Genomic DNA, 130,723 nt, shown 5'->3' with positions numbered 1-130,723 from the left:
TAATCTAACTGCCTCTGGAAAGAGAGCTATGCATAGTAATACCTAACACTTTAATCTCCTAGGGTTCAATCTTTCTGACCTGAAAAATTGCCTGTGCCAAGCCAACTACAAATACATAAGTACGTACTGTAATATCGTGTGTACTTTGATTCTGTTCCCCTCCACCACCCTTTTCGTCTCACGTTTGAGGGTAAACTTCAGGAGTCAGAGATCCTGTCTTTAGATGGGTGTTCACAGCCCCTGGCACAATGGGGCACTGTAGTAAAAGCAGCCATTTCCTTTCAATGCATGTAAATGAGATAAATAGTGATACGCTGTAATTAATGCACACTACTGAAAATGTCTCCAGCTGCACATTCCCCAGGGCTGGCTGGTATAGACGGTGAACTACTAAACCCCTATGAAGAAAAGGTTACAGTCACACCAAATATGTTGCAAACATGATATTATTTTTAAAGGTGTGGTGAAATTATGCAACTCTACTTTTACCCCTCTCCTTTCAAACCTCTGCAGGAAAACACCCTTCTGTTTCTATGTGTTTCTACCCTAGAAGGGCACCTGCATTAGTAAGAATCCATATGATGATGAGGATTTAAGCCCCAGTTCTCCTCTACGTATCAGAGGATGCTGGCCTCCTCTCCTGCCCTGAGAGCTATGGTAGGTATGATACAGAAATGGTCAGTGGTAGCATTAATCTTTGCTATCTGCTCTATCATGTGCTGCCCAAAATATTTATCCAATCAGGGCAATAGATCTTGGCCACCACCCAGCCCACACAAAGTTTACTTTTCCAGAATCAGGAAAAATACCCCTTGGAATAAAACCCCTTTCCAGATCTCTCGATACTGAGCTCCAGACCTTCCTACCTGCAGTCACAGACAAATTGGACTCCTGCATTGGTTGCACATCTGACAAAGCTCACTAGAGCCTGTCAGCAGTGCAAATCATCTGTTAGATGTACCTAAAGATATCTCTACTTCCCCCGTCAAGTACATCCTGCAGGCACAACAGCTAGCAGGATGGAATGAAATTCATTCCTGGCATAACCTTGCGGGAATCTGCAACTAACATCAGAGTTGAATTTGAATCTATATTCATAGATCTAACTTTACCACCTTTCCTCACGTCGAGCTGTTCTAATGAGCTGGATCTAAGGTAGTTCATCACCACAGAAACTGCTGTCAAGGTGAACTATCTAATTCTACATTTGCAAATGCCATAGTATGGTGAACTTGTCACTGGAGACTATAGGGACCATCTCTTCAACAGCATTCTAGAATAGTCTGTCAAGCAAGTTTGTTAAGACTAAAGGAAAGCTTGGCAATGACAAGCATACTTTAAGATGTTTTATCTCCAGATAGTTTAGCCAATAACTGGGGATTCCAGTTTATGATTTGGTGCGCAGTTACGTATTTCTATGCATACTGCACCATTCACACTGCATTGCACTCTGTCTGCTTGTTTGCTCTGGAGTCTGTCCCTAAAAGATATAAAGCACTCAAACTGGTTGATGTTGTAGGGCAAATCCAATGCTACAGGTTCTCTCAAAGGGATTAGTGCGCGGTGGCAACTCATCATTGCCTCCATTCTAAACAAAGTCAGACCAAACCATTTTGGTTGCATTTGGCATATTCACCTTCAACCATAGTTTTAAGATGTCTCTCACTCGATGGACAATTTTTATTACCAGCACTGACATCTGAGCTTTTTGCCTATGCTTAAGTAGTACAAATAGAAGCAATCAGGGGTGAGTTTCTTAATTAGCTGTTTGCAGTGGTTTATCCAGTGGGAGTGAAAATTGAACACAAGTCCTAAGAAAACCTCTTCTTGAAGTGGTGATGAGAAACTGTTTTCTTTTGTCTGGGATTACGTAATGTCCTCAGTGCAAGTACAGTGATTTCTCATATGTAAGCTGACACAAGGAAAATATTTATATTTTGTGACTCTTCAGCTGTCTCCATGGTGAGGAGTATTCTCCATTTTATTGAAGGAGTCAGCTTCACCATCCCTTTTTGCTCCTCACTCCATCTGCTCTGCTACTTTCCTCTATGCACTTCTCTTCCCACCTTCCTCCCTTACAGGTGCTTTTCCCTGCAACAGGTTCTGTTTTCCACACTCAGAACAACCTGCCTCTCTCATCCTGGTTCCTGCACCAGCTCCTCTCCTGCTTCAGCCAGCAGCTCTCACTGCTGCTTTCTGTCTGCAATTCCTCTTTGCCTCTTGAAGGCACACCACCCATCCAGTCCCAAACCACCAGCCCGCCTTTCTCCTCCCTGTCTTCCAGTTCTTTGAGTAATTTCTGGCCTTGCTGGAAGTAAGAACAGAAATTAGGCAGCTTTCCAGGGACAACCAGAAAGTCCCTCCTCAGCTTCAGCTCAAGAAACTTTGGATTATAGGAGCCAAAACTAGTGAGGAAAAAGCAAATAACATGATTACCCTGTCAGGTGTTGCTGTTCTCCTTTTCTTACACCATGGTTCAGAAGAGAAGATGATTCTCCAAAAACCTTCTGCAAAGGTGCTTAGTGCTAACAGAACAGGTTATAGATGTGCTCCTGGAGACTTTTATACATTTCAGCTCTGAGTTTCACAATGCCTCATTACATCATTTTGGTATGAGATGAAGGGAAACTGAATTACAAGTGACCTATGTGATTTGCTTAAGCCTAAGAGGAAGTTAGCAGCAATGTCAGCACTGAACTCCCAGCCACTTGCTCCCTGCTGTGCTTTACCCGCATAACCATCCCAAGGTTCAGATTTGCTAAATGCAGCCAGTATCTGACTCTGCAATCTGTCTTGCTAAAAAAAGAACAAACAAACAAACAAAACCCAAACCTGTGACTAATGTCAAAATAAGCTTCTCCTTGATGCAAAAATGTGTTGAAGTACCATGCACTACAGGAATGTTTTCTGTTAAAACCAGGAGCATTGTCCATCTGGGAAGCTATTTTTCCCTTTGACATTGCTTCAGCTGCTGTTTATTAGCACTGAACTGATCTATCTGCCTGGGATCTTGTGTAGTTATTTACTTCAGTGTAAAGGGAATATAAAATACACTACCTTTTGTTTTGCACTGTTGTAAGAACTTGTCTCAAGTGCATTACTTGCTGCTGCGGTCATGCAGCAATTCTGCTTTCTGCATGTACAAGATTTTTTAAATGGATAAAATAAGAGCGGTGTGCCAAGAGCATCTGAGATCTCACAGGAATGCTGAAGAAGTCCAAATTCCTTTTCTGCTTCCTTGTTTTGAACAAGGAGTCAAGTGCCTTTTTTGAGGTGAGGTATGAACTCCGTTCTGGTTTCACTGGAGGCAGATGAGCTTGAGAAGCCTGCAAGACATCACCTGGGTACAAACCAGTCCTTCCCATCTCTGCCTGCAACTGCAAGACAATTTGAGGAGCAAGGGCCACAATTTTTTTATTAATACAGATTAGCACATTTCAGGAACTGCATAGGAAACAGTTGAGCTAATCCACTTAAATCAATCCACAGTGGCCTGAGTTTAACTGATTCCTAGGAGGTTTCTCACATTTTTTTGAAAGAATGAAGCAACTACTGTGATGAAATTCCTCCGGCACATCGAGTCATTATCTCACTCCCTGTCAGACACACATGGTGTCAAGGGAATGGACACTGACATTTTCTTCAGGAACAATTACGGTTTCGTTAGTTATGCATTTGTAACCTTTTGTCTGCAGAAATTTCCTTCATGCAAACTCCCAGACTCCATCCATCCCCAGTGGCGACTGTCAGGAGGCCTGAGCTGTAGCTTGCTCTCCAGAAACCAAAGTGCAAAACCAGATATGAGACTACCACTTAGGAGACCTCAAATGTTCTGTGTGTCATAAAGATAAAGACTTTCCACCTTTTTCACCACTGTAAGGCAGTCACATCCAGAATGTATGGAATGCAGCAGTTGCATGTTTATGTGTCTATGCTTCTTAATTGATTTTATGCTAAACTATGCTAGCATAAAGTAATTATTAAAACAAAAATTTAATCAAACTATCTAATGAGCCAATGAATATAGACCCTTTTTTTAAGAACCAAGGGGACAATTAAAATGGGGTGAAGGAGGATATAGTCTACTAATATGTTGAATGATTAATGATTGAGTAATGACTTTTTATCAAAAAGATATCTATTTAAAACTGAATTTCTGCTTAATATGTATAGAAAATGCATTGCAAGGCCTTCAAAATGCTACATAAGGCTTCTATCAACTGGAAACACATAGTAATATAAAAAAATAGAAACATGGTCCCTACACAAAATATTGAGCTGCAAGTTAATTTATCTTGTTGATCTTGGGTTAGCTTTACATCTTAAGTAATGTTATTTCTTTAAATAGAATTGCACATTTTAGTTATTTCTTTCAAAATATAAATGCCACATTGTTACCTAGAGTGATGATTTGATTCCTTAAATTGGATTTTCACATATGCTAAGTAATCCATAGCAAGTTACTCTTTGTCTCCCTTATAATGGCCTGGTTTTCATATCATGATTTGTTATATGATATGTAATAAACCACACATAACTGTACCTAGTTTGGGAATGGGATAGTCCCTGAGAAAAATAAGCATGCTGCTGCATTTGAAAACCAAGAATGTTGAATTAGGATAATACCAAGTCTTATTTGGGAGAGAACTTACAGGTCTGTAAGTGTTTTTGCAGTCTCAGTCCAGGCCCACCTTGGCCTCTCATCTGCCTCCCTCAGGCGTCTGTTGCTCAAGCTCTGCCTATTAAATCTCATACTGCACTTGTGTACATCACAGTAGGTCTTTTACTTCTCTTGCACTGGTTATGCATGTTAAATCAAATTAGACTGCAAAAAGCTAGACTGCAGATTTCAATGTAAAATATTGCTTGAAGACCACGGCATTCAGGAGCTGAAGAACCTTGTTTCTCAAAGACCAGCTCCAAGCCCACTGAAGACCATGGGAGCTCTCCGCTAAATTAGTAGTCTTTGAGTTGCCTCCTATAATTTACATAGCTTTGTGCCGAAATGACCACAAGCACACCACTGCATAGTAAACTTGTAGTCTGCCTATTGCTTTGATTTAAATATAAAAATATTTACACTGAAACATAATGTTAGATTATTAATTATAATTAACAAGAATAAAGTGTTAAGGGTTAAAAAATCCCAGTGTGTTACAAGTCTCTAGTTTTAGTCCCTGAAATGTAAAATGAAATCATTAGAAATATATGTCACTACTACAATTACGAAAATATTGAATTTAGCGGTATTTTCTCTGGGAGAGTGAGAGGCATCTGCTAATATGAAGTATTACTTTGCATTGGTAGCCAGGCAGTGCCAGTGCCATAAAAACATAGGCATCAGAGAAGATAAGATGGCCCTTAATCATTCCTGGACAGTAGGATGTTTTATATCCCACAGCTGCATCACTGGAAAATATACTTGTCTAAAATCATTTTACTGTGGTGCAAATAGTCCCTGGACTTTGCACAGCAGTCTAATCCTCATCACTACTCTATGTGCTACAACAAATTTACTATAGATGCTTTGGATCCACAGAATTCAAAGACCTGCTAAAATCAGGGATTTTTTTTTTCATCCATTTAAAAAAGAAAAAAAAAAGAAAAAAATTCCCATTGTTTCAAACTGCAAGCATAAGCTGCATGAAAACTTATCAATATTTGCTGATTTGATCCCCTGCTTACATGCCCACACACTCCCCTCCCTTTTCAGTGTTTCCTCTTGCACACTCACAGGAAAGGCTGGTCTCCTCCAAGTCCAACTGTCCCATTGAAAGATTCCAAGTGAGACAGAAGAGTATTCTCAGCACAGCCCCAGCCTCCCACTCACTAATTGGAGGCCATTCCCCATTTTGTGGAGCCTTGATGCTCCCCCATGGAGAACTCGGGACTGTGGGTTCCAGTCTTGGACTGTGGTGACAGCAGGAGAGTAAACAGAGCTGATAGAATTTGACAGGTCTATTCTTTTCTTAAAATCATTCAGTCTAAAAGATTTTCTTTTACATAATCCAAAGTGTTTTCTCATGAAGTAGGACAAATACTGCTCTGCATTTATGGTGCAGTTCAGATTTTATGCATTTTTATCAGAATTTGCCACTATTAAATGAGGTCAAATAATTCATTTTAAAGCTGCATTAAAGAAATCACAAGTCGGTTAAAAACTTTAGAGAACTGGGATCTTTGAGTTCAAAATGTTTAACAGACAATTTAAAGTAGTTTTTAAAAGCAGATGACTTCTGAATAAAAGAAGAAACTCTTACAATTCCTTTACTGGCAGTAAGATAAATCCTATCTTTCTCCCCCCAAAACAGTGCTTTTTCTGTAGCTATGAGTTAAAAAATAGTTCTCTCCATAAAGAGGGTCTTTGTTAAGGTGGTATGTTCTTCAGGGCACTGAAGATACAGACTTAAATATAAGTACCCAGAAGTCTCTCTCATACATACCCTTCATTAAATACTGAATAATTTCTTTACAAATATTTACATAGCCAACAAAAATGCCTAGAGCAAATAGTGCTTTAATAAACAGCAAAACAGAGTTCCACAAACCTTTTTCCACAGTGGCTTCAGAGAGTATAACAAATCACTTGTTGAGCTGCAAGAGGCTGCAGTGCAGTGTTTGCATTTTGAATAGAGAGAGGCTGATAGAAGAATACCTGCGGCAGACCACTTTTACCCATAGAAATGGGTGAAAACACCCTCAGGCTGGGAGGAAGGAGATAGTCTCTCACTCCTCATTTTAAAACAAGAATTTTTAATTTTTTTTTTACTGTGAGAACTGGATCGTGTTCTGCTATTCTGTATTTCTTGGAACTTTGCATCATGTGACAAGATGTAACCTAACTTAACCCAGTGCACTGTAATTCATGCAGAACTATCCCATGACTTCTAACAATACTTTTGAACAATAAATGGGTGCCTAGAGGTATAGGTAAATTATCAAAGGCTGTTGACAAATCCAGGTTTGTTCCCATCGATATTAGAAGACCTTTGACATGTCAGTGCTTTGGACTTCTACATAAGTACTTGTTTTAATGAAAAGCTCTTCTAGTGTCTATTGCACTTAATTTAGTCTCTCCATGACTGCTTCATAACAATGCAAAATGTGATCTGAAAGGGAACTTTTAGGTAATTATTATTTAACAAGAATATCCTTCTCTGGCAACACTCATACAGTAGGGAGAGTATACTGGAAGGTCAACCCAAGGTTTTGAAGGTGTATTTATCAAACATAGTTTAGTATCAAAATACTTTAAACAGGAACGCTTCTAAATGTAATGCATTGTAACCCCTCACCACCTTAGAAATCTACTTTACAGTGGAGAAAAAATGCAGTTAACTCTTTTAAAAAAAAAAAAGTTCTATATGCTAAGGCTTTTTTTTAGGAAATAATGGGAAAACAACATCCGTTAGCAGGCTGTGACAGTGCAGTGCGTATTTTTGAAATCAGTAAACGCCTCACCTGTATTCCTGTGAAGGGTGGTGATTTTGCCCTGAATTCCTAATGATTCCTGACATTATGGACGGGATATCACTTTCTATCATCTCCTTGGCAAAAGACAAGAAAACAGAAAGAAGCCGTTCAGGCAGCAGTAGCTATCCAGCACTTCAGCAGCGGGCAGAAGACAACAAAACCCCAGCCGAAACCCAGGACTATAGGAAAGTAAAGCCCAACTTATATTACCTTTACCTCCGGGTGCACTGGTTTTATTTGGGCCAGGCAATGGAGTAAAAGGTTTTACGGGGGGGGGGGGGGGGGACGGACGACGGGACGGACGGACGACGGGGGGACACGACACCAAACAACCACCCCCAAAAAGCAGCTCAGAATGGGAACCTTGCCCCTGATGGAGGGAGCATCAATGGACCGCGGGCACGGCAAGGCAGTTCGGATGTCAGAGGGCTGTCGGTACCGGGAGCACCAGAGTCAGCCGGGGGAACACTCCCGCCTCTGGGCTGCTCTTAAACTCCCATAAAAGCATCCGCGTAGCATTTATGAAAAGCAAGCTGCGGTAACGTGCAATGGTCTAAGTACGTCCAGGCTGCCCCCCAAGGAAGAGAGGAGGGAGTCCGGCGGGAACCGAGCCCCGGTGCCCGCGAAGCTGCCCCGAGGGCTCTCCCGAGCCCTTGGCGGCGGCAGCCAAGGAGGATCCCCGCGTCCCGCCGCCCCGACACCCCGCACCCCGGCCTGCCCGCACCTCCCGGCCGAGCGCTGCTTGCTCCTTCCACAAACCTGGCGGGCCGGGGCCCGGGGGCCCGGCCGGAGCTCCGCGGCTGCGGCCCGGCGCGGCGGGGTCTCCCTCTGAGGAGGGGGGGCGGGGGGGGTTGCGGGGAAAGGGCGGGGGGGACGGGGGCGGGCTGGAGCTGGCCCTGAAGGGGATGGAGCCGGCGGTGGCGGCTCGGAGCCGCGGCGAGTCGGCGGCGGGGCCGGGCTCCAGCCAGTTTTTAAATTTCCCTCTCAGGAGCTGTCCAGCCTGGAGCATGCGCGGCCGGGGGCCGCCCGCAGGGTCAGGGCCGGGGCAGGGCCGGGGGAACGCGGCGTTTTCCCGGCAGCCGCCGCAGCGCTGCGCCCCCCCCCCCCCAGGCCCGCCCTGCTAGCGCCCGGGGGACCTGGCCATGGGGAGGGCGAAGGGGTTGGGCAGGGGAATTTGAAAGAAAAAGAACCAAAAAAAAAAAAAAAAAAAAAAAATCCCACCCCCAAAACCCAAACAGCCCAACTTCTTGCAACTTTCCAGAGAGAGGAAGGGGGAGGGGGACCCACCCAGCGCGTTCAAACGGGCACCGGCCGTTTGAGCGGGGCGGCGGGAATAAATGTGTGAGGGGGAGCGGGGCGGGGGCCGCTCTGGGGACCGCCGTGGCCCCGGCGGAGAGCCGCCCGCCCGCCCGCCGGAGCTGGGGCGACACCTCGGAGGGAGCTTGCGCCGGTGTCCGCAGACCCCGCTGCCCCGCTCGGTTCGCGGCGGGAAAGCGTGGGCAGGCAGCGCCTGGGTCCGCCTCTCCCCGCCCGCCGCCGGCGCTCGCCTTCCCCGCCGCTGATCCCGCCGTGCCTGGGTCCGGCCTCCACTCCCTGCCCCTCCGCGGGAAGATGCCCGGGAGCGGCCGGTAGACTTTCTCTCAGGCGGGCCCGGCGGCGGGCAGCGCCCGGCGGGAGGGAGCCGGGGCAGCCGCCGGTGGAGGCGGGGAGGCTCCGTGCCGCCCGTCCCGCCGCCTCTTCAGCGGCGAGGGGCTGCGACGCTGGGGTGTGAGGAAACCGGCCCAGCGCTGGCTGCCGCGACGGGTGTGGGGGGGAGAAGATGGCTTCCCGCGCGGGGAGCGGGGAGCAGGGACCTGGACCTGCCGGGGGGTGAGGAGGAAGCGTGTCCCTGCCCCAGTGGAGAGGGGACGGCTCTCCCCGTGGGCCTGCGGCCGGGGAGGCGAGAGGGCTTTCCCCGTTGTGGGGTGGGCAGAGGCCAAGGGGAAGCGTTCCTCTCCCTGGCAGGGCGAGAGGGCACCCGTGGGGACGGAGGGTGGTGGGGCTGGGAGTGCCAGGCGGCCAGGAGGGCCCTCCGTGGTCTGGAGACTGGGCCACAGGGTGCCTTGTAGGTGTGGGCACCTTTCTTTAGCTAATTTAATACATAAATAGGAAATAGAAGAATTCATTCTGACAGCTGTACTTTTACATCCTCTTTCACCAGAGGCTTTTTAAGTGCAGTGCACCCCTCAGATAGTGAAGTCTGTCCTGACCTCAGGCCTTTACTGTCAGTGTTACCTCCCCGTACTGGATAGATGGGTGTGAAACAGCCGAACCAAGGTCCAGCCCCATGCCGGTGGAGGGTCAGCCCCAGAAACTATTGGCCTGGACTTGCGGGGTCTTTTCTGGAGACCAGACTTTTCTTCCCATAAGCCCGTCATCAAAACAGGTGCCAGCTTTACTTGTCATGAAAGGTGGCGTTTATGTAGAAGCAGTCCAAAATCAGTGATGAAACCAGGTCATGTGGACTCTGCATAGCAAAGCATAAACGTGGAAATACTTTAAATATACTTGCAGCATGAAAACCCAGAAGACTCATTAGAAATTTATTTCCTTGTGCTTGACAGTTTACCACACAGTATAGAGGGAGTGAAATGTGAAGACAGGGGAGATCTTTTCTTCTGCTCTTAATGAGAATCTGTTCACTTCGATGAGCATCAAATCTCTCTCTGTTAATTACTGTCAATAGAAATGGAGAGTAATCAATACTTCTCAGCATCAAGGCCTATACCAGGCACATATGGAGAACCAAAAAGCAGAATAAAAGAAAAAGTCATAGTACTGCTAGAGCCTAAGGCATAGAGTTTGCACAGTTGCAAGTGTTCCCTTAATTAGAGTGGTATGTCGTGCCGCTTTTATAACTTATTACAAGGTCATCTTATAGTTGTTATATACTTACCTCGTAACTTAAAAAAATGCTTTTTTAAAAAAATGCATTCCTGTAGCTTAATATTTGCAGGAGGGGTAAAGATAGAACATGCCATTTCTTTTATTAGACTTTCTTGGAATCTGCTCAAGCCATTGTGTTGAACTTTTCGCTTGACTGGTTTCCTTGTAGCAATACATTCAGTGCACAAATTCGCTTCTGTTATTCAGGTGATTTGCATACCTCCTGCTTGGAACGGCCAGATTATAACAGGTAAGGAGTAGAAGGGTGACTTATACCCATCTTGCTCACTAGGGGAGCTTAAACTGAAATGTGAAGGGATAAAGAGCTTAGTTCTCCAAACACTTAGAAGAGTACATAGCATGTTGCAACAAGGAAAGTTCTGGTTAAATATTACGAAGCAAGTTTTCACAATGAGGGGAGCCCAACATTGCAACGGGACCCAGAGGGGTGGTGAGTCCCTGCCCTTGGAGATACTCAGAATTTGACTGGACAGAGCTCTGAGCAAATCAATCTGCTTTGGCCCTGCTTTGAGCATAGGTTTAGAGCACAGACCTCCAGAGGTCCCTTCCAACCTAAATTACCCTGTGATTCCATAATGGTGGCATATACTACTCCTTGGGAAACATGCACATGAATATTTGCAGGCTGGGATTTTTGTGACTGTTAAGCAGAGCAGGTGGTGGAGTCTGCCAGTTACCAGGTGAAACACTTAAAATTATCAAACAGTTTTAAAAGCAGGGTTTCCTTAATAAGCAGCTGGCCTTAGAAGTTATCATGAATGTTTTTGCTGTTACTTACGTATATTTTTCAGAAATTCTTTGACTGTTTTGTGTTATGTCAGCTCGAAGTTTGAATGCAGGTAAACCGCAAATTGATGATTGGATTTAGAGAGGTTGCCTGTAGCCAGTTTTTCCCTGTTTTAGGTGTTTTCTCAGCAGTTAATGTTACATGGGAGACATTATGCTGCCTAAGAGAATAGCATGAAAAGGGATATCAGTGAGTATTATTTTCTTATATACATTAGCTAGGTTCCTTTTCGTTATTTAAAATGAGAGAATACAAGATATGGACAATTGCTGTTTTCATTTACAGTCTTGTCTAAGTTAAAGAATAGGGCAAGTTCGCCTGATGCAACTGAAATTATTTTTACAGTGAATATTGGCAGAGAAATGTGTATTAGAAATTGGATGAATAGAAATACCTATCACCTCATTTACTTTGGCAGCATATAAAATCACATGTAGCCTTTAAAATAATGTAATGTTCAGCAAATAAATTATTCCTTTCTTTGGAGTAAATAGTTTGTAGCAAATAATGCAGTAAAACAACAGAGACGAAAGAGGGATTTGCTTTGTAAAGGCACTGACTTTCTTCTGTGTGAATTTCTCCTAAAATTATCTTGCATTTCTAGACTATCGTTTAAAATGTAGTAGTTTCCTTTGAACGGTGAACTGAATTCAATTTGCTACCAGCTGAGGTCATCATAAAACAAGTTTGTTTTATTTTCCATGCTCTCAAGTGTGCTTTAGGAGACAAGTCAAAAAAAAAGGCAAGGGAGAGTTGAGGAACCCTCAAAAGCAGAGACCTATGAGAACTCTGTGAAGACTTTGATGACCTCTGTGTTACCATCTAGTCGGGCTGTAAAATCAAAATATTTCCCCCACCTCAGTCCTGTTTGGCCTGGGACTCATGGTTTCTCTGTTGAACCCAGCATGGCTGAAAAGCAGCTTCATGTTAACTCATCATCTTTTTTGTAAAAGGACATTAGCGTATCCTGACCCTCGATCTTCTTATTCCTTGCTTGCCATGTGTTCTGATGATGGTTTTCATCTTTCTTTGGCTGAGTATCTAAAATGTGTGGGGAAAATAATGATGTGAATTAAGATCAGTGTCCTCTATTTAGTGAAATGGGGTACTTCTAAAAGCGGTTAATGCTTCTTAAAAAGGAATAATTTCCTTGCACACTTCAAGCCAGCTTTGTTTTATGTGAAAGAGTGGATTCTTTAGCTCCTCCTTTATTTACCCTGTGTCTTTACAATTCATCCCTCCATTCCCCTCAGTACAGCAGTGAAATATTCTGTTTACATTTTAAACTGCAACTTCATCATGCAAATTCTCAGTCCCTGAACAAGATGGGAAGTACGTTATAGTTCATCCCCCTACCAGTGCACAGATTCTAAGTTTGTGTTTGTGTTCTTTCCCTCAGAAATAAAAAGCAGCTATTTCAATTACCCAAAGGTTCTTTTCCTGAGACATGTGCATTCATATCTGAATGAAACTAATGTGCAAGTGGATTCTGTACAACACATTTTAAATACAGGAAACTTTACAAGCTTCCTCCTTTTATTACAATGCAAAAGCACTGACCGTTTTTTTATTTTAGAATACTGTATCGTAACAAATTATACTTAAAAATCATTTAGTGTGAAATTGCAGATTAATCCCATAGGGATGGGGTTTTAGCACTCGTCTAGCCACTTGGGAGCATACAGATGGTGAATCTGAGTTTTACAAAAGGCACAATCGCTGATTACATGCATGGATGTAACGGACAAAAAGGCCTTCCTCATGGCTAAGGTAAGGAAAATACACTGGAGGTCCTAGTGCCTGGCTTGTTCAGAATTTTTACATTTTAAAAATGCCTTTACTGTTGAAAAGTTTCATAATATGTATCACAAAGAAAGGGAAGCCTGCTTTTTACTCCCTTTAGGGTCCCATTTTTACTTTCTAAGGCAATTGCTACTTTTCTTGATGTTGTTTTGTTTTACTGCAACTTTAGGCAACAAACAAATGGTGATTCCTTTAGAAGGAGTTTGGCAGCTTCTAACTATCACTGTCCTTGTTACTAAAACTAATGCCTGCTGTTCTCTATTCAGCAGGGAGAAAGTTGTCTTGCTCTGCCTGAAGTGCTGGTAGTCTGGCCTGTAAGAAATGAATCTTCATTGAATCCTCATGAAGATGATATTGCTGCCCTGTATAGCCATGAAGTTACAACCGCCATTGGACCTACTCACTAATTTTAATGTAAAATTATTAATACTTGGGAACAAAATCCATCATACTGTGTAATCCATCATAGTGTGTCCAGATTCATTAGGGTAAGGTGTGTCATCAGAAGGAGAAGCTTCTTTGCTGGTATCCCAGCTTAATTTTTCTATGGGTTAAGATGCAGTTTTTAGAATGCAGTGTTACTGAATAATTCTGAAGTTTAGAAAAAAAAAAATTAGTTGGGGGTAGCTGCTCTGTCTACCTCAACTGTCTCATTATACTCACATGTATCTTAGAATTTCTCTAAAATACTAAACAAAACTATGTATTTGATATATAATTTCTTTTGAGGCTGAAACCATCTCACTACTGTACCTTTGCAGAGTGCCTGGAAAAATGGGCCTGGGGCTTCTAAATGCCCCTGTAACACAAATAATACAGAGCCGTTACAATATGCGCTTTAAGAGCTGGCAGAACCACAAAAACAGACCCACTAGGTCACACAAAGCCTGACAATCTGTTTATAATTTAGCCACTTAAACCTAAGCATAGCACAATTTTATCTTTGTGAGTGGTCTACAAGAATATTTTGCCTTGATACATGTCTATTTTGGGGCAAAACATAGTTTATAGATAGTGTAATTGTGCAGTGCAATGGTTATTATATACAATATTATGAAGCAAGTGTTGTGACAAGAGGATTCTGGTTGGCTGGCATGTTTTCCACCACTTCAAATGTCCAACATAATTGCCCTTATCACAGGCTGTTAGCAGATTTTAACCCTCAAAATTTCATTAACGAGAAAGAGATCTCTGAGAAATGTACTTTTAGTGTATTTTTACTTAGCCTCCAGCAAAATAGTTACTTTCAGAAGTACAGTGCCTAATACAAGATTGTAGAGAAGAGAAAAATTGGGACTGAAGCTAAAATTGCTTCCTTGAACCATTCTGTTGTCTATAGATATTGTGCCATGTAGGAAAATTAGTATCAGCATGTGTAGAAGGTAATATCCCCTTCTTAAAACATGTAGGTGTAAAAGGTTGGAATAAAAACTTATTGTCACCCTGAATTTTTAATGTCCTAAATTTAGACAGTCAAGTTAGAACAAATCCTTGTACTATGTCAGCATAGTATTAATGCTTTTATTTTGCATTTTGGGGTTAAAATGTATACTTTTAAAATTATCTTTTTTTTTCCAAACACAGAAGAAAATCAATATGCTGCTGGCTGCTGGATATAATTTACAGTGTACTTTGTCATTGAAAGAGACTATTTCAGCAACAGACCATGCTGCTGACAAAATCATCAGTTTTGATCTCTTTATTGCTCTTTTGTAGACTGTGGTTTATTTAGAGCTGAAGAAGAATACTGCAGAGAATCATGTGTAGGTCTCACCTATTTCTTCACCGTAGTAATGAGCTTTTCCTAAAATAGTCCTGATTGTTTTCAGCAAATCTCCATGGGTTGTATTGTGCAGATAATGACCATGAATGCTTTTATCTATACCTATGCTCACATAAAGTTTTTCCTTTTTGGAGATGAAAAGTCAGGAAAGAAGAAAAAAGGAAAACTTTGCAGCTACCTGCTTTCAGCTTTGGCTAAATATACAACTTTTTGTCACAGAAGCAATGAATGTTGTCTACGTAAGTACTTTGGGAATTTTGGCTCTGAGAGGCTATTCATTACCTCAGTTGGAGGCACAGCTGAATCTTCAGGCCTTGAAAAACTAAATCAGTTGCTTCACACAGTGATGGACACCTGGAGCATAACTGATAGCATCAGAAAGAGCCCAGTCTGATCCACCTTGCTTCCCAGCAAGGCTGCTGTAATGTCTAACCTTGACAGAGTGGAATTAAGTTTGCCTGGTATGCTATATGCTGAGCCGCACAGAGAGACAGGCATCATCTGAAGACCCCAATGTGGCGACATACAAACTGATACTTCTTACATAGAAATGTAGTGACAAGACAACAGCTAGAAAAAGGCCAAAGTCTAGTTTGGGATTTAAAATTTTGCAGAACTCATATTTTCTTGATCGCATTAAGTTTATTAACCATGAGTAGTAATACTCAAGTAGAGTACTCTTTAAGGTTTCTGGAGAAAAATGTTAATAACAAATACATAATTTTTTCTTGGTTTCTATTTCTGCAATATTTTCAGTATATACACTGACACATTTTATCTCAAGTAAAAAGTAACACCCGTAGGATGTTGGGGTAATAGTCTAAATGTGGAAAGCCAAATACAGTATGATAAAGGGCTTTCATAATTTGTGACATAACGATTGATTTCCATTTTCTTCCTAGCTTCTGTAAATCTTAGGTGAACGTGTAACTAGTTTTATGCGTGTATCATAGCTCATAAAAGCAAATCGACTTCCCTGCCAGTTGTTCAAGGACGTTGGGTGTTTTGTGGGATTCCTGGTTCTGTGTATGTGAGTATTTGCATAACTATAACTTTACAGGTGGAAGTATCCTGCAGAAACCAATGCTGTGATAATTCCTTTGAAGTCAGTGAGACTATCCACATGAGCGAAGATAAGCATGGACATATTTTTCTAAGGATCTAAGACTGAAAATTTAGGACCCCTTCTCTTAATAAGGCTATCATCAAATTAACATAATCAAGAAGTAGTCAGTTCTATTATGAACAGCTTCTCTAGCAGGTATCCTGCTACCTCAGCATTTCTTTTCTAAACAATGTCACAATTTAGATGAGTGTTGTTTCATGTTTTCATGACACAGAAATCTAATTAAACCATTTCTGCACCTTCCCTGACCAAAATTCTTAATTTCAGTAATTAGAAGACACCACAGTACAGACATGCTGTTTCATCAGACTTTAGGCTACGAGACTTAAAACTAACATTTTCAAAAGCATTTCATGGTTTGAAAGAATGGTCAATTAACCTTCAGTTTCCTGAGGGGAACCCTGCAAAGAACTGTCAACAGTTCAGTTTAGAGAGATTTGTCCAGTGACCTACAAGGCCACTAAGTTCACGAATGCATGTAACAGTGTCATCATAGATTTGTTTCCTGGGTTACTATCACAAGAGAATAAACCAATTGTTTGGCAGTTTCTGCTACAGTACATAGGTGACCAACTGAATGGTGGGAAGTGCCCCAGTGCTGCGATGCCCTGCAGTATAGCCTGTTCAAAACTAGAACCGCTCGACAGGAAAAAAAAATCTTCAGTATCTTCAAGATGAATTATGTGTCTCTCTCTTCCTTCCCTAAGGTTCTTTTTTTTTAAGTTGGGGCCGGGGGGAATTCGTCGACTGCCTGCTGAGTTTCTTTGTATTTCAAATTGTCTTCAAATGGCAGTGTAAGATAAATGTCTGATTATTCTAGTGGTGACAGTCTTCAGATTTAAGTGAGAACAACATCTCACTTTTTATTCCAAACTAAGGGCATTGTGTGGAGCAATAGAAATTGATTCAGGAGATGCACCTGCTGAAGAAAGGCATACCCATTCTGAGCCCTTTAAGAAAGATTACACCGTCAAGCTACAGTGAGCTGATTTTATTGTGAAATTGAAAAGAAACCAAGGGTCTAGTCCTGGCCGTTGAAGTAAAAAGAATCTCTAGTTTCATGAGGGAGGCGGAACTAGCCATAAATAAAATTATCTTCTATGTAGGATTTGATACATGGAAACTGAAATCTAGCAGTTGGCATTTGGCTTTGCTTTTACTTCAGTGCTATATAAACACAGGATTGTAGCACGATCTTGCAAGCTGCATGGAGAAGTGATTTTTTTTTTTTTCTTTTACTCAGCATCAGAATGTTATCCCTGGCTGACTTGGCAAATGGAAGTTTGATGTATTCATTCTTGTCTTTACTGGTTGCCTGTTGTGTGGATTATTTCAGTGCTTTGCTACGCATGACTTTTAACACCATATATCCTTCTGTGAAGCTAAGTATCTAATTTAAAATACCAGGCAATTCTAAATTATGACACTGTGCCATTGGGTGGAATGAAAATAGTTCAGTGTCATGTGAACATGGAATTCCTACATTAAATCTGATTTTCCCAGCTTTTGTCATTTTGTCATACCCTTAGCGCTTTCACAAGTATTGTCAGGGTTGTTGCTTCATGATTGTAACTGTGTATAGCACAGTTTAAAACACTTCAGTTGATCCTCTGTGATGCTCCAAACTTAAAATTTTAATATATGAAGTAATCAGGAGGGTTTGCTTAAGCATTGTTTTGAATGCACATCTGTATCTTTGGTTAAGATTTCATTCATCATAGTGTGCACTGTTGTCCAAAGTAGTTCAGTTTATTACAGGGGGCTCTGATTAGAATATATATAGTCATAGTTTACCCAATAACATAGGAATGTAGCAAAAAAAATTACTTCTTTAAACTGAAAAATATTTACATTTTAGTGTTCCCTAAAACCTAAGAAATGTCACAATGTTTACAGAATGTCTTCTAGTGTGTAATATTAGGGTTTCATTACCTTCCTTTTAAGTTATGATTTAAAAGAAAGAAATCTAGTCCAAATGCCTTTTCTCATCATCTTTTTCATTTTTTCATTGTCTCCCTTGAATATTGAGAACTGATACCAAAGGTGGTTCTTATTCCCTCCAAATACGTATAGCAGAGGGTCATTTTTGAGCAGCTGAGGGAATCGGATAATTTGTGCAACAATTAATATATTCAATAATGCTTTTGGGGGGCTAAAATACACATATATGTGTATACACACAGTGTGTGTGTATATATATATACACACACACATGCAGGTGCATGAGTACAAGGCCACAGAGATCCCTCTACGTTGTTATCTTCCACAGTCAACACTTCATGTAAATATGGATACGTACACGTATCCACTCATACACCTGAATTCCCACCAGAGACACACAGCTGTGCATCCTAAGAGCAGGTTTTGTACTGAGTGCAGGTGACACCTGCTACAAATAACAGAATTCTCCAAAACCTCAGTGCTTCTGTTTTCCCAAGTGCTGCGTGACATGAGCTGGGTATACTTCAGACTAGAGGAAATACGTACAATGTAACATTAGTTTTTTAAAACTATCATTTCTAAGGATTGTAATTGAAATCTATGCCCTGTTCTTCTGAGTGTTACACAGATGTAGAGATAGTCATGGCTCATGCTCCAAAGACCCTCTTGCCTATGTTGATTCCCATGTGAGTATAGCCATTGAGTAGCAAACAGATGTATGGGTCAAGTCAAGTAGGTTGTCACCCAGAGCCTGGGGTGACTGCCTCTCAGTGCTTTCAACCAAGGGAAGACACTGGAGGAAGGGAATAACATTGGTTCTTTGTATTGCCTATGCTGTATTTTAGCAATGACGTGTTTGTGTTGTTCTAATGTGGCCATAGAGAGTCCCCTTGTGAGGTTCTTCGCTTACGAGAAGGGAAGTATGAAGAAAAACAATGGGTCAAATTATAAATTTGCACATTCCTTCAGAATAAGTCACACTGGAGAGAAGCTCAAATGCTCAGCTGTTCTTTCTTTCCTCAGAAATCACAGAGAACAGATTTAAAATGCAAAGCATGACTTTGCAGGCCTGTACGTGTAAGGGGGGAGGGGAGCAGAGGATAAAATGCCATCGGCGGCACGTTGCACGAGCATCGTTAGACATTGAGAAAGATATCATTAGATTAAAAAAGTGTCTTCACAGAGAAACAAAAGGCGAGCCAAGGCACGGCGTGTCAGGATTGCCCAATGCGAACTTCAGAGTCATTGCTGTTGACAATAGATGCGCAGGGAAGCTTTGCCTGGGAGAGGTTACCAATTCCAGGCAGGGTCCAAGTGGTGCTAACAGACACTGACTGTCATTCTAGCCGAATAAACAGTCAACAGGGCTCCACATCTCCCTCTCAGTTCAAGATTAATTACTCATCTAAAATGACAGCTACTGTCTAGTGCCTAAAAGTTGTCAGGCGCCGTATCGCCCATTCATGTTTCTTCAAGGACAAATTGTTTCCTTTCTCTCTGGTGCATTTCTGAATCTGTCTGACTGTTCGATTACATCTTTGAAAGTGCTTAGCAAAAGCTGACAAATTTTTCCTATTTTTGTTGCTGAGGCTGAATAGGAGGTAATCTGTTCATCGTATGTAATGTCTATCAAGACAGCTAGATTTCTTAATACATTCAAATTATCTTTCCTGGATTTATTTTTTATAACACTTATGTAAAATAAAAGCTCAGTGATTTTGCTACAGTCTTTGGAGCATTACCTAAGAAAAATATCGATCCTGCTAAACTCCTGAAAACTGGCACTGGAATGTGAAGTTGGGCACTTACTTTTCTAGTTTTTCTTTTGTCTTGTCAAGTAGGTTTAACCTTTATGCATTATATATTTTGTTGGTTTAGAATGGGAAGTTTAATGGTTAGATGAATTGCAGTATATGTGCATGTAACAGAAAAAAGAATCTGTTGGGGTTATTCATGTGCTTTTGGATTTGATTTACTTCCTACTTCCTTATTTAATAACTAGGTTCCTTAAGACTCCTTAAGCTTGAATGACCCATGTTTTGTTGCCGGGTCTATTCCAATGACCCCTGCCAAGACCCCTGCCCCAGTTCGTCTATCAGACAAAAATGAATCTATTCCAGGAGCTATCAGTTCCCATTATCTCTAATTGAGCCTGACAGTTGGAGACAGGCCTCATTATTTTTAATTGGGCCCTATAGTTCTAGAGTTAAATTAAACACAATTTAATGCAGATAGCTCATATACATTGGTATGACAGAGTCAAATTGTATTTTAAGTTTAATGAAACAACAGTTTTTGGTTCCAGGCTTTGCTTTTACATAGTTTTACTGCTTTGAGCTCTGCGTTATTTAAAACTTGCCTGTTGCGTGATGACACATACATTGATTAGAATCTGACCTGATCATGCACCTGTTGAACCATTTCACTATATAGACTTTTATACTGAAAATCATAATGTAGGCATAACGTGGTGATGAACATCTCTTTATTCTCTAATAACCTCAGGCTGTCTGTGATAGATTCATACGCAATGGTTAAGATAGTTTTAAACAGATTTGCAGTCACTATATAGTCATGCAAATATAAGAAACGCCTGAAAGTTTTCCCAAAACTCCTGCGTGGAAGTTTTACTGAGAATTTAAAAATGAAGATACCTCTGTATACCTCAACAAGAGCATTTTTACTGCTTCGTAACAGAGCATTTGGCCTTTTTCTGTCATGAAGTGAACATTTTTGTCCCTATCAGGTGGTGCTTTTCTGTAAAGACACCCCTGAATAAAGAAGGAATTGAACCATGCTGTTACACAGGTGCACGTTGCTTTAAATATTATGAATGATCATGTACTGAATTTTCATTGGGAAGGAACACACCAAGCCATGCTGATGGAGGAGTCAGTCTCACCATCCTTATTCTAGTAGTCTTCAGTCATACAAGAGTTTGTAAAATCATGCTCTGTGCTCTTTCTTTGCAGCATGTAGTGAGTCAGCAGTGGGCTGCAAGACAAAGTCAATTTTTATTGAATCTTCAGCTTTGCCAGAGTTATTGAAGCAGGCAATCCATCAACGATACTCCTCTTTGGATTAAAGATCATGGAACCAAGTTTCCTAATTACAGACAGCTTTGATTAAATATTAGATTTTTCAGATGCAAGATTCCCTTTACACAGGTAAGGTTAACAGATAGTTCTTTCAAAGGACACTTCCTTTAATATATTTGCATTTGCTGTAGCTCCCTCTTCAGCTTTGCTTGAAGGTCAAATAAATAAACTACACCACTTCTCTAATGAGATGTGACACACATAATCAAACTGGACGTTTTTTCACAAAATGTGTGTTTAGCAATCCAAGACAAGTATCCTTCTGTTTGGAACGGCAGGAACTCTAGCCTTCTTAAGAGCTCAAACAGCTTGTATTTAGTAACTATACATTGTGTGTTTAATTAACAGGTGCTTAATCATGGAAATTGTATGTCATCAAGCCTATAGGCTAGGATTGTCCTGGAGAAAAAGAACAAGGACTACCCAATGTTTATATAGTCACCATACCTTTCTAACTGCTTTCGTTGGCCTGTGTGTAGGCATCCTTTCCAGACCAAAAGTCAGTTATGCCTTACTTCTCCTAGCTGCCTCCAAAGTTTCTTCTGAACGATGTTACACCTGCAGCATAGAGTAACATCTGGATGAATACTTTGTTGTCTCTTATACTGGACTGAATCTCTAGCTTTTTCTCCCTGCATTGATTTTTTTTGAGCAACGGTGCCATCACAGATGAAAGGTCTGCTCTACCTTCGTTCTTCCTATGGGGAGTCTCACTTGCAGCTGGTAGATACCGTTTGACTCCCAATTGCAAACCAATGTATTAGTTTGCAAGGATGCACTTTATATTTTAGAGCAACAGTAGGGAATATTGTCCATGATGAAAGACTAATAGGAATCTCATGTACTATTGGTGTGACACACTTCTATCTGTAGCTCTCCAGGGAATCCTCCTCCACTCCAGTGCCACACACTGCGTTCCCAAACCCCAGCATGCGCTGCGTTCTAATGTCCATCACCCTCATACGCATTTCCAGCATGTTCTGTTCCTCATCTCCCAGGACAGGGCAGGGCTTCTCTAACTCACTGCGTGGGTAGGGTAGCCACATGGCACAGAGCTCCTCAAACCATGCCGTCTTCCTCCCCACGGAATTCAGTGAGGTCAGTGATGGGAAGGTGGAGGAGGAGTAGCTCAGGCGGGTGGGAGACTGTGCTATGGGTGAGAGGAATGGAGGTTAGCAAGGAGAGAAACCAGTCCTAGAAAGAGGAAGGGAAGAGTCAGACCAGAAGCTTGCAGGACACAAGTCAGTGACAGTGTTCAGGCTGTAGGACAGGATTTCCTTTCCCCTGTTGTACAGAGAAAATGAGGAGGGCGGGGATGGTATAATTTCTTCCCCAAATATTTTTAATTGAAGTAAAAATAATTACCAAAAATAGTATTTTTTTTTTTACTCCAACTTGAAGGTATGTCTGATAGCATCTCTGGAATTAACTTTTCATGCCCACATTCAGTATGCACATGCTACTTTAGACATAGCTAAATGCATGAGCTTCTCAGCTCTTCTACTCATTAGGTATTTTTGTTAGCTTTAGCTTGGCCAGCAGAAAAACCCTCTTTTCCTAGCACTGCAGGAGGTCCCTGCTGTGACAGGCTAAAATACCAAAAGATACAAGGGGTCTGTCATATGCTGTTGTCCTTTTGATTGAACTTGGAGAGAAAAGGCTTTTGTATAGCTTGTGGCCAGTTAGCCAGCACACTCCTAATATTATAGGCACAGATTTAGTGACCTGCATGAGAAGTGAGATTGAAATAGATTTATTACAGCTTTACAAGCCCCTAGAAAAACCTTGTATCTGTGTTTGGGATTTTTGATGGCTTCCTCGTACATTAGCATTTGGGCACTGCACAACAATTTATGTCTGAATATTCACAGCAACTGTGCAAGGCAGAGGAAGTATTGTTAGTCATATTTTACAGATGGGGAAGTGAAGCTTTGAGGGTGTATTTATGTGATGATAGAGTACACTGCTATGGAAAGATTGAGATAAGGTGGACCTAAGTGGTTTGGATCCTGGAAAGCAGGCTAGTTTCTAGTTTTTTTATACACATGCTTGATTTGTACAGCATTATCATGTGTGCAGTAAGCATTTTCTGGGTAAATTCACACTAGAGGCTTGCGGCCAAGCAGAGCTGCATCCAGGTGTCACAAATCCTGACCCACCCTATCAGTCCTCTTTCTGAACAGACGTAAGCTCCCTAGATCATTTATTAAATCATTATAAATGTATTTATCATTCCCAGTTATTATCGGAACATATTTGAAAATCAAAACTTGCCAGTCTGTTTAAGCCACCTGGTTTTGTTTCTGTCATCACGAAACTGTCTTGCATGTTGAGCCCTTCTGCAGATGCCAGGCGGGAGAGCTTGTGCACAGCAGTTCACACCAGAGCCACTGGCTCCTGAGCTGACATGTGTAGAGCCAGCAGAGAGCTTCCAAGGATGAAAGACACCTTCTCCGGGAGCATAATGACCCCTTTCAGCTACAGAGCTAAAATGCTTCATGTGTCACCCTCTCCGTTGTTAGCAGAACAAAGTTAACAAAAATATTACTTCCATATTTGTTGTACTAATTAACTTCTGTGTGTTCCAGTATTCCCGTCAGGTCACACCATTGCTTGCTCAGTAAATTTCTGTCTGAATGTTTTCCAGTTTAGGGTGAAACTTGAAATCCTTATTCTAAGAAATTCCTCCCTATTTCAAGAGCAAGCAGAAGGATATGCTCATTTTAAAAGAAGTGAGAAGAACAAAGGTTTATTGGATTGCATGGCCCAATGAAAAAAGTGGAGACAACATTTTTTCAGACATTGTTTTTTCTGTTTTTTTTCCAGAATGCCAAATCCACAAGAAGACCCATGAGACCCAGGCCATGGGAAGGTGGATTTTCCTCTTCCAAATACCATTCTGACTGATGCCACTAAAAATTCAAATGTAAAACAAGTCCCATTTTACAGGTAGGAAAACCAAGGCATTCAGTGAATGTTCATTAGTATGTATCACATTTGCATGATTTCTCATTTGCCTTGTGAAGATGAACTTCTTAATGGGATACATTCATGATTCCATGGCTTGCGCAACACCACCTTGTTACTACGTAAGGTTCATGGATTGTCATGGCCATGGTGGATTGATATTAAAGAACTGTAAGAAAAAAAGGCTTCTGTTTGTAACAGTCTCTTTTCAGCAGGGTTTTAAAGCTTAAGGCGTGCTGACTATCAGAGGGACTGCCCTGGCTCTGTCAAGTAGTCATGTGTACAGATGGCACATCTCCTGCTCAGCAGTGCCGAAATTGCTGTCTGGGCCCTAGATGCAACACGAAAATAATGTATTCTGATCTTAAAGTGACAGAAGAAGAGTCTTTGCATCTTGAAATGTTTGGTCTTGTGTAGCTGTACTATTACTGAAGTGCAGTGTGGTTTGGAGAGCCTCACAGAGAGCAGGTTGCGGTTTTGCTGTATTTTACCAGGATCAAATTATCTCCTGTTCCCTCTGGGGTTTTTTTGTCTGCTTTGTTTGTTTCCTCTCAACTGCTTGAGAAAGAATGTGGGTTATAAACAAAAGATGTCGAGGATTTAATTTAGCTCGTCAAAAAATACTCTTTTCAAATGGTAAAACTGAGGCTGAAAGAGAGGTCTGAGCTGCTGGTTTGAAAGGAGAGGACTTTTTCTCAGTGCTGTTTAGCCATCACCGGCCCCAGCAGTGACGGGAGAGACTCAGGTCTAAGCTGATGACTCTGTCCCATGCTACCTGCTGACACAGCACCAGTATTGTACCTTGTCTGCTAGCCTGCTTTCTTCTTTAAATAATATATACAGGAAAGGCCCATATAATTCACTGGTTAGCTTGCAGTTACATGGAGAACAGATTAAAAAGGAAAATGAAAGTATTCTGGAATTTTTAACAGAGCAGTAGAGCAGTCCTGTTTATTACTTGGGATGTTTGGAATTAATGAGTTCAGGGATGAATAATTGATAAGCATTTTAACACAAGCAAGAATTCAATTAAATATGAACAAGAGGAGGCTGGGCACGCAGTAAAGAATTTCTCTTTCCCTTTTGACTGCAAACAATCCTTTCGGATCTGGTCACTGAAGACAACTGGCAATGAAATGGGTGTGTGAAAGAGGAGGAAACCAGATATTATGTTACTTAAAAGTCATTCATCATGTCACAGGAAGGCAGGAATCTGAACTCCTGAAATAAACAACTGCTAAAGGTGATCTCTCTACACAAAGGTACTGCGGCATGAAGCCACTTCCAACCACTAAAATATTCCTTCTGTAATTAGGCCAGGTACCCAAGTGCTGTGCTTGCAGTGTGTCTGGGGAAGAACAGGACACATTAAAATGATTTCCTGGGTGAGACATCTCTGTGAACTATCTGTAGAAATGAACTTACTGCTCTGTTGTGCAGATGGGAATGCAATGCAGTAGTTTCATCTCTATTTTTACCAACATGGGTGCTGGAATAAAGCAGGATTCTGGGTTAAATTCTCACGCCTGAGTTGCAAAGAGTGTTTGAAGAGCCTCATTCATATCTGCCCATCATAGCACTTTGACTCCAAATACAATTGTCATTTTGCATTTGTCAGCAAAGAATATTATTTCCTTCTATCTTTTAATTCCATGCTTTTTTTTTCCTACTCTGTGTGAAACAATTCCTCAGCATTCCCTGCTGAGAATGGACGGCATGAAAAGATCTGCTCGGTATTTTATCTGGTGGCAACTTGAAAGTTGTAACTGTCTGAGAGAGTAGCAGTGCTTTTGTTGGTGGGCAAGGTAACAGCACCATATTGCATCAAACAGTCCAGGCCAGTTTACTGAAAATATACTGCCTTGTCTGTGTAAAAAGACAGTGACTTTGGTATAAGGATGGGCACAAAAGCGTCTGTCAGCAAAATAAGTGATTGCGAGGGATCAATATAGCGCTCACTTCTGAGAGTTTGACGGGGCATGAGCATGCTTTGGTTTTCCATCTCTTATGGCATTCGGTGATACACTCAACTCCACTCTGATGGCTAGCCCTACATAAACTACTGAATCTTCCTCAGTGTGTCTGCCCTGAGGTCAGTAATACACGTTCATATGGTTCTCATCTATGTATTATACTGTCATATTAATTTTTTCATTTTCTTCTCCCTTTCCTAGAAGGTGCCTAAGATCTAAACTGCGTGGCTTTGCAGTGTTTATCAGCATTTCCTATGACACAAGTGTACACAGAAGCTACACAAGTTAGTCTATGGGACTGTTAGCCTGAACCTTTGCTGCTGCTCAGTTTTCTGATGAAAGTTCATTCTGCATGGCTATGCACTCTGCTGCTTTGTTGTGGTTCACAGACACCTACATGAATATGCACATGCACTTTAGATGCACCACACGATATGTAATGGGGAATGAATTGCTAGATAAATCTTGAAAGAATTTAATAAATGTTTTCCCTGTCTTTCTTTTTATTTAAGCAGCTGTAAAAATCGCTTGAAGCTCGAGGTCTAATTTTTCATCAGCTAATGTGCATGGGACTGAGTGTGAGGACGGTGCAGCGAGGATGCCAGCAGAGGTAGGACTGCCTCTCCTCAGATCTGGTTACAACACGTCAGGACCCTGTAGAAGAAAAAGGGAGAACACAATATGCGAGTGTGAGAGTTGAGTACTCATTCATTATAACACTGTTTGGATTTTGTTTTCTTTAGGGTAAGTCTGCACCCACACCTGTGCCCTATCACAGTGCACAGTCAGGTAGAGAGATCGCGGAGGTTGCGGCAATGCAGGGAAGCTGGTAAAATTTAGTATGTGAGTTGGAATCACATTAAAGATTAATGTGTAGTCTTAGCATCTGTTCCTCCTTTGTAGGATATCTGCACTTTTAATTTTTAAGCATGTCTTAGCCTCAGCTTGGGAAGAGAGATACTATAACCAAGAGAATATGCATTATTAACCTTAACGCTTCCAGCTCGAATCAGCTCGTACAGCCTCTAACATTCCAGTTTCTGAACAAGCAGATGAGCACCCACCATCCAGTCTGCAGCACTGGCATGGTCCTGGGTTGGGCTGACTCCAGGGGCAGTTTTAAAACAGCAGATGGATGCACTCACTTATTTTGGTAGTTCGTAATTAACATATAATGCTTATACCGACTCATCAAAGATCACTGGTGCCTGCAATGTAATCTCAAGGAAGATACAGTTTCTAGTTCTTATCTTGGAAAAGCAGCCACTAAGTGTATGCAAGCACCATAGGACAAAGTCCCTGAACTCACACAGTAAATTATTAATGGTACTGTATTCGGGTGAGAACGTAGTCTCCTAGCTAGGTGCACAGTGTTACGAAGAACCTTAAACAAGTTCAAAGCACCTTTTGAATGGTTTAGCTGGAATAATTGTTAACAGCTGATTTTAACAGCATTCAAGATGGATACCCAGGTAACTTTAATTCTTAGTGGCTATAGTGATAGATGTATTAGCAACTAGCTAGAGATGTAGTTCTGTATGACATTTCTATTAACCGCATTAGTAAATATTGAGTAGTGCATTTCCATAGGCTAGATGATGGTATAATGATTTTGAAATAATATTTTTATAAAGCACACAACTGATATAATTCAGTCACAAATATCTAGACCCATTTCAAAAACTTCATGGTGCAAAAGTGTGTGTTGCATTTAGCCTGGACAATACGCCTTCAGCAGTAAGAACGACTTTTATCCTCGATATCTGTGTATTTGTAAATGTTCACTTTCCATCTCTGCTGGCTAATTTAATTTAGTGGACTTTGACAAAGAAATTTCTTGGAAGCTGTGACTGGGGTGACATCTCACTTGCATGATAATGAAGTCTTGACAGAGAAGATGACAGATGGAACTCCAGGATCAAACCAGCTACTTTTTTCCAAGAAGATATTAAAATTCAATTGTTTATAACACCTCTTGCAATTAAGGTGCAGGTTTCTCCATGTCTGCTGATGACTTTCTCTTGCCATAGACTGTAGCAAAACTTCCAGGGGAAATTCTGTAAGACCTTCATAGCAGTACTGCGTGACTAACACAGACTGTTTTCTTACATAGTCCTGTTTAGTCTTTCTAAATGCTTAGGAAGCTCTGAAGCTGGCCTGTTTGGACAGTGGTCAGTCTTGGTGTGGCACTCTGCCTCTGGCAATCTCCATCAAGTCTCATCACAAAACCTGGTGGCTGTTTTTGTGGGACAGACATCCAGCTAACCTTGACATTCTTGGTCCAGAGCTGACTCATAGGCGAATGAATGACATGGTGAAATTCTGTGATCTACTTGGCAAACATTCCACTTGCTGCACAGTAACTTGGTTAATCCTCCATTTATTTATTGAGCATCAGTGTGCTGACACCTGCTCAAAGGAAAAGTGATTCCTTTGCACCTCCTTTTCTCCTCTTCCCCACAGAAAATTGTTGTCTCTGTTTGGGAGGGACAACAGAGTTCACTCTCACGATGCATTTCACGAAGGTCAGTTGTGTGCAGCAGAGCTGGTATCCTCAGAGCAACCGCAGTTGAAAAGCTTCGCAGAGAGCTGCTCCATCAAGTGATTAGGCTGGAGAGAGCCAGCTCGGCACATAAGGAGAGGGAGGCCCTTGCAGAAAGGGGGGGGATTGAAGTAAGGAGTGACACTGAGTCACTGGGGAGAGGTGCTGAAGCAAAGGTGGTCAGCTGTGAGCAGCAGCGGTGGAACAGAGCAGAGGGAGCAGAGGTGGGAGCCAGACTGGAGCTCTGCAGCTGGCACCGCGACGACCAAATGACAGAGCTTGATGCCGAAGCCAAAGAGAAGTAAGCAAATTATTCGAAAATAGAAGGTGACAGAGGCAGAATGTAGTAGAGCATGAGCTGCATATACTGAGTCAGAGAGAGAAATACAGTGACCAAAGGCAAAAGAGGATTTAATTTTTAGTTAGCCATAATTAATTCCTTCCACATCTTATGTCTGGTGATAACACAGAGTGAAAGGAAGTAATAGTGGTTTTGCTTCGATGTGTCATAGTACCAGAGAGAGAGATAAAGGGATCTATTTCAGCAAGTTGAGGTACTGACGGCTGAACTTGGAGGTGATGTGGGTGTCTGGCTGCACAATGATCCTATTAAATCTATTGGAGTTTTGCTTATTGCAACACCAAAGGATTTTCTACTTTGCATGCAATTTTCAGTGTTGCTACTCGATAGTGCATGGTCTAGCTGAATCAGAGACAGCGGACAACCTCATTCAGTGATCCAAACTCAAGCATAAAGATAACGATAGTCCATGGGATGTGATAGGTACCTTGCCGTTGAGGCTTTAAACTGATATAGGAATGAGAGAATTTCTTTTTAATAACAGTTGTAGAAGGCTTAAAAATAATTCCTCCTGAGGAAAAAAAAGTATTTTATTTTATCCAATTTAAAAAAAAATCATTCTTCTCTTTCCCTTTTAATGTATATTTGTTTGACAGATCCAGACTTATTGACAGTTTTTAGTAGCTGGGGGCTTTTGCAACTTTGCTGTGAAAGTTTTCTTTCCTGCTGTTATAGTACATGACAGATGTTTGACATAAGTTACAGTTATCAGACAAAAAAACCCCAAATGCGCAAAGGAAAACTCATTTACCCTTGTCAGATAACCCCATGCAGCTTCTTTGGCCCTACTGATGTTAAACCTGCTCCTTCTTCATTCATCCTCCCAGGAAAAACGAGCCAGGACCTGCGTTTCTCATTTCAAAAAACCCAAAGCAGCATTACCCTGCTACTTCTCAATTTGTCCTTTTGAAGGTCAGCTTTAAAGACCATAAAATCAGCACAGTAATCCTAATAGGATCCATAAGTAATTCGTCAGGCAATAGCCTTTGTGTATCCTCACCCCGTGTTTCACCAACTCTCGTGTTGTGACAGTGCTCGGGTGTCCCCAGGACCTCTTGGCACGCCACCGGCTCCTCGTTCCCGGAACAGTTTATTAACTGGCCGTAATCCACCGGGCACAGGAGCAACGTCCTGCTTGCTAAGCATTGAACACTGGATTTGCAAAAATGCTGCAAAGCATAGAGGAATTTCTCCTAGTTAAAATCAAGCTTGCTTTCCTCTCTGTCTGGTAGCAATGGGCACTGGGCTCGCTGCTCCGGCTGGGCTCGGGCAATGCAGGGCTCTTGGGGAGCAAGGGGGACATGGCCACCTGCCATGGAAATGGAGATTTTACAAACATAATGAAAGGCAAAACAAAGAAAACATTACCTGCAACGTGAGCTGCTGAGAAGCAAACAGCAACTCACATATGGTTTGAGTTTGGCACGGCCTTTATTTTTACCCTTAGACAGGACTCCTTATCTAGTTATTTAGTGTATTAATGACATGAGACAGATTTACAGCAAATGGCCCCAGCACATTCATTACTGCGATAATTGTTGTCGTCTCCTCCGAGGCTGGAGAGCCGAGCGCTGCACAGAGCCCTGAACGTGAGCAGACCAACGGCTGCAGGTGGAATGCAAGAGCAGTTCCTGGCTTTTCCTTTCTCCCCACTTACGCTGCTTTTCTTCCATGTCCTCTCTTTGCTCACCTCCTAGCAGAAAGGAGATACTGAGTTTGATTGCTGGGATAATTTTCATTCACTGTAAATAGTCCTCTGTGAGAAGAGGAATTCTTACAGGAAAGACTTACGGGTTCATAAAGGCGACACATCCTTTTCCTCCAAACCCCCCCTCTGTTTTATTTTATATGTAAAACATTTACTTCTAAATCACTGTAGTTATTTCTACTTCCTCAAATAATATTCAGCTTGAAGTATAAAAACCAACATAAATAATGTATAAAGCTACTTATGTCCTTGTATGAAACTCTTTAAAAGAAAGTTGTTCATTTTAGATAGATTTAATTTTCAAGGTGAGGAATATATACTTTAATAGTAACACTTCCGGATTCAGATGTGCACCTAAATCCAAGAATTTCATATCATCTCCTGATATGCACTATAGTAAAATACAGAAGTATCTGCTGATATATTGGTCTTACATTTGTTAGCCTGCAATTATGTTACCATCTAAGTTCTGACAGCAATTACCTATACTATTTGGTGAGGGTTTATTTTTAAATAATTCAAGCATTATATACAAAAATTTGCTTGTAGCAGAATATACATTTCTATGTATTCTTTCTTCTTTTATCCTTGTTAAGCACAAATAAAATAATTTCATATAGAAAACATCATGTTTAATTCGTCAATACTCTAGTATATTAAACCAAAACTTCCTTTCTTCTTTCCTGTGAGAGGAAAAATAAAGAGGTTTTACAGCAATTGCACCACAGTGGTTATTTTGTTAAGGATTAAGTCTAAGAAGTGATTAACATTTTACTGCTCCTTCAAAACATGTCTCTTCACTTACCTGTTTTACCTATTTTAACAGGTTTTCCCTGTTTCAGATGATTAATTTTCCCTGTGTCAGCCATTCAGTAGCCTTTTAACCATAAGAGCAAACAGCTGAGTCACCCCTGCTTCCAGCCCGCTCTGCTGTGGCAATATCATATAGAGAATGGGTAGTTTTGTGTTTCAGAAGGTGGGGGGAATTTATTTTTTCTCTTTCCTGCTTGACTTGCTGTAGGCTACCTTTTTGTAGCAATATGGAAGAAGTGGGGGTAAGTTTAGAGCTCTTTGTAAGGTTTTGTGCTAATATGTGCTTTAAAATGAGAATTTCTGGTTTAATGAGGAGGGATAACTGTCTTGGTAAACTGGTACCTGACTTGCACGGTGTGGGTGGCAATGATTTTCTTTCTCCTTGAAGGAAGAGAGGTAGAACTGTTTCTGGGGTGGTTTGGAGAGAATGGTGTGACCAGAGAAGGAGGGAAGGAGCTGACTTTCAGCTGCTTGGAGAAGAGACCACCACCTTTTGTACTTGCTGTGGAGTAAAAATAACTTGGATGCCCTAAGAGGGATCACTGTGCTTCTTCCTTTTCCTTCTTCTCTGTTACTGTAACAAGTCAACAACAGAGTAGCTTGCCTTTTCTCTCACTTGGTTTTAGAGCTGCAGGTAGTGATCGAAGTTCCTCACAGGTACCATGACCAGACCCTTCCTACCCTCAAAAATAGCTTTTGTGTGCTGTAAAGTATCATGAGGAGTAGTAAAGGGATGTCTTCTGAAGTTAAGACCCGATCTTTCCTTTATGTATACTTCCTCTGCATTAAGTCTCACGGGACTGTTTGCTGCTTAATGCTGCAGGTGGCTGCAAAGCAAATCCGGTCTGTTAACCCCTCTGTCAGACTGGTTGGCTGGTGGGGTGCAGGAGGCTCTCTTGGGACTTCAGGTGGTAGTTTCCGGAATGAAGCAATTATGTGGCCTATTGATAATGTCTTTGTGCTTGACTTCTGAACGTTAATGCCTGTTAGTGAAGTGCTTTGTGTGCAAGGGAATCCAGGAAAACTAAAACAACAAGGAAGGTCTGATAAAGATGTTTTCTGGATCAATTTAAAGGAGGTTTGCTATTTACTCCCAAGAATGTTCCCCGCTCCATTGTGGCTGCATCTCCAGGCTCTGTTGAAGTATTACACTTCCCAGTAAATTTGCAACCAGGTAATGAGTCTGTGCTTGCAGCCTCTTCAGATGCACCCTCTGAGTTCCTCCTACGTGTGTGCAAAACTGCAGTCTTGGCATCTGATGCTACTTCAAGCCTGACAAACCAGGCACAGAGCAAGTGCATGTTCTAAATTAATGTGAATGTTTGGGTGACCTTTGCTATAATTCGTGTGAATTAGACCTTGTGTTGCAGCCTCTGCAAGTCACTGTTTTGTAGTCGTTATCAAAGCAGTCCGTGATTTTTTGGAGGGGGCTCTTGTGCAGAAATAAAGACTGGCTTTTGCTATGGTAACTTGAGTTGCAGTCTTGTTTTGGACAGCAATTTGTTGTCCCAGATGTCATTCATCTTGTCTGCTTTCAGTTTTGACACTGACTTGTCACCTCCCTCGAGAGGAGTGATTTCACAGGCCAGCTTCTCTTTACTTTCAGATGTCCAAAGGATTTTATCATCGGGGTTTGTGTTGGAACACTTCTATGGGAAATGTGATACCAATACTTACTTTATCTGTGGCCTTCTTGCTGTGTCCAGAACCGTGCATTCTCTCTTCAGACTGTCCTGAAGACTTGTAAATACCATGATAGTGTGTTCACTTGTGTTTCAGTAAAACTTAGCACTGCACTGAGGGGTCATGAGTTTTTGCCCTTTTTTTTTTTTTCTATCTGGAATTCTAGTGTAAGATTGAAGATTTGTGATTGTGAAAACCAGAGTGTTCAAACTGTGAAAAGTTGGTTTTCTGGATTTCTGTGCAGCTGGTGCAGATCTGCAACCTGGCTGGAGAGCTGGACCTCCTGCCTGCAATGCCCCGTGGCTAGGAGAGGTTTCTCTATCTCCCTTTCTTCTGCCAAGCAAGAGTAATGGTGTGCTTGCTCTGAGCAGCCCAAGTCCTGGTTGAGACCAAACAAGCAATAATTGTAAATACAGAGGGACTGCAACCTAATCCAGGCAGAAGAATACCTGTTGCATCTTCCCTGTAGCTTGGTTGGGTTTTTGTTGTTGTTTTTTTTTTTTTTTTAAATTTTCCAAAGGTGGCCCTGTCCTGCTGTGTGTTTTCTGCAGTTACCAGGGCAAAATCAAGGTCTGAGCGGTGCTCTGGTCAACACAGAAGGCACCTTAGCAAGGTGTCTCTTGTTGTTCATCTGCAAGCCTTTTGATTACATGAACTTATTGCTGTTTAATGCTACTCTCCCGGTAACATGTGGACCGTCAGATGCTCAAGGACTGTCCTTCTCTTTCCTAGAAATTGAATAAATCTGCTCTCCCTTATTTCCAGAAGCTTTAACTCTGAATGTTGGCTTTCCAGCTAGAAATTCTGAGCTCTGTTAGCTAGGGAATACATTTTATGGAGCTTATCAGCAATTTGTGCTTTCTAATAAGATGTCCTGTTCTGCAATTAATAAAGATTCAGGATTCATTAAGGAGCTGCCTCTGGTCCAGCAGCAGCAGTAAATCTAAGCATGTCAGTGCTGAAGAAAACTCTGGTATTTGTATCTAAAAAGCAATGACTGAGAGAGTATTTAAATATCTGTGTACTGGCCTGACGGGATTTGTAGCTGGATTTTATATGGTCTTAAATTTCCCAAGTGAGGTGTGATTGCTGTTGCTTTCCTCACTCATAAAGCTAGCATGTCTGGGGTGCAGGGGCAAAAGCAGAGTTTCAGGCAGCATCTCTGCTGCATGCAAAACAAGCTGATAAAGCAAGAGGATCTTTCCTAGCAGTTGTTATGGCTTTGTCAATTAAAAGGTTATAAAGAAATGTTTTACGCTTTAGGTCAGGTGCCTGAATGCATTGGTGCCTACTGACAGCGCTGTAACCTGGGAGCAGTGGTGCGAACTGAAATCCCAGAGGTGAACAGGGAATTTTGGGGCGAGGAGGGCTTTTTTTACTAACCTGGTCCAGAAAAGCAGGCTCAGTGGCACCAATCCAAAATCTGAGCTGCTCATATTAACCTGACAGGCAATTGTTTTATTAAAGCTGACGTGCTGAATGGGACTCTTTTTAATGATATTCTTTACCTGTCTCATTGTGTTAAAGTGGGGAATGGGGGTGGGGGGGGAGAGGAGCGAGCAGGGTGAGCAATGGCAGGTGGAACCGAACATCAGCACCGGTTTCATGCCTTGAACTGCCCGGCACAGCCAATGTAGACCCCGCGTAACAAGAAAGAGTTGCTAAGAACAAATCTCTATTGTTCCTCGTCATCTTTAAATGAGTGTCAAAGTAGGCAGGGGGGCTTTGACCGTTAACCGCACAATTTAGCCTGCCCGTTGTGTCCGGCAGCCCCCACCGCCTTGGAGTTTCTCGGATGAGAAAAGGCGGCCTCAACCCCTTATAAATGGGCCAACTCTTCTCCTTTGTGTGCAGACTGCCCAGTGTGAAATCTGCAGTGACGTTAAATGTTTTCTAATGAATAATTACTGAAAGGAAATGTAGGAATATATGTGTAATGGATTGTAGCGCATTAAAATGTTTTATTTTGAGCACAAAAATGTTGTCCTTCACCAGCGCTGCGATTGTTTCAGGAAGCCTTTTGTGGGGGTTTGATTCTCAATGGATTATCTGTGAGCGCTCGCATTTCAAATAGAAATCAAAAGGGTCCTTTGGCAAACTAATGTTTTTCAAAATGGCAGCCATGAAGCCCATTTAGTATTTAAAGTTTGGGTTTTAAAGAAATGTTTGAACTCTGGAGATTTTCTCACTTTTTTTTCTTTCTTTTGATTTATGAAAGTGAAGTGGTTCACCTCGACCTCTCCTCTATTGAGAAAGACAGACAGTCACCCTTTAACAAGTCTATAGCAGACTATGCCCTGGAGACAGACAAGAGGCCTTAAGAACTGTTGGCGTTTCCCTAGGCTGTTGATTAACCTTAAACCCCTCTTACTCTGTATTCTTTTGAAAAGAAATTAGGTTACAATGTGTAAATTTTTCCGCAGTATAATTGTATTTATGAATTCTCTTGCCTTGAAAAATGTGTACGGTAGTGCAAGATGGCCCAAGTTTCTTGTTACAAACCCAAGATGTCCCTTTTCCATGGTGCTGCTGCTGCATTTCCAAGCACAGTCAATATATAGCATTTCTGTTTCATTATAAATGTGGAAGAGATTTCCAGAGATATAGGGGCCGGTCTCACGGAAATGTCTAAAAATCATCTCATCTTTTTGTTGGCTTTGCTACAATTGGACAACCGTAACTTGGTCACTTGATGGAGATCTGGTCTGCTTTAATCTGTTTTGTGTGTGGCTCTGGTTTATCTGCAAATTACTCTGAATAGATTAATTCTTACAAGCCACGCCGAAGTTTCCACAGTAGGAGGAAAGTGTTTCCCCATCACCCTGGGCTCACTGTTGTTCTTGGGAGGTGACGTATTGCTCCAAGTCCTGTTGCCAAGCATATAGCTCTTTGATGGTCTGAATTCTCTTTGGGGATGAAGGGACAGGGTCCTGGTTCCTCCTGGAGCAGACACTGTGCAGGCAGCTGCCTGTAGCCCTGTTCCAGCAGCCCTACAGCATGCTGTAATCTTGACCTTGAGGTCACTGCCAGAGTTGAAGGAAGAGACGTGATTGCTGGGACCTGTCCGTGCTGTCCCGCTGACCTTGCCAAGCAGGCTCTTGCAGAACATCTTTCTTTACCACTTTTTACGGTCAAGCACTGTCACTGCCCTTTTGGCCAACTTCTCTTGAGAGCCTTAGGTGGAGGAAGGTGGAGTAGAGCCCAAGGGGTTTCCTTGTTGTAATCCTTGCAGTGCCACCATCCAGTTTTCAGGACTCTTAATGAGCAAATTCCTGTTGCACATAAGGGGTGCAGGGACTGGGTCAAGGAGCGCTGCCTCTTGCAGTAAATGAGTATTTCCAAAACAGAGCTCTGATGGTTCTAAAGGAATCTGTATTAGCAGTGTTGCTCCAAGCTCATCTGTCCTGAGCAAGTCTGAGGCTCTCATGTCTATTTTAAATCCTGTGCCTACTTTAAATCAGATGGCTCCAGAGATGTCTGCTTAGTGCACTATGTTTCTGTGGCACAAGTTTTATTTGCTAATATCTCAGGGGTGTAACAATAGAAAAACAGGCAAAAAGGTCATAAATGTTTGGTATCATAGCAGATTTCCTAGGATGCCAGCTGGAAACAGAGCTGAACAAATAGACTGAACTGTGCTTTAAGATCGCTATGTCCAGCGTTAGATAAAGCTCTAGGTTTTGGAGGGGGTGGGAATGGGAAGCTTTTTTGCAGAGATCTTAACACGAGCATGCTCTTGTTGGTAAGAATTATCTTTCTATTACCAAAAACTGATTCTGTTGGGAAACAGATGGTTCTGTTAAACAGGTGTTTCTTTCCAGTTCTCTATGGAAATATAAATTGAGGGGGGTTGATTTTTTAATATTCTTGTTCATTATCAGTATTTATTAGCTGAGGATAAGTCAGAAATGCCTTTGCCCGAATCAGCTTCCTGGATTGTACTGTTTGCCTGTTTTCCTCAATGACTCTGAGCTACGAGGTAAGCTACCTTAACTTCTTCATGTTGTTGTAAGACCAGGTAAAGGTATTTTGTGGTGCAGGAAGGGTTCTTCCTCTTCTGTAGACCATGACCTTGCTATGAGTCTCTTTAGGAGGACACCTTTGTTAGTGAGGTTGGACTTGAGTGTGAAGCTTCTTAAATACGGAGCTTTTTACAGGATTGAAAGCATCGTCTGGAGGGTGGTCGAACAGAACTGAGAGGTCACTTGCTGCTGCTCCTGGATCACTGGCTACCCAAATGGAGGGGTTTTATTCTGTTGACAGTTGTTTATGCGGAGAAGCAATCACGGGAAATATTTGTTGTTGTTGTCTTTGACAGCTGGGCAGAGGGGGAGAAAGAGCTGGCACCGTGTGGGAGTCGGTGGCAACTGGAGTCCAACCCGAGAAAGTCATTTCTGGAGGGGAGAAACTGTCTGTTGGATAATCCGTGGAAACTTCAAACTGGAAATTAAAATGGGTTTTGCAGTGACCTCTAGTGGGAAGCCAGGCTGGGAGCTGCAGGAAGGGGCTGAGGAGCCTGTTCAGGGGTGATGTATTTTGTGCCGGGATTTGCTCAAATTACCCATCAGAAAGGTTAGAGTCCATTGCTTCATCTTCAGACTCGGACTTCAGTCTTTTGGCGCTATCTTAAAAATCTCATCAAGTGGTGCTGTCGGCATAAACCTCATCACAGTTTGAGTGCTGACAGCGTGTTAGATAATTCATTAAATGAGGAGGAAGTTAGCATCCCTGCCCAAGGAAGGACACATGATACTTGGTGTCAGTGGGCCCTCACTCACTTCAGCCCTGTTAACTCTTTATGGAAGAAGCGTGGGTTGGAGAAGGAGTTGACGGGAGATGCCACAGCCAGGGGGGTGCAGGTAAAGCAGGAGGCATGCGTGAGATAAAACCACTTCTGAATGGGTAGGGTGGTGGTAAGGAAATCCAGCATCTCTGGTGGGTTGGGATGGTTTGGGGGGGTGTGGAGGACCCCTGAGAAGATTTTTCTGCTGTTCTCATGGGAATTGGTGGCCTTATGGGTGGCCCAGGTACATCTGGAGTCTGGTGGCTTGCGTGGCATTTTGCTATAGATAAGGGTGCTTGCCTGACCAGGTGGGTAAGAGGCTACTTGAAAGACAGGCTGGGTGAGATGGTGCCCGCCTGAGGCTCTCACCTCATATTTGTATTTGCATGGGTAGCATGTAGCATGGTTTGTTTGGGTTTTTCTAGTGTTTCCAAAATAGCAGTGGCATCATAACCGATCCTCCTCTTCCCCTGTACATTAATCTCTTCTATGGTATTAAACCAAAGAAACAGCAACAATTAACTTTGGAGCCTGTTGAAAAAAAAAAAAAAAAGTTGTTTTTCTAACTGTTCCTTGCCAAGTCTTGTTTGTTTGTTTGTTACAAACTGGTACAAACTTTGTCAAAGAAACTAGTCTGTTGCTTATGACCTTAATTTAGGCCTTTCTTAAGAGCCGCACATCTCATGAATTTGTGTTGTGATCCATTACAGCTCCTTGTAGTTTCAGTGTTGATAGACAAATCCCTGTGGGAAAAGAAAAAGCCCTCATTGTAGCGAGGGAGAGATTTTCTGATAGGAGCTTGTGTCTCAGTAGGCAAGAAGGAAATCTCCTGACTCTTAAGTGATGAGGAAAGGAAAATAATCCTTTAAAAAGAGCACTCTCTTGCTGGGGTAATGCGCACTGACGAGTCGGGGCAGGGGGGTATATCTCTTACTGATGATGATTCCAGGTAAGCACAAAACTTTTAGTAAACTTCCAGAAATGGGGTGGGGGACAGGGTGGCAAATGGTACTGTGATAATAAAATTGCCTGACCGCAGCAACAGCAAAATACTGAGAAAATCTGAGCACAAAGTAGCCCAGAAAAGAGTTCAGGAATTTTGTCTAACAGGGAACAGTGTCACTTACCAATTAACATACGAGTGAGAGAATTAGGTTAAGGAAACTTGATCAGGTAGATGGCCACAGTGGTTTCAGGCTTATTCTTTCATGCTTCCCAGCTTGGAGAGAAGGTAAAAGTCTCTTGTCCAGCTTGTCCCAAGTGCTTTCTCAGAAGGACAAATCCACCTTAAGTTGTTTATAGTCCATCTTTCTAGTGAAATGACAAACTCTAACCTTGTCAGGCAGCTGCTGTGCTATGACCAAACCAGAGTGGAAAAAATGAGTATCAACTGTTTGGGGGGGGACAAATGAAGAGAAAGAGTTCAGACTGTGATGCGGTTTGAGATCTATATGCCTTAGGGCAATCTTGATTTAAAATTTTCAGTTTAAATTTTTTGGCCTGGGCCAGGGTATCTGTAGAGCAAGGTGGGTTTCAGGGCATTATTAACTTGATTAATACTGTGTGTATATTTTGAGAGTGAAGCTGTTCACATATTCTTTTTGCTTGTAGCAATTCTGCCAAAAAACCAGCTTTACCCTGGGAGAAAAATCAGGTTATTTCTTACTCAGACTGTCAAAAATAACTTGAAATAACTGAGAGCTGAAAGAAAACAGTCAAGAAAGACAGGAGGCTTCATATGCCATAAGCCCTGAAAGAGGTGGTATGGGATAGTCCAGATGAGACTGCTCCTCCCGTATAGCACAGTGATGTGTGGCAGTTAGACACCACGGGCATGTGCATGTATCTAGAAATGTCTAGACAGGGCTAATTCAGGATGTAATAGCTCTGGTGTGTTGATGCTGGTCTGGTACTAGAGGCTGCTGACTCAGCAGTTGCTGCGTGTGCCAGGGGTAGGTATCTCGATGGCTTGCTAGAGAGAAGCACTGACTGTGCATGGAGCAGAGGGTGTATCGGGGAGGTATTGTTCCTGTAGCCAGGCCAAAGCCTCTGCTTTAAAAATGGATTTGCAATTAAATTCAAAGACATCTCTTACCTGGTAAGATGTGCTTGAGTTTGAGAACTCATTCAACAGCCTTGGCTTCATAGGTTTGATTGCTTTTAATTCTCTGTCACTGGATCCTGATTTATTACAGCCTGAACATGCTTGATTTGAGAGATGCACATCTTCACTGGTCTGGGGGGATGGTAGATTCCTTCTGTTCTTGACCTGGAGCTAACAAACAGCTGCTCTGTTAAGCCTGGTAAGACCTGACCAAGCTGTGTGAGTGTTGAAGAAGGTTGCGTGCCCTCCCAGCCTGGGCAGGAGCTGGGCTCCAAGCTCAGCTGCCCTTATAGCAAAGATTAAGATAGTCAAGATGACTAAGACAAAAGTTTCCCTGCTAAATGGTGAAGAAGGTATTAGGGCAAAAGAAATAATAAATATCTGTTTCTGAACTCTGGCACTTTGTTTATGAAATGTATACTTGTGTATGTTAGATAAAAATAGTAACCTCGCAGCAACTTCTGTGGAGCAGATGAAGTGGTTTTAGAGGGAAAAAACCCACCTATCTTTTGGTAACAAAAAAAATCTGTAGATTGCACTGCCAAATAATACTGAATACTACTCGGATGGGATAGACACTTAACAAAAATGATTACTCTTGGTAATTTGCACTACAGCTGCCCATTTGTCTCATTTGCAATACAGTGAAGTTACAAGATTGCTAAAAATGTTTGCAGAATAGATTTTTCATTTGGATGTTACCATGGTAACTATGCTCAATACAAAACCAGGTATGACTGAATGTTTTGTCATCTGTAATAGTCCAGAACAGAGAGACTGAAATGATTACTACTGTCCCACTTAATACTGCACTCTGAAAAGCCGTTCTGTCAAGTCTTCCAATGATTTTGCAAAGCTATAATAATCTTTTTGGGAGATGTCACGACTACCGGGGTGATTCGTGATGGGGGAACATCAGCAGTAGCAAGTATTGAACAGGCTACTTGGTTTAGAGGCAAGTAGTCAGCATGAAAGTAGTAGTGACTGTGACTAGTGGTTTGAGTATCTCTTAGGTTCTTGAAGTTTGTAGAATCAAATTAAATGTTTAATAGGACAATGAATAAGAGAGGTTTTTTGTTTTTTTTTTTCTAACTCATTCCTCCCTACATAAGTAGTGGGGTCTGTACAGGTATCGATTTGAGAAGCTAAGTCATCCTTTATGTTGTCTTCCAAACTGATGGAACCTGAGCTAAGGACAAGTACAACAAACAGATAAGATACATCATGTGCAGAGGAGGAAAAATAAAAGGTTATTAATATTAGAAGGAAAAAATGTAGGTATCTTTCTGGCAGAAGAAAGAAGTAGTCACAGTCACATTATGCCATGGCTCAGGAGAAATGAGGAATACTATTTTCTGCCAACCTAGAGCTGGTAACACAGTCATCTGGAGGCAGTGGATGTAAAAGGCAAAAAAGTAATTACTCATGTGTAAAGTTAGTGCAGGTGTGATTTATTTATTTTTAAACTATGATAGGATTTAAATTGTATGCTTTCAGAATATCTTTCTCTCTGGACTATTGTGGTAATGTTACTGCTGAATGTAAATCTCAAAGCTCAGATCACTCTTTCAACGTGAAAAGCAGATGAATGTAAAGAATAGGCTGTACTAAAAATGAGACTAACATTAAAATTCCTGTTTAAGAGCTGACTCTTCTGAGCCTCCCTCAGTCATAAAGAATATTGTGCAGTTGGGTCCTTTGCTCTTCATTTTAGTGAAACCCCGCTTCTAAATCCACCAAGCCTTGGTGTCCAAAGTGCTGTTGTCTTCCACCAGTGCTATGCAGGCTCATCCCAAAAGCCTACTGCCAGAGTCAGGGTTTGCCAAAGCTTAGCAGAAACATTTTATATTGTGCCTATTTACAATTTGTAAAGCTTCTGCTTAAAAAAGAAAAAAGAAGGGGGGGGGGGAGGAGGAAGTGATGTGGCACTGCGTAAACAGGCCATCACTGTCCTTTTAGTGCTTGTTCAAAATCTTACACACAATCGCACAATCTTCTTGAGCAGTGGAGCAGCAAAATGTAAAAAACCCCAATGTCATGAAGGGCAATATGAGAATAGTGAAGGTGCTGGGCTTATGTGTATGTCCCTGAGTCTGAGGAGCTGCTGTGTGCATTCAGCTGATGACTGCTCAGCCAGCTTCTCTCCCCTAATTTGCAAAACCCAGGAACCCAAAAAGGTAAGCTGCTCAAAATGTATTAACTTAATTTCTGTCATAAGGGAAATATTTTATGCATATGGGTAGGAATTCTTCTCTAAACTGTCATCCTGGTGTCTTTAAAAAAAACTAAAAAAACCAAACCCCCCAAAAACCTACCAACCTACTAAATGGCACACTTATTATTGTAGAATAAAGAATATCCTGTTTGCCTATTTGCTAGCATGAAATTAGCAGCTTGATTTTAATTAAATAAACATGCAATTTATTCTTTTCTGGGAAACAAGAGCTTGATCCTCAGCAGTGAGTATTTTCAGTATAAAGTCAACTTCCACGATAAAGAATGGGAAGTGGAGCACACAAAAGAATTCTGTTTTGTCAGTGACATCCTTTTTGCCTCCTTCAGCCTTTTGAGGAAGAGGTAGTGTATGTGCTAGTAAAGGTTTAACTGTTTCTCCAAATTGCTGTTTGATTAGTTTTATCAGCTTGGTGGCCTCGCCACTGCCTGCCCAGGTCTCTTGCTGGTGTGTAGGGACATCTGCTGCCCAACTTGGAAAGTTGACTTCCATCTGCTCACAGAGGGCACAACAAATAATGAAGCAGTCTTGTGCAGAGTAGTATTGTAGGATTAATCTTTTTTCCCTAAAGGTCAAGTTCAATGCAGCCTTTTCCAGAGATTCTCCATTTTCGTAGTTATATCTGTATAAAGTAGTTGAAGGTGGTGTAGAAACTAACAGTTTGTCTGGTATCTTCAACCATTAACTTCCAACTTTGTGCTTGCAACTGCTTGGTCTAGACTGATTTAATGAAGTGTCCCAGATCATAACTGCATCTTTGGAGTTAGGTTTGTCTCAAACAACTGTTATGTTAGTGAGGGCTGCCTAGAAACTTTGGTCTTCCTCTCAGATCACAGTAGTGAGTCTCAGACATCTTGACTGTAAAGCAGTTGGACTGCAAACTCGCCTGGTATGAAATTGCCATCTTTGGGGAAGGTGTCAGTAACAGCTTGGATAATAATCTCCTGGCATTACCCACGCAAGGTTGATTTGGCCCTGGGGTATGGGGAAGGACTTAGCTGACCCTTAGGGTCCCTGATTGGTGTCTCCTAATTCTGTTTCATACAACCTTTGTGTTGTAGAAAGAAGAAGTGGAAGATAACACTGATGCAAACATGGAAGGGGCTCTGATAGCCCGGGACAGAGTTGGAGTGCAGGACTTTGTTCTCCTGGACTCCCATACCAGTGAGACTGCTTTCCTGAACAATCTTCGCAAGAGATACCAAGAGAACCTCATCTATGTAAGTGCTGGTCACATGGATTCATGCAGCCTATGGCAGATGAAATGTCTTTAAGTGTGGCATGTATATGTATATATAAAAATAAAAAATTGTTGCCCATCTAGATGGGATACAAGCTAAAACTGCAGGGCAGGAGGCACTATCAATACAGAGAATACTCTCCCAGTTTTGGTTTCACTGTGCTCTGAGACAAACCTAATTAGATGTTAGTAGTACCCAGCAGAGTGATCACCCAGTAGTAGCCTGTCTGCTTTAGCTAATGAAAATAATAGTCTCAGCTTACTCAGAGTTGCCTTACAAAGATCCAAACAATATGCAGTAGTGTTTCACTTTCCTATTCCCTTGCTATCTTTGAAGGCCAGGCAGTGCTGAACATGGTATCTCACTTGTCTGAGAAGTGCTGAGTACTTCGTGGTGCAAGCTAAGATGACTTCACAGCCATGTCCATTTTCTCAGCTGCCTTGAGGTTATACATTGGCTTACAGCAGTGGCAAGTAGTATCTAAACATGTCCTTTGTCAAATGAGGACTGATATTTGTGTAACACTAATGGAAAGAATTGAAAAGAAGGTAGAACAAGGCATTCTGATGTTCTGAAAATGTATACAAATAAGGGAGAATGTAATGTGTCCTGAAATGTGTTATTTGATCACCTTTCACAGTCAAGAAGGAATTTTTTGTATTGATCAGCTATCTGTGGAATAGACACCATACGTGGCTTTCCTTCACAGCATTAGTTATTGGTCATTTCCAGAGATTTTTGTGAAACAGAGCTGGGATAGTAAATGCATTATTATGTTAACTTGAAGTAGGAAAAAAAAACCCCACACCTATAAGCGTCTTGAGATATTAAGACTTTGTACATGAAATGTAAGGTTTTAAGCTTGCTGTCTTTGTTCAACTCTTAACTGGGTAGTTTTGGAAGAAGTTGGTATTGACTTTGAAATAGCGATGCCTGTGGAGGGTTTTTTTGTGGGTTGTTTTTTTTTTTTCCCTTCTCTCATAACAATTTCTGTACCATCTTTTCCAGTTGTTCTTGCATAATGTCCTGATGTACTTGACTCCTCTTTTGGGAGCTGTCACTGTAGTGATGGAACAGGTCTCCTACCTGTTTGCATTCTTTTCTCACTGCAGACGTATATTGGTACTCTTCTTGTATCTGTCAACCCTTACAAAGAGCTGGATATCTACACAGTGACACAGATGCAGCTTTATCGAGGGGTAAACTTTTTTGAACTGCCACCACATCTGTAAGTAGAACTCTTAGGACTTCAGTTTATATCAATAAACTGGGTTTTCTCTGTAATGCTCTGTAGTAGCAACAAGGATGTGTATCCGCAGTCACTAGGTCCAGTGAATGCTGATATTCTTATCTTCCTGTAGGTAAGGATGTCTTCTAGCTGACTGTGAGAATAAAAGGGGAACAAAAGGATTGCAGAAGTGATGGTGGAGAAACTGCAGGAGAAGGGTTATCTTGAAGATAACTGTCCAGACTAGTGCTCAGTGTGTCTTCCTCATTACACATGGTCTAGCCACTGCCTGACTGTGTCCATGTGCAAGTCAACATCTTTTCCTTCTGTTGCCCAAAACACTCTGGCCATCTTGCCTTGTCCTCTGAGGCCCTGTGTCAGTGCAGGCAACCACAGGACTAGCACAGTGCTCATGCACAGCCTCCACTTGGACTTCCCAGGAGGGGAAGAAACCTGAACTTCTGAACTCTGAGCTGAAATTGTTTTAATGGTTGGAAGTTGTTGGGTGGTTTGCTGAGTAGGTTTTTCTTTTTTCTTTTCCTTCCTGAAGTGGCAAATTGGTGAAAACTCCAGTATTGGTTATCTTTGTCTCTATCAGCACAAGTTAAGATCTTCCCTTTACTGGAATCAAAACTGGCTCCTCTGCTTTGGAAGAGGGAGTCCCTGCTGCGTATAAACTGTATTCACAAGGAATACATGCAGCTTATATAAATCCTACAGCAACAGTGGGGAAAAAGAACAAGCCCTGTCTGTCCTTCAAATACAGACCGGGTTTTTACTATGAGACCTCAACTCAGTCTCATGTTTTGAGCTGTGCTTTCCCATCATGTCTAATACTTGTAATGTTAGATGAGGAGAAAGTACTTCTGAAAAACCTCTGATACTCTGCCTCCCGTTGCCATTTCTAATGGATGCTTCTCCTTGGAATACTTCTTGTGATCCTTGTTCAGATATGCCATAGCTGACAATGCCTACCGGGTGATGTGCAGTGAGTACAACAACCATTTCATCCTCATCTCTGGGGAGAGCGGAGCTGGGAAGACAGAAGCATCCAAGAAGATCTTGCAGTATTATGCAGTAACCTGTCCAACTACAGAGCAGCTGCAGATTGTCCGTGATCGTCTGCTACTTTCCAATCCTGTTCTGGAGGTAAAAACTAAATAAAGGTGCAAAATGCAAAAGAGTTGGCATAGATGGCCTCACTCCACAAGACCTTCATGCAAGTCTACACATCTGCATCCAGGAATGGCCTCCTGTTTTACATGACTTTGCGCCTGCATACATAACATAAATAATAACACACATTCAACTTCTTGGCAGCACAAGCACTGACAGAATGCTCAGGATTTAATATCACTCAATGTTTAGAAATTTAAACTTGGGTTTTATAGTGGAGGATAGCTGAAATCTGGGAGGACAAGGAAACTGTACACCGTACAACGGTTCCTTGTGGCTTCAGTTACAGGTCATACAGGAAAGAGTGATAATTTGTTCAGCTGAATTCTACATTACAGCTAGGAAAATACATTAGTTTGTATTTCTTTAATCCCACTAAATTCAGTAGTAGGACTCAGCTGATGTTGCAAATCTTTGTTACTGGAACTTTATCCTAGCTGGTGGTCACGTTCTCAGTAAGATGAAAAGTGACTTAATTTATCTGTTTACTCATAGGCTTTTGGAAATGCAAAAACTCTTCGTAATGACAACTCTAGTAGATTTGGGAAATACATGGATATCCAATTTGATTTTAAGGTGAGAACAAACTTAATGGACCGCTATTAAAACAAGCTGTATCAGTGAACCTCTTGGACCCTGACCAGGCAGCATAAGATTTATTAAGACTTACACTGCAAATTTCTGACCCTGTTTTTACAGGCGTTGCATTTTGTGAGTAAAGTGACTAGTTATACATCCTGAAAGCTTATATAGGATATTACTGGCAATGCTGCCAGTGCTCAGCAGAAAGCTAATAAAGATTGTTGTAAAGCACACGTTACGCTAGAAGGACAGCAAACTCTTTAGATATGGCTTGTACTGTAGTTGGATACTAACTCTTAAACACAAGATGGCAGATAAGTAACAGCAGTAACATGCTTCTCCTGACACTGCTCCTTGTTCCTAGGTGTGGAGGAATAGCCGTCGCAATGATGTTATTTATAACTGTTGGTGTTGATCTGACTGCTTTGTTCTGCCAGGGAGAGCCAGTGGGAGGGCACATCCTCAGTTACCTCATTGAGAAATCCAGAGTTGTCCACCAAAACCATGGAGAAAGGAATTTCCATATTTTCTACCAGTTACTAGAGGGTGGAGACAAGGATCTTCTTTGCTGGCTTGGGCTGGAGCGCAACCCCCAAAAATATGCATATCTCATCCAGGTCGGTGAGAGCTTGTCCCTCTCTCTGTGTCTTACATCTCAAACTGTAGGGATTACAAATGCAGCTTTCCTCACTTACAAGTGTGCTGCTGAGCTGCTAAGAGAACCTGCTGTGAATCACGTTATAGCAAAACTCGCAGGCAGGGTGGCTGCAAATGTATTTGCCCTGAGGCTGTCGTATACTGTTCTACCCTGGGTGCTTTTGTAGCAGGAACTGTTCTAGCTGTGCTGGACTAAAGATGCATGTGACAAGTGGCTTATAAGGGATAATATCTCTTATTGAATCAGCTGATAATAGTTGTGGGGGCAGAAACAAGTTTTTGGGCAATGTGACCCAGTGACAGCAAAGCCATCAGAGTTTTAAAGTCACTTACACAATTAGTAAGAATCCTGGTGAATTCCCCATGCTCTGTATTCTGCAGAGTACTATCTGTCTGCAAGTTACACTTTGTATGAAGGCATTTCTTCTGAGGCTCCTGTGTCAGAACCTGGTATAAAATGAGTTTCTTGGGATTTATGGACCTCATATTATAGAGGTCCATAGGTATGGTTATGCAGGATACAGCTCACTTGGTGTTAGTGCTCTGTTTCCTTTCTTCCTTGGTAGTGAAGAGTACTTGGGCAGAAGATATTATTAGCATAAAAATGGAAAGATGGCTGTAAGCTCAAGCTCTTCACAAGACTTAGCCATTTTATGGTTATCACTATCCAAGCTCAATGCTTTAAGTTATCTGAAGCTTTAAGTATAATCTGAAAGATCTGATCAAATGAGCCACTTCCAGGATTAGCAGGAGTGAAATAAACTTGCTAGATAGTTGCAGGCTGCATCTATACAGGCTGAAGGAACTGGAAATGAAAGCAGTATGCCCAGTAGTATGCTGTGTTTGTTGCTGATAATAAAATTGCTTTGCCAATTAATTGTACTAATTCATCTTTCTTTTACTGTATAGGGTCGATGTGCCAAAGTGTTTTCTATTAATGACAAGAATGACTGGAAAATAGTCCGCAAAGCTTTTTCTATCATTGACTTTACTGAAAAAGATATAGAGGTATGCATGTTAAAAGGGACTGAGCCTACCAAAGGGAGTTTAAGGAAAGACAGCAGCACACTCCTTACTTAAAAGTGATGGAAGAAGTCTTGCTTGGGAGAGGTGTCAAGGATGGAATAGGACATCATTTTGGGGGGTTTGAGGGAGTGGGTGGGTGAAAAGCTCTATACCTTGGTATAGCATGATGGTGACTGGTGGTAGCATATCTCTGAAACAGGTTGTCTGACTCTCCTCCTTCAGCCTAGCTAATATTCTGTTTATTAGCATGTGTAGGAAAGATTAGTACTATCCCATGGAGCTGTGGGAACCTTTTTTCTAATGCTATATCTCTTGTTATTAGCATCTCTTTGGAATTGTCGCTAGTGTCCTGCACCTTGGGAATATTCAGTTTGAAGAAGATAGCAATGGACATGCCATCATTCGTGATGGCACACAGATCAAATGGATTTCGAAGGTATCTCGGTCTTCCCAGATGGTGTCAGTATTGCAAGTGCTGTGAAGAAAGCCTTAACCTTGCTGTGTTTTCCTCTTAAATACAAAAAAAATCTCTTCCCAAAAGCAGGAGGACTGCTATATAAATACCTAGCTCTTGCTATAAATTATCGTGAATTGTAGGGCCCCTTTTTTCTACAGCAGAGTAACAGCATGCTTGGATGAGTGTTAGCATCTCTCTGAAACTTCCTTGCTTATTGTTGCCCAAAGATGAGTATACCTGAGATCTACCAAGGCTGACATCCCCCTGAAATGAATGGGAACGGACTGGGGGTTATGCCCTACTGATCACACGATACTGCTTATTTAAGCAGTCTCCTCCTGGCCATACTCTGAGTGCAAGTATTTCTTTCTCTGCAGCTACTGGGTGTGCACTTGTCCATTCTGCAGGAAGCTCTCACCCATCGGAAGATCGAAGCCAGATCTGAAGAGGTATCAACTAGTCCTGTGTTACCCCAGGGCAGCTGGGAGCCACCCCAGCTGTGGTCGTAATGGATGAGGAGCTCTGTTCTTAGCAGTGTTACAGTAAAAACAGATCACTCCAGCTGTCCCTCTCCTGCTTTGTATCACCTTCCTCTTCTAGTCCGAGATGTTAAATAAAAACATATTCCCAGTATTAGAGTTTTACTGCTGAACAAGGTAGTAAGTATGAAAAAGCTAGGAACAGGGACTTGCAGGCAGCCCTGTGTTTGGCTCAAACAATTTCCTTTTGTTTAGTCCCTGGAGTGCTGCCTGGGAAACTGGGCTGCATAAACAGAGAAAAGCACTGGGAAAAACTGTTCTTTGAGCATTTTGTACCAAGTTTAATAAAATAAAACTAAAAGGAAGTCGGAATACTCCTCCACTTGTCTAAATTAGTACTCTCCAAAACAAGGTATCACAGTCCTGCTGGCTTGTGGCCATGCACCAGACTGAAGTAACACTGATGGTAAATAGAGCTGTAGGCAGCTACAGTTCAGATAGGCTGAGCACTGTGCTGTGGTATACAACATGGCTGGTTCTCCAAGCCACAAGTGTGAACTGGCTTTGTAGAACTTTGCTCTGATCATCTGTGGTATTTATCATCCCTGGCATATCTTTATTTTTAGGTCCTAAGCCCATTGAATGTGGATCTGGCATTCTACGCTCGAGATGCAGTAGCAAAGGCGATTTATGGACGAACTTTCACTTGGCTAGTCAACAAAATTAATGGCTCTCTAGCCAACAAGGTTGGTTTCTTTTCTAGTGTCCTCCTAGACACTGAGTGCTCCTAATACGCTGAGCGGAGTTTCTCCAGTAAGGCCCTACAGCACTCATCACCAAATATCTTGGATGCTTGATAATTGATGTAGAGGCATCCCATGGCACTGACCTGGAAAACTGTTGAGTTAGGTGTAGAAGGTGGTGTGTTAAATAGTTTTAGCAGTTCATTACCTGCTTTAAAGTGCCTAGTCCCTTAGCATGCAACACAAAGCTCTCAAAGAGAAAGTTTAAAATTTAGTGAAAGAAACAACATGAAACATGCAGGGAAGAAGTGTCAGCTGAAGCAACAATTAAGAGAGCAATGGTGTCTTTAACAGGATTCAACTCGGAAAACAGTTATCGGCCTGCTGGATATCTATGGCTTTGAAGTGCTGGACACAAACAGGTAAAAGCAGTTCCTGAGGCTTGGGGTAATCTGTCCTCATGCTGGTGGGGACACGTGCTGAAGTCCTACATGGCTTCTTGAGTATAGTCTTATGCCAGCAAGGCAAGCTACAGGTGACTGCAAAATCTGAGTGCAGTAGGTTAGCTGAACACCCTGGTGAAAGCTTTAGCTTGGACTGCCTGCCTGGGTTTGAGCCATTGGTGCAAGAGTATGGGAGGAATGTATGGGTTGGATCTGTATGGAAGTGGGTGGTTTGGCTTGAAAACAGTAGGTAGTGGTGGGAGAAGTAAAACTGTCCATGAAATAAATAAACACTATGCTCATTTAACCACTCTGAAGCTTTGAGCAGTTCTGCATTAATTACTGCAATGAGAAGCTCCAGCAGCTGTTGATTGAGATGACCTTGAAAGCAGAGCAGGAGGAATATGAACTGGAAGGAATAGAGGTAATTTATTATTTTCCCCCTCCCTTTTTTCTTTGAACTGCCATTACACTGAATGCTTTTGATTATCAATGAGGAAGGCATCCTGTCTTTTTCTTTTTTTTTTTAGTTTGAGTTGTTCACATGCGAAGTATAAGATAGCCATGGGTCTCATTCTCTAACACTTCTTGCAGTGTAATTTAGCCTAGACTTAATTTACATCATCTAAGAAAGGAGTAGGACATTCCCCAAAACTCAGGAGATCAGCAGTGACAATGACCTTGTAGAACAGAGGAGCTCCAACAGTGCAGACACTGGACAATGGAGTGCATTAATATACAGAAGAGGATGTTCTGGGCTGCTGAAAGCAGGAAGACTGTAGTGTGGGGTGATAGATTACTGTGCTGTCACTCTTTCCCCAGCAGCTTGGCTGGTCCTAATTTACTACATTGATCTTTACTGGGATTGGAGCCTGGCTCCAAAGAACTTAAAAATTGCAAGGAAAAGATCTTCCTCTAAAACTTTTCTTCTTTTTTCTTTTTCCTCTTATTTCCAGTGGGAACCAATTCCGTATTTTAACAACAAGATCATCTGCGACCTGGTTGAGCAGAAGCATAAAGGAATAATCTCCATTCTGGTAAGAACAGAGTTTATGCTTCTTAAATTAAAATGCCTGCCTCTGCCCTACTGTAATGGTCCATAATTGTATTTTTTCCTCTAAGTATGTGATGGGTCTGCATTATTCAGAATGTAAACAGACAGACCTTGTAAATAAAGACCTAGAAGATTAAGGTAGAGGATCTCCTTGCTAGAGAGCTGTGGTTTTTAAAGGAGGTATGCTGCTTCCACAGCAACTCTGAGTGCTTGAGAAGGCAGACCTAGGCCGTTCTCTCCATTTTTTTGCCTGGAGACACTGAGACATAGAAGAAAAGTACCTGCAGCAACCTGGCTAGCTATAGTCAGCAACAGGGATGGGACGCAGGCTTCTTCTGAGTACTGTTAGGGAGCCTACAGAACACCAGGAGTGCTTCTCTCACTGCTTTTGTTAAAATGAACTACAAATAGTAAAGGATGAGGCAAGGCATTGCCAAATTTGGAAGAAAAAGCCGGATTTGACTTAACTTGATTTATAAACAGTAAACGAAGCTCAATTTAACTAGGAAATTGCTTGTATAAAATAGAACTCATCTGAGATTGTAACCAAGCCCTTTGGTTTTGCATAACAAAGTTGTACTAAACGTTAGCGAAGAGGGAGTAGTCTGTTCAGAGCAGTGTTTGATCTGGTGTCTGCTGTTCCAGGACGAAGAATGCTTACGACCTGGTGAAGCGACTGATTTGAGCTTCTTGGAAAAGCTGGAAGAGAAAGTAGGAGATCATGCCCACTTCGTGACGTATGCATTTACGCTCTCTATTCTATCACAGAGAAAACTCTTCCTGGCTCTTACCCATGACAGAGTATTGGGGAGGGGGCAGTATTTGCTTTGTACCAAAGAAAATCAAGCAACCCATCCACTGTCTAACGCTGGTAGAGTATGACCTGGGGTATTCGGGGGGGGGGGGGGGATTCCTGTCTCTTTACTAGCGTGTTGCTGATCTTTGAGTCTGGTTTCATTCCACGCTAAAATTAGGGACTAAAGATTAGATGGCTTTGACCCATGATTTTAGTACGTGATGGTTAGATGGCTTTGGCCATAGATGGCTTTGGACCACATTGGCTCCGGGGAAAGCTGAAGAAGAGGAGCCCAATGCCCTAGGCTGTGAGGGGTACATAATTATTTAAGTCCATCTTGATATGTGTGAGCTTTGAGTATGAAGAGGAAAGAAACATGCTCCTGCTCAGATCTCCCAGATGGGTGGCATTTTGGTTAATACTCAATTTGTTGTACTTTCGGATTCAGTTTTGGTGGCAGATGAACACGTTGGCACTGGGCTGTTCTGGCACTTCCCAGCAGAAGCCTACTGAAGGGGTTTGACAAATTATCAATTCAGAGTCATGCTGCTGAATTGTCACTGTTTCTACATCTCTGAAGTTAGTTGCAGCCAAGTGGAAAATTTGTAGCCAACTTCCTTGTCACCACAATGCACCTTAATACTGTTCTGCCTGATTAAAAGCTTGAAATAGGAGTGCTAGAGCTACTTATGGGATCTGTACTTGGCGATACTCTTGGAAGGAAATTTTGATGTACCAATGTGCTGTTGTGACACACAACTCTGCTGTTAGTGACTACTTACAAAGCTGAAACTTAAACTGTTAAGTTGCTCTTTTTTTCTCTTCCCCCTCCCCCTAGGAGTCCTTGCTTTCTAAAATTTTCCTGCTATTCTTGAAAATTTTGATTCCTCCTTTGTATTTGGGTTCTTGTTCTAAGGCAAAATGTCTCAACCCTTCCCCCTTGTTTTTACTTTGAAATTGAGGAAGCTGGTGATCTTTTTCTCATGTAGGCAATGAGAATATATTTAAATGAAATCTTAATACTTCTGGAAAGGGTGATCATTGACAAATGGCAATGGGTAGGTCACAGATATTTTGAGTTTATGGTAGCTGACTTCCATTCTACAGCACTGAATTTTGCTGTTAGCTGTTCAGAATGGACAGATAGATGATGACTTGATTATGGGCCATAACTGTATCAGCAGAGCCATGTTGATAGAACAGACATTAAATAGACTCCCAGCTCTCCTACAGCTGCTTTTTGTGCAGGTGACTTTCTACAAGCTGAAGAAGTCTCTTTGCTGCTTTTTCTCTTTTTTTGTGGTTGGGTTTTTTGGGTTTTTGGGGGTTTTTTGTTTTCTTTTTTTTTTTTTTCCTCCCTGCAGTCGCAAGCTTGCAGACCAGAAAACACGGAAATCCATTGACTGGGTAGATTTCCGCCTCCTTCACTACGCAGGAGAAGTCACTTACTGTGCTGTTGGTGAGTGTGAACAAAGTGCCAGTCTAGAAGTTACCTGAGCTTTTAAGCCAATGCAGTAGATAATAACTTGACGCAAAGATGATTTATAAAATATTTGCCCTCCGAAGGTACTGTTACTTGAAAGTCATAACCATGAATGCAGTGTGAATCTTGAGGATATAAATTTCCAGATTTTGTGTTAAAGTGTGTAGCCTTCAAAAAGAATTAAGTGGGGGTTTTTTGTCTTCAGGATTTCTGGAGAAGAATAATGATCTCCTGTACAGAAACCTGAAAGAGGTAAGAACAAAAAAGGCTCTCAAGTTACCTTGCTTGAAGCAGAGATGGTTTGCAGAAGATGTATTTAATCTCTGTAGCAAACAAGAACATATATTTCTCCTTAGCAATGTTCTTTAGGCACCTCCATGCTCATCCTTACAGCTGTGCTGCTCAGGCTTAGAAGCATCACAGTAGGAATAGCACGCTTGCTAAATAAGGCAGCTTTTCACTTACCCTGTTTCAGGTGCTGTGCAACTCTAAAAATGGCATCATTAGAGACTGCTTTTTACTGTCAGAGCTAGACAACAGGAGGAGACCAGAGACTGTGAGTTTCATCTTTAGTCTTAACTTTGAACATAAACTCAACTTCCCAAGTCTTGATTTAACCACTGATCCAGTCCTTAGTCCTGAATTCAGTGGATTTTTTTTTTTTTTTTTTTGCTGGTGTTATGTTCCTGCTAGCTTCCTGGTAGTTGAACAGTGATGTTGCTGAGACGGCAGCTAGCAAAGTGACATACCTTAATGTTGTTATTAATGCATCCTTTTAAAATGAGCCCTGTGCCTAGCATCCAACAGTAGTTAGTTTCTGAAGGGCTATGTTGCGTGTCCAGCTGTATGGCAGGAGTTCAAATATTCCAGCTAAACACTCTGGGTAACTTGTGATTGACTATGCTTCAAAAACTTTGTGGTACTAATGCATATGTCAGCCTTTTACTTACAGTTTTAAGATGGGTGCAGGGAATGGGTTGATTTTGATTATTGCAGCGATGAGTTCCAAAACTAAAAGTTCTTTCAATGTCATCTTAGGTTGCAACCCAGTTCAAAACCAGTCTGACGAGCCTTATAGAAATCCTGATGTCCAAGGAGCCTTCTTATGTCCGATGCATTAAACCAAATGAGAACAAGGAGCCTGGTAAGGCATTGGGCTGAAGACATGGTTGAGAGAAAGGAATGAAGTGAGGGAGACTTTAGCTTGTAGCTAGGTACAGCATATATATATATATGCTGTATATATGATCTGTGTGTGTGTGTATGTATATATATATATATAAAAACCTTAGTTAAGCTGGCAGCAAAGTCATCACCCCCAATACAAGGACAAGAGAGGAGCTCCTGCAGACAGTATTTACCAGTGAACGTGTGTTCTTACCACAGGGAAGTTTGATGATTATCTGATCCGACATCAGGTGAAATACCTGGGCCTGATGGAGCACTTGCGGGTGAGACGAGCTGGCTTCGCCTATCGGCGGAAGTATGAACTCTTCTTGCAAAGGTAAGTGGAACTGTTTTGCCCTCTAGCCAGGTAAACTTGCCCTCCCATGAGGGCTGCAGAGCAAGGTTTGCTTAAATGTCAAGTCCCAGTGACAGGAGATGTGGAGGTGTCAGCAGACACTCTTCACATCAAAGATAACCTTTGTATGTGTCTCTTGTCTGTATCCATTTTGATCTGCTTTGGCACTTTCTGCCTTGAATAAAGCAATAGGAATTTGGGGGGGAGAGTTTCAGGAAGGGGTTCCTCAAATATCAAGTCACTTGTGTTGATGTCTTGCTGATGTTTCAGGTATAAATCCCTCTGTCCAGCTACCTGGCCCCATTGGCATGGGCCAGCAGCTGAGGGTGTGGAGAGGCTCATCAAGCATATTGGTTACAAGCCTGAGGAATACAAATTAGGAAGGTAAATTTTCTTTCTCTGGCTGTGAGCTCTGCTGCTTAGCTGCATGGTGCTTGCCATGTTTGATCCTCTGTCTTGTCTGTGACTGCAAGCCACAATGTGGCCCTTCCCAGAGAGTTGCAAGATGTAGTGGTGGGAACAGAGCCCTTTAGTTTGGCTCTTGTTTGACCATGTGAACTGGGCAGACCTGGGTTTGCAAATCTGACGGCTTCTGATTAGTGACTTCTATTAAACAGGCCAAAGTAACCTCACCCCAAAGGTATACAATGTACAGGAGCAAGGAGACAGGTAAAAATCCTAGATGCATAAATTTCCTCTTTATTTTTAGCTTCCTGTTTCCATGGGAGCTTGAATCCAGCTGAGTTTCTTCCATCTCTGGGTTAGGGCAGATGGGCTGACTTGCTTCAGCTCCAGGTCTCCCTACATGCTTGGGCAGCCAGAGGCAACTTGCCTGTCTTGGGCTTGGGTTCTTTTCTTAACTGCCTTTTGCAACCACTCCTGAACCACAACCTTGTCCTCCTTGCTAAAGACAAGGCATGGGGCAAGGCAGGGCTCTCTAATGTCACCTTCAACCTGTGGCTATCAGAATCTGTGAATTAATGTCTAGGGTAGTAGCTAAGACAAGGAAGCCTGTTTTCACTGGGTTCAGCTGCTTATCCTGAACTCCACAGCTCCTGGGAAATTTGCAGGGATCCCAGCACTGAGAATTACAAGTCATGTAAAGGCAGAGGTCTCCACACTGCACCTTCCAGGGCACCTGGGACCTTGTGCAGTAACTGGTGTTTTGCTTCCTTCCCTCTCCCTGCCACCCTTTGCCAAGTACTTTGCACCCTTTCAGGATGTGCCAGCTGCACAAATGAAGAGTGGTTATAGAAGAAGATGTAACTTGTCAGCATTACAGCTAGTTGGAGGACTCTGAGCCTGTTTAGGGCAGCTGAAACGATGACTCACTGTGAATAAGCTGTTCATGGTCTCTTTTTCAGAACCAAAATATTCATTCGGTTCCCAAGGACTCTGTTTGCTACTGAAGATGCATTTGAATTCAGAAAGCACCTGTTAGGTATGGTTCCAGTTCCCTTTATCTATGTATAGACTAAGCAGCGGAGCCTGTGTGATCTGTGTTTCTGGGCTCCATGTTCATGCAGCAGATGCACCATGGTAAGAGCTCAGACCCCTGGTCTGTATAGCTCTGGAGAGTCCAAGGAAAACTTAGTAATCTTTTTCCAGGGTGGGGAGAAATCACTGGCTATATTGCTTGAGTTCTAGGTACATATCTGTATTAGAGCTCCTCAGTCCTACTAGTACCTGTTGGTCCATGTCTAGATGCACTAAGTACCTTTCCCCTGAGATTGGGATACCACCTGTTTCATCCTAGTGTTACCTGTTTGTACCTGCTTGAAATGCATAAATGCATGGGGCTGCCTAAGGGCACATTTACCTGCACAGGTGACTTTTGGTCCTGTTGGTGTTTTGGCACCTTTGTTCCTCGGTGATAGTGCAAACCCTCCTGTGCCCTGGCACGTGGTGTCTGATGGCTGGGAGCGCAGCTCCTGAATGCTGTGATCCTGTAGATATGAGCAATGTCTCTGCTTTTTTTTTGCCAGTTTCAAGACTACAGGCCAAATATAAAGGATGCCTTGGAAAGAGAGAGTACAAGAAGAAGAGAGAAGCAGGTATGAGCTCTGGAATTGAGGACTCTCTTCTTGGGGCTATGCTTTCTAGTAGGAGTTGTAGCTTTGGGAGGTCACGAATCCATGTTGATGCAGATAGCGCTTGTGGCTTTACCTGCAGGGCTGTGGGTGTTGGGGTCAGATGCAGGTGGCAGCTGTATGAAGAGCATTCACAGAGGTCTGTTCATCTCCTCCCACCATGTGCAGCTCTTGGTGTCACCAGGCTGTGGGAGCAGCCCTGTGCAGCAGCAGCACCCTCTGCAGTGCATGGGGAGGTGTTCTGGGGTACTGAGGGAATTGCTCATGAACTGCCAGGGTAAAGTAAAAACAAACCCTCTTATCCCAGTGGACAGGTTGATAAATTATGCTGCAGGCTCAAAGGCTGGCTTTCTAAGATGAGCTGCTTGCTGTGTGCAGTGCATCACTGCCTTGATGTTGAGCTCTACAGTGCAGGTAGTGCTGGATCAACCAGTTACAACCAAGAAGAAAATGTTCTTAGCTTCTTATTATAAAGATCAGCTGATGGGAAGAGCTGCAAAAGAGCCAGTTATAACTTCTGCTATGTGAGTTTAAAGGATAGTATGGCACAGGACCTCTGATACCAATAAAAGGACCTGATTAATTCTTGCAGCTATCAAGCTGGAGGCTTGTTGGCGAGGAGCGCTGGCACGGAAGGAGGCCAAGAAGAGGACGTGGGCAGTTCAGATAATCAGGAAGTAACTGTCACTGCGTGGTGGTTGTGGGGAGCATTTTGGGTGGTGGGTCACAGCCCAGTGATGGTCTCTGGACAACGAGTCCAGAGTACTGACAGAGTGAGTCAAAACCATCTCCTTCACACCTATTTCTAAGCTATTGTTGTAGTTAGGAGGACAGTTGCCAGATGGGGTTGATCAGAAACGCCTGTCACCTCTTCAGGAATTTTCTGACTTGCCCCAGTTTCTGTTACTCTGCTAGTTTATATTGGTACAAGGGATCTCCAAGCCAATCCTTTGTGTGCCTCTCCTCTTCACATACTGTCCTCCATCTCCACTCCCTTAAATCCAGCTCCTAAATACTGCGTCGGAAGTAGTGCTGATCTTCCTTTTTAACTCCAAAGTACTGTATTTTGGTCAACAAAACTTGGAAAAAAATGATAACGTTTGGAATATTATAAAGCTTAAGATTTCCATTGCTGTAACACAGGTGATAGTGTACCTGAGTTAACGTCAATGATCTGTTAGCCTGTTGTGTGCCTTCTGCGACTTGCCTTTCATTTCCATTGATTTCTGAAGGTAACATGTAAGTTCTGGTTTGGATATGTTCTGTAGATTCATAAATGGCTTCATCAATCGGAAGAAACCCCTTTGCCCAGAGAACATGGAATTTGTGCAGCTTGTGCAGTACAACTACTTGATGAAGCTCAGAGACCACGTTCCAAAAAATGTCTTGGACAAGAGCTGGCTCCAACCTCCTTCCATCCTGGAAGAGGTGAGGGTTGCTGCAGGCTTTGGGAGAGGTGAAGATGGCTTCTGTTCTGTGGTTGCTTGTGTTCATACTTCGTGTAGGAAAAGAGCAGTGATCTCCTGCTGGCTTGTCCTCTGTTCAGGTGTGATGGCAGAGCCTTTGGAAGACCCTGAGATCCTCTGGTTTTGGGGGAGGATGGGAGTGGGAGGAACGGCACTGTTTATGTTTCCAAGGGAGAGAAGGGAGCTCCGTGCTGTTGTTTTAAGCAATAGAAAGGAAGATGCACTGACAGGAAAGTGAACTCATGAGCCCTATTTTAGATAAAATTCCACAATGTGTTAAGCTTGCAGCACAGATAGACCTGTAGCCTTTCATCTTATTTGGGCTTTGGCAGGACAGGTAGCCTCAGTGTGTGAATTGGACAAACTTTAATTGCTTCCAGCAGAACTCTCATTTAAAAACAGCTGCTGACATCTGTTATGGCTCCTTTGATCCTGCCTGTAGCCTGGCTGGGGACCAGAGCAGATCACCCCTGTGCCGGCTGCCCTCAGTGGGCAAGGTGGGCCCAGGAAATTAGAAAGCTCAGGTGGAAGCTAAGGTGAAGAGCAATGCTAATGGCACACAACGTGCGCAGTGCCAGTGCTGCAGTCTCGTCTGGGGGTGGCAGGTGGGGTTTGCTGCTTGTACTAACTCTAGGTGTTCTGTGTCCTTCAGCTGCTGCTGGGCATTAACCCTTCTCTGGTAGCAAAGCTCTTCAGTAGGTGGGTCTCTAGGCTGGGGGAGCTCAAATGGAGTTGTTACTAGATGTTAAAAACAGCTTGCACCAGGTGAGTATTTGTTAGGACTGCAGTGGGAGCTGTTTGCACAACTTCACTACTACTTTTTTTTTTTCTTTTCTTTTTTTGGAATGTAGACATCTGAGATGCTACAGAAAATCTGCATTAGGAGCCTAGTAAGGAAATACTGCCGAGGTGTTACTGCTGAGAGGAAAGTGCAGGTAACTAATATGTAGAATGCAAATGTGCAAGTTAAAACATGCTGCGTACATGTGATGTCTGCTCTCTATGAACTGTCTGAAATACAGACTGCACCTTCTGACATATCACTGCTCCTCTCGCTGAGTGACCATTCCTGAGCCTGGAGTCCAGTGTTTGTTTCAGTGGGCCTTGCAATCCACAGTGCACTTCTACAGGAACATGGGTCTTAATCTTATGGCATTAGAACTGCACTTCATATAACTAGAAAAGATCCATAAATAAGAACGATTTGTAGGACTGATTAGTCCCTACTACCCCTTTATTTGGTGTAATACAGGAATAACCTAAAGATGTTAGAAGAAATGCAGCATGAGTGGGGTAGATTCTGCTTGAGTGAGAGGATGATATTGTACAGTAATGGTGCCTACGTTATAACTGCTGATGTTACTGATGGAGAAACTCTAAGAGGGTAAAAGCTGTTCTTTCTCATAATAGTTACAGCAAAAAGTGGTAGCGAGTGCCATTTTCAGAGGGAAGAAGGAGGGCTACCTGCAGAGCATAAACCAGCCTTTCATGGACACCCGACTAAGTGAGTACACAACAAACCCCTGAAGGACTTGGCCATGTGCTCCTTGCTCAGGAAAATTCTGTTTGACAAAACAGATTCAGTTTCTAAGAGAAACTCCCATCTGATAGAGGCAGCATGACCTGCTGTGTTTGGGCCCTACCATTTGAATTCCCTTGTTCTGTCATGTCTAGTGACACTAAACATGGCAATCAATCTTGCCAGGCTTTGTTCTCAAACTGGGGGTACCTGGAATCCCTCTTGGGATAGAGAGCCCTAAACCCATGCAAAATCCCCTGTGGGCTGGGATGGATCAGGACACACTCTCGCTGTGCTGGATGGAGCAGGGAGGCTGAGTGGGGATGTTGCAGTGCAGCATCGCCAGCTGCGGGGATCCAGACCCAAGGATTGGAGCTGCTGGGAAGGAGAGATGTGAACCTTGGGAATCCACATAGTCAGTGTTAAGCACGTAAAAGGCATGAGAAGAAAGCCCTAGTAGTGCATTGGCAGGGCGAGGGATCTGGGAGACTGGGTAGGGTGCAGTGGTGTGTGGGTGAAATGCTGGGGTCGTTACTGGAAGCTCCCAGAGAGTTTCAGCTGGAGCACTGTGCAGAAGGGAAAAAATGCTCTGGGTGGTTCTCGGCACGAGTCCTTCTGTGCCAGGGCCTGAACCCAGAACTAGCCCAAGAACAGCTAGTAACTCCCAGTGCAAATTACTTGTCAGGCAGGAAGAGTCGCTGAGATGGGTTTAGGAGTAGCTAGAAGGGAACACCCTCAGCTGAGAAGGGAGTGTACCAAGGGGACAAGGACTAATGGGATGAAGACAATTAATGGAGCTCTCTGGTGTTTTGCTGGTGGGAGTGGTGGCTGTCTGTCACCTACACTCAGTTTATCTTTCTGGTTTGCTCCTCAGAAGAGAATGATGTAAACCCCAAAGTACTGCAGCTCATCCATGGGGAGAAGATCAAGGTAAGGGAAGAACAGCTGGAGCTCAGCAGCCCTCAGACCAGCTGTGTTGGAGTCCTGGAACTGGTCTGTCACACAGATAGGGCCATCTGTGATGCCTGAGGCTGTCTTGCAGCCATGCCTATGTGGCAGGGCAGACTGATGAATAGCAGTGTAGTGAGTATTTCCTTGCTTTTAAATTGGAGACAGGTCTCAAAATGCACCTAGACATAAATTACTTAAGATTCCTTTTAATAAAAGCTTAAAAAGCATCGCTAACCCTATTTGGGCTGTAACGGGCAGGAGAAGTGCAGGTGTGTGCACTGCACTTCCCATGGTTATGGCATAGAGGGCACAGGTAAACCATCTTTCTCAAAGCATGCTTCTGCCATCTGAATTTCCAAGTATAAAGAAACCAGATTGTTATAAGCAGAGGTTGGCCACAGCTGTTGTGAGGTGGGATCTGCAGCTCCATGGTGCAGTGCTGCTCCTTGCTGAACTGCTTCCAGCACAGGACCCCGGGGTAGTGAGAAATGCTGATACCAACTCGTTGTTTTCAGTATGTGACCCCCGTGATAAAATATGATAGGAACGGGTTCAAAGCACGAGACCGGCTACTTGTTCTGACCCAGTCCTCTGCGTATGTGGTGGAAATGGCCAAGATCAAGCAGAAAATAGACTACGCCACTCTGAAAGGTAATGGTGGAATTCAGTGTGGGACTTCCCTTTCTGCCAGTGAGCCTGGGGGTGGAAAGATGAACTGCTGAACCGTGACCTTTCAAAGCTGTTTGAAGAAATGATCTATACTTGAGAACAGTTTTTCCTGGGGGATGGATAAAGGGTCTGTGTGTCAGCATAGAATCATAGAATCATTTAGGTTGGAAAAGACCTTCAAGATCGAGTCCAACCATCATCCATGCCCACTAAACCATGTTATGGAGTGCCCCATCTATGTGCTTTTTGAATACCTCCAGGGATGGTGACTTAACCACTTCCCTGGGCAGCCTATTCCAATGTGTGACAACCCTCTCGGTAAAGAAATTTTTCCTAATATCTAACCTAAATCTCCCTTGCCGCAACTTGAGGCCATTTCCTCTTGTCCTGTCTCCAGCCACCTGACAGAAGAGACCAGCACCCACCTCACTACAACCCCCCTTTAGGTAGTTGTAGAGAGTGGTAAGGTCTCCCCTCAGCCTCCTCTTCTCCAGACTAAACAGCCCCAGCTACCTCAGCCGCTCCTCATAAGACTTACGCTGGAGGCCCCTCACCAACTTGGTTGCCCTTCTCTGGACATGTTCCAATGTCTTTCTCGTAGTGAGGGGCCCAAAACTGCACACAGTACTCGAGGTGCGGCCTCCCCAGTGCCGAGTACAGGGGAACAACCACCTCCCTGCTCCTGCTGGCCACGCTATTTCTGATACAGGCCAGGATGCCATTGACCTTCTTGGCCACCCGGGCACACTGCTGGCTCATATTCAGCCGGCTGTCAACCAGCACCCCCAGGTCTTTCTCTGCCGGGCAGCTTTCCAGCCACTCTTCCCCAAGCCTGTAGCGCTGCATGGGGTTGCTGTGACCCAAGTGCAGGACCCGGCACTCGGCCTTGTTGAACTTCATACAATTGGCCTCAGCCCATCAATCCAGCCTGTCCAGATCTCTCTGTAGAGCCTCCCTACCCTCACAAGCATGCAGTTCCTTGAAGTATAAATTATGAGTAAGAGGACACAGTTCTTTGAAATACTTAAATGCAGGTGGACATCACTTTCAGCTGAAATAGAGGGGAGGAAAAAAAAAACCCGCCTCTTTCCTACCCCATTTTGTAGGTATTTGTTTAATCCTGCCATTGTCTCAACTACAGTCCAGGGGTAGAATGTATACTTTTTCCCTTCTCTCTTACCAAAACAAAGGTAGCATAGAGAGGCATGGAGCAAACAACTAATGCCCTGTGTTTAAAATAACCCATTGGAAATGTGTTACGGACAAGTGGATGACAGATAAAGTGACCTTCAGAAGGTATTTTGAAAACTTAGATTAATTCTTCAAAGTAGTAGCTTTGCATTTTGCTCAAAGAAGGGGGATATACTTAGTAAGGTACAAAGCCCTCCTTTGGGAACATGACTTCCTTCGGTAAACAAGTCGGGGCCAGAGTTGCTGCCCCTGTGGGACTAGGACCCTACTGCTGGGAAGGTGATGATGGTGGTATGGAACTGTCTTTGGTAGTTTTTCCTCTAACTCTTGGATTTTTTTTTATTTTTTAAGGTATTTCCACCAGTAACCTGAGCGATGGGATTGTAGTCATTCATGTGCCTGAGGACAACAAACAGAAGGTAGAAAGTTGTAATGTAGATACTGTGAGCTTGTGGTTTCAAGCAAGGTCTTGTAGCTGGCAATTCTAATACTTCCCTATGAAATAGTGGGATTACACAATTACTGATGCTTACTAATTCTGTAATCAGCTAGACCTTTACATTCTTGCTGTCCCACCATGAAAGCTTTCACTTTCCTTTCTTTAGAGCTAAAGTTGCCATATATCCTAAATGGTCCCTGGAAGGGATGTTTAACGAACCAAACTTGTACATGACTTGTAATTGCTGTGTAGTTATCAGTCACTTCTGCACAGCACTCACTACTCTAGCATTAGAAAGGAGTTTCTCTGAATGCCCAGCTGCTGCATGGCTTGCATGCTGGGGCGATGCCAGCCGACTTTATGCCTTTTTTGTTTGTTTGTTTTTTGTTTCCAGGGAGATGTGATACTTCAGTGTGAGCATATCTTTGAGATGGTCACTAAACTCTGCATGTTGGCCAATAAGCAAAACCTTGTTAAAGTTGTGCAGGGAAGGTAAGGAAGGAAGTTGAATGGGTAGTATTGTGCAGGCTGTATTTTATAAAGAACCTCCTTCAAAAACTTTTAGGCCTGGACCTACTTAGGTCAAAACTATTAACACCACGCCAGCAGACAGTGCCCTCAGCTGATGAGGTCTGTTGCAGTAGTACGGTTGTTTTCATGGCTTCCTTTCACAGGCATAGGGGAAACAAGATGGGATGTGCTGGAACAAGAAAATATATAAAAAATCACTACAACCTTTTCCCCATGCTAATGAAGCTTGCTTCCACGATGGTTGTGGTTGCACCTTGCTAGGTGTGCTACTCTGCTCTAAGAGTTGCCCATGACCCACCCGCCTAAAACCCAAGCTTGTTTATAGGTGACTGTGCTTTAAAAACACTTTTTTCAGGCTTCTGCTGATGTGACCTGGGCGTGAGGTTGTGGGTTTAGTGGTTTCACAGCAGATCTCATTAGCACCAGCTCTGAGGAAAGCCTGCTGGGCTGAGCCTGTGGGTCACTTCAGGATAAATGCTCCTTTCCCTCAAAGATTGAAAAGTCCCTGAAATGTGATTGCTGAGCACAGAAACCTTCTCAGTCACGCTACCAAGCTAATGGCAGGTGGATGCAGTCTGTCTCTCAAATCTCTATATGAATTGAAACTGGCATATGAAACCTGTACTTCTGCTCCAGCTTTTCTCTCTGGCCTTTGCATTTCAATTGTAATTAGATTCTGTGCGTTCAGTGGTTTTTCTCCAGGTCAGATCTGCTTATCTTCTAGTACTTAATTGCACCAAGAAAATTCAAATGCCTGGACCAGGCAGACATGCTCCATTCATCAAACCCTTCTGGGTTGTGTGGTATAATGCAATTGTTTAGGAAATTTACCTAAGCTGGAGGGCTCTGATCTTCTAATCTAACGAGATTTGCCAAGGGAACAGAAATAAACGGGGCTTAGCGCAAAGCTTATTGCAAGGAAAGCATTTAATGAGTAATTCTGTCTGTATTTGCAGTCTTCAGTTTCGCATTGGCTCTGGGAAGGAAGGGACGATGGTGTTTACGGTTGGGCAGGAACCTCAGGTCTTCAAAGCCAAAAATGGACAACTAACAGTGGTAAGGCCTCATCTAAACACTGGGAATATGACTTGTGCTTTCTCCTTTTGATGCTCAACCCCTGCAGAGAGCACAGCTAAGTTCTAGCAAGGGCCCTTTATGTGGGTTCAGGAGAACTTAATTCCTGTTACAGAGTAGAGGTGCACAATGTAACTACCCAGTCAGTATCTACCTACCCAGGATAATGCATAACAGATGGCCACCGCTGTGTTGGGAGTTGCAGCTATGCACCTTGCACACAAATTCTCACTGCTACTTGCTCTCTCAAGCTAGCGTGGGGAGAGGGAGCAAGGCTCTCTCCTGGCTTGCTCATTCAGAGAATTTAGCCTGACCCCAAATCCAAGGTGCACCTGCAAAACGAGGACTCAGGTGAAGTTTGCCACCTCTTGTTGCCTCCCTTGACCAAGCTATTTCTGAAATTGGTTGGGGACGGAGGGAAAGCATTTCTTGTCATCCAAGCAGGTTATCTGAGAAGGAAGGATCTGCCTGATCCAGTGGCAGTCTTGGCAGAACTGCCACTGAAGAGAGAATGAGAACAAATTCTGGCTCTGTCAGTAGCTATGGAAAACAAGGGAGCTTTGCTTCTGTCCTTGCTCATGGTCAGGCAGGGAGGTGTGCTAAACCTCAGCTTACAGCTGCGAGGCAGTAAATGGCAAGTGTGGCTGGAGCAACACAGAAAGATGTGGGTCTTTGCTGCTTCATGGGTGAGTTTAGCATGTTTGGTTACTGTTAGCTGACAGCTCCAAGGAAGAATTACAGGCTGAGGTGTAATACCCTCAGGGCACTGGTTAGCTGTCCTTGCAGTCCAGAGATGAAGGCAGATGTCTTTATATGCCAATTGTTGAAACAGAAACAACACAACCTCTTTTCCCACAGGCAGGACACCTCAAGGACATAACATTTGTACTTGATTTAATGACTCCTTCCTTTTCTCATCCCAGGTGTCAACCCAGGCAAAGTCTTGATGAGAAACAGTTCCTGTTCCTGGTCACTGTCTTGGCTAGGAACAGAAAGGAGCCTGCAGGATGAGACCAGCACTTGCATGTCCCCTGGAATCTTTGATCCCATAGGGCTGCTATGTGATTTCAAAGTTTGCTTGCATCTTTTAGGCTCTTTTTTATAGATTAAAACTATTCAACTATGGCTAAATAAATTCTGCTATGTTGCTGTAACATTCCCGAGAGAACAGATGCTCATTACATAGTCACAGGGAAATGTTTAAACCGAAAGTTGTAGCTCCACATGTAAAATGTCTGTGTCTGTGCTGACTCAGTAAGAGCTGAGAGCTCTGACCAGTTGGGAAGGATTCAAATAGAAGCAAAAAGGCTTCTCTAGCTGTACTTTGAGTCATAACTCACCAAGAGAACTGCATCAATTGCAGATCAATGAAGTTAACTATGGTCTGAAAACACCTTTTCTATTGGGCAGACTGGCAAAGCCTTTAAAACCAGCAGCTAGTCCTTTGGCATGTGGAGAGACGGTTAAATGTAGCAGATGGGGTGGTGCTGATACTTTTGTTGGCATATCAGCATATGAAGCCGCTCATCTGGAAGTATCAGTAAGCTGCTTTCTTGTCTACTCTGACGTGGCGGAAGATCTTTACTTTTAGAGTAATGCTGTCCTGGTTCTCCCTGTGCAGCAGCTATGCATGGTGCAGTGGAAGCAAAACCATAAAAGATGACCAAAAGGCCCCCTCTTTAAGAGGGATGTGCTAGCTTGGTGCAATCCAGTTCAGAAGAAACCAGTCTCCTGCTGCTGAAGAACCTTCATCTTTACCCACAGAGCTGAGACTCTGCTCACTCCAGAGTGTGGTAGGTGCTGCTGTTCCCTTGAGGAGTATTGGGGCAGCTACAAGGGAAGGGAGTGGAAGATGGGAATTCTCTGCTGCCTCCTGCCTGGAAGCTGCAGCTGTACAGCTGCTCTCTGTGTTCATAGTGCTTACTCTGCCACCTCATGTTGAGGCAAACTTGCGTAGCTCCAGCTTGCTTTGGCTAGGCTGCAACTACAGCCTGAAGATCCTCAACTTGCTGCCTTTAAGTCTGGGGGTCTTTAGAGTCCTTACAGCCAGATTGCTGGTGTCTCTGCCATGAACAGCACCAGGAAGTAAAACTAACAACTGGGGGGAGGATGATGCCTGGTATTGCTTCCTGAAAGTTCCTTCCAGCTCCATGGATCATGAGGACAGCATGCTTCAAACAAGTAATAAAGTGACTCGCATGTAAATATGAAATAACTTCTAATTTATTGTGTTATATTTTTAAAAAAAAAGTACATATTGCAAACATCAATCATACACTGAAATCCAGCTTAAGCTTTTTTTGTGCATAAGTATAAAGGGGGAGGGAATGATTGTACAGAACAGATGAATTTGTTGCTATTGTCCACAAAACGGAACAAATCCATTAAGACTGAAAGGTTCTACCTACCCTGTGCTCTAAGGTAAGGCTGCAGCTTCCACAAGGGCTCTAACCAGGGACTGTCCTGCAGCAGGTGGAACTCAGGGTGGGATCCAAAACCTGCCTTATGTAAATACAGGAGCAGCTGTTTTGGTGCTACAGCTACACGGATACAGGTGGGAGTAAACACCCTGATGGGGAGCTTTAACCCAGGGGCTGGTGGTCACTCTTGCCTCTACTGTGCAGCCCTAACTGGGTTACAAGGTGGAGATTTTAGTCCAGCTTTTCTGCATTATGCTGATGGACAAAATCACTTCCACAGGATTTTAGTCAGCTCTACTCAGCTGTACTGTCACTATTAGTGTCTGGTGTGGGGTGCTAGAGAATCAAAGCTTTAATCAAAGCATTAACCCTGTTAATATGAGGCAGTACTAGATAACCTAAAGAGCTGCTTGTGACCAGGACAGCTGCCCTGTACCCCACCTTCACCTGAAAGCTGGGGAGGCAAAACCATTTACTGTAAAAAGGCTCAAGAGCTGAGAGCATTTGTGCAATGGCTTTAATTAAGTCCCTCTCTGCAGACCAAGGACAAGTGGCCAGTAGGTAAAGGATGTTCTAACACAACAGCAGTACATCTTTACTATACAGCTACAGCACACAGAGGGTTAAGTCAGAAGTGTGTTAAGGCAGAGTCTGCCCATAAATGCAGTAACAAAACTTAAACTTACTCAAACTCTCCTGGAGTGACTTACTAAACCAATAGCTACGTAAACCACTGTACAAAGATTAAAAATAATCATCCCCTGTTTTTCAAGAACTTAGTTTGCAAAACCTGAAAGAGGAAATCCTGAAGCCAGTTAAGAATCTATTTACAGAGAAGTTAATCACATAGATGTGATCTGTCAGGTGCTTAGCACTGGTGTCAACACATGTCACCTCCTGGAGCTGAACCTGCTCTTACACCACAGGACGTGACTGGATTTTGTCTGAGCAGCCAGGGCTGGGTTGCTGGAGTCTCCCCTGCACTGTATGGGGAAAGCAGGTACTTCAGCACAGCTGAGGATGAAGATGGCCTCTCCCTCCTATCTCACAGGAGAGAGCCAGCTCTCTAGCATTAATGAAGGGAGCAGGGTTTGCTGCAGGACTACCACCGTATTCTACAGTCATTGGCTGGTGTTTCCTTTTTACCCACTGATGGCTGGCAGGAGCACAGTGGGACTGCTGAGATGTGGGAGTCAGTTAGTTAGTTAGTTAGACCAAATGGCTTTACACAGTGCAGAGTCTAGACCCCTTCAAGGGCAGTAGATCTGTTACAGATGCTCAGAAACCCATAAACAGCCCAGCCCATGCCAGGAAGTGTCAAAGTACACAGTGCTGGAGAAACACAGCAATTCAGAGGACTTTCCTTCCACACTCCCTGACTTATCACATAAGGAAGGTAAGAAGGGAGAGGCACTGGCTCCTTCACAACGACAATCTGCACTATGGACTTCTACAAAGTGTGTTGCAAACACAAGTTAAGTACAGCTTAAAATAGAACCCTGTAACCGTCAGGACATCGCTGAAGCTGCTGAACTACAGGATAACTGTTTACTGTTGAGCTCCTACTTATAAATCAGTAACTAAAGAAGAAAGAGTAGAGGAGACAGGTACAACAACCACATCTGCCACAGACAACAGCTGTCTGTAACAGGAAAAAAAAGTCTTTGGTTACTAGAAAGATGACCTCAGCCTACCTTTGAAATCTTTTTAGCTTTACTTGATGACCCAAAATTGTACCACTGAGCAAACATTTAATGCTTTACTTTAGCCTCTATGGACAAGCTATACATAGTTTGGGCTGTAACTGCTATGTCAAATAGAAGCATTGGAGTAATGTAGCTGGTGATGCTGGCAACACCTTTGGTTTTTAAAACGTTAACATGCCATTAACAGCCCTGAGCTAGGAGCAGGAATCCTTGCAGCAGGAAGTTGGGCAAAAGCAAATAACCACCTCACTGAGGAACAGGAACACAGAGCTGCTGCTCTGTATAAGATGTCTGGCCATTAAGGCCAGCACTAGATATTCCAGATGAAGGGTCAAAAAATCTCTAGAATGGGCCACAGCACTCTGGTGTCTGCCAAGGTGCCAGCCTGATTGCAAGTTTAAGACTTCCTACATCAGGTTTCTCTCCTTCTCAGGATTTGTTACATTAACCATTACAGCTGTGGTTCTGCTCATTATCCTTTAGCATCCAGCCCTACTGAATAATACACGATCTTCCACTATAATTGTTACGTGACTCCACAACAGGCAACAAGAGATGAGGAGGTAGATAAAATATTCATTTATAATAGAAAAGTACTCTTAGAAAACTAGACTACAGAGGTCTTCTCTACACAACATTTTAGCTCTGCTCTTTCACACACAGCTGCCATTTCTGAAAAGACTTGGAATATGCTCAGGATGAAGTCAAACAAGGAATAACTGCTTCTGGGCCACTGTCTACTCTTCTTCCCTGTGGTACTCCCGTTGCCCTCGCTCAAAGCAAGACAATGCTCCTGTATTGGTTACAGAACTGAACTATGGCTGCTGGCCTCCTACCTACACTAGGCTGGCATAGAGTGTTTGAACCTGCAATGACTATTGCTTTACCTGTAGTAAAGAAAGCACAGCTTACCAACCTGCCATCTGATGGAAATAAACTCCCCAGCTGAGACCCAGGGTCAGGCAGAAATTGAAGCTCTAACTGGTAGCAACACCACCCTAAGGAAAAGCAAACACATACAATTTGCTCCTGATCCTCCTTTTGGAGGAATTTTAACATCTTCCACCTTTGAACTGCATGGATAAAGCAGGGGTGGGTCTCCACAGTTCAGTGCTGTAGAAGCTCCACTGAACCTTTTGAGGAGGTCCTGAGAGCTGCAGGAAGCCACAGCCAGCCGCCTGGCCAGCCAAGCCCAAGCAGCTCCTCCTGCTCCCTCCCAACGTTCCGAGGGCTCCCTCTGCACCCCAGCACTACAGGAAATCTAATCAGCACGTGTCATTTGTCCTTCTGGGAGTCACACCGAGGCACTCCTGAGCTACCAACCCTATCGCCTGCAGGCCTGGGAGAAAGGGAGCTCTGCAGTAGCTCTGGTGTGTTTACATCACTGCATTTCTCCCACATCTGAACGCCTAGGAGGAGACAGGGTCAATGAGTGCCCGGCGGGAAGGTGTATGGCTGACTGACCTTTTTGTTTGTTTGTTTTTTCTTTTGTTTTGTTTTTAAAGTGCAGGATAATTACTAAAGCCAAAGGAAGCCAGCCCTCTTCCTCTCTAGCCACAAAATAGCAGACAAGAGTGCTAAAAATTCAGGGCATTTCTCCAGATGCTCAATAGGTCCTTACAGTATCTATCGTATGCCCAGTAACCTTATTTATTCTTGTCCTAGAACTACTGCATTTAAATACCCCAAATAATCTAGTTTGTTACAAAACGTAATTTACAGATTTTGCTGAACAGAAGTTAAACCGCCTGGTCCTCTGCTGCAGATAATCGATCAGACGAAGGGCAGCACCTTCCAGACAGAGCTGCGCAGTCTGCTGCTGTTGCTTGGCTCACTGATGCAGATGGGCCCTGTCATCCGGACGTTTAATATGAATTCTTCGCACACGTTCAATGCGCTCTCGCTCCTCATCTTCATCTAAGTGATGGGAGCGGCCAGCTGCCCCTCCTGTAGCTTCCAAGAGCGCATTGTCGGGTCCCCTCCCATCCTGGGACTCGTACAGCAGAATGTTCAGTGTCTCCTCGTAAATGCGGGCTTCTGGGAACTCCACCTGCCCCCCCCAAGAGAAACGAGGTCACTCTCACCTATTGCCAGTCACTGCAGGCACCAGGTTACCTCATTTTTAATTCCTGCTACGCTTTTGTTTTTAAAATTTCTTAATTGCACTCTAGCCACAAAAATCCTTCCTAGCACAATCTTTTCTGTTTATTTGCTTTCAGCTTTTGAACCCAGCAACCAAATTTTTCTTTTTAGCACTGGCCTGCCCTCAGACTGATTTCTCCTGGGAAAGGTAAGAAGGCACGGGGAAGGCCTGCCATTGCTCACCAGGATCTGTCTTTACCCAGGGGTGTAAACCAAACTTGGTTAAATGCGCAAGTTTGTCTAAAGATAAAGAACTGGACTGAACTCGCATTATGGAATATCACAATTGCCCTGTGTGAAGTGCCACAGCCAAGCAGTCCCCGCCCTAACGAACCCACAGGATGAGCTCCACTGTGCTGCTCCCACTTTGAATGGCATTGATTATTCTATAGAGATGCTAAACAATGAAAGGAGTGTTCAAAATGGAACAGATGTCAGAATGCCAGTCTGACAGCAGCTGGGCCCGTTGCTGGAAGCATTCAGGGGTTTACTCGTACCTTTGTCTGTTTTTTCTCAGTAGCATAAACAATGGAAGTGCAACAGACTTCGGCAATCTTCCGCCCCTGCCCATAAAAAGACCAGCAGCAGATCTCATCTCCAATCACATCTTTTATAAAGAGCACTCTCCCATTAAACCTCAAGGACAGCTTATCGAATAGCTCGATGTTCTTCAGCATGTTGTCATCAGAGTTGCTGTGAGAGATGAAGGAAGGCAGCAGTCATGTTAGGGTAATTAAGACAGCACACAGAATAGAAGGGGGGTTTGGACATTTACAGTGAGCATTTACAGGCCCATACGCCTAGTTTCCTTTGACTTACTGTGTCTCTACCAAGGTAGTGTTTACAGTTGGTATCCAGGACTGTAGTGGATAACTCATTTGACTAGTACAAGCAGGAAAACCTGCTGCTGAAGAAGCAGTAATACGACATCAATAGTACTGTGAATAATACTGTCCCAAGCCATTTAATTTGTGTACAACATTCTATCACCCAAATTCCTAAGCTCAAGCTCAGCACCAGCTGGATGGAAACAGCATTATGTCATGAAACATACAGAGACATAAGGAAAGGGGGACAAGGTCCCAGACGATGATTTTATCACTTACTGAGAACACTGCACCATGGAATGCTTCCTGTATTCAATTAATGTGCTGTAGCCCACAGGGACTGCAGGCCAGCAGTTGGCCAGGAGTCTCTGCCAGCTGCACCTAAGTATTAGAGGAACCCCTCTGCCACAGAAATAGCACACGCTTAGCCTTCCATTGATGACAGTAGGATCCCTTCTGACTCAAGTTTGAAATTAATTGGGAAAAAACTGAGTGCATGCCAGCACCAATCTGTCATTGCTTCTGAGTGAAAAAAAAGCAAATGCTTATCACGGATTTTAGTCTATGAGAAACTTCAAAGTCCAGCTGAAGTCATTTACCTGGTGTAGGAATATTTGTTGTTGCTTCTGTTATACAGCAACTTCACAGCTGGCTGTAAAAAACAAACCACAGATCAGCTAACAGGAAGCGCAGTAAGAGCTGGAATCTCAGCTCAGTCCAAGACCCCACAGCAGAGAAGCTGCAATAGGTACATGACACCATCAGGCCCAAGCCCAGTAGGATTTTGCTACTGTTGCTGCAAAACTGTCATGCACAGGTCGGCAATGGGCTGCAATCCCTTCTGACCCTTTTGTGACTAGATCATCATCTGTTCTCACCCACTCTCTGCCTTTTTGCCAAGGTTAATCATTATCACCAGCCTTCTCCCCTCTACCTGCCACATTGAGCAGGCTTCCAGAAACAGGAGTCATTGGTTCACTTCAACTAAAGAAAGCGTCTGTCATTAATAACCAGAGTGGACAAATAAATGGGAGATCTAATAGCCCTGAGGATCTGCTCAATCAGCCTGGTACTGCCCACACCCTCTATTTTAATATCTTAAGTGAAGAAACACATGGCCAGGCCCAGCCTGAGCAACATCTGACTTTTAATTCAGAAGAAATGTTTAGTCTGCTGTAGATTTTCAGTGCTTTGCAGCTCAACAGTTGGAAATGCATGTCTTTTAGGGTAAGCAAGCCCATTGTTGAAAACTAAAGACCATTTTACTTGGTCAAGGTCCCATGCAAGGTCCCATGCAAGCCTGGGGCAGCAGGCCAGCACCTTCCCAAGCCACGGCACAGCCCGGCCTCTCTTACCTTGTTAGAAGTGGCTATAAGTTTTTGCTCTTCTTTGGAAGATGTGATGACTGGTACCTTGCAGAATGGTTCATATGCATCTTTGTTCTGCTGAAACAAGAATCAAACAGCAGCTGAATGTAAATAGGCCTTAGGGCACCCTCATATCAACTGGGAAGGTCCTGCATATTCTGCACTGAAGAGTTCAGTGTGCAATCCATCCCTACACCGCACTGAGTAGCTGTTTCTGGTCCACACTCTGAACCAGGCTGGCACTCCAGCTACCAGGCAGCATTCCTCTGGGACCACCTGAGATGCTCATTTCTGCTCTCTACCACTCTGCAAACACAGGGACTCGATGGTATGTACCAATTTAAATGGCAGGATGTGGAATATGGCTTCACTCAAACAGGACACCAGTAACAATGGCTTCAAACCAAAGCCAAGCACCTCAGAGGAAAACAAAGAACAAAATGGGACTCCCAGCAGCCTGTGGCTACTGTGGATAGAAGAAGCTGCTCTGGTCTGGCCGAAGGACCTACCCCATTCTGGTCAATGGTGGAAGTATTAACTTTTGTCTCAAAGCTCACACTGATGACAGATCATTTCACCATGTGAGACCCTGACGGCAGCAGAGAACGCTGCAGAGGAGCCAGGCTGCTGCTCCTTGCACACTCCCAGGGGTCAGTGGAGGGAAACTGAGCTACTGTTTATCCCTCACTCTAACTGGGTAGCACTAAACGTTGAGAATAACTCCATACCTTTTTCTGGATGTGACCAGACTCCAGCAGATCAATGTCACGAAGTATTTCAATTTCATCCCAGCCTCAAAAAGGCACCAAGTGGAGGCCAGCAGAAAATCTTGCTCTGCCCAGATGCTGCTTCCCACCCAGAGCAGCCTCATCTTTTTGACCCCGCATTGCAGCCAGAGTAACCTGACTCCTCCTTAGCTCTACGACCTACCTGCAAGGCTGCTTGGCACTCGTCCACCAGCCCCTGGACCAGGTAGTACTTTGCTTCAGCCAACAACTCTTCTATCTCCCTGCGGCTCTCAGGGAGCGGCACAGCCCCATCGCGCAGGTAGTTCAGTATTGTCCCAAAATGTTTTCCACAGCGGTCGATCAGGATCCAGCCTAGGGACAGAAGAAGACCACAGTACAGGAGAAGCAGAGGCAAACATGGCAAAAGGCCTTGACACTGGCCTGGGACTGCTGTACCAAGCAGGTTCCTGCCAAAAGACACTAACTCCAGTTCCTTGCTTGAGCTGGCGAGCAGAAAGCACAGGCAATTTATCGCCTCCTGCATTTCAAGTGCAGAGTATGTGGGAGTAAGGCAGGAAGCTCCCTTGTTTCTCATAGTTCCCCAGTTACTGACAAATGATGAACTGAAACGGAGAAATGAAGACTTCTCATTCTCAAACCAACCAGCTCTGTTCTACCTCTACTCCCGAAGCCCTGACACATTATTTTCCTCCCTTCTATCTTAGGGCCCTGTTACATATACGTGTGGCTGTTTCTTATAGGCAGCGTACTCGAGCCAACCAGACTTGACCGTCTAAAGGTTGTTGCACCTGAACACAACACGGGGACCCGCTGTGATCCAGTAGATGTGCAAAAAGGTCGACAAGAAAAGGGCAGCACAGACTTGGCAGTGTCATGGCAAACACTGTTTCAGTCTCTATATTCCCAAAGTGCATTAATTTGGTAGAACAAAGTAGTTACTAACACAATGTCTTAATCTGCTGAAAGACATGACATTACAGCATGTGTAAGCAGTATGTAATGTACAGCCCCTGCCCTGGAGCTCACCAGCACTGCTATGTACTGACAACGGCGTGAAGAAAAGAAAACAGAGCTACAACCAAAATGCTTTCCAGTTAGCAGACGATCAAAGGATCTGCACTTCACCTCTTGTTGCTGGTCTGTTGCCTGAATCAGGCTGGACCCTGAGAAATGTTAGGCAATATTGAGGCTTGAGTTTCCATAAATGAACAGATGGCCACTCTTACGGGCTGCAGCTCAGGAATGCAGCGAGGAAACGTTTGTGGGGAAGGAGTCATATTTTGGACAAATAAGGAAAGTAGGTTAAAGCAGACCCTGTATGTTCTGCATGAATGGAATCACTAGTAAAGTCTGAACATTTGGTTCAATTTGGAAAGTGAACACAGCCCTTTCATGCTGTTCTGTGGAAAATTGAGACACTCTCCAGCAGTTTACTACAGGCTTTCCATCTCCCTCGTTACCCTGCTGTCTACATAAAACACAATGTGTGCTCGCAATTGTAATTTTACAGACTGTAATAACAAACGAGAAAGCTGGAGGCAGGAGAACTAGCGACAGAGAAATCAAAGAACAAAAGACTGATCCAGGCTAATGAATACAGTATACCTAACCAACCAGAGCAGAAAAAAGCCCATTTGTCAATGCAGAGGTATATAAAGCAAGATCTCCCATTTTAAAGCAAAGAGGGAGCGCAAGACATGGTAATAAACAAGGACATACATATTCCACAAATGCAGCCGTTGACAGAGTTTACTAGAGTACACCAACATGTAGGGAGGTAAAGGGCAGGCTGAGAGCAGAATTAGATCCCCAAACTTCTTTGTTATCATCTCCCCTGTGATTCCCTCTGTAGGCTGTAAAAATCTGCTGCAACTTTATGTTTACAGATGGTGAAACCAAAGCAGAATTGCTCATTTTCATGGGGGGTGGGGGGAGTGGGGGGGGGAGGGGGGGGGGGTGGAATGAGAAAATATTTCAAGCAGCATTGCAAAATACAAGTGACTGCTAAAATAGCTTTCAAAAAACCTTCTGTTTTAACCAAACAGCCAAGCCTACAGCCAAAGCCAGATGACTCACAGGAAAGCGACCCTGCTGCCACTCAGTCACGCCTGTGCAAAGCCTAAGAAGTGGGCTTCAGCTGTAGTCTTTTAAAGCTATTTTTTTAATTGCAGTGTTACAAAAATGTCCTGTGATCCATTTACTGACGTAGGAATACATAATCCATGAACTGTATGTACACACACTAGACTTTTAGGAAATTATCTTTTGCTTTACCAGAAGTCTCAAGGACAGCATCCAAACACTCAAACTAAACCAGACTACATTTTCTGACCAAGCCTTGACAGATGAAATAGTAGCCTGACACTGGAGACTGCCTGCTGCTCAACAGTCTTACTAGCAGCTGAATGAAAAACACGCATCTTGATCAACTGGTTAACAGCAGTGGGGAGTGAGGAAAAAAAACCACACTGCAGAAAGGAAAATTGGAAACAGATGGATGCACCTGGAAAACTCACATCCTTCTATCTGCTCATTATCATAAAAATAAAATTTTCAAAATACGCTGATTTGCTACAGTTCATGAACAATTTCTAAGCCAAAAATAATCATCTGCCACCCACTGCCAGAGAACTCCAGTCTTTTCTCCTACTGCCCAACTAGCAGCATGTTGTAATTGTTAAGCTTTGAGAAAGAGCTGGGGAGATGGTGCTGGGGTCAGAAGAATGCATCTAAACGAAGAGGAGGACCCCGCGTGACACATTCCACAGACACTTAAAAACTTTACTCCTTCCAGTTTCTCCACAAGTCTGGCTTCTTTTTCTAAGAAACACTTTGTTTTGTGCCAGATTTTGGGTGTGACCAATTAGCAGTATTTTGAAGAATTTCAGATAAAAAGAGTTTCCTTTAGCAGCTATAATGTTATTGTCCCAGTTTCCAGCATCACGCCAGGCAAGGGGAGATAAAGCAAGAACTACTGCAATGGGAGTGTCTCAGTTACAACATACAGGAAGTATCAAATTCCTATTAAAACACAAACTGGCTAAATGGAACAATCCCACACAGACACTGTGGGATTCACAGCAGAATAAACTTGTGATTTTATGTCTCAAGCATGATATTTTAGCAGATGAAACTCCAGTTACCCTCATATTAGCAGTAATATTGTCAGCTGCTCTCCAAAGTACCTGCACCTACATGGACTCTGAGCCTTGGGAACATGATGTACCAGCCCTCCTGTGGTACCTACCCAGGAAGCCGGGAGGAAGCACTGAGACCATGCCAGGGTGGGCTTCCAAAATTAATTTGGAATTTCCAATCCATTTCCAAACTGAAGGACTTGGGAAGTCTCGAATTATCAAATTTTGTGAAACACAGGGCAGCTTTAGGGAGGGATAGGAGGATGCTTTTGGAGTTGCCTGAAGCTTAGCAGCAAGGGGAAAGGTCTTCAGTGAACTGGTTCACAACTTTTCCACCAGAACACCCCCTCTAGTCTTCCCAGTAAGGGTGCCGATTACCATTTGACGAGGCTTTTTTTCAGTTTGACCCAAAGGCTGGCTTTTTCATGCAACCTGCACAGCCCATGAGAGGTACCCAGAGAGCCTTTGATGTGGAGCCCACCAACTACAGCGTTGATGTTACGGCTTTACAGCAGCTGAAACTTGCACAAGGCATGGTAAAACACCCGGAACAATGCAGCTTTTTTTCCCCAGCTCAAATATGAGGACTTCCAGCTAAAACAGGAATATTCAGATAATTAGGTTGTATTTTTTTACAGTTTTTTTCCTCCAAATCCAGTCCAAGTCCTATCTCAAGGAAGCTTATCACAAGAGCCCTACTAAATCCACCACTTGTTCCACACGACCTCTAAATATGGACTATTCTAAAGCACTCAAAACTAAGTCCAATCATCTAACCACATACTACATTACACGTATTGCGTTACAGCAAGCTCAAACAGAATTTTCAAATAATTAACTAGTCACAAGAAAGGTGTTTTGAACCTTTAGGCTCAGCGATGTGGTAGCTATTGTTAAAGACAAGGTATCCAAGTCCATAAACATAGTTATGGGCAAAACGTCAGCGCACAAATAGAAAGCTGTGCTTCCAATTAAACACATTGTGGCACTCCCACAAAGCGAGAACGCTGACATAAAACTATGCTACCAGTGCAGTTATAACAAACACGTTTTAGCTATATTCTTAATTTAAACATAAATGTTTTAAAGAATCTCAGCAGAAGATAAAATCAACGTATCTGGTAAAGAAGTGAAGTATTTGAGCGCTGCTGCTTTAGAAGACTGTAGTTTGACATACAGTACATTCCTTCTTTCCAGACACATTTAATGTGGAGAGACCCATTTGCTAGCTCTCTCCTTTTATTGTCAGTAATACTATAGCAAATTTTCTAAAAATTTTGCAACTGGTTTTGTTTTAGTGAAGCCAACAATCAATACTCTCGCAAGAAAATAGTTTCATTTAAAAAATTGGCTTTTAGCTCATAAACCTTCCCCCCCCAGATCTTCAGAGCAAATTTTATACTTATATTTGAGGTAAGGAAACAAGATGAGGGAACTGCCTTCTGAGCTTCCAAGTAAATACGCCAGTCCTGACTCATAGTTTCTTAGTCACTATCCCCACCATTTTCCATATGCTTAAGAGCTTTAGCGTTAGTATTTCAAAAGAAAAAGATAGCCTGTGCTATCTGGGCCTGAGAGGAGCCTCGGGACTTCTTACTGTCCTTTTGTTGTTCAGGCAACTATTCAAGTCATACGTGTCTTTTGTTCCACATCTTTTCTCAGTTGTACAAGTTACGAGTTTTAACACTAATAAAATGTAGAAATATCTGGGCCTGTGACTAGATCTCCCTCTCTGTTCTCTAATATTTTTCTCTAACTCCTTCTGACCTATTTTTGCTGAAAAGGAAGGAAGCTGGTGTGAGGGACACGGGGAGAAGCCCCTTACCTTCACTGTCCGTGAGGACTTCCATTCGGCCACTGAACATGGCCTTGAGCATGGTGTCCTGCTTGGTAAGGGTCTGCATGGTGGTGTAGTAGAGGGCACCGCCAATGTTCAGCTTGACATACTTGGAGCTCGGACTCGTCCCTTTGAAGGAGGTCGTGCGAGTCGCAGCCGCCGGCACTGCTGAGCTCACCACACTTTCTCCCGACATCTCTTCCTGCAAGCAAGGAGTTACCAGTTAGACTTACAGTTCCACTGCATGTCACCCAACTTTATGTTACCATCAGTTATTTTACACAGAAGTAGTCATAGATGTGCTGGGCACTATCAGCCTCAGCTCCTCTCTGTCTCTTTCCAAAGTTCTCAAGCATTTTAGACATTTAACTTGGTCTTCCTTCTGACAGTGACATAAACCAGCCAAAGAACATAAATCAACTCAGCCAGCAAAGAACCCTGTGAATGCTGAGCAGTGTTTTACACTGCAAAAGCCAATACTTTCCCACAAAAACCGTGTTCATTTCTTTCACAACTTCTAAAGCTTAAGCTCTTACTTCATCCATAATCTGGTATGTAATTGGACAATTCCCAATAGACAGAGCTTAAGCAGATGATTCCTGTGTGTTAAAATGCAGACTATCCACAGATTTTTTTGAGGCTTTTTTTCCTTAAAACACACGTGGCTCTATAGAGAGTACACACAAGCTTCCCATTCTCTTCCCTGCCCTCCCACATTTCTCAGCACACCAAAACCCAATGTCCAACATCCCCCACTACCTCTGCCCGTAGTCCCCAGACAAAGTGGACTCCAGTCAGCTAACGAGGTCACACGCTGTAACAGGAACACATTAGCTTAGCACTGCAAATGCTCTGAGAGCCGCTAACGATAAATCCTTAATCAAGCTGCGTCCCTGTGGTTAACTGTTTTGCCTCACAATGTGACAGGATGGAATGATTCCATCTCAGGCAGACCCAGGTCCTACAATTTTCAGAGCATGCTGGCTGACTACTGCACTGAATGATTTTTGCTCCACTGCCATGAAAAGCAGAACTATTGGATGGCAAATCTGAACGGAGCTGTAGTTACATGTCCATGCTGGGTTTCACAAGGTGAAGAAGCGGGATGGGCAGAGATGGCCGCAGTAGACTGTTCTCTCTGACACGGAGCCTGCCCAGGGTAAAGGCACCAGCCTCAGCCCCAGCTCTGGCTCCCTCCAGCAGCTGAACATGCCCACAGCTCAGCCACAAACCATGCCCAGGCTCTCAGAGCGGGATCCTGCGCTGCAGCATGACCCAGCGCACCAGGGCCGCAGCCCAGCACCCTGCCACCCGACAAGACACAGAGCTGCGGGGCTGCACCCCGAGCCCCCCAGGCCTGCCCTACCCAAACCACACCAGCCTCTGGCTAAGGGCCAGCCTGGGAGGACCCGACCCTGCCCGCACACACGAAAAACAGACCGCGGGCACCCCGACTTTTGGGAGCCAGATCCCACCCAGCAGCCCTGTACCTGCTCCCCGCTGTCTAAGACCACACCACCCCGTCCCCCCCCATTCGGGGGCTGGACCACCCCCACACCCCTCAACCCCCCCCCCCTTCCCAGCTCCTCCTCCCTGGGGACTGAAACCACCCCCACGCCTCATGACACCCCCCCCGAGGGCCGGATCCCCAAATCCTGCCTCACCCCAGGCCAGCGCCATCCCCCCCCCCCCCCCCGTGGAAGGACCCCCACCCGCGTCCCCCAACCGCAGCTGACCAGCCAGCCGCCCGCGCCCACCCCCAGACACCCCCAGGCCCTCCGCCCCCGCCGCCGCCTCACCATGAACGGCGCAGCGCAGCCCCACGGACCGAGCGAGCGGGAGCGCCGGGGCGGGGGGAACTTCCGCCCCTCTGGTGTCACTTCTGCCGCGGCCCGGGTGCGCCACAAAACCCTTCCGATGTTCCGCTCGGTCTCCCCGCGAGGTGCCGCGCTGCACTCCCGCCTCCGGCCCGACCCGACCTATCCGGCGGCAACGAGATCCGGAGCCGTCTTCCCTTTCTCCCCTCAGCCGAGCGGAGCCGGCGGGCGAGCGAGAGAACGAGCGGGCGGAACGACAGCGGCAGCGCGAGTTGCCGGCCGGAGCCAGAGCGCGGACACGGGAGTACGAGGCGGGGGCTGCCGGGCAACCGGGCTGAGGGCCTTGGGCCTCGGCCTCGCGGGCGACGGACCTGCCCCGGGGCCGCTCGGCCCGGCCCGGCCCGGCCTCCGTCGGCGGTGTAGGCGACGGCGGGGCGAGGGTGAGGGCCTGGGCATGGGGAGGGCGGCGGCTGTGGGGCCCGGTGGGCAGGCTGCTGTGAGATGGGCATGTGGGGCTGGGGCGGGCTCTCTCTGCTGGCTGCTTTGCTAGTGGTTTGGGCAAGTCCCAAAGTGTTGGAGGCCATTTCTGGGACTGTGGGTTCTGCCCCCACTGGTGGAGTGGGAAACACTCGCTCTGGGGTGGTCGCTGCTCAGGTCTCGCTGGTTCCCAGGGCCCTGGCACGCTTGAGGATGGCCTTTGCTTTTGTCGCACATCAAATTGTTTCTTCCTTGCTCTGAAGTGTGAGGAGCTACCTGTGTCAGTGATCACAGCTAAGCGGTGGTGCTGCTTCTCCTCTCCTGAAGCTTTTTTGACTTCACGTTTTCTTGAGGATGCAGTGAGAGGTAAGTCTGGTCAAAAGCACTTAGAACTGCAAAGGTAAAGACTAAATCCCCGAATCATCTGCAGGTAATGTGCTTATCTGTGCAGGAGCTGCCTGAAGCCAGTGGATGAGGATCATGTTTGTGTATAAATGATTATCATACACTTCTTTTGAAGAAGTAAGCCCTCAGGTGAGTTCATTGTCAAGTATTTATAAAGCTGTTGTTGACTCTGTGCATTTTGTCTTGTTGAGTGGCAATAAATTAGCTTCCAGGCATCCCTTGTGCCCTTTCCTTCATTTCCTTGCCTATAGAATTGTTTTTCTGTGTTATCTGAAAACAAGAAAATGAAAACGGCCAAGACTGGAAAGGGGAGCTGGACTGCAGGGAGGGGAATGCAATGACAGCACACTGATTTTTTATTTTTTTTTCCTCTTAACATCTACTTGCCTGCATTAGGTTGCAGATGTTGCTGGAATGATTCTGGTATCAGTGTTTTTGTGTGCTTACAGCCCCATTGACAAGTACCTTTGGCTTTGCCTAGGCTGTACTTTGCACGCACTTCTTCCTATGCTGTTGGGCACTCCTGTTCCCCTACTGAAATGTTGGATGCAGGTAGTCCGTTCAGAAATAATGTAAATAATTACCCTTGCGTTTTGTCCACTCTGCTCCTAGTTTTCTAGGTGTTTGCTGCGATGATTCTTTGTTTCCTTAAATTTACGTTTTGGTAGGTTGTAAAAATGTTCAGTGCGAGCCAGTCCTCCAGAGCCCAGTTCCTCGACAAAGCACGCCAGGCTCGGGAGGAGCGGAGGGAGCTGAAGGAGAGGGAGCGTGCTGCAGTCCAGGTCCAAGCTTTGATCAGGAGATTTCTCTGTCGATGCCGCCTGCAGAGGGAGATAAGGTGTGTGAAATTCTATCTTCTGTGCTTTGCTCTTCTCTGGAGACACGTGTTTGATTTTTCAACTGCCGATGCTCATTTTTCCCACTTTGGTAGGAGAGAAGTGGAGGATTTCTTTGGGACAAATGAATCTGGCTCAAGTAAAAGAAGTGCTCTTTCTGTCTTCAGAATTGCTAGGAAACTGCTGTTTGTATTTAATCATAAAGAGGACAAAGAGGTAAGGTTGCTACTCTGACATGCTTTTCTTCTTTTGAGGACATACTTTAACATGTAAAATGTGTTTAATTAGTTATCTAGTGATCATGTAGATTCCTGCAATATATTTTGGCTTCAGATATGTGATCTCTGTCTCCTAGTCCTTCTTGGAGAGATCTGCTTGTAGGAATGAAATAGAAGAACCCTTGAATTTTTTAGTAGCGGTTCTGTATTCAGGGCATAGTTTAACGAATGTTTTTCCTGGTGACCATGCCAACTTTAGTAACTGAGCAGTGCCTTATGATCGTGTCAGCTGTGTCAGTTCCCCAGGCAGGTATGTTGTGGCAAGCTCACAAAGAGCTATCGTGGCAGAGTGTAGTGTGCAGGCTGTTTGTATCAGCCCTTTGCTGTAGTGTCTATGAAATGATGATGTTTGCCCCAGGAAACTGCAAGGGCTAATTATAAGGAAAACAATTGGAAAATGAAAGGCTGTATTTAAATTGCAGCAGCAGTGAGTGACTTTTTTTTTAATCTCTGTTCCATCAAACTCCTCTTATGATGATGATGGTGCAAGTACTGCAAATGTAGTTTCCTGTATGTACAGCATCAAAAAAAAAAAAGAATGTATATTACATACAGATTTTTCAAGCGGTGGCATCAATTCGAAGTTCTGCATTACAGTAATTGGGTGCCTTGCTGAAATATGTCTGTTCTACTTCCTCTTCTCCTTCCCCTTCCAGCAGCAAGTGAGTCCCTTGCTGGGCCGAGGACTAGACTGTGCTCATTTCCACTTTTATTTCTGGACACCACTCTCAGTCAGGATAACCACAGCAGCCAATTCTGTAGCTCAGAATGGCTTTATAACTTGCAAGCATGTGGCAAATACAACTGGACTGAAATAATAATGAAGGAGTTGTGGGTGTGATCGCCGAGTTCTGCTGAGAGCCATGATGGTTGGGAGTTTGGAACACACTGCTGCATTCCTTAGCATTAAGCTGTTCTAGCTGAACCCCAACAGGAAGATACTTTTCCTGGCTTCAGCCAAGTGCTGTTGAGGGAGGCAGTTTAGTAGGGAGGGCTGAGAAATTCTTCCTTTTTATGAGCACTGTGTCCAGGGAGGGAACTCTTCTGCATAGCTGTAGCGTGACCTGTAGATGCGCTCTCAGGAAGGGAGCCGTTGGCACTGTCTGTAGGGAATGCGTTTGGAACATTTGTTGTTTTGATACGGAGGTATCTTGCTCCCTCTGCTGAGCTGTTCCTAGTGCTTTTCCAGAATAGCCCTTCCTGTAGTTAGAACTAATGCCACCTTTTTTTTTTTTTTCCGCAGAGATTTGAAAAGTTGTGCCGTTGTATTCTTAATAGTATGGATGTTGAGAATGAGCCCAAGGTCAGCAGGATGGGTTTTTTTTTGTTTGGGGGTGGGAGGGTTGTTTGTTTTTTTAATTCTATGTGTGGGGATTTAGGTTGGTGATATTTGAACTTTAGCTTTCAAAAGCCCCTGAACACTGCTGAGATTCCATGGTGAAAGTTGGAACAAGTCCTTTAGTATTCCTCCGGTATTTTCACTCTGTATCCAGCTATAGGAGTTAAAGGGCAATTTCTTTCTGTGGTGGGTGATATGCTTTGACCAGTGAATTCTGGGGGGAGAAATAACTTGGTTCTGCTGCTGGGTTCAGTAGGACACTGAGGAGGTTGTTTTGTTACAAAGCTTCCTGGTAATGTATTCTGCCAATCTTAGCACAAATACTGATCACTGCTCCCGTTTGTATCCTGCCTTCCTCAGGTGTGGTATGTGTCACTGGCACTCTCCAAGGATCTTACGCTCTTATGGATCAAACAGATCAAAGATATTTTGTGGTTTTGCTGTGAATTTCTCAAGCAGCTTAAGGTAAGGAACATTGTCTTTGTGTTTTGTCTCCCTGCATTTAACAGTTCTGTAGCTTGGCACAAAGCTAATTTGATTTATTAACACTGGTGTTTATTATCGCAGCCTGACATCTTACAAGACTCCAGACTGGTCAATTTGCACCTCACAATGCTTGTCACCTTCACAGATACTTCTACATGGAAAATCCTTCGGGGAAAAGGTTGGTGCATCCAATTCAATACTTTAAGCCACTGATCTGGGATTTGCTATTAAAATCCACTGAATGCTGTTTCTGCTCATTTTCTTCTCCCCATGTTTACCACAAAGATTCATTGTGCTTCTGTGCTTGCACAAAGCATAGAATGGGCAGCAAGGATTCCCTTGAGATTAGACAGGCTATTTCCCTTAGAACAGCAACAGTTACAACGTTTTTATAGTGCTCCAAAATCTCACGCACAAGAAGTGTTCAGAGGGTAATGGAATGTGGTTTTAGCTCTTGGTTTTTGTAGGAAATACTCATAGAAAAGGTGGACAAGTATCGTGAGGAAATATGACTCTTATACCTTAAACAAGACTTGGTGTGAAACGCTGCTAAAATGGTGGGTTTGCATATAAGGGTAAGGACTTTGTGCAGGAAGGGCTTATGAACTGACAAACTGTTTTATAGTGTGTAAGGAAGTAAAGAGTGGAGCTGTAATGCTGATTTAGTAACATCAGTGTTTTAACCCGGAAGGTGAAACCCTGAGGCCTGCCATGAACCACATCTGTGCAAACATCATGGGACATCTAAATCAGAAGGGATTTTATTCTGTGCTGCAGGTCAGTCTCGGGCTGATACAGTTATGTCTTCACTTTATTCAAAACAAGCCCCAGTCCTGCGCTGTGGGCCTTGTTCTGAGGAAGCTTTTATGATCTCTGTGATGGTGTGTCAGGGAGAAGCTGGTTGTGGAACACTGGTGATTTGCACGTGGACATGTTTTTCTTCAAAGCACTTGAGATCAAATACACCATCTCCTTTTTGTCACTATTGCTGAATGTAAATCCTACTTAATCGTCTCGTAATGAGATGGACAGGAAGGGCTCTTGAATATTTTTTTCCAAACTTTGCTGATGCCCTTTTGTATGGATTTGGTTTATTTACTGTTCTGAAGGGGAAAGGAATTGATGTAGTTTTTCTTAATCTTTTAAATGAGAACGATATTACCAGGCACCTACGAGCCTTGCCTGTTAATTTTAAAAGGCCTGGGAACCCTGTGGGAAAGAAGTACTGTAGAGTCTCTGATTTGATTGCAGTTTCTCTGTTATGCCATTATTAACCCGAAGCCCTTCTAGTTCTAACTTGTAGTAACTGGTTTTTAGGTTGCTTTGGTGTTGTTCTTTTTCTCTGCTCTGAAAATAAACATAATGTCTTTCAGGAGTAATCACAATCTTTTTCTGAGTACTTCAGGAGGTTTTGGGGTTTTATTTTTTTTTTATTCCAGATTTTGCTAACTAATGGCTTGGCAAGATCCAGACCTTCCTTGTCCAAAGGCTCTTTAACTGCCATCTTCTCTCTTGCACTGCGGTAAGCCAGCCAGAGCTGCTTGGGATGCTACGCAGCCAAATTTATCTTTATTGTGTTTTTTTTGAAGACTCTCATTCTACCAGTCTTTTTGTGCCATTGAGAGTATCACCCTCATAAAAGAAGCTGCTTTAGGCAAGTAGCTCACTTTCCTGTCATCCTTTTTCAGATCAAAATGCTCTTGAGTCAGTAATGAGTGTTAGGATGAGCCTAGGCTTTGGAGAGCAATTCCAGTTCAGAGTACAGTATCTGTATGTCTTTCTGTTAAACAATCAGAAGGGGTTGGAGTTTTCTGAACAAGTATGGTTGTGCCTCTTCACAATGAACTGCTGATGCGGATATACCTGTTAGTCAATTTGCAGGGGCGAAGTTTGTCCCTGAAACGAGTTGGGTGCAGGTCTTTCTAATGGTTCAGTCTTTCTCTTAAAAATAAGGGAAATATGCTGTTACCCTGACCTCATGTCTACAGAGCCGATGTCTCTTCGCTTTGGAAATCTGCTGCTAGTAATGAGCATTCTTTTAAGACTTCAGTGGTTAATTGTGTGCCACTGCCCTTCTGTAGCTGTCACTGCTGGGATGATGAGGTTGTGATGTTCAGTAGAGTAGCAGTGGATGCCCTTGAATATGTCACCTAACTTCTCAGTAAGAAAAACAGCTATGGCAGCGGGGAGAAGGGGAACTTAGGAGATGAACCATATAACCCTTATTGTGCTCTGGGTGGTATGGATGTGCTGTGTGAAAATACATTATTCTGTGAACTGTTTAGCTTATATTCCTTTGTGTCATGAGCAATTTTGTGAGCTTGCTGTGATAACAGAAGTGTAAGTGAATGTTCTTTTTCCAGTGATGCTTCTTGACGATGGTAGAATCAGCCACCAGTTCTGGATGGCTCAGTTAAAGACTGCGTCTTACTTTGCTAGGTCAGGTTTCTTACACTGAAGTATTTTCCCCTCTGTAGCCCTGTGGTTGCTGCGCAGTTTTCAGACAATCTGTTGAGGTCGTTTCTGATCCATATTATGTCTGTGCCTGCTATAATGACTCATCTTGCTACTCTAACACCTGAGGTAAGTGGGTGATGTAATAGTACCAAAAATCCGCTGAATGTCACATAAGACCACTTGTTATTCCATTTTATCAGCTCTTGGAACAGAGCATTGGCGTTTCTGTCTTTGCCAGTTTCAACTCTCTGTTGTGGAAGTGTTGATCCTTAAACTCTCCAGATACTCTGGGTTTCTAATACCACAGAAGTTATTAACACCAGTGGGATGATGGGCTGAACTGCCCTAAAATAAATAAATAAATAAAATAAAAATAAAGGCATATGTGACACACAGCTTGAATTTTTGCATGTCCTTATTCTTCCATTTCTATAACCATAGACAGAGCCAAAGCAGATATCAGTCTTGCATGGCAGAGAATCTGTGATGGTAACTAGTAGGCTGTCCACTACTCTAATTTAATTTGACTGCTCCTCTGTGTAGCTTGGTGCAGACAGGCAAGTTTTGTGCCAAATGGGCATTCTGTGTTCTTGCAGACGGGCAGTTGCAAAGGTCTGTCTACAACTAGAACGTGGCCTATTCATCTGCAAGGTTTTTTATTTGGTAGACCACCTTCATGTCAAACACTTTCTTCAGTCCAATGGTCTCAACTTGCTGCTTTATTTGGAAAGAAAATACAATTCAAATTGCTGATGCCAGATCAGGTGGTGTTGTTCTGTGTGATGCTTCTCAGCCTCACTGGCAGTTAAATTCTGTCTTTCAGCGTCTGGCAGTGATAGAATCTCATGATCTTTTCCACAAGTTCATCCTATTTTTAAGTCGTGAAGCACAATGCCAAGATGTCTGTGTGTGCTTAGAAGGAAGTCACACTCTTTGTTTGTTAGGTAAGCACCTGTTACACTTCTTTTTTTACTGTGGATGGAAGAGAGTCTTGAGTCAGATCTTCTTTCTCCTTGGGTCAGAGCTGCCTCCAACTCATAATTTTTTTATCCTTATTTAGTTAGTTTCTAAATAATAACTGAAATATATTTTGGGATATTGCAAACATGGTTTAAGGCCCTTGCAAATGGAGGAGGGGTCAGAGACTTGCTCTTGTATACATGTCATCATGCCTCAACTGTGAAGTATTATCTCTGCTAGCTTTTCACTTGGACTCTGAGAAAGTCTTGTAGTGTAACAGATTTTAATCTGACTTCCTTAAAGAGGCATGCTACTGAGATATTTAAGTTTGCATTTCTGTAAAAGTAACAAGAGGAACAGTTGGAACTCTGGAATAACCATGGATTGTCTGTAGCTTATAGTACTTTGTAGAAGGTGTTGGTGGGATAGAGATGAGAAGGTGGCCAAAGTGATATGCCACCTTAGTGGTTGATGTGTGCTGGAAAAGGCTTGCTGCAAGGTAGCCTCTAATAGTCATTCTTCACAGAAATCCTCTCCTGGACTTGAAAACGGCTCTGAGTTCATTTAGTCTATTATGTCTGTAATCACTGTCCCACAGCATCTGTTCCTCTTTTAAGTCTTGCTGTGCTGGTCATTCCACCAGGTAATCTTGTGTACCTGGGCTCCCTGAATGATAAAGTTCTTGAGGAGGAGACAGCTCATTTTGTGGGTGTGCTCATTCACATGCTCTCCTACTGCCAGAAGTATGTTTCACAAAAGAAATCCAACCTCACTCACTGGCATCCTGTTCTGGGCTGGTTTTCACAGACTGTGGATTATGGGTAAGTGAGGAGGACTTTATGGTGACAGATGATTAAGCCTTTCTCTTTATTTTTTCCTTTTTTGTTTTTTTAATGCTGCAATGTGTTTTATATATTGAGATGAACAGTGTGACCCTATTCAGAATAACTTCTCAGATATTTCAGGTTGTATCTGCACAATATAAATTGCTGCATTTATATACAGACTGTTACATGAGGAAATGCATTTATTGTAGTTAGACTGGTAAACAGTGGCCATACTGGTACACTCAATACAGGACTCGTATATCGGCTCTTCCTATGAGGACCATCTGTAGGGTGGGTGTGTACTCCATTTTGACTATGAGCTAAATGTATCAAAGTATCACTGGTGTTTTATTCCAGCCTGCCTTCTTAAATGTCTCTCTGACTTGTCTTTTAGATTGAATGAGTCCATGCCTCTGCTGACAAAGCAACTGCAGCATCTCTGGGGAGTCCATATGATCCGCATCCTCTTCAGTGATGTGCTTAGCAAGAAATTGCTGGAGAATCAGGAAATAGCTCAGCTGCCAACACAGCCAGTTTCCCCTCAGAACAGCCTTCCTATGAAGAGTCAGTTCTGGAGGGTTGCTTTTTTTGTGTCTCTGTGTGTATGTGTGTACATGTGTCTTTCTCTCTCACAGACTCAGTGGGCTTTGACTTTTCCACTTATGTGAAAAGATTTGAGTAATTACTTGGCAGCAGCTGCTGCTGCTTAGGTGGAGATATGGTCTCTCCTATTTGCAATTCCTGCTCAGAATGCCTCTGTGACCTGGGGCAAGTCTCTTTCTTTGGTGCTGTGAAAATATTTGCTTATTTTAGCAGGTTTTTTTCATTGTTTCTCAAGTAGCTGAAGTGCTTACTGCATAAATTAGTAGTTCCCAAGGCAAGATGGGAGGCCGGCTTCCCAGGTGAAAAGCAAGGTGAAGCTCATGGACCTGTGATGCGTGGCGATTCTACAGAAGAGTATTTGGAATAAGATAGCTGTAATCTAGCTATTTTCTAGCTGCTACCGATAGTACTAGATCCTGTAGTCATTAGTTACTGCAGTTCTGGCAGGGTTTTAAGCTCTAGACTAACATCCCCACTGAAATACGCTTCTGCATTGCTAGCAGCTATGCAGTGTTCTGCCAGAAAAGTCCACCAAAACCTACTGTCTGTGGAGTGACCCCGTCTGTTAAAATCTGCTTTATCGCAGGGCTGCCAGGTGGCTGAGAATGAGAAATGGTTTCAAATACCACTTGTCATGTGCTTCTCTGTCACCAGATCTTTTCAAGAGAGCTTTCCAGAAGTCCGCATCTGTCCGCAACATTCTCAAGCCTGTTGGAGGCAAGCGAGTGGACTCAGCAGAAGTGCAGAAAGTGTGCAGTATTTGCGTCCTGTACCAGACCACGCTTACAACACTAACACAGATCCGCCTACAGATACTCACAGGTCAGGGCACATCTGTGCTTTTCAAATAACTTAAAATGTGGAGGAAAAAATAGATTTTTCTTATTAAATTCTGTTGACTTGTTGGTAGTTTTATTACTGACAACAGTTTATTGACTGGCTGGGTGGAAGGCTTGTTCCATCCTGAATCATACCTCTGATCAATAACATTCATCACTTCTTTATCAAGCATTAACTCTCCAGAATACAAATTGAGGCAAGTTTTCCTATAATGAAACCTTGCTTACTCCATATCAAACTTGAGACTGAGTCAGTGTTTTCGAGAAGCCTAGCAATATTAATCTTTATGTGGTGGAAACGCTGAATGCTTTCATACATCTTAAGAACAAATTACCTGTCTTAGGAATGGATGGAGGAGGAGATAAGCACTGTTTTGGTCTAGTGGCTAGAGCAGAGGAATGAGTCCAGAGCCTTGGATGCTTTATTTGTGGCTATAGTGGTGACCACAGGTACAGCCCTATTCTCTGTGTTCTCATCTCTAAGATGGTTGTAATGGTGACTGGATCACAGGAATAAATTATTTTCAGAAGTTGCAAAATAATTAGCGGGAAAGAGCTTCAGATGTGCAAACGACTAATGCCTCGTTAAAAGCTTTTTTCTGCTTTCCTCATGATTGTACATCTCCTGTTAATGCAGACAGGCTTGGGAGCCAAATGTGATGTTTATGTTTCTTTCAAGTAAAGTGTTGCTTTGCAAAAGGATCTTTCAGCTCCAAGTCATGTTTGTCTCTGAGCCTGCATGAACAAGCAGGCAGAACAGGCTTTACTGAGTGTATTTTATATTTTTGCATTGCTAGGCCTCACTTACCTGGATGATCTGTTGCCCAAATTATGGGCTTTTATCTGTGAGCTGGGACCACAGGGTGGGTTAAAACTCTTCTTGGAGTGCTTGAATAATGATACGGAGGAATCCAAGAGGCTGCTGGCCATGTTGATGCTCTTCTGTGACTGCTCCCGCCACCTTATCACGTAGGTAGCAAGCAGAGGGTGCTCTCTAGATTTGTAACACGAAGCTGTTGTGTTCCTTAAGTTTCAAGAGGAATAGTTAAGGTATTGCTGCTTTTGCATAAAGATAACTGGGCGGAGTAAAGCAGCAAGCTTTTCAGATAGAGCCCTGAGAAATAAAAGACATCAAAAGGACTTTCCTGCTCAGCCACATGCAGCTGGCTGAACTGGTAACAATATACTACAGCACTGGCTAGGGAGGGGAAGGAAACATTTCTTCTGCTGCTTATGGACAACAATTGTGTCAGTCCAAAGCAAACACTTTGATGAGTCGAGATAAGCTTTGAGGAAAAATGTTACAATATTGCTGCAAGAAAGCTCCCCAGCTTATGTGCTTCTGTTTGCAACTCCTTTGCTGTCTTGCTCATAGACTTACACAACACAAAGGATGGGAGAGGGGGTGGAAAATTGCCCTTGCTGGTCAGTAGAGACAGTTTTCTTAGCTTGAATGATGAAAAAGTTTTCTTGGGGATGAGGGCATAGGTCCTTTTAACTATGAAATACTGGCTTTGCTTGTTTCTCGGGCATTTCATACTGTTTACTGTTAGGATCAGATATCGATCAAAATCAATAAATAAGGTTTAGTTGTTTATGACTTCAGATCCTCATGGTGTCAGTTGTCATAGAAATAAGAGCTGCTGCTAAAGGATAATGTGCCTTTATGAAAATTTCAAAAGGGAATTAAATTTACACTAGTGCATTTGCATTTGTTTTCTCTGATAGGATTCTTGATGATATAGAAGTCTATGAAGAGCAGATTTCATTCAAACTGGAAGAGCTTGTTACCATCTCGTCTTTTCTGAATTCCTTTGTATTTAAGATGATCTGGGATGGAATTGTAGGTAAGTACTTTTAGTAGCTTGAGTTGATGTTACTATTAGAACAACAAATGGCATTAATTTTGGAATTTGAAGCTTCTGCTAGTTATTATTTGCACAGAAAACCCATACTACATTGTGTGGCATGAGAATATGTCCCAGTCTTTTGGTGTCCAGATGCCACTGTTGTGCTTGGCACCAAATACAGTGCACTATTCTATTTCCAATAAGAATTTGTGTAACAGACATGATGGGCATGTTGGTTTTTGCCAGAGATAGAGTTTAGCATGACTGGGCTGTGTACTGGACAAGAATAATATAGTGCATTCACAAAGCAGAGCAGGCTTGCTAGGGTCTCCATAGCTATCTAGTGTTGATCTATATGCTCGTATAATATGGTACAGCTCAATTCTGGTAATTAGATGAGATAGTCCATTTCGGTTGTGATGGCTCAGTTGGAGCTGGCTGAGATGGCTTTGAGGTGGCTAAGAGTTTTTTCACTTTGATCAAAGAAGAGACTGTCTGTCATCTGGGAGGCACAAAATCTCTTCCTTCCCTCTGAAGGCAGTGGAGGTTAGGAGAAATACACCTGTCCTATTAGTGTGGGGCAGATGATCAACATGTTGCTCTTGGACACTCCTGTTACCTAGGGTGCCTGGACATTGCTGCTTTGTTCCTTTTGTTCAGAGAATGCCAGAGGGGAGACCCTGGAGCTGTTTCATTCTGTCCATGGCTGGCTCATGGTCTTATATGAAAGGGACTGCCGCAGGCGTTTTGCTCCTGAGGATCACTGGTTACGCAAGTAAGTGTCCAGCTCGAGGCAAGGATTGTGTGCAGCTGTGTGCTTGTCCCAGTGCACCAGCTCCCCTGTGGGTGGCTGGTTTGGGATCCCTTACTTTAAATAGAGCGCCTGTCTCTCTACTTGTGAGATCAAGGTCAGAACTGCTCCCTATGCTTGCATTTAAGGATGCCCCTCCTATTGTGCTTCTCTTCTGTGGTGTAAGGATTAGCTGCAGCTCATGGAGGGTGATGCTTTGAAAACTGACTCAGCACCTAATGGCTTGAGTGTCTCTGGCCTTCTTAGATGTGTACACCTGAGGACTTAAGTTGTCTTTGAAATCATTACAGGTTTCCTCTCTCTCCTACCCCCAGCTATTTACCACACCTGGGCATTTCTCAGGGATCTCTGAATCTGTGCCTTTCTTTGTAAAGGGACCTCAAACCCAGCGTGCTCTTCCAGGAGCTGGACAAGGACAAGAAACGAGCCCAGCTGCTCCTGCAATACATCCCGCATGTCATTCCCCACAAGAATGTGAGTGGGACAGCGGCAGAGGATGGAGGCTGAAAAGCCAGTGACCTGGATGGCCTGGGAGGGAAGGGACATGCATCTTAAGCATTTTGTGACATGGAGCTTGTGATTGAAATGCCAGTTGAACAGAAGTCTTCTCCACTCCCCCCCCCCAACTCACCCCAATATATTTGCTCTAAACTGTCTTAATTTCTCTCATTGAGAGAGAGCTTATTTGTGTGGACAGCTGCATAGAGTCATCCAGAAGTGCATGATGTGGCTTTGGAGAAAAAAAGCAGAGTGTCTTTTTGCAGGTAGCAAATCTGCAGAGGTGACATATTTTTTTATGTGGTGATAGGAAAGGTGCTTTTGTTTTCAGTATTGTCAGTGCCCTGTCCCTCCCAAAGCAGAGCTTCAAGGATTTCTCTGCCCCACTGGGTAACAAGGAGGTAAATCCCACTATTTCTAGTGAGTAGGTGACAGTGGCATCGTTGGGCCTAGCTGGGAACAGGACAACCAAGAGCTAGTTCTGGGTGTGCATCAGGAGCATCTGAAAGCCCTGCTGCACTGGAGGATAAGGATCCTTGTGGATGAAAACTTATATCTGTTTTCTTTTTAAGAGGGTGCTGCTTTTCCGAAACATGGTTACAAAGGAGAAGGAGAAGCTTGGGCTGGTTGAAACCAGCTCTGCGTCACCTCATGTCACACACATCACTATCCGCCGCTCACGTATGCTGGAGGTGAGTGACCTGGCTTGCAGAAGCCAACCAACAAGCCAGTAACTTGGCCTGACAAGAACATGGGGTGTGAATATGTTTTTACCTTCTCTGTGGGTGCTGAGGGACCCAGTGCCAGTTCTGGCTGCTTTTGTATGAAGTGATGATACAGAAAAATGCTGGACCTTAGTTCAGTTCAGACTGCTACAAACCTGGAGTTTAGACTGGGAAAAATGCTGGTCTTTTCGAACACAAAATTCAATGACAAATGCATATTTCTCTGGTGTATCTGTCTCCGTGTCTCTGCTGCATGTCTGTGTGGGTGTTTCATGTGTCTCCCTGTATGATTGTCCTCTGGCTCTTCTGGTCTGTGTAGGATGGGTATGAACAGCTACGGCAGCTTTCCCAGAATGCCATGAAGGGAGTGATCAGAGTGAAGTTTGTGAATGATCTGGGAGTCGATGAGGCTGGTATTGATCAAGACGGCGTCTTCAAAGAGTTTCTGGAAGAGATAATAAAAAAAGTGTTTGACCCTGCGCTCAACTTGTTCAAGGTATGACACAGGGCTGCAGATGCCGACCGTGATGACCCATTGCAAACAGAAACAGACTGGCTCACTGTGCTGTTATCTCTGTTTGTGTGCAGACAACCAGTGGTGATGAGAGGCTGTATCCATCCCCAACTTCCTACATTCATGAGAACTACCTACAGCTCTTCGAGTTTGTGGGGAAGATGCTTGGGAAGGCTGTATATGAGGTGAGCCAAAAGTACCATATTAGGATATTGTCACTGTTGGTATAGCACTGTTCAGATGCAGTTCTATGATGGTGCCCCTTGCCTTTGAGAGCATCTGTCATATGCTTGGGGAGGTGTTACTGAAGAGGTGAGTTTGAAGAAATGACTTGGATAAAGATACCGATGGTAGAGCAGTCTGGCACTTCTTCAAGCATGTATTAAAAATAATCTTGGAGGTAAAACCTGGGACATACCTTGATTATTCTTCTTGGTGCTGGGGACACTAGCTGGAATAGTCTGTTATTTTGGTGTTACACCTTACAAGCATCCATTTGTTGATACCTTACTTAAAGGGACATGTGGCTAAAAGGAGGATGTAATGACAGAATGACCCTTTCCATGTAAGGTAGTTCTTTTAAAGGAAACATGGAGTTCCTCTGTTGCCTTTTTGCACCTGATTGCTCCGCTAATTGATGGATTTTAAGAGGATGTGGTTTTCTTAGCTGATTTCAATGTCTTGCATCTTTGCACTTGTTCCACAACATACGATCATTGGTAACCAAAGATGCTGAACAAAACAAGTATGCAACAGGACCTTACCTATGCATTCTTGTTGTCTGTAGGGAATAGTTGTGGATGTACCATTTGCTTCCTTCTTTTTGAGTCAGCTACTTGGGCACCACCACAGTGTCTTCTACAGCTCCGTAGATGAACTTCCCTCCTTGGACTCTGAGTTCTATAAAAATCTCACTTCAATTAAGGTTTGAGCATTACTTTTCCTGTTGTTCAACTCCCTTATCGCTGGCTGCTGCTAGAAATACTAGATTTGCAAATGCCTTTGGGGTACTGATCATCTTTAAAAACACCTTGGAAGTAACTGGTGATTCTGAATCAGGTTGGCAGGTTGCTCTCCTGTGTTTTTACTGGGGCAAGCAGGGATGAGAAAGGGGTCTGAAGGTGTAGATCTGGAACTGGCAATCGGGAAATCCCAAGTTTTAGTCTCAGCTCTTGTGCAGTCTCCCCATAACCTAGAGCAACTCATGTATTTGTTATGCTTTGGTGCCTCATGCCTGCTGGGGATCACTTAGTGATCACTTACCAGCTGTTCCTGCTGGTAAACACTGATCTTCTTTCCCTTTCTCTGTTGTTCCTCTAGCGTTATGATGGTGATATCAGTGACTTGGGCTTAACGCTGTCCTATGATGAAGATGTGATGGGTCAGGTAGGTTTTTATTCAATGACTGTGTTGTATCTTATCTCTGCTTTGTTCCAAACATCCTCCTCATGCTAAGTGGTGATGAGCAGAGTTCTATGCACTGATAGTCAGAGTCCACAGCCCTGGCTCAGGCAGTCTCTATTTCTCCTGGTTAGATCCTGGCTGCTCTGCACAGAAGTGTCTCCCTCGCTTGTCTGGCTGATGCTACCAGGAAGAACCTCTGAAGCACTGAGAGGGGTCCTGAGGATTGTTGCCCACTGCTGTGGGAAAGCCTGTGGTGCCAGAAGTGGCAGATTGTGAATATAAGCAGTTGGCAGCAGAACTAGGTTTTGATTCCTGATCAAAAGTGTCCTAGCTTTTATTAGTGTCCTTAGCGCAGAGAAATACACCTGCAGTCTGACTTGCCAGCAGAAGACAGCTATTATTCTCTGCTGAGCTTTCTGAGAGCTGGTCTTCAGCATCTAAAAGTCAGGCAGTCTGTTGAAGCTCACACTACGCAGAGTGCTTTTTACTCTGGTACTTGTGTTTCTGGATATGTCAGGTGGATGCTCTGTGTGGCCCATCTGAACAAGAATCCTGAGGGGACTGACTAGTAAATGACCTTGTGTTTGATTGTGGTTAGGACTTAGCTCTGCTCTCCTTTTACAAAAAAAAAAAAAAAGCCTGTGCTGTGAAAAGCTGGCCCAGCTTCAGAGGTTCTCTGAACTCAGGCATAGGATTCTGCGGCTTCATTCAATTTTTAGCTGTGGGCAGAAAACAGCTTTTTCCACAAAAAAGGTTGCCCTAAATTTTTCCAGTGCCAGGATTTTTTCTTTTCTAGTTGAAAAACATTGTTTTGTGCTTTTCCTGCATCACTGATTTTTCCCCTCTTTTTAAAAAGAAGAATCTGTGTGGGTAGGGAGGAATTCCTTTTCTTTAAATGTAGCAGTTTCTGTCAGAGAAACTTGAAGTGTGTCAGGAGGTCTCTTGGCCTTGAGAAGAAAAGGCTGTTTGTCAGTCCCTTATGAAGGGTTGAAGGTACTTGGTTGCACTTGAGCCCTGGGTTCTGTGATGCTGTGTGCATAGCTGGAAAATATGGACAGATAAGATAAAAATGCCTTCGCTGTCTGTGTATGCTGTTGTTGCTGCAAATTCTGTGGGGAGACCCCAGCTAGTGCTAAGCCTGGGCGCTGTTAGCAGTCTTGATCCAGTGGCACAGAGCTCAGAGACCACTAAGTCATGGAGTGTTTATCTGGGGCAGCTTGTCCTTGAGACCTTTGCATGCTGCAGTTTCTTATTCCTAAGCTGGCTAGTTTGGACCTAGCTTGCATACATCTGATAGCAGAAATAGCAGTGTAAATGCACCTGTAAAGCTGCAAGCGTGAATGGGAAGACAGCTAAGTATTGATACAGCCCTGCTCTGCACGAGTGAGAGGTTGTATCCACTGTGCAGTGGGCTGAACACCTTGCTACTGCCTCAGTATTGCTGAGGTTTCAGCTTTGGCATTTTTTCCACCTGAAAAATAAAGATAGGAAACAGCATATGACAGCCCAGCAGTAAGAGACTGAAGGCTGCAGCACTCAAAACTTCAAAATAAACCAGGGCACTCCTGTTTTCTTGTGCTTTGGCCACGCTGAAGCAGCCAGGTGGGGTAGCCCTGTGGTTCCTGAATGAACTTGTGTGTCCCTGCTAGGTACAGCCCTGTGTTGGGCACAGAGGAGCTGAGCTCGTTCCCTGTGCTGGGCTCCCTTCTGACCTTGGAAGTCACCTGGAACTGAAGCACAGAGGCCACTGTAATATGTGAATAATGACTTTCTGCCTCTTAGCATTGGTGCAAAGATGAATCATGACTTTGTTGCTCTAGCAAGCACCCAGAGGGTCTCTGCCGCTGTCTCTGAGCAGTGCTGTCAGCTAAGCCCCAGGCCCTGGCCTGGCAGGGCAGGGAGGAGATGCTTCCCAGCTGTCTCACTTTCTGAGTGCTCTCCGCTTCATGCCTTGAGTGCCCAGCTTCAGGGACAGTGAACTCCAGGGAGCTCTGTCACTCAGGTGGCCCCAGATGAGACCTGTGGAGCAGATAGCTTTGGATCGTGCTGTTAGACTGAGCTATGCAAAGGCTCTGAGCTTGTTCAGCCTCTGGATTCTGGGATTGTGACAGTCCCCCAGGGCTCTTTGAATTGATTTGTGTGCGGTTCAGCAGTGATGGATCAGACTAGAGAGGAGGCTTCCTCAAAGAAGGGCTGGCTCCACTGGTGGGAGAATTGGAGTTCCCTACTGTTCAATTACTATGTTAATAGTTAAGTGAAACTGGTTCAAGGCAGAAGCAGGATTATTACTTAAATTTTAAAACCTACTGTTTTATTGTAAAAATAAATGTTTTATGGGGAGGTAACAGCTTAGCATGGCATTTCTTTCCATTGTGGTTCCAGGCAGTAATTAGCAATACAATCATTTCTTCCCTCAGCTTGTTTGCCATGAACTTGTTCCTGGAGGGAAGACCATTCCCGTTACCAATGAAAATAAGTAAGTACAGCAATTAGATTTTTAAGGTCGCCACTGCAAAAGACTTTATTCTAGTTCCTTGGGCTTGCATCTGGAATGAATTGAGATAGATTGGAGTAGAAGGAGCACATAAATATCTTAATAGAATTTACTGGTTACAGTTCATCGGCAGAAATTGTATTAAATTTGATTTGCAAAATAAAAATTGACAATTTACTTCTTGAAACAGCGCTTCTGAGGTCAAAGGCACACAGTCTGTGAGATTCTGCAGGATTTAATGATGGTGATAGATACAGACAGATGGATTCAAAGCAATTCAGGCACACAGTCGTGAACATAGAGGGCACAGATGCTCAAAGACACCTTGGAGCAGACAGATCTTCTCAGAATGATAACATGTGGCAGTTGTATAAAGCACTGTTCTTCAGAAGAGACAGTGGTGAATTCAAATGTAGTCGACAGTCGTACTTTAGACACAGGAAATCAGAGGAGACACCGAGCCCTGTAGCTATTTTCACAGATAACCGGCTTTTAGATAGTTATCGTAAATGTCAACTCTGGAGCCTGAAAACCAAACCCACCTTTTTGTTCTCTTCTTTTTTTTTTTTTTCTTCTCTATACCTTTCAGTGATCATAAAAGGATAAAATATCTATTAAGTAGATGTGTGTTTGAACTGGTAATCTGGGGGTTGTTCTCTTTAATGGCAAGTGAAAGCTGGATCCTACCTGAGGATTTGTCTTTGTTAGTCGTGCTCTGCAATCTGATGTTCCCAGTCTTTTCCCTTCTTGAGCTCCGACCAGGGAGTTTGCATTTGAAAGGATCTTTCTCTGGCTTGTCAGAAGTCAGCTCAGGGAGAAAGTTGAAAGTCGTGTATGTTGCTCTACTCACAGCAGAAACTTTGAAGCTTTTGTGCAGATGTGCACACAAATTGGTAGTTGGGAGGGAGCAGGAGAAGTGTTGTAAGTGGAAGCAATCTAGAAACAGTTCTGTCTATTAATGGTGGAGTGAGGTTACCTAGCTGAAGACCCAGTCAATGTGATTGTGGTGGTGTCTGCCTGGGACCTGATGAAGAAGAATCAGCAAGCTCAGTTGTTTTGACTGCTGGTGAGAAGAGGAAGCCTGATGGTTTCTCCCTCTAATAAATAGCGCACCTCTTCCATACTCCTGGGATGAAGGTGGAAATCTTCCAAGTGTTTTTTGGTGTGTTGATTCTCCAGCCATGGGTTTCGGTGCAGGTGGCATCAGAGCCCAGACAGCTGTTTTTTAAACCTAGAGAGATGCCTGTGGCTGGGGATCTGATCCTTTAAAGAGGAGTTGGACATGTGCTCCCCTCTGTGATCTGCTGTCCGGCCAAGTGGTTATTAGAGCCAGCTAGTCCCTGGGTTGGGAAGATGCTCTAAGAAATGCTCAGACAGTCCTAGAAACAGGGGGTTGGGGGAGCAAAGTCTGGGCAGAACAACAGCTCTTTCTGCTTAAATAAAGAGCAGGGCCCTGGAGGAGAAAGTATAATGCATCTCTAGGCAGTGCTAGTCCCTTTGGGGCTGGAGAGACAGGTCAGCAGCCTTGTTCCTGCACTGGCTAGATGGGTGTACCTTGTTACTCTGGCTCCCTCACTGCCACCTTCCCTGTCACACACAGGATCAGCTACATCCATCTCATGGCTCACTTCCGGATGCACACACAAATCAAGAGTCAGACAGCAGCACTCATCAGTGGATTCAGGTCGATCATTAAGCCTGAATGGATTCGTATGTTTTCTGCACCAGAGTTGCAGCGGCTGATCTCCGGTGACAATGCTGAGATTGACCTCGAGGATTTAAAGTAAGTGAGCAAATTGGTCTGCTGGTCTTCTCACTCAGCAGACCAAGCCATTTTATTATATAGCTATTTGGCGGTTTGCAGGAGACTGACTCTTTCACAACTTTCTGCCCCTCCTGATTGAAATTTGAGGAGCAGACTGAAACAAATGGAGCTGAAGAACGTGTTCCTTAAAGCTAATTTGGACAAAGTACTAATGAGTGGGAAGGGTCCTTTCTTCCACTGGTTCCTGAGAGCAGAATTTCTCTCTGCCTTTCCCTTTTATCTGGTCAAGTGCCCCATAAGCATTGGTGGGGACTCAGTACTGGCAGTGTTTGTTGCAGCAGTGAACCCTGACTCGTGGCAGGTATTGATCCTTCCCGCACTCGTCAGCTGGCAGCTGTGACCCTCCTGCTGCAGTGGGACACAAGCGTGTCGCAACATTTCTCTCCCCAGAAAACACACGGTGTACTATGGGGGCTTCCATGGGAGTCACCGGGTCATTATCTGGCTGTGGGACATCCTAGCCAATGACTTCAGCCCTGAGGAGAGAGCCATGTTTCTCAAGGTAAATGCAGTCATTTCAGCCCAGCCTGCGATTTGGGGTGGTTGGGCTGGTCCTGTTCTCCTCCAGTTAGCTGGGTGCTTTCAGCGCTAGTAGAAGTACCAGAATGCTTGACACCTTAAAATCTGCACTGTGCTCCCCAGCAGAGAGGCAGCCATGGAAGCAGAGTTTCTATAAACGCTCTTGTGTCACCATGAATAGTCTTGCATAGATGGCAGTTTTCAAAGGCTAGCAGAGCTGTGCACTAAAGCTCAGCAGTATTGTACTGGGGGGTGCTCAAATGCCAGTCCAAGCAGCTGTCTGCTGTGACTGCATTAGCCGCATGTCTGTTATAGCCAGGCTGCCCGCGCTGCTGCTGTCTTTCACTGTCCGTCACTTTTTCAGTTTGTTACCAGCTGCTCCAGGCCTCCACTTTTGGGCTTTGCCTACCTCAAGCCTCCGTTTTCCATCCGCTGCGTGGAAGTCTCTGATGATCAGGTAGGCACCCTGCTTGCTCGTATCTTATGCGTTGCGTGCCAGGCTTGTGGCAGGCCTCCTTCCCTGCCCAGCTTCCTCATCTCTGGCCAGAAAACTCTAAGGTATAAAGATATATGCGCTACAGGGCAAGGCAAAAACAACCTTACACTAATGGGATGCATATGGGTGGCTACACCTACCTCTTCCCACACACAGCAGCACTTGGGCTCTTACTGCCTGTCTCCAGGGTTGTGTTTTCTCTTTGGGACCTTCCTGTACCTCTGATCCTGTTCCCCTGTGCACCCTGTGAAGGGACCCTGCATGTGTAATGGCAGTTGCAGTTACAAGAGGAGCATCTTTCTAGCTGTTGTGGGGGACAGGGCTTTGAGGTTTGACTGTCCCTGTTCCCAGCAGATGGGTTTTGTGTTAGCACCTCTGCCCTGTGTATAGGCACCCTGCTTGGAAGGAGCACAGCAGAGAAGTGCAAGGGTGATGCATTTCTGCCCTGTTCCAGGACACCGGTGACACGCTGGGCAGTGTGCTACGGGGCTTCTTCACAATCCGCAAGAAAGAGCCAGGCGGGCGTCTCCCAACTTCCTCTACATGTTTCAACCTCCTCAAGCTTCCCAACTACAGCAAGAAGAGCATCCTGCGGGAGAAGCTGCGCTATGCGATCAGCATGAACACTGGCTTCGAGCTGTCCTAGTTGCCATGACCCTGGACTCCGCAATGGGGGCTCTCAGAGCTGCTGACTGCTGCTGGAGGTGGAGGCCTTCATGCACAGAGGGTGGATCAGCTCCGTGGGAGCTGACTGCTCACTCGAGGGCTGGAGAGATGCAGCTGATAATAGAGGTTTACAGGGAAGAGCTTCTGGGCTAGACAGGGCTGGCTCTTCTTGGGCATTTCTCCAGGATGAAGGAGGTGATGGGCCTGACCCAATACACTTCACTTGACACCCACGTAAATCATCTTTAAAAGCAAACCCCAGGGGAGCATAAAAGGAACGTTAAAAGTGCCAGTCAGATTAGTGACTGTAATACACCCCAGCAGGCTGTGCAGTCTGGGCAGCTGCTGCTGTGGGAGTGTTTCTTTTTCCTTTCCCAGGAGATGGTCCGGTTTCTTGCTGGGTGGAAGTCAGTCTGTGGGAAGCTGCACAAAGGCAGAAACATGACAGAGCCCACAAGGAGACAAGCATGAGGCTGCAGCGATGGATGTGCCACAAATGGGCACTGTTTACTCAGGACAGGTTCTGCATGAGGGCTTCCTGATGCCCTTGCTCTGTGCAAGGCCCTTGCATTTGTTTCGGAGAATGAACCACTTGCCCAGACTCAAGAAGCAGTGGGTTAAATGCAAGCAGATGGACCCCGCCATTCTCAGGAAGGTTTCAGGGTGCTATAGGTTGAGCTCAAGCAGCAGGCGTGGGGGTCAGCGTGCTGAGCCAGCTGTGCCTCTGCCAAGCTCTTCCCAGAGCCTGTGCTTTGGACGAAAGCAGTTGTCTGAATTTGCTCAGGAGCAGAAAAGGTTTAATTTTATTTAGTGTCCAGAGGACAGGAGCTGGCACACAGCTCAGGCAGCCCTCACTCCCCAGCACAGTACTCAAGTGGGGCAGGTGCCCCCTGCGCTCTCTGGAAAGGGAATGTGTTGAGCTGCCGAGAGCCCTCTGGAAACCTCTGCTGGCAAAATTCCTCTTACTTGGATCGAAGTTTCACTTTTTTTGCAGGCCCTTTTGTTAGGGAGATGTGCTGTTTTGAACCAGGACTTGGCCTCTGCATAACAGCCACATTTGCTTTGTTGCCAAACTGTTTATTTTGGTCGCTTTGTCTCTTTCTGGCCTTATTTTTAACAGTTGATGTTTGCCTGTAGCAGGCAGCTTTTTCAGGTTGTTCTGAAAGGCAGGGTGTGAGTAGGGGGTGTGCTTGTGTGTGTGTGTTGGGAAGGTGTGGACCCTTCCTGCCATTTCTACTGAAGTCCAGAGCCTGATTTGTAAAGTGTCTCTGCAGCTTCCCAGCCTTGGTCCCTCGTGCTGCTGCATGTCCTGCCTCGGCCTGGGCCAGGTGAGAGGAGAGCCTGCCGTCTCCTGGGCTGCACTGGGTTTCTGGCACAAAGGAAAGCCATGTACGTTCTCCTGTTTGGGACAGGATGAAAAACCAGTCACTTTCTTCCCTTCCCCTGTTGCTGCTCACTAATAAAAGAAGCTCCCACAGAGGCTGCTAGTATCTCCCCTGGACTTCCTTTCCCCTCCTTACCTTCCAGTGGCACTGGTGACCCTCACCCTGCACTCTGGCCCCTCTGCACTGTATGGACAGATCGGCTCGGAGTCTTGCTGCACAGGTCAGCTCACAGCAGCCACTCCGGTGCGAGACTGCAGTACCCTACCTCATCCTCTGGCTTGCCTTGGCCCATCTCGTGGAGATTCGCATCCCCAGGCATGCTCAGCATAGCAGAGGTCTCTGCACAGAGAAGTCTCCCTGGGCATTTTGAAAGACCCTCTTAACCACGATATGTTGCACATTTCAAACAGACCAGAAAATAACTTGGCACTGTTCAACCAAGAGTATAGAGATGGCCTTTGCTTCATCTTTCTCTTCTGTCTTGCTTCAGCTGGTTTTCAGAGAAGTAACCCTTTTTTTAGAACCAATGCCTGGAAATGCATCTGGGAAGCAACGTCAGGATCCTTTTTCTATGTCAACTCAGTAATATGAAACAGGAGTGATTGGAAGTGTTAGGACAGGAATGTCTGCATTCAGAGGATTCAAGATACTGGACTATGAGGCCAGAGAAATTAAAGATGATAGTAAATTTCTTTTTTTTTTTTTTTTTTTTACAGAGTATTTCAGCATTAACCAGTTGCTGACTGTGTAGTTGAGAGGTTTAGGCACTGACTTGTACCAATCATAGTTTAAAATATCACACAAGATCTCTTTTTTTCTTCTAGGGAAATGCAGTGTGTCTAAATAGAGCACAATGATTGTTCAGTGAAGTGAGTTGTTGAACACAATGAAATAAAATCTTTGCTCCCCTTTTTTCCTTCATTCCTCAGGAGTACAGTTCCTAGAAAATATCTTAATGCAGACTTAGCTAGGTCCCTCCAAACCTGGAAATATTGCACTATGACACACTACATCTAATTTTGTAGCTAGCATATAAAAAGTCTAGTGAATGCCCTGGTGGCTGTGTGTGCAACAACAATATTTCTCTTGAGTAGCTGATTTCTGTATGACTGGGAGGCTTTAATACGTTTTTACCTGAGCAGAAGGCTGCGAATGTGTATCGGTCCCTGCCTGCACTGCTGTATTCTGCACAGGTGTTCTTTGTAGGGCAGGGATGATTTTGCCACGGGAGATTAATGACTATTTTTTTTATAGAAGACTTGCTGCTGTGGAGACCTTGGTTACATCCTTTGTATGAGAAATGCAGGGAAGAGAAAAATAAACCTGGTATCAGTAAGATGAGTGGATGTCTCCTCTTACTTTCCTTAGGGGCAGGGAAACCACTGGGTGCAATGCTTCTGCTCGGAGCACACAGCAGGGGGAGAGCAGTGCTTTGGGGTACTGGTACCTCTGCCAGAAGGCTGCAAGGCAAGGGATGGAGGCTGCTGGTCACTTGGAAATCCCTTTTGCCAGGCTGGTTCCTGGTGCGTGTGCTCGGGTGCCCCTGAGAGATGGGCTCCTTGGGGCGCTACCAATGGGGTTATACGAGTACTTCTGAGCCCGAAGGGACCTGGCAGTGTTGTTTGAAGCAGGATTTGTTCTTGTGTCTTGGAATATGCTTGGAGAAGTGCTACTTGGTCCTGCAGGGTGCTGTGACTTCTTTGGTACCTTCATGAGAGTATAGGTGCTCCTTGGATTTAGGGGGTGGTGAGCCTGGCCCAGGGCAGGTGCTGGGGTTAGCAGTGCTCTATGCACATCTCTGGTCAGCTGGGAATGGCGGCTGGGGCTACTGGTGGAGAGGCAACCGGACTGGAAAGCCAAGCAAGATCCCCCAGTGCAGAAGAGCAAGACAGCATATGTGTGTCTGTGCTCAGTGTAGATGCCTCGTTGGGTGAGTGCTCTTTTCCAGGAGCTCTGCTGCAGGCAGAAGCTGGAGGTTGGTGGCAAAGCTGTCTGCCCTCGCAGGCTCTGCTGTGAGTGCTGGAAGGGGGTTTGGATGGCCAGCGGGGCCAACTCTCTGGATCTTTGCACCAAGGAATCTTACACTTCCTGGTTTGGGGAAGAAGAGTCATAGGGAGATGTGGGTTTGGGGGGCAAGGCTGCGCTTTGTATTTTCAAAGCTGCCCTAAGGACCAGCTGCTGTGAGCCAACATGGGGTTTGTTGTTAATAATATTATAATAATCTAGGCATTGCGTCTCTCCCCTTGCCTGGCTCTGGGAGCACCCTTGTAGGAGCGAGGAGCTGTGCCTGTTGCTGCTGTTCCACCTTCCCCCTGAGTTCAGGTTTGGTTTGTGGCAGCATAGCCCTTTGCTGACCAGCTCGGAGCTGCACCGCAGCCTTCCCTGCCCGATCTCGCCATGCCGCGCTCGCCCTGGGTCCGTGGTGCTCAGGGCCAGCCCTGTGGGTGCTCGGGCTTTGCTGGGGAGAGGGAGCTCGGTGGGAGCAAGGGAGAGGGCTCCCAGTCAGTGTGCAAGCGCCATTGTTTTGACACAGAGGCATATGGCGCCGTCAGAAACAGCAAAAAGAAACCCCACAGCAGATGCTGCCAAGGCAGAAAGCTGGCAGCAAACAGCCAGGCCTGCAAAATGCCTGCTTTGCCATCGCCGTGTGGTGGGCCAGCACAGCACGGTCTTGCCGGGGCTGGCTCTGTGCATTCCGCTGCGCCACGGGGCTGACTGAAGGTGAAGCCTGACCGTGGCTGAGGCACTTGGACCATGCACACGCTGGGTGCTGCTGGGAGTGATCGCCGGAGGCTGGTGCTCCCTCAGTGGCAGTGCTGGCGGGGAGTGGTGCTGGGGTGTCCCAACTGTGCCATGCCATCAGGCCCTGGCCACTGCAGGTGTGTTTTGGGAGCTGACAGCTCTTCTTGCTGCTCCTCTTTTGCTCCCACAGGCTGTCCCAAGCCCCTGACTCAAAACACAGACTAGTAATCCCTCCATTTGATACCAGTGTTTTGCACAACCTCTTGGCCCGTGCTCCATGCTGGGGCTGGTTGGAGGTTCGGGCAGAGAGGGAGGAGGATATGCTGAGCTCTGGTCTCTGCATCCCTGAGTAGAATGAGATAAGGTATTCCTGCAGCTTATTTTTGTGTTTGCTCATGTTGACTGAGACATGCAGCAGCTCCTGCAGCACATTAGTGACCTGACCGGGTGATGGAGTGCTCAGACCTACGTGGCACTGGCTTGGCACTGCCGCCTCCTGGGTGAGTGGTACTTAGCTAGCTGTTCAGAAATGTGTTTTTGTGGCTGTTTCTAAGGTCAAGTTCTTCGATACTGACTGCAGCTTCACCCTGGAGTGGTTTGAGCACTGGCTATGGCACTCTGCCTATCCATGCACGCCCTGCGGAGCAGCTGTAGCGTGGACGGGGCACAGAGGTGGGCATTTTCTGCCAGGTTGCAGCAGAGAGAGAGCTGAGGGACCAAGACAGCCCTTTCATCAACGCAAACAGGCTGAATCGGCTTGTCTGATGCAGGGACAGCAGCTCTTACCCTGGGGTGCCATAACCATACACCTCCCCTTTTCTAGCCAGGTCTCGCCTTGCTGTAGCACGAGGTGTTTGGGCGGGAAGGGTTTTTCTTTGACCCCTTCCAGGCAAAATGGGTATTTCAGGGGCCTGCGACTGCAGAGGACTTGACCTGATGGCAGATGTGGTCCCTTCTGGTCCTCCAGCTTGAGAGGAGGAGTGCGGGACTGCTGCTGGCTCCCCATTGCTGGAGCCGTGCACCCCAAAACTCGCCCTTCAGATGCAGCACCACGCCAAGCCCCGGGCTGGGTTGGGGCCAGCGCATCCTGTCGAGGTGGAGGCACACACGTACTAGTCCTTCCTTCTGTGCATTAGCAGAGGAAACGCTGCCTTGTATAAATTTACATATGACTTGGCAAAATGTACGTTTGTGTCATTTCTGCAAGAGCAGCAGCCGGCTCTGCTGCTTACACATTGTGGCGGTAATAGAGGTGCTTGAGTTATAGTGAAACTTATTTCATTTTACAGCTCCTACAGCGTTAACAGATGTACAGGCGTCTGATCCAATCATGCAGGAAGAGATTTTGGGGCCAGTTCTTCCAGTTTTGACAGTGTGTAAGCTAGGAGCAGCCATACATTTTACAAACAAGAATAAACGACCCTTAGCAACATATGTCTGTGCTGGCAGCTCCAACGTAATCATAAATAAGGAACCCTGCTAGGCAGGAATGTATCTGGGCTCTGCATACGGTCAGTACGGACAAAGCATCTGCCTTGCTCCCATTATATTAATGAGGTGCAGGCACTGGAATCCCTATGCTGTACAGTTGGATTTGCTGGGTGGGGACAAAGGACTTGGGAAAACAAATGCTAACCCAGAGCAACAGAGCTTTATTTGTTTTAAAGCCTGTATTTCATTTTAGTGACACTTCACTCCTGCCCGCTGTCTTGCCAGGCTCTCGTGCATTACTGCACGCTGCTCCGTGATCATTAGCAGACACCAGCTCGGCCACGCTAGAACTTCTTTGCTGAAATCGGTGCACAAGATCCCTGCTTCAGCCCGTGTGTCCCCTCCCGCACTGGCCTCTGCTCCCAGCCCAATGCAGAGGACACACTGGGGCCTGAGGACCCAAGCCTTGCTGCAGCTTCATGGCCAGTGGCTCTCCTGTGTACCTCCGGGACAGCATTCAGGACAAAAAGGTCCTTTTTATACAGCCAGGTGCTGTATGATGAGGTGGCGAAGCAGAGGACAAACACTGCGCGCTGTGAACTCTCCAAGGGCCAAAGCGTGGCCCCTGTGGAGTTCTGCTCTGCTCTGCTGAGCTGCAGTAGCCCACGGGGCTGGGACCATGCTCAGCCTGATCTATGCTCACTCCTAAATTCAAGCCCTGGCCCACTGTGCCTGCTTAACTGAAACAACAGTGTCACCCCAGACATCAGCCTCCCTCTGCTTCAGCCCTGCAGAAACAATTGCACAGACATCTTTGGGTAGAAAGGGAGAGGGGGGGAGCTGGAAGCTGAGTGCACCCTAATAAATTTAATCTCTACATCATGTTAAAGTGTAGTAGCTAAATTTATTTCTCCTTGCAATCAAAACAATACTAGCTTTGGTCCCAAAACAGTAGTGAGATTTCTTCCCCCCAGCTGGAAAAAAAAGAAAATACTATAAATCCATCCCGGAGCTGATTTATATAGCATTCATGAAGAATTTATATTGCAAAGAATTTTATTCAATTAAACTTGAAAAGCCTCTAGATTCCTAAGGTTCAATAGTGATCACTGAGACAGAGCTATCATAAAACTGGATGGCCTGTCTGGAGCAGGCATTGAGAAAATGTCTGATGTGACATTGCAGCTGACGGTACAGTCCAAATCAAGAGCATTTGTCATTGGGATGTGTTACAGGCTAAGGCTTGGAAAATTACTCTGTGAAAAATGTGCATTAACAATAGCCATGAAATATCTGTTTAAAAAAAAAAAAAGGGTGAGTAATGAGACAGCGGTATCTATTAGCACCGGGCATTCTTCACTCTGACCCCACTCTGATTAAAAAGTTAACACAAAAGCCAGAGACTCTTTCGGGAAGCAAGTTTAAGGTTGTTTCTACTTAAATAATTGAACAGAGGAAGGTGCATGACTGACTGAAAAGCTCCTGCCACTAAAAGAGGCACCCTTTGTGCAGGACAAGCACCCTTGATGTGTAATCACCTCACTGCCCACAGGTTTCCATGATGCTCCTCCATACAAGGAGGGGAAGACTTAAACCACCATGTCTGACATGTATTATTCCCAATTACATTTCCAAGCTGCAAGTGTCTTGGACTTAACTGTAAAACTGTAATTGTCTGTATTCTCTATACAACGTGGGTAGCAAGGCGTTAACTCATTCAGCTGGCTGTAATGCACTTGTTTACATACTGAGTATGTTTTTTTTGGCAGTCTTCAGTCCATCACGAAGCTGGAACAGAGGATGTCTTCTCTGTTGAAGTACTGCATTCTGCTGTTGTGATGTTTGCGGCCAGATTCTCCAAGCCCTAGGACATGCTCTAGTCTACTCTGGTGAGGGCTCCGTGACAGTGACACTCCCGAGGTCAATGCGGACATTGACGTGTGTGAGATATGAAGCCCTTGGGGTGTTAGCCTCTCTCTTCCAACTCTAGCTGTCAGTTGAGGAGGCACCGGGCCCCTGCTACTCATCACAGCCCCTTTATCTGCAAACTTAGTGACTTAAGTGGTCCCCAGTAGAGAGATATTCAAACTAAACAAGGGCTCTTCTCCGTCAGGTGGTACCTGCAGCCAGAGGGGGATGCTGTGACCAAACTCAGGGGGGTCTGTGCACTCAGAGGGGCAGCTCCATGTGCAGTTAACCCCAGCTACCTAAACAGAGCTTAGAATCATCGAATCATCTTGCCTGCACATGACCTGTAGGCTTTGGCCCTTCCTCCTTTAATCCCTCTATCTTGCGTGAGCTCCGTTCCTGGCAGAGGATGCACTAGATTGTCAGCACAGAGACATTCTTCACATGCATAAAGAGAGGCAGCCAGAGCCAAAGAATTCTTAGTGCATTCCTGTAAATCTACACAGCTCAGCTTCAGCCAGGGCTGATGGATTGAAAGCAACTTAAAAAAAGGCACGCTGGGCTCAGTATTAAAAGTATGACAGTTAAGGGCCCTTTGGTACAAGTAAATCACATTTATTATTTCAAAGCTTGTGGACAGAGTTCCTGAATCTCTACACAGTTCCTGTTCTGTACGAGCATTATGACTTACAAAGAGAAGCTGATTGTTTTCTTTTCTTCATTCCTCAGAGTCCTGTCAAAGCCTTTCCACAGCACCTGCCACTGCCCAGGGAAATGGAGACATCTAGAAATCAGCTGTAGTTCTTTGAAGTCTCCTGCCTCAACTCCAACCCCAGGCAAACAGTAACTCTGATGCCATCACCACGGTTTTATACAAGGGGTATGTGGATAAGGCCCAGTGAACAGAACAGCTGTGTTCCTCACAGTATTTATGAACAAGGTCCTAGTTATTTAAGCTGGAAGTTCTTGGCAGCTCACATTTCCAATCCAGACTTGTTCTCTTTCCCTTCCTCGATGGAGGAAAGCAGTCTGCTGGATTTATCTTCCAATGATCAAGGAAAACAAACCTCCCAGTTACGGTCCAGGCTTTACATATATTTTCTCTTCCTTCCCTTCCTTCATTGCAGCGTAACGTGCCAAAACGAAGAGGTAGTCGCTCAGTCTGGAAACCAAGGGAAAAGCAGTGAAACCACTTCTCACATCAGATGCGTTTGTATCCAGCAATGCACAACTACAAAGCAAGGCACATTCGATTAGAGCACAAGAACTGCAGGTAAAGGAAGGCAAAGAGAGACGACATGAGAAGTGATTTCCAAAATGGCCTTCAGTAAGAAAGTTGACTGCTCCCTCAGCACCGCAGCAGTGTCTGTAAACATACAGGCCTCGCAAGAATACTTTTTAACAAGCTGCTTGTTGAAACTTCAAAGATCTTATTCTAGAAGGGAAGCTTCTTGAGAGGTAAAACCCCACAGTTTTATCCCAAGACTAAGGGAACACCACCAGGCACACTTCAGTAGTACAGAGTAAGGGTTTGGGATTTTATTTTTTCTACCTGTTTAAATACTTGGCCACGTTTGGATCTGCTTCCCCTGCTTGTACTAAAGGAACCACGCTAGAAAAAGAAAAGGAAAATTTTAGTGTATTTAACTTTCTAGCTCTGAATGCCCAAAGGACTGTGATTTGCTGCAGCACCAACCTTCACACCCCAATCTCAGCTGGAGTCCCTATTCTAACTCCCCACAGCAAGTGTGAACACCGTTTCCTTCCCCAAGAGGAATGTGTGGTGGCTAAATGATGCAACTAATTTTTGTAAGTGTTCTGGAGGACTGCAGCTCCAGTCCTCTAAAGGATGCTCATCAGCGCTATCACTGAACAATGGCAGCAATTTGCAGGATCGTTATCCTTTTCTGCAGGTAAACAGGGACCCTTCTTTTGTTGAGGGAACAGAGCTGTTCCTTGCCTCCTGACTGGTGTACAGCCCTCTTCCTAGCTTTCTTTTGACAAGAAACCGCTGACTGTGATGTTAGTTTTTTGAAGATCACGCTGCTCCAGTGTATCTTGTCAGAGCAGCAATCTTCGCAGCAGAGCACATCCACAAAAACGTCTTCCTGCACATCAGTGGCTTCAGTGAAGAACCCCCAGCAACTCAGAACTGCTGATGAGCAGGTTCAGGCTAACACAAGAGACTCTGCATGGAAGTGATTTACATAATGAGCAGACAAGAGTTTTCTTCTACAGACCTTACCAGGGAGAGTTTTCATCTCCAATAGAGAAGTGGGACAAGGTAGGTGTGGGCAGGAACATCTTAAGCCACTGAAAGCTTCCCTGGATCTCACACCTGCCAGTGCCCCAGCTTCCATGTGTGCTAGCCTACAAAATACAATTAGCAAACCAGATATGAGCTGAACACGTAGATGCAGCTCAGCATAAACCTGTTTGTTCTTTCTGAAGTTCTTAGCTCAGATGACCCAGTTCAGGGGAGGGAAGAGAGACTGCTTTTTGCTGACCACACTCCTGGAATTTGACTAATACAAAGTTTGACTGAGGCTCTAGCCGAGTGCAATACAGCTATGGCTGATTGCTCCGACTGCAAAGATTTGCTATCATTGTAGCATTCTGATCACCTTTTATCAATTTTATTCTGTTACACTATAGCCAACACTCACCACCTTTCAGCTCTGCGGCAGACAGCTCGGGAAAAATGGAGAGCAGCACTGCTTTTACCTCCCGACTGAAACAACAATGAAACAGCGCATCAATGTCTGCTAACAACAGATATAGCCATCCGCCTTATTGTATAACTGCAGCAAAGCTTATCACATCTCACGCACACATGCAACTGAAGCTGATGTTATGGATAGGCAACTGGGAAGATATCTGAATGGAGTAGGATGTGGAAATTTAACTCAACCGGGTTCTTCTCTCTGCTCTTCTTTTGGTACTTGTCCATGCAAATAATGGCCTCACAACCTGTTTTCCCATGGCAAGTGCTAGAGCAGATTTACCCTAACAAAGCTTTCTCCAGTCAGTGAGAGGCATAAGCAGTACCTACTGGCAAGATGAAAGCTCTGAGTGGAGGAAGCTGCTCTGAGTAACTGTCAATCCATTGCTCCAGTTCCAGAACTGGCTTCTCACTAAAAGATGTTCGTCCTACAAAGGGAAAAGAAGACTCAACTAAAAGAAATGCAGAAGTGATTCAGTCTACAGATAGAGCTCTACTTTCACATTTCTTGGATCCATGGGTCCTAAGAAAGCGTCCCCAAAAAATCCTCCTGCTAGAGCAGGGCTGGCTCCCCATTCAGCAGCCATGGCTGGGTGTCAGTGTTGGAGCAGCACCTCAGGCCAGCTTACAGCACTTGAGTCACACAAACGCAGCAGCTTGTGGGACCGTGTGTGACTTCATTCAGCACCCAGACAGGCACGGCAGAGCAGCCCTTAGGCAGCTCTAACTGCCACATACCAGAACAGCCTCCCCAGCGCCACTCTAGAAGGACAGCTGTGATTCAAGAACTGTTATCCCAGAAAAGGTACTGTGGGGCTTACTTAAGTGAGCCTCCCTGGCTGAGGAGAGAGGCGTCGCGATGTTGGAGCCCACATCCTGCAGCATACACTGGACCTAGATGTGGCAATCAGGACAAAAATAAGAAGCGCTTTCATTAACCAGCCTTTGATGCTCCGGTACAACTGCAGCAAGCTCTGGGAGGCGACAGCTGGTTGCGCTGATTAAAGAAGATCCTACCCTTGTTGTTCATCATCCCCCAGCCTACTGGCAGGGGGGATCAGATAAGTGCTCCCTAATTGCTTTATGAGAAGCCAGATTAGCACATGTACTTGTTTTCACTAGCACATTAAACCACCCTGGCTGACTTTGCAGAAAGCAGACTGGGGCATGCTCACATAATCCCTTTGCTGGTAGGACACCGAACCAATAACGTCTGGAAGAAAGGCAGTGACAAACAGCTGCAGACAGCACTGGCTTGATATCACGTCCACTTCCAAGAGGGGCATCTCTCCACAGGCCAGGATACGTGAGAGGCAGCCTGGTAAAGCTTTTTAAAATCTCTGCTTAGCTCCTTCTGCATTCTTGTGCAGAGCGAAGCTAATTAGCAAGGCTCACAGACTGCCACAGCAGGACCTGTCTCCCACCATTGTGCCCATGTGGTTACTTTGCCCTGATTTCAAATCTGAGGCTATGTGACAACAAGACTTGTGTCCATAACCATGCAGAGTAACAGGTCTGAATAAATCTAGAGATATGTTTGTCTGCCCATAACTAATCACGAGATCTACTGGTTTCCTTCTTGGTTAAAGAAATTTACTTCTTAGAGAATAATCAAGGGCCAGCATCTTAAGTCTTTATTTATTTTAATACCAAATTTATTAAATTCCTGTGTGTCAGTGGGAGTACTGTGTCTAAAATTAAAGGGTTCAAGAATATGTTTCAATAGTGCAGATGAAGTGACTGCACTTCATTATCATTAATGATAAGGTGAGGATTATCATTAATACTCACTTTGTGAAGTTGTTCAACAAATGTGTGGCCCTTTTCACTCATAAATTCACCAGCAAGCCTAGGTTAAAAAAGAAAAGAGTTAGATGGAAATGAAAAAATTACCACGATTGTGCATATACCTTTTTCCATATGAAAAACACAGAATTTGGACACTCCTGGCTGTACCCTCCAGAGGAATTTGGTCCACAGCGTATCCCTTTCCCTCCTGCTGGATGGTGGGGCTGGGAGAGCCGTTCTTAACGCGAGAGGATGCCCAGAAGACCCGCACAGAAGAGGGATGTGTCACAAGGCCTTTGGTGTGTAGAGGGCCTGGGTTTGGCCTGCCCAGGGCCAGAGCTCCCTGAGCTGGTAGCCATGTCCCCGGTCAGCACGGCCACTTCAGCAGGACACAGCTGGGCCTCCACGGCCCCTCCGCCTGGCAGCGGGAGCGGGTCCTGGGGCAGGGGCTTACCCGATGGCCGAGCTCAGTTCGTCGGTGGCTCCCAGGGCTTCGAAGATCCGGTCGGCCTTCGGCCTCCGCTCCCCGGTGAAGGTGCTGGAGAAGCCTTTGGAAAAGGCCCGGGGAAGGCACTCAGAGGCCAGGCCCGGCCCAGCGAGGATCGGGCCGGGCTCTACCCTGCGCTCACCTCGGTTCCCGCCGCCCTCCCGGACATTACCTGCATCTCCCGTCCTCGTGTAGATCTTCGGGGCCCGGTCGCTGCGGGAGCCGCCGTCGGGGCTGCGGAAGGCACAGGCTGTGAGAGAAGGCGCAGGCTCCTACCCCACCCGGCCCCAGGCCCATCCCCGCGCTCACCTGCCCTCCCCGCTTCGCTGCCGCTGCTGCTGCCGCCGCCCCGCCGCCCCCAGCGGCCCCCGCAGGCCCCGGCCCGCTGCCGCCGCTCGCCGCAGCATCCCTCCCGGCCGCCGTAGCCGCCGGCCGTCACCGCCCCCTGACCCTCCGCGGCCGCCGTCCCTCCCTTCGCCCACGCGCGCCGTCACCCCAGCCCCGCACCACTCCGCGCCGCCGCCTTGCGATTGGCCTTCGCGAAGTCCCGCCTCCGCGAGGATCCCTCGAGAGCGAGGAGGGCGGGGCAGGGCGCCGCTCCTATTGGTGAGCGGGAGTGTCGGTCCGCGCGGTTGGAGTTGGGCGGCTGAGGCGGGCGCGGCAGCCCTGAGAGGCCGCGTCCTGCTGTGGGAGATGTGGGAGCGGAGCCTGGTGCTGTCCGCCCCGGGGAAGGTGATCCTCCACGGGGAGCACGCCGTGGTCCACGGCAAGGTAAGGAGCCTGCCGCCGCCCGTGGAGGGGCTCCGGTCCGGCTCACCTCCCCCTGACTCCGCATCTCCTCGCCCGCAGGTTGCCCTGGCCGTGGCGCTGGACCTGAGGACCTTCCTCCACCTGAGGCCCTGCGCTGAGGGCAAGGTGTGCGTCCGCCTGCCCGGCGTCGGCGTCGTGAGGAGCTGGGACACCTCCAGCCTCCAGGCCCTGCGGAGGGGGGTTGCAGGCAAGCACTGGGAGGAAGGAACCGCTCTCCGTGCATTGTGTGGGGCTCTCAGTCCTGCTCGGCGACTTCTGCCCAGTGTCTGTGCTGGGACCCCCGTGGGGGGGTTATTTGTTCCCCCTGCGGAGTGTTGCTGGGCCTTGTTGTCTCTGACCACGCTTAGTGTGTGTTTGACTAAAGCGTCCCTGCACACTCCCAGCTCAGGGACCCACAGTCCCTCTGTGTGCCTCTTGTGACCTGCCTAGTGCTCTGGTATCTGTGAGCGGCCCTTGCCGTGGCTGTGTCCTCCTGTTTCAGGTTCCCAGGGGCTTGTTCTAGTGCTGCTGTAGCTCGGGCAGTCTTCTAATACATAGAGGAGCTAGTCACGGGCCATATCCAGGCGTATTACTGAAGGGGGGCCACAAAGGAGTCTCTCTGAAGCTGGTCTGAATTGAGGGCTCTCGGGGAGGGCAGGGATACAGACCCTGTTTTCCTGCCTCTCTGCCCCATGCCAGCCCTCACTGGAATTTCTGGAGCATCTTGTATTGGATGGAGCCCCTGACTGGTGGTTGTGCCGTTTTCTTCTGGAGGACCTAGTGTGAACTCCTGTGATCCTCATGAGCACCGTTGGCTTAGCGGAAGGCAGAACAAAGTCTGCTGGGTCAGAGCATTGGTAACCTCTCTCAGTGCTGACCAAAAGTTCTCTTACACTGATGCCTGCTCCTGGCCATTCAGAGTCCAGACTCATGTGAAATGCATCAGAATATCCACGTTCCTTAATAAACAGTTCATGACTTGCCAAGTTCTACACAGTGATGGATGGGTGCACTGCAAAGTGTAGGCAAGGAGACAGTTGCTGTAATGCAGCACAGGTGTGGGGTGTGGAAACACTGGGTTTTTGGAGTGGCTGGTGGAGATTTTGCATTTATTTTATCATGAATCCTTAGGTAGAAAGTTTGTAGGTGAAATCTGAAATTGGCTCAATCTGTTTCTGCCTACTGTAACAGGAGATGTTGTTCTTGTAAATACTGCTTTCAAGTTTAACAATTCCCTGGTTACTAAGTGTTTAAATTCTCCCCTGCTTGCTTCCATAGCTGACTTTGATGAATCTAAGTCTCCCAGCGTAGAACAGCTGCATACACTGAAAGAGTTTGCTGGAATTGCTGCCGGAGCCTCAGCTCCCGAGAGCCTTGCTACTCTTGCCTTTCTTTATATGTGCCTGGCTATTTCGGCTAAGTATGGGTAAGGCTATCTTCCTGCCCCAAAATAAACATGCTTTCTTGAGTGTTGTTCACCATTAATTGCTTCTACAAGGTCATAGGGAGAAAACAAATCTTTGAGGCAAAACAAGGAATTACAAGGAATCTCATTTCATTTAGGTTCTGAGCACCTCAGGAGACACCCTTCAGACCTGAGCTGTTTGGGTGAGGTACCCCAGGCAGGTGGGCTGGGAATCATCTGCTGTCATTTAGGCATCTAGCTTTGAGGTGCTTAAGTCAAGAGCTGTTCATCCCACCATTCCTGCACAGTCAACAGAAGCAGACAGACCTCCCTCCCTTCAGCACACAGCTCAGTTCATCCTGGCTTAGGTTAGAAAAACTGCTACAGAGGTGAGCTGTGAATTCATTGTCTGAGCTAAGTCTGATCCCTCCTGTGGGCTAAATCTCCCTGAAAAGATAAGAACTTGGGGTAACCACAGCTCAGGGCTGTTCCAGTTTCTAAACCTGACCAACACTGTTGATGATACTGGTGTAAGTTACTGCACAGGTGCCCAGGGCAATGTCTGATACAGCACTGCTTACTATTTTAAACCAAGTCAGAACCTGACTTCAGTATTCATAGCAAAGGAATAAATGTTAAAGAATTATGATGTGATAGCACTGGGGCTGTCATCAGCCTGCTCTGAAACCATCAGTTCATAGTTCACATCACTCACCAGCCACTGAAAAGCTCTTGGGTTTGATGTTAGGATCTGTAACACAACCCCGGGCTCATTCAGTGGAGAAAAGGGGCACATGGGCACGGGTATGTGTGTCTTTCGTCTTCCCCATCAGCTTGTCGCTCCAGTGGGACGTAACTATGCAGCTAGGAATTTGCGATATTTATGCTTTATTAGAAATATGTTTAAAATCATGTTTACAACAATCTTTGAAGGGTCTCTTTATGGTGCTACTCAAGTATTTAGTTACTAAGTGCCCCTGCTAGCAGCTTGACAAGCTGTGCTAATCATAGATCCAATTCAGCAAGGCTTTGTTCTAGTACAATGGCTTAGCAAGGCTACTCAGCTGTGCTAACTGAGCACTCATGAAGCCCGTGTGTGTATGCATGTGCTGATGTTGCCAGTTTTCAACCAGCTTTTCTTGTGATCCCTCCTAATTGGCATCTTTTGCCTTTGAAATGTTGTCTCAAGATGGAATTCAAGGTTGTTGTGTTACATCCTGTGTGTTTGTGTTTCAGAGATGTTCCGAATGTGGACATACTGGTGTGGTCTGAGCTGCCCACGGGAGCTGGGCTGGGTTCAAGTGCCGCCTATGCTGTTTGCTTGGCGGCGGCCCTGCTGATGGCGTGCAGAGCCATCTCGTGCCCTTTGAAGGAGGGAGAATCCACAGCCAGGTAATGCAGCAGGGAAGCCTCCCTGCTTTGGATGCATGGCCCGGGGCAGCTCTGCTTTCTGTGCCCCTGTCTTTCCTTTTACCTGCACAAATTCTGGCACTGGCACCTCTCTTGGTCTCTCTGGCCGACTCCTGGGCTGTGGCCACAGCAGTGGCACCCTGAGCGCCTGGCTCCTTTCCCTTCCTCTCCTATCGCTGCCCAGTGTTGCCAGCAGCAGAGGCATGCCCTGTCCCAGGGCTCCGACCTGTGAATCACACGTTTACAATTCGCTTCTCCCGATAAAAGCAACTGAATGCAAAGACTTTGTAAAACTTGCACCGTTTCCCTTGTCTAGTGTAAGATATACATACTTAAAAAAAAAAAAAAAAAAGCTTTATTTGGCCAAGCAAATAAAACACACACTTTAATGTGGTGAATTTTTTTTAACCTCTATTTTTTCTTTGTCCCTGAGCATCTTCCAGGTTTTGCATTGAGTCCTCAAGGAGTCGAGCATCCTTTCTGGTTTTTCTACATTTTCATATGAATTTTTTTTCTGCATGTGGTACATTTCCTCCTGATCTCCTGCCTGAGTTTCCCCTTTATCAGTGGCTGATGAAAAGGGGTTTCTTTCCTTCTGCCCTTGGGTTGCTTTCCCTTGGAGTTCAGTCTTGAAAAACTGGTCTGCTCTGCTGTGTGTCTGAGGAGGCTCTGTTTAAAGATGCATATCACAGCTGGAGTGGCAGAACCCTCTATTGTGTGCTGGGTGCCAGGTGCAACCTTTTATGGTTGGCTTCTGCGGATTTTGTGTGGGACTGAAAGTGAGACAGCAAGAGGGGGTGACTGTGCTTTGCTTCAAAAACAGAGTTTGCAGCCTGATCCAGAAACACGTTCCTAGAGCAGAGCAATTTGTACGGCATGCTCAGGCAAATCTCCCAAATAGTCACACGGCATGAGAAATGAAAGGCCAGTTCCAAACCAGGCAGCAAGGATGTCTTCATTCCCTGCTTGTGCTTCTTAGCTTCAGCTTGAATACAGCGTAATTTTTTTTTTTCTTCCAGCTGGCGTGCAGAGGGGTAAGTGAGAGATGGGGGTGTCAGACTTCAGAAGGTTTTTGCTTAACATCGCAAGAAAAGAACAGCGTGATATAATGACTCCTGTGTAGAGAAGAATCGCAGCTTCTGAAAGAGGATTAAAAACAAGTGGTTTACAGCAAACTGCGCTTCTATTTTGAGTAGCGGTGGTGTGAGCTGTTTTCCTGAATGCTTCACAGATTAAATATTGGCAAGTGAAATGAAAGGTGTGTGAAGATGGATAAAGTCATTCAGCTGAGGCACAAGGAAGCAGGGAGTTAAAGGAAGCAGCTTCCAGATAGTAGGTGGCTCTCAGAATTTCTGCCTTGCCTTAGCAGTGGTCAGTGACTGTTCTCATTATTTCATGTAAGACTGTTTGATGCTTTTCCAAAATCCATGTTTGTGCCTCGTTTCATCATGCAATACCTATTCTGGGCCCCATATTCTAAAAACCTGTCGAATGCACGTTCCTGCTGCACCAAACACCAGCTCTGATCTCTGCAGAACATCACTGGTGCTGGGATATCTGATACTGCTGTGCTTTAGGCCATCTGAACAGTGGCTTGGAACATGCACTTTGTGTCTGGACTGCAGAGCAGGCAGTGCTGTGTTGCAGGGGAAGTCAGAGATGTGTATTTGTGTGCCTGTGCGAGTTGAAGTGTGTTACAGAAGGGCGCAGGAGGGCTAGCTGGCTCCCTGTGGGCATTGAGCTTCCCTTGGGGTGCCAGGGTTTGAGACAGTCCTTCACCATGGAGTGAGTGAGTGGGTTTGAAATAGACTGGGGAGTGGTGAAGCTGCAGCCAGCAATTGCTTTGTAACTGGCAGCTCTGTGTTTGCTTTTTGTATTGCTACAGCCCATTAATTAGTATGTTCAGTCAGGGGCCTTGATCCTTGCTGAGTCTGACCCAGCACCAAACTCTTTGTGCCAGCATTTAAACTCTCAAAGCACTTACCAATTTATGTGACTGCTTTTAAGACAACGGAAAGAGCTGGTTTTGTGTTTTTAGCATAACACCTTCTGGATCTGTGTTTGGTTCCCGTCTGTGCTCTAAGTGCCAGCACCCAGTGTAGCTTGAAGTGTTAGGAGTTAATCCCTAAAAACCAAAGTCTTTGCTGGAGGTGGTGGTGTTAGAACTGATTTACTTTTTGACCCAATTTGTGAGGCTTCTGCAGCTGAGCAGCTGGCAATTAGAGGCTGAAGCTGCACGTTTGAAATGCAACTTTTACTATTCCGTTCTCACATTGTGCCTTCTGCATCTATAAATACACCGTCCTGCCTGTTGGTGAGCAGGATCTCAGGCCAAGATGTGTGGTAACACGCAGTGTCAGGGAGGTGGGGATAAGTCTGGACTAGCATTCAGTTAATGTGATCTTTGCTAGGCCAGGGCTAGGATCTTCTTCCTGAATCTGCTCCCTCCCTTGCTGCTGGCCTGCAGCAGGAGCACTGGGTAGTGGTTGTGCCCTTTGTGCTGTCTCTGTCCATGGAGCAGTGCCAGTTCCCCTCGCGGGCTGGATGTGTTTCTGCACACTGCCAGGTAGAAAAGTGCTGAGTGCCAGTTAGGTGCTGGAAACGGCGATGCCCGCTCTCTGCTGAAAGAACACAGTGCGCAGAGGGGTTTTGCGATACTGGGGCTTCCCACAGCAACTGGGTGCCTTGTATGCTTCCCACTGCTTTTGCATCTCCTGTGGCCTCTGGTGCCTCTCTCTGTCCACATGTGCTGGTTTCGGTTGTGTATTGGAGTCATTTTCTTGCCTTTCAGGTGGACAGAAGAAGAGCTGACTTTGATTAACAGTTGGGCCTTCCAAGGGGAGCGGGTGATCCATGGCAATCCGTCGGGTGTGGATAATGCCGTTGGCACCTGGGGTATGTGTGTGTTTGCTGCTCCGCGGCACTGAATATGGGTGCTGAGGAGAGGCTGACGGGGTGGCAGAGCAGCAGACATGTTTCCATTCTCTGCTGCAGTGTGCATCAGCTGTGGGAAGGTGGTGAGCAGATGCCACAGGTTGCATTTCTGCAAACAATAAGGCTTGGCTGGAGTTGCTGCAGGGACACTGCAGGGAGCAGGTTGCCTCACTGCACTGAGGTGCAGCGAAGGGAACAGAAACTCTCAAAGTCGGGTCCCCATTTTGACCCGAGTAGAGGGAATCCTCTTCTGTCTCACTTTGCCCCATCTGTAAGCTGGGACTGGAGCCAGCTGGGCTGTTGGGAGACTTGCTGCAGTAACACCAGAGATTGTCCCCCAGGCAAGTGCTGTGGGGCAGAGACCCTGTTGCAAATAACTGATATTTAAACATTCTGGCGTGAACAAAGAAAACTAATCCTGTCGCAAGGATAATGCAGTAGAAAATGCAGTTGGACAGCTGTCATTTAGTTTCAATTAGCAGAGGCTTCCAAGTGTTTTGGAAGTGTCCTTCAAGACTTTTAATAATCTTTCTAATGAGACCTAATCGCAATGCCTCTGTAAAAGTAGGAGCCAAGTGAGACATTCCTTCTGGACAATGAAATTCCATGCTGAAGGATGGCTGCTGACATGAGTGCACACATTCAGTCCAGTTTGAAACCTGCGTGCTTGGCTCTGCCCCAGGGAATCACTGCTTGATTCTTTTTTTCAGTAAAGATTTAATGCTGGCCAAACTCTTTGCCTTTTAAAAAATATTAATGTGATCCCAGACTAGAGGAGAGCAAAGAGAAAGGCATTGGGTTAACTACGTCCAGCCAGACCCTCTCATTAAGTCAGCAGGGTTAGGCAGATTCATGCTGTCTGAGAACATGGTTCATTTAGCTGGTGTTTCTTGCAATTACTGTCATATGCTCTGGGTGAGGTTCTAAAGATGAAAGACCTTCTGCCTCTTACGACACTGTATTATCTCTCAGCTCACTGTGTACTGAGACAATGCATGTATTTTACTTTAGGTGGAGCCCTGAGATACCAATCAGGAAAAATCACACCATTAAAGAGGTAAATTTTGAGTTTAAAAATAACACTTGCATACGGTGGGTGGAATATGTCAAAGAGGCATTCGGTGGATCTTGTAGGGTATGAGATTGATGGGAGATTGCTAACAGCATGGTGGAAGGACTTTGTAGCCAGATTTTGCCATGGGTATGGGTAGCTTGAGTGTTGTCTTGGTTTGGGGTGGATGGGAACAGTGAAATGTTTGGTCATTATCTGACATTAGATGAACACAGCACAAAGGATCAATATTAATTTCATGGCATCATGGGCAGCAGGAACGGATCTGCTCCTGGCAGCAAATGACATTGCGGGGAGGGGGAACTTTTTGCTTACCTGGTGGTAGGACTGTGTGAAAACCAAGCTGCAGAGACAAATCCATGTCCAGATCCTGCATGTTCCCTCTGCCTCCTGCCAATGAAGTATAATCTGACTCCATTAAAATCTTTCACAGTGCATGAAATTGCTCTATTAGCAGTTAATGGCTACTGCTGGCTAGTCTCGTAGATAGTATTTCAAAGGAAAAATTTTGCTTGAAAAACATGGATTTCAGTAAATACGTTACAGTCCTATTTATAGCACTAGTACAGTTGTTCCTTGTATCCAAGAGGAGCAAGCCTCAACCCAGCCAGCACTTAAGCACCTGCTTAACTTTATTTAAAACTAATGGGACTCTTATCTTGGGTGTCTTGCACAAATAGGCCTTTCAAGGCAGAACGAACTGTAGCTTTCTGGGCCATGGGAGCTGCTGCTGGGGGACTGTGAAGGAAAGAGGCAAGGAGGTGTCTCTTGTTGCTTCCAGGGTGCCGATGCTGAGGATCTTGCTGACCAACACAAAAGTGCCTCGAAGCACCAAGGTCCTGGTGGCTGGTGTCAAGGAGAAGATTCTGAAGGTGCGGCGCCTGCCTGGTTGCGGGGTTGGGGATGTGTGCTGGTGCAGGGTGGGGAGATAACCCTCAGGAGCTCAGATCTGCTCGTCTGGGACTGCAGGTTTCACGGGGATCTCCTGGGAGGTCCCTCCTGTGGTCACTGCATTCCTGTCTGCTGCTAGCTAAGGCCTAGCTACCCTGGGAATGGGAATTCAGGTCACCTCCTCCCTTTCTCCAGCATTAACAGGGCTTGCCACAAAAATCACTGGTTTGCAACCACGAAAAGAATAGTTCCTTCCTCTGACCTGTTTCCCTCTGTTCCTCCATTTCCTGCAGGTGGGAGGAACTTACCATTGCCCTGCTCTGCAGTGGGTTTTTCTGTAAATGAGTAGTCCCAAATGGGATGAGGAATTGTCCAGCTCAGAGAGACTGGGGCCCATTTTATCACAGTGGTATTAGAAGACTAGCAAGCAGTCTTCTCACATCTTGCCTTCCCCCCCTTCTCAGTTCCCTGCTATAATGAACCCGGTGTTGGACTCCATCGATGCAATTTCTCAGGAGTGCCAAAGTGTTCTGGAAGCGATGCCTGCAAATCCATCACCAGAGTATTACCCTGTGCTGGAGGTAAGGGGCTTGTTCGCCAGTATTTTTAGACACTGTTACTGTTGAACATCAAAATGTCATTTAAAGAACATTAGGTCTAAGAAAAAACTTGATAGCAGGAAATGTTCAGTTCTGAGTGAAACCATGCTCTATGTGTGGTGCTTTTAGTGCCTTTCCTGGAGCCAAGGGACAGAAAATGCTGCTGGTGTCTCTCCACAGCGGTGCACAGGGAGGGAGGGAGTGGGCCTGGTGCTTTGTGGACCTGTAGCTCTGGAGGTTTTGTTTCCCTTTGCTAAGAAACGTGGAGTGGGTTCAGGCTGAGACGCCGCCTCCCTGCGCCGTGGGCCAGCCACACTCATTCTGGCAGTCACTGCCTGTGAAGCAACTGCTTTGTCATTGCCAAGGCTGGAGTGAAGAGCAGAGTGCCCAGGAGCCACTGGTTTGTGATGGGAGCTGGCTCGTAACCAGTCCATTGCTCTGCGCTCATCCTGGCTCCAGAAAATAACAAACAGAGTTGTGCCCAGAGCTGACCTGACATTGATGCATGAGGTGCATACAAAGATCTGTGTTTGTCTTGGCTTTGTTCAAAGTAGGAGAGGCTGCTGTGGTGGGGGGAAGCATGCTTTCAAGTGGAAGAAGCTTTTTGCAGTGCTGAGAGAGCTGTAATACTGATTCATACAACTGTGGGGTAAGGATGTGTGGCAGTCTCCCAGCTGAGGCAAACCTGGCCTGGCCCTGGGTGCCAAGTGACTTGGATGGTCAAGAACCACTTGGTGCCAGTGGTGCAGTTCCTTGTTGGCATCTGGATCCTGCTCCTTGGCTCTCCCGTGAGGATCTCTGCCTGTCCTTGCTTTTGCTGGTAGGTTGTCCCCTCCACAAGCATGAGCGTGCTCCAGAGGTACAGGAGAGGGCTCTGGGGTGGGACAGAGAGCTGCTCTCCCAGCTCGACTTATGGCAGCAGTGTAGGGCCACTCTGTGAGCAGATGGTTGGTACAGCCTTCTCCTCTTTGCTTCAGGCTGTGTCACACCTCACTGCATGTGGGTGAGCTGCTGCTGGGACTGCAGCAAGCATGGGAGGGTTTCCCATGGGATTCATAGCGGAGTCCTTCTCCCTTCGCACCAAGAGGCTGGTGGGTTTCTGTGCCCATCTGGGTGGGCTGCCCCTAATGAGGGCTGAGCTGGCATCGGCTGGGGGAGATCTGGAGTCTGTTTGCAGCGCAACTTCAGACAACTCCTCTCCACCTTAACGCATTATTGCTCAGACTGTCAGAAGTATTGGGAGATGGAGAAGAGGAGGACTAATTGGAAGTGTGCTTTGAGATCCTCATGTGAAAGATGCCAAAGCAGCCTTGTATACAATGCCTGGGAAGCAGCACTGCAGTGAGCGGGTTTCTGTCTTGAATCTGTTGTTTAGTCTTGTGCTTGAATTGCCCACAGAGGCACAGTTGATTATATGCAGCATATATATATATATATTTGGCTGTTTCTGAAATGTGCAGTTCTGGACAGCATTGTATCTGAACCATCGAACTAGTCTACTGTGTCATAAGCTGTCATCTGATTCCTGGCAGATTTTGGATCAGGGGATGACAGGTGTCTTGGATCATCATAGACAGTGCTGTGCCCTCACTCAGGCATATAAAGAGGCCTCTAGATGGACGTCTGTCCAACGTAGCACAGAACTCGTGATATATTCACTCTGCGTGCAACTGGCTAATTCATCTCCTCGCATTTGTTTAAACGCAGTACAGAAATGCTCTGGAGGTGGGGGGAGAGCGATTATTTCTGCATTGTCCCTTCCTGTGTGGTGTTGGCAGGAGACCCGTGCAGAGCTGAGGGAGGGTGATGTGACTGACACCTGCCACGCTGTAGCGTGGCTCCCACTGCTCCCTGTACGCAGCTTTCCTGCAGGCTCACCGTGAGCTGCAGGTGGGGAAGCGCTTGGTGGCACCAGCTGGAGGAGGGAACATAGGGTTCCTGTGAGGGAGCCTCTCTGGGACTGGTCCCGTCTCAGCTGGCTCCCTGCTTGTGATACCCTCTGGGACAGCGATGGGAACAGCTGACACACGCTGGGGAGATGATCAAGTCGTGGTGTCAGACCAGCATTGCTGAGAACGAGCTTCCTCCTCTGATGGTGCTGATGAGCTGGGAGGGGACTGCAGTGCTTGGAGGCCTGGTGTCAGTTCCTGGCCCTGCTCCAGGCTTGCTCTGAGAGCGGGCCAAGCCCTTCCCTCTGTTCCTTAATTCCTCACCTCTAGTACTGGGAGGCGAGAAGCTGTAACTCCCATCTCTGTGTGGCGTTGTCCATCACTTGGGCCATTTGGACTGTGCTGCCGTGGCAGCTTTCTCCAGGAGCAGAAGGGTTTGTGGCTGGCTGGGATAGCGTGGCAGAGATGCACTTGCAGCTCACCAGAGCTGGGCAGCTCTGCTTGGAGGGCGGCCTTGCTTGGAGAGTGGCTTGCGCTGCTCTTCCCTGAAGGGAGGACCCTCTCAAACCCACTTGAGCCGGGTGCCAGATTCCCAGCGTGGTGCTGTTGAGAGGCCTCTTGGCTCGCAGCCCAGGCCCTGCCCGTGAGGAGAGAGAAGTGCTGCACAATGCAAACAAGGGGAGGTAACTCCACGTCGCCTCTCCAGCAATGCCGTTTCAGACTTGCCTGTGTCAGAAGTCCCCTGGATTTAGTTACGCTGGATAGATTGCAGAGCTGGGCAGGGTGACAGCCAGGAATGGGAGATGCTGGCTTAGTGCCCTTCCCACGGCCAGAGAGGCGGCTTGCACAGTCTCCTGCTCAACACTCATGTGACAGGGGAGAGGTGAAGCAGTTGGGAGGCATCGGCGAGCTCTGATTTAGTGTCTGAAATAAATGCCTGCTGGCAGCTTGCCGTGATCAGGATTTTCTCAGGAGGTCCAGAAGCTGTTGTACTGCTGTCACTGTGGTGGGCAGCAGCAGCACAAGTCATGAGGGGGACAGGGACAGATGAGCAGCCCAGGGCTCAGACTCTGGCCTTGACCTTGCCGCCCAGTGCTGCTGGGCCCTGAGACATGTGGGTGGCCAAACTCCCTGCAGAAACGAGATGGCTGGGCGGGGCAGGGGGGGGGTGGCGGCTGGGAAGGCAAGGCAGCTCCCCTGCCCCTTGCTGGGGAGGGAGCCACAGCTGTGAAGAGCCTCTGTCACCATGCATGCCAATCTCATGTTTGTGCGGTTGCTTTTAGGAACTCTTTGATATAAACCAACACCACTTAAACGTGATCGGAGTCGGCCATCCCTCCCTGGACAGGCTGTGCCAGGTCACAGCATCCCACGGCCTGCATAGCAAGCTGACTGGGGCTGGTGGGGGCGGCTGTGGCATCACCCTGCTGAGACCAGGTCAGTAACGCTCTGCTCGCTCTGGGCATCCTTCCCCCGTTCCACACGGCCCTGCCAGTGGGGTCAGGTCTGGAAGCAGAGGGATATGATGCTAGCCCTCACGTGGCTGTGGTGGGATGTGAAGCCATGTCACAAGTGTGGGATGGTGTATAGCAGAGCTGCCTGGCAGTGTGGTTTGCAGTGTTTCATACAAGGGAGATTCAGTGTGTTAATTTATGTGTGTCAGATCTTCAGAGCATTGGCCCTGTTCCAGGGGGGCATGTGTTTAAACGTGCAATGGCCTGTTTCAGTCTCCCTGCAGTGGCCTAGCTGACTAACTGGCTGCTCTTGCCTTCCTCTTGGCAGACACATCCCCGCTGGCCATGGAAGCAGCCAAGCGAGACTTATGTGCCTGTGGATTTGAATGCTGGGAGACCAATATCGGGGCCCCCGGAGTCACCCTGCACTCCTCCTCGTCTTTAAATGCTGAAGTGCTGCACGCGCTCTCTGAGAGTTAAGCTTCTGCCTCTGGCAAGACTTGAGCTCTTGGCACCATGTCCTCGGAGCGATAGCTGTGCATGCCCTGATGCCTGGAAACTTCTCTCCTGCTCTCCTGTGTGGCTGAGGGCCTCTAGACATGGGTGTGGAGCCAGTTTCAGGCCTGGTGTCACTGGGAGCAGGGGCTGCAATGAGGACCTGGGAGCAACTGCTCACACTTGGGCTAGGTGCGAGTTTGACCCAGGCTCTCAAAATCCTGTTTTGAATTTACTTACTCAACTGCTGTGCTAATCCCAAGGGGCAGGAGGATAGGGTCTTGGCTGGATTCCAGTGCGGATAATGACACTTTGCTTGGTTCTCCTGCTTCAGATTCATGTGGTGTCTCTTCCCTTCTCTGGCATCCTGCAAGGGTGGGCAGCGGGGGCTGGCAAGGTGGATGTGCAGAGCGCTTTGACATTTTTGGGTGAAAAGCGTCTTGGCAGCTCAGGGCTTGACACTCAGGTCTCCATTTCTCCTGGACTGTCATTCACGGTGGAGAGAAAACCTTTAAATACAGCTCTTACCTGCTACTAATTAAGAGGTGGATAATTAAAATGAAAGATACAGCACAATTCCAGTGAAATTATCACTGTTATCACTCTTTCCCATAATCTCTGCCTAGGCTGATAAGCAGGGTCCCGTAGCCAGACTCTGGTTTTTGTTCATGTGCTCGAGGTCTGGTTCAAACAGCAACTGTCACCTGCAAGGAGGGCGGCTAAAGGCAAGGGCAGTCCTAAAATTTCTACTTGCAATAGCTGTTCTAGGATCTCTCACACTTCAGTCTTAAACGAGCATGCCCTTGATCTTGCCTGTTGCTGGATATGTAAAACATGCCACTGCCAGGGCAGGGGAGACTGGGGGTGGAGGGGGGTCAGTGACAGAGCAAACAAATTTGTTTTAATTTGAAGTAATTGGCTTTAAGTAGAGAAAAAAAAAAAAAAAACAAACACCAAATCACCTCCTCAAAAGCTGACCATAACTTGCGATTGGCAAACTATAAAAGCTAAATGCATTTAAACTTATTACGTAAATGTAAATGCAGTTTTTACTTCTGAAATTTTAATGAGTTGTACCATGGAACTAAAGGCAATTGGCAGGTAAGTGTCTGAAGCTGGAGTATCTTGAAGTAATAAGCTGACTCTTAGCGGTTGTGGTCTCTTCGGTACCTGCCAAAGAGAGTTTTATCATTGTTCTGTTTGTCTGTTTTTTTTTTTTAAGTGTACGTCTGTTCAAGAATTGCTTCATTCAAAGCTGACTAATAAATTGGCAGAGGTGGGGGAGCTTGCCTTCCACTGCAGGAATAAAAAATCAAGTGCGAGAAGTTGAGATGTACTAGCTCTAAAATCCTGGCATCATGATGACCAGCTTTAGTTCACTGATCAGATGTAAAACTGTCTCTGGTTTTAATAAATTGATTTTTTTTTATGTGCAAAGTGTTCTTTGATAATTATGCTGCAAACAAAAGGAAAAAAGTATCTTACGCTGCTTCAATAAAAACAGGTTTCAGATGCTGGCTTTCTACATGTCTAATTACAATTCCAATTTGCATCCAAGAACAGCTTTACACTAATCACAAGTCAGAAAGCGTGATAAATTATTTACCATTTTCTAATACAGTGTAATCAATGTGAGTATCTGGAAGCGTGTTGACTCTATCAGCGTTTAAATGTGTCTGTAGTTTCTGTTGGTTAGCACAAAGAAATGCCAAATTCAGTGCAAAGAAACTTCGCTTCAAAACAACATGTCTGGGGTTGATCCTCATTAGATGCTTTCCTTGGAAGACAGCCTCGCAATCATGCTATGAGTGCTGGAGGAGTACAGATGAAAAGAAGGGAATAAAAATTTTGATTTACTGGTTTAAATCATAATTAAAATTGGTGATTCAAATAGACCAACTGACCATCTTAGTGTGGGGGCCTCTTCTTACCGCTCGTGTCCTTCACTGAACAGCCGAGCATGTTCAGTGTGCTGTCCCTGGTTTGTTTTCATCTCCTAGCCGTGGCAGGGCAGTAGCTGGAGGCTCGGCTCTACCCAGAACATGTGCTGCAGGATCCTGTGACGGGGAACGCTTTTGCCTGCAAACTTTCAGCCTTCTCTTGCTGGTCTCTGCTTTGTTTGTGGGTGTGATGGAGGCACAGAAGTGCCACACAGAAAGACGGTGGCTGAGCCTTGCAGCCAAGACGTGCGAGTGATCTGAATTGTGGTGGAGTGCGGTGTTGTGGCACACTTGGCGCGTGCAAGCTCCTCTTCCCAGGAAGCCTCCGGCCACCTGCGGAGGTTTCCTCCAGCCTCTGCTCGTCGTGCTCTGCTCCCTGCTGGAGCGGAGATGGGCGATGTTCCCAGGCTCAGTGAGGGTTTCTGGCAGCAAGTGCCCCATCCTTGGCACAGCTGCACAGGAGAGTGACCCTGGGCTGGGGTCTGTGAGACTGCCCTGCTCCGCGCTGCCCGTGGCCCAGGGTGATGTGGGCAGCAGGAGCACTGCCGGGCAGGATGCTGCCTGCCCTGACGCCGAGGCTTTGCCAGAGCTGGGCTCTGCCTTCCCTGTGCCACGGGGACCAGAACTGCCAAAGTCAGCAGCTGGAGCCAGTCCCAATTTGTTAGAAGTAAGCACAGATTTCACACCCATCTGTGAGCATGGGAGCGCCCGCTCCCTCCTTTCTGTATTCCTCCCTCCCTGGCTCCATCAGAGCCTTCGCAGGGGCCTCACTACAGCCACCGTGATAACTGGAGGGACATTTGGCATGTACCCGACCCCAGCTTTTGTATGGGAATTGCTTCTTCGGTTGTACCAACTTGCAGCCACCTCCTGCGATTCCTTGAGCTTTGCACATCCGCTCTGCAGTGGGGATATGGGGGATACAGGGGACCCCATCCCTGCACCTTGAGCAGCCGTGGGCAGCAGGAGCGGCTGCTCCTCAGGACTCTCATGCTCTGTGGGCACACAGTGGGTGCAGAAGGAGGCACAGCCTTGTTTCTCCCTGCAGTTTGCTGCTTTGGGAGCAAAACCAAAGCACAAATTAAGCCCGGTGAGTGTGTTCTCCGCATGGAGTCATCCCTTCCTCTCCC

General features: G+C 45.2%; 5 protein-coding genes and 1 long non-coding RNA gene across 16 annotated transcripts; 4 read left to right on the top strand and 2 right to left on the bottom strand.

The window, feature by feature from the left end:
- Nucleotides 1-9,800: 9,800 nt before the first annotated feature.
- LOC115346078 lies at nt 9,801-14,034 on the top strand. The gene is made up of 3 exons (XR_003925014.2): nt 9,801-9,898; nt 10,606-10,648; nt 13,276-14,034. It is a non-coding gene; the product is annotated as an uncharacterized LOC115346078 (long non-coding RNA).
- Nucleotides 14,035-28,534: 14,500 nt separating this feature from the next.
- MYO1H (myosin IH) lies at nt 28,535-67,147 on the top strand. 3 transcript variants are annotated; one of them, XM_030026903.2, is made up of 32 exons: nt 28,535-28,740; nt 43,186-43,344; nt 44,478-44,593; nt 45,544-45,742; nt 46,265-46,345; nt 46,789-46,968; nt 47,918-48,016; nt 48,357-48,470; nt 48,869-48,940; nt 49,597-49,716; nt 50,068-50,135; nt 50,475-50,580; nt 51,113-51,193; nt 51,856-51,947; nt 53,371-53,465; nt 53,695-53,741; nt 53,965-54,045; nt 54,528-54,633; nt 54,876-54,993; nt 55,282-55,395; nt 56,376-56,452; nt 56,997-57,065; nt 57,694-57,778; nt 58,370-58,529; nt 59,419-59,502; nt 59,978-60,071; nt 60,961-61,016; nt 61,553-61,688; nt 63,249-63,316; nt 63,731-63,828; nt 64,824-64,923; nt 65,865-67,147. In XM_030026903.2, exons 2-32 carry the CDS (start codon nt 43,219-43,221, stop codon nt 65,886-65,888), a joined length of 3,066 nt encoding a protein of 1,021 aa, XP_029882763.1. In that variant the 5' UTR covers nt 28,535-28,740; nt 43,186-43,218; the 3' UTR covers nt 65,889-67,147. The 3 variants fall into 3 exon arrangements, with proteins under 3 accessions (XP_029882763.1, XP_029882762.1, XP_029882764.1); XM_030026902.2 differs by lacking the exon at nt 28,535-28,740 and adding an exon at nt 36,928-36,983; XM_030026904.2 differs by lacking the exon at nt 28,535-28,740 and adding an exon at nt 37,824-37,863.
- KCTD10 (potassium channel tetramerization domain containing 10) lies at nt 67,143-81,048 on the bottom strand. 3 transcript variants are annotated; one of them, XM_030026898.2, is made up of 7 exons: nt 80,926-81,048; nt 79,115-79,328; nt 74,334-74,503; nt 73,392-73,481; nt 72,636-72,688; nt 71,707-71,902; nt 67,143-71,117 (listed from the first exon to the last, which is right to left on the bottom strand). In XM_030026898.2, exons 1-7 carry the CDS (start codon nt 80,926-80,928, stop codon nt 70,899-70,901), a joined length of 945 nt encoding a protein of 314 aa, XP_029882758.1. In that variant the 5' UTR covers nt 80,929-81,048; the 3' UTR covers nt 67,143-70,898. The 3 variants fall into 3 exon arrangements, with proteins under 3 accessions (XP_029882758.1, XP_029882760.1, XP_029882761.1); XM_030026900.2 differs by having other exon boundaries at nt 73,392-73,478; nt 80,926-81,047; XM_030026901.2 differs by lacking the exon at nt 80,926-81,048 and adding an exon at nt 79,886-80,062.
- Nucleotides 81,049-81,154: 106 nt separating this feature from the next.
- On the top strand, nt 81,155-104,978 carry UBE3B (ubiquitin protein ligase E3B). 6 transcript variants are annotated; one of them, XM_030026896.1, is made up of 29 exons: nt 81,155-81,383; nt 81,684-81,786; nt 81,872-81,954; nt 82,494-82,663; nt 82,757-82,877; nt 84,183-84,242; nt 84,639-84,743; nt 84,846-84,942; nt 85,456-85,541; nt 86,204-86,286; nt 87,242-87,347; nt 88,045-88,165; nt 88,825-89,002; nt 89,403-89,572; nt 90,266-90,433; nt 91,248-91,419; nt 92,179-92,297; nt 92,961-93,075; nt 93,486-93,585; nt 94,182-94,301; nt 94,654-94,830; nt 94,923-95,033; nt 95,636-95,773; nt 96,169-96,234; nt 98,670-98,728; nt 100,347-100,529; nt 100,962-101,073; nt 101,455-101,547; nt 102,041-104,978. In XM_030026896.1, exons 4-29 carry the CDS (start codon nt 82,503-82,505, stop codon nt 102,230-102,232), a joined length of 3,213 nt encoding a protein of 1,070 aa, XP_029882756.1. In that variant the 5' UTR covers nt 81,155-81,383; nt 81,684-81,786; nt 81,872-81,954; nt 82,494-82,502; the 3' UTR covers nt 102,233-104,978. The 6 variants fall into 6 exon arrangements, with proteins under 6 accessions (XP_029882756.1, XP_029882754.1, XP_040981642.1 ...); XM_030026894.1 differs by having other exon boundaries at nt 81,615-81,786; XM_041125708.1 differs by having other exon boundaries at nt 81,615-81,786; nt 81,851-81,954.
- Nucleotides 104,979-110,317: 5,339 nt separating this feature from the next.
- Nucleotides 110,318-115,122, bottom strand: MMAB (metabolism of cobalamin associated B). The gene is made up of 9 exons (XM_030026541.2): nt 115,025-115,122; nt 114,888-114,949; nt 114,683-114,776; nt 114,232-114,289; nt 113,262-113,334; nt 112,771-112,868; nt 112,385-112,449; nt 111,271-111,330; nt 110,318-110,880 (listed from the first exon to the last, which is right to left on the bottom strand). The coding sequence occupies exons 1-9, from the start codon at nt 115,120-115,122 to the stop codon at nt 110,793-110,795; spliced, it is 696 nt and encodes a 231-aa protein (XP_029882401.1). The 3' UTR covers nt 110,318-110,792.
- Nucleotides 115,123-115,320: 198 nt separating this feature from the next.
- Nucleotides 115,321-129,082, top strand: MVK (mevalonate kinase). 2 transcript variants are annotated; one of them, XM_030026099.2, is made up of 11 exons: nt 115,321-115,486; nt 115,565-115,712; nt 116,783-116,930; nt 118,146-118,301; nt 119,339-119,353; nt 121,111-121,214; nt 122,265-122,310; nt 123,107-123,197; nt 123,681-123,797; nt 126,988-127,141; nt 127,487-129,082. In XM_030026099.2, exons 1-11 carry the CDS (start codon nt 115,409-115,411, stop codon nt 127,636-127,638), a joined length of 1,209 nt encoding a protein of 402 aa, XP_029881959.1. In that variant the 5' UTR covers nt 115,321-115,408; the 3' UTR covers nt 127,639-129,082. The 2 variants fall into 2 exon arrangements, with proteins under 2 accessions (XP_029881959.1, XP_029881960.1); XM_030026100.2 differs by lacking the exon at nt 119,339-119,353 and having other exon boundaries at nt 115,322-115,486.
- The last annotated feature ends 1,641 nt before the right edge of the window (nt 129,083-130,723 follow it).

Source organism: Aquila chrysaetos, chromosome 9, assembly GCF_900496995.4.
Source record: "Aquila chrysaetos chrysaetos chromosome 9, bAquChr1.4, whole genome shotgun sequence".
Classification (NCBI taxonomy): Eukaryota; Metazoa; Chordata; class Aves; order Accipitriformes; family Accipitridae; genus Aquila; species Aquila chrysaetos.
Note: the sequence above shows the minus strand (reverse complement) of the source record. Positions and strands in the feature narration are given on the sequence as shown.

Excerpts from the sequence above, each read along its gene's own strand:
- KCTD10 (XM_030026898.2), bottom strand. Across the intron at positions 73,482-74,333 it reads AGTGCCAAGCAGCCTTGCAG|CAGAACAAAGATGCATATGA; the intron begins GTAGGTCGTAGA and ends TTCTTGTTTCAG. Across the intron at positions 71,903-72,635 it reads AACAAATATTCCTACACCAG|CAACTCTGATGACAACATGC; the intron begins GTAAATGACTTC and ends CATCTCTCACAG.
- MVK (XM_030026099.2), top strand. The coding sequence starts at position 115,409 with ATGTGGGAGCGGAGCCTGGTGCTGTCCGCCCCGGGGAAGGTGATCCTC. Across the intron at positions 115,487-115,564 it reads ACGCCGTGGTCCACGGCAAG|GTTGCCCTGGCCGTGGCGCT; the intron begins GTAAGGAGCCTG and ends CCTCGCCCGCAG. Across the intron at positions 116,931-118,145 it reads GCTATTTCGGCTAAGTATGG|AGATGTTCCGAATGTGGACA; the intron begins GTAAGGCTATCT and ends TTTGTGTTTCAG.
- MYO1H (XM_030026902.2), top strand. Across the intron at positions 50,136-50,474 it reads GAAGTGCTGGACACAAACAG|CTTTGAGCAGTTCTGCATTA; the intron begins GTAAAAGCAGTT and ends ACCACTCTGAAG. Across the intron at positions 59,503-59,977 it reads CTGCTGAGAGGAAAGTGCAG|TTACAGCAAAAAGTGGTAGC; the intron begins GTAACTAATATG and ends TTCTCATAATAG.
- UBE3B (XM_030026893.2), top strand. The coding sequence starts at position 82,240 with ATGATTCTGGTATCAGTGTTTTTGTGTGCTTACAGCCCCATTGACAAG. Across the intron at positions 84,243-84,638 it reads ATGTTGAGAATGAGCCCAAG|GTGTGGTATGTGTCACTGGC; the intron begins GTCAGCAGGATG and ends TGCCTTCCTCAG. Across the intron at positions 87,348-88,044 it reads TTGCTACTCTAACACCTGAG|CGTCTGGCAGTGATAGAATC; the intron begins GTAAGTGGGTGA and ends TCTGTCTTTCAG.
- MMAB (XM_030026541.2), bottom strand. The coding sequence starts at position 115,122 with ATGCTGCGGCGAGCGGCGGCAGCGGGCCGGGGCCTGCGGGGGCCGCTG. Across the intron at positions 114,777-114,887 it reads CACGAGGACGGGAGATGCAG|GCTTCTCCAGCACCTTCACC; the intron begins GTAATGTCCGGG and ends CCTTTTCCAAAG. Across the intron at positions 112,869-113,261 it reads AGCCAGGGAGGCTCACTTAA|GACGAACATCTTTTAGTGAG; the intron begins GTAAGCCCCACA and ends TTCCCTTTGTAG.